Source organism: Coregonus clupeaformis, chromosome 2 (assembly GCF_020615455.1).
Source record: "Coregonus clupeaformis isolate EN_2021a chromosome 2, ASM2061545v1, whole genome shotgun sequence".
In the NCBI taxonomy this organism is placed as follows: domain Eukaryota; kingdom Metazoa; phylum Chordata; class Actinopteri; order Salmoniformes; family Salmonidae; genus Coregonus; species Coregonus clupeaformis.
This window is the reverse complement of record NC_059193.1, coordinates 19,021,216-19,162,134: the sequence shown is the minus strand read 5'-3', so window position 1 is coordinate 19,162,134 and position 140,919 is coordinate 19,021,216. Positions and strand designations below refer to the sequence as shown.

Here is a 140,919-nt window from a genome sequence, read left to right as displayed (position 1 = left end):
ACAGTGGGGAAAAAAAAGTATTTAGTCAGCCACCAATTGTGCAAGTTCTCCCACTTAAAAATATGAGTGAGGGCCTGTAATTTTTCATCATAGGTACACGTCAACTATGACAGACAAATTGAGAAAAAAAATCCAGAAAATCACATTGTAGGATTTTTAATGAATTTATTTGCAAATTATGGTGGAAAATAAGTATTTGGTCACCTACAAACAAGCAAGATTTATGGCTCTCACAGACCTGTAACTTCTTCTTTAAGAGGCTCCTCCTTCCTCCACTCGATTACCTGTATTAATGGCACCTGTTTGAACTTGTTATCCGTAGATAAAAGACACCTGTCCACAACCTCAAACAGTCACACTCCAAACTCCACTATGGCCAAGACCAAAGAGCTGTCAAGGACACCGAAACAAAATTGTAGACCTGCACCAGGCTGGGAAGACTGAATCTGCAATAGGTAAGCAGCTTGGTTTTGAAGAAATCAACTGTAGGAGCAATTATTAGGAAATGGAAGACATACAAGACCGCTGATAATCTCCCTCGATCTGGGCTCCACGAAGAGCTCACCCCGTGAGGTCAAAATGATCACAAGAACGGTGAGCAAAATCCCAGAACCACACGCGGGGGGACCTAGTGAATGACTGCAGAGAGCTGGGACCAAAGTAACAAAGCCTACCATCAGTAACACACTCCCGCCAGGAAACTCAAATCCTGCAGTCCCCCTGCTTAAGCTCAGTACTGTCCAGGCCCGTCTGAAGTTTGCTAGAGTGCCTTTGGATGATCCAGAAAAGGATTGGGAGAATGTCACTATGGTCAGATGAAACCAAAATATAACTTTTTGGTAAAAACTCAACTCGCTTCGTGTTTGGAGGACAAGAATGCTGAGTTGCATCCAAGAACACCATACCTACTGTGAAGCATGGGGTTGGAAACATCATGCTTGGGGCTGTTTTTCACAAATGGACCAGGGACGACTGATCCGTGTAAAGGAAAAGAATGAATGGGGCCATGTATCATGAGATTTTGAGTGAAAACCTCCTTCCATCAGCGGCATTGAAGATGAAACGTGGCTGGGTCTTTCAGCATGAGCAATGATCCCAAACACCCGCCCGGGCAACGAAGGAGTGGCTTCGTAAGAAGCATTTTAAGGTCCTGGAGTGGCTAGCCAAGTCTCCAGATCTCAACCCCATAGAAAATCTTTGGAGGAGTTGAAAGTCTGTGTTGCCCAGCGGCTGCCCCAAAACATCACTGCTCTAGAGGAGATCTGCATGGAGGAATGGAGGCCAAAATACCAGCAACAGTGTGTGTGAAAACCTTGTGAAGACTTACAGAAAACGTTTGACCTGTGTCATTGCCAACAAAGGGTATATAACAAAGTATTGAGAAACTTTTGTTATTGACCAAATACTTATTTTCCACCATAATTTGCTAATAAATTCATTAAAAAGGCAATCCTACAATGTGATTTTCTGTATTTTTTTCCTCATTTTGTCTGTCATAGTTGACATGTACCCTATGATAAAAATTTCAGGCCTCTCTCATCTTTTAAGTGGGAGAACTTGCACAATTGGTGGCTGACTAATGCTTTCCCCACTGTAGGTAGTGAGAGAGGCATAGCTGGTGACATTAGCTAAAGTGATTTCACTGATGAGTGTATTAACTGGAATATTGGAGAATGGGTCAAATGAAGATTCAGCAAGAAGCCTAAACATCATAGGAGCATGTACAGTAGTCTTAGTCATTTTATTCCCTGTGAATCGACTCCTTGACAAGACAGTTGGTGTTAAAGCTAAGTGTCAGTTATGAAATGGGCTCCGTTCTGATCAAGTTCAGCTGTTTGCACGTCTTGACTAACAGGCGTGAGACATCAATCTTGTGAAAGGACTGAAGATGAAAAATCTGATGCCATTAGGTGCCGATTTAAGAAGGGAAATCTTTTAGCAACAGTCTTGCCCAAGGTACGTGATACTGAGTACTGGATGGGCAAACCACTGTTCTTGACATGAATAAATGAATTGTGCATCTTTCTGTACGCAGCAGTCGAGAAGCCTTTTTATTTTTTTTATTTAATCTTCTCTCAAATATATATATATATATATATATATATATATATAAATATATATATATATATATATATATATACATACATACATATAAACATATATACATATACACATACATACATATATACACATACATATACATTTCCTTTAAAAAATATATATTTCCCTTTATTACTTTCTAACCCCACCACCCCTTCCCTAATTGGAGTAAACTAGTGAACAACAATGCTTAGGCCTCTACTTCCAGCTTATACATACTATATACATTTTATGGACACAGTCAATTTTACAATAATTCTATTTTGTTTGTTTTTACTCCTGAACTTCCTCTACCCTCAACCTCTCCGATCATTTTCATGATGTCCATCCGGTTTGCTTCTATATGCCATATCTTCTAACTGTCACGGTTTCGGCCGAGGCTGCTCCTCCTCCTTGTTCGGGCAGGCTTCGGCGGTCGTCGTCCCCGGAGTACTAGCTGCCACCGTTCGATGTTTCATGTTTGTTTGGTTTTGTCTGTTTGTACACCTGTCCCTTGTTAGTGTTTGATTTGGTTGCCTATTTAGTTTCGTGTGTGGGGGCAGGTGTTATGTGGTATTGTTCATTGTCAAGCTGTTGCTCTGTTGTATACTCTCGTGTTTGTTGTTTTCCCGAGAGTCCGCACCGTGTGCGCTTTATTCATTTTACGCACTGTGTGTGTTGTGCGTATTTTGTACTTTGCTTGGTTGGGTTATCTGTTCGCCTGTTTGGTGCTGCATTTTTGTTTACTAAAGTCTGTTGACGAACGCCCGTGTTTCTGCGCTTGATTCCCTCACCGCATCCACACTCAACACCTGACAGAATACCACATCCGACATGGAGTCGCAGGACACCGCGCCGACCATGAAGTCATGGAGACCGTCTTCGTGGACAGGAGGACGGATTAACCAGATCGTCACGCCTTGGATCGGGTGATGAACACTCTCCACCGATGGGAAAGCAGCGGGGTACCCACGCCCACATCGGTCAGTCCTCCTGTTCACATTCCGGAACCCAGTGGGATTGGCTCTCGCTCCCGAGGCGTCCGACGGCTCCGCTGCCGGGTGTCAAGGGTTCCTGCTACAGGTGGGCTCTACCCGCCACCGTACACCCGGCGCCCTCGGGACACGAGGCGTCTCCGCCCTCATCTCCTGTCTCACCGGCAAAGGCGTTGGGTGGGCCAACACCGAATGGAGGAGAATGGACGCCGCTACCATCACTTATGCAGAGTTCTCCCACCGCTTCCGGGCCGGTTGACCATCCACCAGAAGGGAAGGGCGGCGGGGGCGTCTGTTCTTCCTCCGACAGGGATGAGAAGCGCGCAAGATTTTGCCCTGGAGTTCCGGACTCTAGCGGCAGATGCGGTGGAATGAGCGGGCCCTCATGACCATTTCCGTTGTAGCCTTCGGGAGGACGTCCAAAGAGAGTTGGCGTGCAGGATGCCATGTTGACGTTTGACCAACTTAGTCGACATGGCCATTCGGTTGAACACCCTGCTCGGCCACCCGTGGGCGTCCCGGATGGGTCGCCCATTTCACCCTCCAGCACCTCCGAGCCGAGCCCTATGGAGCTCGGAGGTGCTGGCGCTAGAGAAAGAGGAGAGGAACCCGAGCAGAGCATGTAGCCCTGGTGCGCCGAGGTTGAGGGGAGGCTGTTGGAGCATGACCTATATGTCCAAGGCAGAGAAATGTCTGTTCTTTCAGCAGTCGGTCTCTCCTTTTTGGGTTATCAGTTGTCTGCGTCAGGGGTGAAGATGGAGGTTGACCGGGTGTCAGCTGTGCGTAATTGGCAAACCCCAACCACTGTGAAAGAGGTGCAACAGTTCTTGGGTTTTCAATTACTACCGGAGGTTTATCCGGGGGTTTTGGACAGGTGGCAGCTCCCATAGTCTCTGTTGAAGGGGGTCGGTGCGCTTGCGGTGGTCAGCTGAGGCGGACGGGCTTTTGGGAGACTGAAGGACCTGTTTCACCTCGGCGCCGGTGTTGGCGCATCCGGATCCCGCTTTACCATTCCAGGTAGAGTAGACGCGTCCGAGGCCGGTATTGGGGCCGTTCTCTCACACGGTCTGGCACACCACCTAAACTCCGCCCTGTGCCTTTTATTCTAAGAAGCTCAGTCCCAGCGGAGGAGATTATGACGTAGGGACAGGGACTGTTAGCCGTGGTACAGGCCTAAAGGTGTGGAGGCATTAGCTTGAGGGCTCAACACACCTTTCCTCATTTGACTGACCACCGTAACCTGGAATACATCCGGGCAGCTAGGAGACTGAATCTCGCCAGCTCCGGCTGGACTATGTTTCTAGCCCGGTTTGTGTTTAGGAGATCACTTACATCCCTGGGTCCCAGAACGGAAGCAGATGCCCTGTCTCGGCCGGTAGGACACGGAGGGAGTCCGTTGAGCCCCACTCCCATACTACCAAATCTTGTCTGGTTGCACCGGTGGTATAGGGAGGTCGATGCAGAGATCGGCGGGCGTCGCACGACCCAAGTCCTCCCCAGTGTCCAGTGGGTCGGACGTACGTTCGGCTCGAGTACGCGATCGCCTCATTTATGGGCTCATACGTCCCCTCTCCTCTGGACATCCAGGTATCGGCCGGACATTCACTGCCTTAGCACTAAGTACTGGTGGCCAACGTTAGCCAGGGATGTGAGGATTTATGTCTCCTCCTGTTCGGTGTGTGCCCGTGTAAGGTGCCCAGACATTTGCCCAGGGTAAGCTTACAACCCCTGCCCGTTCCACACCGACCCTGGTCCCACCTCTCGGTGGATTTTGTTACCCGACCTTCCCCCTCGCAGGGGAATACTCCATCCTGGTCGTTGTGGATCGGTTCTCGAAGGCCTGTCGTCTCCTTCCCATGCCGGGTCTCCCTACTGCCCTACAGACCGCTGAGGCTCTGTTCACCCCATGTCTTCCGGCATTACGGGTACCCGAGGATATAGTGTCTGATCGAGGCCCCAGTTCACCTCCAGAGTGTGGAGAGCGTTTATGGAATGGTTGGGGGTTTTCGGTGAGCCTTACCTCGGGTTACCACCCGGAGAGTAATGGGCAGGTTGAGCGTGTCAACCAGGATGTGGGTAGGTTTCTGAGGTCTTATTGCCAGGGCCGGCCGGAGGAGTGGGCGAGATACGTTCCATGGGCCGAGAGTGGCACAGAACTCTCTCCGCCACTCCCTCCACCCAACTAACCCCTTTCCAGTGTGTGTTAGGGTACCAGCCGATTCTGGCACCTTGGCACAAGAGCCAGATCGAGGCCCCCTGCGGTGGATGAGTGGGTGCGGCGCTCGGAGAGACATGGGACGCTGCCCACGTTCATCTGCAGCGGGCCATCCGTCGGCACAAGACGGCGCCGATCTCCACCGCAGTGAGGGGCCTGTGTACGCTACCTGGAGATCGAGTCTGGCTCTCGACCAGAACCTGCCCCTCCGCCTGCCCTGCCGGAAGCTGGGTCAGCGGTTTGTGGGGGCCATTCAAAGTCCTGAGGAGGTTGAACGAGGTGTGTTACAGGTTAGAACTGCCTATTGATTACAGGAATATTAACCCCTCGTTCCATGTGTCTCTCCTCAGGCCGGTGGTAGCTGGTCCACTCCAGGACTATGAGATAGAAGAGACTCCTTCGCCCCGTTGGACATCGAGGGGCTCCGGCGCACACTGTGAGGTCCATCCTTGATTCGAGACGCCGGATGGGGGTCTCCAATATCTCGTGGAGTGGGAGGTACGGCCCGGAGGAGCGGTGCTGGGTGCCGAGGAGGGACATATTAGACCTGTCCCTGCTGACCGAGTTCCATCGGGGTCATGCTCCGCGTCGTCCTGGTCGTCCCCGAGGCCGGGATCGGCGCACGGCTGGAGCCGCGCGTCAAGGGGGGGGTACTGTCACGGTTTCGGCCGAGGCTGCTCCTCCTCCTTGTTCGGGCAGGCTTCGGCGGTCGTCGTCCCCGGAGTACTAGCTGCCACCGTTCGATGTTTCATGTTTGTTTGGTTTTGTCTGTTTGTACACCTGTCCCTTGTTAGTGTTTGATTTGGTTGCCTATTTAGTTTCGTGTGTGGGGGCAGGTGTTATGTGGTATTGTTCATTGTCAAGCTGTTGCTCTGTTGTATACTCTCGTGTTTGTTGTTTTTCCCGAGAGTCCGCACTGTGTGCGCTTTATTCATTTTTACGCACTGTGTGTGTTGTGCGTAATTTTGTACTTTGCTTCCCGGTTGGGTTGGCTGTTCGCCTGTTTGGTGCTGCATTTTTGTTTACTAAAGTCTGTTGACGAACGCCCATGTTTCCTGCGCTTGATTCCCTCACCGCATCCACACTCAACACCTGACACTAACTGTGCTCTTTCACAAAAGATCTCAACCTATAACTTATATACTTATTATGGACACAGTATGCTTACATTATTAGTTATCTAGTTGTTATTAGTTGTTGTTAGTTGTTATTAGTCCCATCCTTCAACTCCATTCAACACCACCCATCTATCTCTTAACACCATCCATATTGGATTTCTATTTGCCATATACAGTGGGGAAAAAAAGTATTTAGTCAGCCACCAATTGTGCAAGTTCTCCCACTTAAAAAGATGAGAGAGGCCTGTAATTTTCATCATAGGTACACGTCAACTATGACAGACAAATTGAGAAAAAAATCCAGAAAATCTCATTGTAGGATTTTTATGAATTTATTTTGCAAATTATGGTGGAAAATAAGTATTTGGTCACCTACAAACAAGCAAGATTTCTGGCTCTCACAGACCTGTAACTTCTTCTTTAAGAGGCTCCTCTGTCCTCCACTCGTTACCTGTATTAATGGCACCTGTTTGAACTTGTTATCAGTATAAAAGACACCTGTCCACAACCTCAAACAGTCACACTCCAAACTCCACAATGGCCAAGACCAAAGAGTTGTCAAAGGACACCAAAAAACAAAATTGTAGACCTGCACCAGGCTGGGAAGACTGAATCTGCAATAGGTAAGCAGCTTGGTTTGAAGAAATCAACTGTGGGAGCAATTATTAGGAAATGGAAGACATACAAGACCACTGATAATCTCCCTCGATCTGGGGCTCCATGCAAGATCTCACCCCGTGGGGTCAAAATGATCACAAGAACGGTGAGCAAAAATCCCAGAACCACACGGGGGGACCTAGTGAATGACCTGCAGAGAGCTGGGACCAAAGTAACAAAGCCTACCATCAGTAACACACTACGCCGCAGGGACTCCAAATCCTGCAGTCGAGATGTGTCCCCCTGCTTAAGCCAGTACATGTCCAGGCCCGTCTGAAGTGCATTTGGATGATCCAGAAGAGGATTGGGAGAATGTCATTATGGTCAGATGAAACCAAAATATAACTTTTTGGTAAAAACTCAACTCGTCATGTTTGGAGGACAAAGAATGCTGAGTTGCATCCAAAGAACACCATACCTACTGTGAAGCATGGGGTTGGAAACATCATGCTTTGGGGCTGTTTTTTCTGCAAAGGGACCAGGACGACTGATCCGTGTAAAGGAAAGAATGAATGGGGCCATGTATTGTGAGATTTTGAGTGAAACCCTCCTTCCATCAGCAAGGGCATTGAAGATGAAACGTGGCTGGGTCTTTCAGCATGACAATGATCCCAAACACACCGCCCGGGCAACGAGAAGCATTTAAAGGTCCTGGAGTAAGCCTAGCCAGTCTCCAGATCTCAACCCCATAGAAAATCTTTGGAGGGAGTTGAAAGTCTGTGTTGCCCAGCTGACAGCCCCAAAACATCACTGCTCTAGAGGAGATCTGCATGGAGGAATGGGCCAAAATAGCAGCAACAATGTGTAGAAAACCTTGTGAAGACTTACAGAAAACGTTTGACCTGTCATTGCCAACAAAGGGGTATATAACAAAGTATTGAGGAAACTTTTGTTATTGACCAAATACTTATTTTCCACCATCATATGCCAATAAATTCATAAAAAATCCTACAATGTGATTTTCAGGATTTTTTTCTCATTTGTCTGTCAAAGTTGACGTGTACCTATGATGAAAATTACAGGCCTCTCTCATCTTTTTAAGTGGGAGAACTTGCACAATTGGTGGCTGACTAAATACTTTTTTTCCCCACTGTATTTTCAACTGTACTGTGATGTTTTACAAAAGTTCTGAACCATTCTCATTCTTTCTACAGATTGTAAATTGAAAATAAACATTTTTGGTAAAACTATTATTATATTATTGATCGATTGACTATGACTTTTCAGATCACCCAGTAATGCTATCTGCAGGGTTAGCTCAAGGTAAATATTGCAATCCTTTAGCCATTCCTGGACCTGTGTCCAAAAACAAGCTACAAATGGACAGTACCAAAACAAATGATCTAATGATTCTGTCTCTTCGCAGCAAAATCTGCAGAGCTGGGAAGATTGTATCCCCCATATAAATAACATTTGATTGGTAGCAAGATTTTTATATAATAATTTAAATTGAAAAATTCAAAGTTTTGAATCAGGCGTCGTTTTGCGTTTCAGTTCATAAACACTTTGCCATGGGATCGGTACGTCAAAAAAAATCTATTCCCAACTATTTTGCAATCTATATGGGATGGCTGTCAATCCTTTGGTCCTTAAATTAAACTGGTATACTTTGTTATTTATCATAGTTTTCTTTAACCAATGATGTTCTTTAATGCAAGGCCGACAGACAAGTTCCTTACATTTTCCCCCTTCCGCTTTCCTCTTCCATTTTTGCGGTAATGCTGCAATTATTTGGTTGTAATTTTGGGTAGAGCAGACATTTCCATATGTTTTTGTTAGCTGCATGTGCGACATAACTCCACCAGTCCTACCGATGATATCATTTACGAAGATTATACCTTTTTTTAAACGTTTTGTCCAAAAAAATATGTTTTTTTATCAATTAGTATATTTGAGTTTAACCACAATATTTGTTGCATTATTTGTTCTGTCGTTTCTGGAGGATTAAATTGAAATTGCAACCAACTTTCTATGGCTTGTTTTAGAAATAGTGATATTTGGGAGATTATTTCCTTTTCAAATAACTGAAAGTGTGAGGTTGTAATCTGAACAAAGGGAAAAAGGCTATTCTTGAACATTGGGTGAGACAATCTTACTAATTTGCTAGAGAACTAGTTCGGATTTAAGTATAACTTTTGTATGACTGAAGCTTTTAGTGATAGGTCTAATGCTTTAATATGTAATAATTTCTGTCCTCCGAATGTATATTCATTATATAAATAGGCCCATTTAATTTTGTCTGGCTTGCCATTCCAATTAAAATTGAATCTTTTTTTCTCATATAATTTAAAAAACTGTTCACTAGGCGTAGGCAAGACCATAAGCAAATAGATAAACTGGGATAATACTAAAGAGTTAATCAAGGTGATTTTTCCACAAATTGACAGGTATTTACCTTTCCATGGTAGCAAGATCTTATCTATTTTTGCTAACTTTCTATTAAAATGTATTGGAGTGAGATCATTTATTTCATTTGGGATATGTATTCCGAGTATATCCACATCACCATCAGACCATATTTGTGTGATCCAATACGTAATATAGTACATTTATCATAATTTGGTTGTAATCCAGAGAGGTTAGAAAATGTATCTAGATCCTCTATGAGGCTGTGGAGAGATTCAAGTTGTGGATTTAAAAGAAAACATGAATCATCAGCGTACAATGACACCTTTGTTTTTAAGCCCTGGATTTCTAATCCTTTGATATTATTGTTGGATCTGATTTTAATAGCTAACATCTCGATGGCCATAATAAATAGATATGCCGATAGTGGACAATCTTGTTTCGAGAAGCCTTTGCATATACAAACTGACACACAAGTGTCTACAGAGAAGCACTGCAAGAGAGAAATAGAGGATGCTGTGTTATCCTAGTCAACCACCACACACACACACACACACACCATCCACTTCATTTAGACCACTCCCACTCACTCTGAAAGTGGAATGTTTTTGGCAGCTGTTTGAGTCTGAACCCTCGACATAAAGTGAGATAAGAGACAAAGGGAATTTATGTGCTGTGTTTTCAAATGAGCACTTTGTGTTTGCTCTGCCATTGAGTAGATTATTGCTAACACTCTACAATGTAAGCCTGTAGTGTGGCCTGCACAATGCATATGTGAAACTGTACTCATCAGATAAGGAATAAAATAATACATTCTGTGTGAAACAGAAGGGAGTTTGCTAATATGGTAGTCCAGTCCAAACATGTATGTCCTTTTTAATCCAAACATACAGTTCACATGTAGTGCAGAAGGAATATAATTTTTGCTTTCCTCCTACACCTGGTAACTGTGTTTGATTCCTCTAATGTTCGAGGATGTTAAATAGGAACATGAGCCGAATGAAAGGTGCACTGTTCGATATCTGAATAGTAACCTCTGTTCACGCTGCCTCTGGGCATATGTACCTGGCATTTCAATATAATCATTTAATAGATGGGCTGTGTTTTCTCTCTCAACCTCAGGTGTTGCTGCCATGCTAGCAGAAACGCAGAGGTGTCACATTGTTGCGCTGGCAGAAATGCTCTCTACACCGGGTTCCAGAGACCACACAGTCTTGTTCACCACATTCCACTTGCAGTGAGGCTGGTTTTGATTGACACCCGAACCTAGTGAGTCACAGGTAGCCCGGCTCTCCCTTGGTCGTCCACACAAAGACGGCCTCAGACTTCGGTAAAGTAATCCGACAGCCATCTACCCAGCCTCCCCCTCTCTCGTCCTTGCGTCACCACCCCGCTCACCTGGGCAGCCAGCTGACCTTAGGCTATCTTAGTCATGGAGGGCTGACAAACACACACAAACACACCCACCAAGCCACACACACACACACACACCGACACACACCGACACACACACACACACACACACACACACACACACACACACACACACACACAGCATGGCAACTGCGAGTCATACACTTCTGACAACGCCTGTCTCTCAGTGCTGTTCTTGACAACATGAGAGATGCAGGTGACTTGTCTTTCTGAGTCCTCAATCAAAAAGCTCTGACACATTTTGATGCCTAAGGACCCGCACGACGGCCTTAAGGATGAAAGAACACTTTCCTGCTATTCAAAGGGGCCACTGTTCCTGAATACTTTATCATGTTTTGTGTAAACAATGGGAAAATTGCTCCTTTAATTAGCAAAGGAGCCTGATTTGCCTTGATGACAGTTGGCTCAATGGACCTAATTGTGAGTCATTTCACAGAGGCAAAATGAGATGTTTGGCTGATGGCCCGAATGCATCTATTTTACACAATTATGAGCTCTCTGTTCTCTGTAATGGAAAAATGACAATACAGCAGTGTTTCTCTGAAGTACACCATCTTGATAATAACCCACACCGAGTGAAGAAAACAATGCCATGATTTCAACGCTAGTCACTTAAACAGTGATTAACTCACTTATCGACTCCCAAAGGCACATTTTGTAGAATGGCAACAACACTATATCAGAAGATATGCTGGGAAGGACATCTTTTTAGCTATTTGATTTGTGTAGTCTGGTCAGATTGCAAGTGCGGTTGTTAAAATCCATTTGTGGGGTAACAAGAAAATGATGACTATAAATGTCACGGTATAAAAATAAATAAAGAGAGTCGCACACTCTATATAATTAAACTCCCAGTAATTATTTGGGTAAAACACCAATGTTTCGGCATCACTATGCCTTCTTCAGGGTAATGTCATGAATGCTTGAACCAGGTTATGTAGACAAACAGTGCAATTAGTGCAACCAATGACAATAGTGAGGGGTGTGTCAAGGTATAAATGTCACGGCATCAACCTAATTAACAGGTAACATCCTAATAAACATGATACGAGGATTACATTTCACCAGTAATTACATACTACACATACTGTATAATATTGGCATTAACCTACGCTGACATATAATGCTACCCCCTAATTTACTGTGTGCATATTGCTGGGTATTAAATAGCTAACACACTAAAGCAAATATGTGTCCTGCATTGTTTTAATGCCACCGCAATTAACACTGTTATGATATTTTAAAAATCCCCTTGGCATTGCACAGCGGCACCATAATAAGCAAAAACTGCTTTTGTGCCGACTAAGCATATTCAGGCCTCCCCGACAGTCTTGGTCACAGACCATTTGCTCGGTTGACAACACAAACCCACGTCCATCAAAATAAGTTTAATAAACAAGGGATAATTGACTGAGTCTCCATCAGAGCAAACATGATAAACATCCTTGTTTCAAGAACAATAGCTGAAAATGGCATTCATATTTCCAAACAGTGCATAATGCACACACTAACGTAGCTACACATCACTATGCGGATGTTTCTCAAAGATGCACAACAAGAACATACATCCGATACTTAGTACTATTGAAGGGGGACATGAAAGCTGAATTACTATGGGAAGCGCTTGTCTTCAACGGCTTTATTATTACAGATTACACCTGTATGAAATTAACTATGAAAATAGTGCAGTGAGGTAAGGTATCTTGCTACATCACTGAGGCATGAAGACGCATCCGATAGAGCACAGCTGTTTTCACGTTGTTGGACGTGAAGGATGGGACTGGAGATACACACTCAAGGCGAGAGGGTCTACACCTTTGATCAAAGAGATTCTGCCTTCAAACCAAATGAATATCTTTCACAGACAGGGGTGGAAATTTCTCCTCAAATCATTATCTGTATTCCAAACAATCAAAACAGGCTGTCATTGGCGCTGAATTATATTCACCCATATTCACCTTCTGAACCTGTTCTGAGTCACAGTGTTCTCCATTAGCTAGTGAAGTCAGTATGTCAACGTAATTTAGTTCAAAATAGACATGAGGTTGTTCAACTAAGCATTCAGCCTTATAGCGGCACTCTACAGTATATAGCTTTCGGCAGTCGTAGAAACAGATTTTGTGCACATCAGTGCTCTATGTCCAGGGGTTTGTCACTATGCCGACAAACATAAAGTGAAGCTAAAGAGGAGGAAGCCCTCACAGAGGCCATTATTGCCCCTTACCCAGTCACTTCTGTGGAGCATGTATTTCATTAGAGACATGACAAGGAGGACATGAGGGAGTTCAAATGGACGAGTTTGTCATCTGAAGTGGAACTCACACCCTCACCACAGAGCAGGCTGGACACATTAGCCGGGGGTCGGAAATTACAGAACATCTCCCAACCTCAATGGAACTCTACATGCGCTTGCCAAACTCCTGAACCCACTTCCTGGACTCGCTGAAACTCCTGTTTCCTTCACATTTGGGCAAAAATAGGGTTTTGTCCAGACATTATTATTGGCTTATCGACCAGAAATGTGATATTTATTTTGCTTTGTACAGTGGCATGCCAAATTGTATCTTATTCATTGATTTTATCCTAATGACACTTTTAAAGTTTATGGGATTGAGGCGGAATGTCCCTTTTCTTCTATATTTAAAAAACATTTTTGGGTTGCAGTACATTTGACACCGGTGAAGCTCCAAAAATGCTTACATGGTTGAACTTGGCTCAATGGAGTGCCTCAGGGATCGGTCCTTAGCCCAGCACTTTTTCACTCCGCCACCAGTAAGGATATGTGATCACTGAATCGGGGGAGACAGATCAAAGGATCCTTTCTTTCCTATGAGACTTATGTGCATGCCCCCACAGTCAGCACATTAAAATAAGGCTCTTGGGCACAGCTTTTCCATGGGTGTAATATTATCAAAGATATTGTATTCCTCCTTGAGAAATATGTAATGGCTTTTAACCAGCATAACACCCACATACAAAAATACGAATTACACATTTTAATACTGAAAAGGTTGAAATATGGACACAAACAACAGAGTGCTTCCATCTGGGTGAGAATTAAATATCTCAAGTTCACTAGTGAATTAAGAATGCTGTAAACACCAAAGGTGCTGTACTTCTATCAGTTTAATTGTAGACATAATTGCTCAGACTTATACACTATACCTACAACAGCCTTATCATAACCTGGTCCCATGCCACATTTCAGAAACTAAACGCAACGTAAAGATTTGAATCAAAGATGTGTATGTGTCATTAAACAACCCTAATAAAACACTAAGCACAATTTTCGCTTAATGGAATATCTTTATGGCTTGCAAAATGATGCCCTCGACTTGGCATACTACAGGTCCACTGCAGTTTTCTTCATATCAAATATATGTGGTAGTGGAGGGTAAGGGTGGTGGTTTATGGCACCAAGAACACATTTGTATTCCTGCAAAGTAAAAAGCCTTTACGAGCTGCGACGAAACGTACTTACAGATGGAAAAAATACCCTTAAAAATGGATTTACGTCTCCTGCGATCTCTCATCATCTCCAACAACTGATTCAATTTGCAGATACTATCTTCAAACAAAATGAATACACATAAAAGGAAGTATTATCATGGCCTCGAATGGATTGAGAATACAGGGAAGACAATGTCTTCATGTTCCGTATGAATGAATAACTGTAGCAGTAAACGTTATATACTATTACTCAATGAGCATTATACTGCGTAGATCTCTTTGTTTCTCCATGTACAGTTTCTCGTCTGTAGCACCTACTGTGAGGTGCCTTTGAAAATGTTACTTTCTCCTTCTTTCCTGTCCCATTGACTTTGTAATAAAATGCCCATCCATCTCATTATTAAATCACTAGCCTTGTTTATACCTGCCGCTAACATGCGTCCTTCATCCTGATCTTGTCCTGATCTTGCCCGTTTACACTTATAAGATCTGATCAAAATCAGTTCACAATTTGTCTTTTAATCGTCTACACCAGTCTAAAAATGTGGGCACAAACAGAATGTGGACAAGATCAGGACAAAATACATATTATAACCAGGTATAAATGTGTCTATATGGTCACTGGAGCTGCATATATTAAATACTTGAATATGACAGTGGGTAAAGCTATCCTTACACTGCACCTCAGGGATCTTACTGAAGTTCTACTCAGGGTCTGAAGTTTGAAAGGACATCCAAGGAATCCATATTATCCACCCCCAACGTGAGTGTGAAATGGATATGTACTTAAAGAACAGAACCACACTCCACTTGAAGCAATTTGTCACTGTCCTCCGAACTCCTTTGAGCTGGCTTTAAAGTATCCGATTATTTTCAAAGGGATAACATAATGTGATCTGTCTAATCGTTGTCTTATCTTATCTTGAAATATGATCATTCTTGTGAACGGAGCAATTTAAATTACATTTCTGTGCAATGGATGGAGGCCTGATAAAGATGACAAAAACATTACAAGCACACCCCTCCTCTCCAGTATTGTTTATATAAGTATGACGTTGTTTTGCATGGTGATACAATGGCTACATCTAGTGGGCAACTGCAGACATAGGGATAGGTTTTGGTGCTGCATGGATTTTCTTTACAATATGTCGGCCTACATCAAGGGAGATTTACTAATGAATATAATTTATTTATGAATGGACACAAAGGCTCTTGCAAAAAAATATCTACACATTTCCATATCTCCTCACTTCCAGTACACAGAGCAAATGTATATGCAATGTTAGACTCTATCTCTTGAAAATATGACCACAATATTGTGGCTTTACTCCCAAAAAAGATTTACAGAGGATTATTCAGTAAGCTCTCGCACAAATGATCTCTTATACCTGCAATGCACATATATTCCAGCGAGTTGGCTGATTGATATTTACATGTATATCCCATTGCTGAGACCCGCTAAGCACAACCGGCCAGGGAGATGGAAATTCATGGTTGTACATACGCAATGGGAGAAACAGAGCTTGTTGGTTAACAGGAGGCCCTTACATCTTACTTAGCAACGAGGGGTCCAGGGAAAATCCCTGAGAAAGCCTGGATGACCATTTAAAACCTGGAGGCATGTTAAACAAATACAGACATGCAATAGATCCACTGTCAGCGTTAATTCCTGGCCATTCACACACTGATTTGAAAAGGGGGACTGTTGTTTCACTGGCTCGCACTTCGTGGTTGTACGATCATCTTTTTGAGTCATACCGTGCTATAAAAAGCGGATTTGAAAGGAATTTCACTTGAACTTATTCTGCCCTTGCATGAACACTAAAATAAATTATTATTCTGTACAACGACGGATTTTCCCTCTGGGTCTACTTGAAGATTGAGTTGAAAGAAAGCCCTGAAACTATGTTCCATTCATTTGAATGGAAATACTGTGAATAGAATCTTATTAACAATACATTTACACTGTATGTGTCCTTCTCCCATTGAGTTAACTCCTAGCTTTCAATTCCCATTCTGTCGGCTGATGGCAGTAAAAGTTTTCAATGAGGCACATGTCTGTTTTGGATTATGGCACTCTTTCATCCTCTCATTGACTGCTGCATTTGATCTTTCCTACTGGGCCTTGGCTTTACAGTATGTTGACAGATTTTACGAGTGCAAGTACTGCAGGGTTGTGCTCATGCACTTTTTTAAGGGAAACAGGCTACAGTATTCCAGTCGTTGAGGGGGTCCAAGGTAATCAGATTAAGGGATTTCACTTTTGATTCTGAAACAATAGCTGGAGAAACATCTGTTTTAAGATGTCTACAAATATGGTGGTAATGTGCTTAGATTCAATAGCCATAATGATCAAACAAATTATCACTGTGATAAGGTGATATTGCCTGTGCTTTTCCAAAAAGTACACAATAAATTGTGCACAATTAGATTTAAAAGTCACAGGAGCCAAAGTCAATGCTCAAATAACAGGATCCTCATGTTGCTTAAGTGTTTAAAAGCATTTAGCAGCCAAGAAATTTAGTCAAATAGTAATATATATTGTTTATTTTTGTGGATTATTCACATACATCAAAGGAGTACATTTATGTTGGTTTTGTTTGGGTCTTTGAACATTGAGTCATCTGAAGCATCTCTGCTAGGCTGGATTTCCAATGCTAGCCCGGATTTCCAATTCTAGTATATTCCAGGGAGGTCTAAACCATTTTGGATTGAAATATATTTTGTTTTTTGAAGGGGGATTGCACTTTTTTTTTTTGGAGTTGACTTTTTGATCTTGGACTAGACTCTGATTTGATTTTGGACTAACTTATTTAGTTGGACATTGAGACTTTGGGTTAAGATTCTATTTTGGATTTGAACTTTATGAACTTTATTTTGCATCTAATTTAAAGAAATTGATTTTTTGACTTGTCTGAAACTCTGATTGGTGACAATATACTTATTTTGCTCTTCATAACACTGCGTCTGTTTAGTTTTTGTTGCTCTCATATTGACACAGTATTTCCATTAACTTTAAACTTGTAACTCAGTTTGAGATCCAAGCTGATTGTTACAAGAGGTAACATTTACATTCATATTTACATCATTTAGCAGACGCTCTTATCTAGACTTAGAAATTGGTGCATTCAGGTAAGACTTGGGTCAATTGGTCATCTCTACCGGGGTTTGAATTCCTATATGGCTTGAAAACCGGCAACTCTGAAGTAGCACATGAACACATCATTCCGAGCTAAAAATGTTTTGCACAAACACAATAATATATAAAAAGCATCCTGCAAGCATCAGGCTTAGCATAATCAAGTTAACTGGCTGGCAGGCAGGCAGGAAAGACAGCGTGGGAAGCTAATCTGCTTTGATCCTGTCTGTCTGTTGGTTAGGATGCTGGAACACTGAATGGGTGCGTGCATTGGCTGTCAGTCCATGCAGTCTGTGCCAACCATCCCCTGTTTGTAATTCAATTAAGATGTTTGAGTCATGTCCTCTTTGATTCTGCTGCACAGCAATGTCCTGATCACGACCTCATTATGCAAATGGTCATTGGTCACATACGCCTGCCAGGATTGAGCAGACAGTTATGGTTCAAAATGAAATGTTTTAGATGATTATTTAGTTATTCAGACATTTTGAAGATATATTTAAAGTCACTGACAAGCCAACTTTTAAAATTCATTTTAAAATCGGTTACATGCCATTTACTTATTGGAGTCATTGGAGTCATTAATGTATTGGAGGCATCTATTCAGTCACTTTTGAATACAATTTGAACGTTAGTGACCTGCAGTATATGTGATATTTTAGCTGAATTTTGCCTTTAATCATCCATAGGTGGAGTATCACTGTGCAAAACATTAAGGCTGCTTGATGATTAAATGAAGACACTAGATGGCGCAATTTAACCATATGTAAACTCTAACTCATAAGAAGACAATGATATGTCGATACATTTCCAAATTGCAATCCTGTTTCGCATTTTCATCATTAGGAGTAACAACAAACATGAAACCATTTGAGATGCATTGCGAACATCTATGTTTAAAATGTGTGACAATGAGAAATGCTATTGGTAAACTTTCTATTTTGAGTTTAAACTAGATACCTTTCTATTTAACCTGGCCTAACTATGTGGTTTAGGTAGATCAATGCATTCCAGATTGAAACCTTATAGACTACATTTGTTATCAAGTTACCTAAAAGTGATAAAGGAAAAAAGAAAAGAAAATGTAGGCCTACATTCAGGCTACTTTGATGAATGACCACATTTTTAAGTACTTATATTAAAAGTTGATAGAGCATGGCGTTTGCAACGCCAGGGTTGTGTGTTCGATTCCCACGGGGGGCCAGTATAAAAAAATATGTATTCACTAACTGTAAGTCGCTCTGGATAAGAGCGTCTGCTAAATGACTAAAATGTAAATGTAAAAGGAAATACGTTTTCCAAGACAATACATCCACAACACATTTTAAGTAGACCTATATTACAGTTATCATAAACTAACGGTGCACTCATTACCTGTCTCGCATGCAATAATGACTGATCTTTGGTTTGATTGACGTTCTCCTCCACAAGCCACGACAAGGGCTCCGGTTTACAATAGAAAGGAATGGCAAGTAGGGCGAGCAGGAGCACAGTTATCCAATGGGATTACAGGTGGGAGGGAGTTTGCCTAAATCGAGCTTTGTTCTAAGTTACTAGGGACCTAAACGTATGACTGAAGCTCCTGCACCGTTATTCCATGGGACATTGCATTGATAGCCTACAGCTGAGCTATTTGTGCCTGGCTTTCCGTATCCAATTATTGAATTACTTTAAACTTTTGGATACACTTTTGACAACTGAGAGGAGATTTTCACATGTGTGTTTCACTTTTGTATTTCCTATGCATCAGGAACTTTATTGCGCAAATTAACCATCATGAATTGCTGCTCACAGATGATGCGTTTTGCTACAGAGGAGCAGTCGTGAAACTTCATTGACAAGCAAGGGACAGAGCACTACAGATTCATTGCATCCCAAGGATTCAATTACTACATCAAGATATTCTAACACGGGACAAAATAATAGTCCTACTTCAGGGTACTCAAACAGTGGAAATATCCTTAATCATCGCTGGAATTATGAGTGATTAGTGCATTTTTGGAATACAATGCTTTAGTGTTGGCCAAACTCGAATAAAGTTGATGCATCTTCGGCATGGACTTTTTCTAATAAAGGTGGACTGGGATTTTGACCATGGCGCATACAGGTAGGGGCTTAGGCCGGTTCCATTTGATTTTATTGATGCTATGGACTTTGTCGCAATATTCTTCATCCAGTCAAGTCCGTCAAGAGTTTCAGGTATTGGAGGAGCAACCGATTGGTACCTACGTGGGGACGATAGAGACGAAGCCCAGCTTCACCTATCGCTTCAGTGAAAACCACAAACTTTTTGCTATTAACGGCACCACTGGAGTCATTTACACCTCCTCTGTGATTGACAGGGAGATTTTGCAAAGTAATGTCATCAATGTGGTGGTCCTCTCCAGCCAACCTACTTATCCTACCGAAGTTAGGATTGTAGTACTGGATATAAATGATAATTCGCCAGTGTTTCCCGACGCATCAATTGTAGTTTCGTTCAAAGAGGACGCCAGCAGTGGCAGACAAGTGATTCTGGACACCGCTACAGATTCGGACATTGGGAGTAATGGAGTGGATCACACCACCTACAGAATAGTGAATGGCAACGAGCAAAGGAAATTCCGTTTGGATATTACAGTCAATCCTAGTGGAGAGGGGGCATTCTTGCACCTCGTTTCAACTGGAGGCTTGGACAGGGAAATAACTCCCTTCTACCAACTTTTGATTGAAGTGGAGGACAAAGGAGACCCTAAAAAGTTTGGGTACCTGCAAGTAAATGTAACTATCCAAGATATCAATGACAACCCCCCTATTTTTGATCATGACCAATATCAAACTAGTGTTTTTGAAGATGCAGCAGTTGGTTCTAGTGTTCTGCAAATAACAGCATCAGATCGAGATGAGGGCGCTAATGCAGACATCAGGTACTTTTTAGATGAGGGAACACCTTTTCAAATCGATCCTAAAGCAGGGACCATCATTATAAAAGAAAGTTTGGATTATGAGAGTAAGAAAGAATACTCTTTGACTATTCACGCTATGGACAACGGGGTACCTTCTCTGTCAGGTAGGTCAGAGGCCACTATCAAACTACTGGATGTCAATGATAATGACCCAGTTGTGAAGTTTAGATATTTCCCCACCACATCTAAGTTTGCCTCTGTTGATGAAAATGCTCAGATTGGTACAGTGGTAGCCTTATTGACAGTCTCAGATTCAGACTCACCCACAGCTAATGGTAATATATCTGTCTCAATATTGGGGGGTAATGAGCAGAGACACTTTGAAGTGCACACTTCCCCAGTTCCAAACCTAAGCTTAATCAAAGTGGCTAGTGTTCTAGACAGAGAGCGTATTTCCTCCTACAACCTGACTGTGTCGGTATCAGACAATGGCAAACCCATGGCCAGGTCTTCTTTTGCCAGCCTGGTTATTTTTGTGAATGATATCAATGACCACCCGCCCATATTCCAGGAAGCCCTGTACAGAGTAGATATCAGTGAAGATATTCCAAAAGGCAGCTACATTAAAGGGGTCTCTGCAACAGATGGCGACTCTGGGCAGAATGCCAACCTTCGCTACTCCCTGGTGTCTGGAAACGGTTTGGGCTGGTTTGCCATCAGTGAAAACAGTGGTCTGGTTACCAGCACGACTTTGTTGGATCGGGAAGTAGCATCTGAAATAGTGCTCAACATCAGTGCCAAAGACCAGGGGCTGCAGCCCAAAATCTCCTACACTAAATTGATAGTCAACATAACTGACGTGAATGACCAAGTGCCCACATTTACACAGAGCACATATCATGTGTCCCTGGTGGAGCACTCTCCGGCCGGTAGTGAGCTCCTATTGTTGTCAGCCTCAGATGATGACCTTGGAGCCAATGGAACTATCCGGTTCTCTTTTGACCTGGAGACCCCATCTAGTGTACAAGAGTTGTTCCGCCTGGATGTTGTATCAGGCAGGTTAAGCACAGCCACAGAATTGGACAGGGAGGACCAAGGGAGTTATTCACTTTACATCCAGGCTACAGACTCTGGCTGTCCCCCTCTCCACTCCATTGGTAAAGTAAACGTCTCCCTGAGTGATATCAATGACAATAGTCCAGTTTTCTACCCAGTCCAGTACTTTGCCAATGTCAAAGAGAACGAACCCACTGGCTCATTCGTAACCACTGTATTAGCCACGGACCCTGACCTGGGGAGAAATGGCACTGTAAAGTATATCATAACTGCTGGAGACGCATCTAAATTCCACATTAATAGTAACTCGGGTAAAATCACCACCCAGGTGCCGCTAGATAGAGAGGAGAAGACTGCCTACCAGCTGCAGGTGACAGCAGCAGATGGTGGTGGACTCCGTTCACACACCCAGGCCATCGTCACCATTAATGTCATAGACACACAGGACAACCCCCCTACCTTTAGTCAGAACGCCTACAGTTTTGTCTTGTTTGAAAATGTAGGCATTGGCACGGTTATTGGCACTGTATCTGCCACCACTGTTGATCTGAATACAAACATCACATATTTAATCACCTCAGGGGACCAGAGGGGGCTTTTTACTGTCGGTAGTGCAACAGGTCAAATCAAAGCATCCAGTCAGATAGACAGAGAGGAGCAGTCTTTTTATCAACTCAAAGTCATAGCCAGAGGTGGGGAGGTAATGGGCGAGGCCCTCGTCAATGTCACAGTGAAGGATTTAAACGATAATGCGCCCCATTTTATCCACGCCGTCGAGCATGTCAGTGCAGTAGAGAACTGGAGCACAGGGCACCTGATATTCCAGGCCAAAGCCTCAGACCCTGACGAGGGCACCAATGGCATGGTGGTCTATAGCCTCAAGCAGAACCCCAAAGGCCTGTTCCACATCCATGAGAAACACGGGCTTATCACACTGACAGGGCCGCTGGAGATCACCACCAGCTCCTACCAGGTGGAGGTCCTGGCCTCTGATATGGGGGTCCCCCTGCTCACATCCAGTCTAATGCTAACAGTCAGCGTGTACGACGTCAACGATAACTCTCCCGTGTTTGATCAGCTGTCATACGAGGTCATTATTTTAGAGTCTGAACCTGTCAACAGTCGCTTTTTCAAGGTGGAGGCCACTGACAAAGATTCAGGCCTGAATGGGGAGATTATGTATAACATAGTTGGCGGGAACACAGGCAATGTATTTGGGATCTTTCCAGACGGGCAGTTGTATATTAAGGCTGAGCTAGACAGAGAGGTCCAAGACAGATATGACTTAGTGCTTGTGGCCACAGACAGGGCAGTGGAGCCATTAAGTGCCAGTGTCAATGTCAGTGTAATTCTAGACGACGTGAACGACAATCGTCCCCTCTTTAACAGCATTAATTATGTGTTCCACTTTGAGGAAGAGCAGAAGAGAGGGTCGCTGGTAGGGCAAGTGTTTGCAGTGGATAAGGACTTTGGCCCCAATAGTGAGGTCAGGTACACATTTGAGACTCCACAGCCCAACTTTGAGCTGAACGCCATCACGGGGGAGTTGACCAGTACTCTGCAGTTGGACCGCGAGTCTCTCATGAGACAGAGAGGCGCCACAGTGTTCAGCTTTACGGTCATCTCCTCAGACCAGGGGCTCCCCAAGCCCCTGAGAGACCAGGCCAAAGTGCAGGTTTACATCCAAGACATCAATGACAACCCGCCCAAGTTCACCAAAGACATTTACCAGGCCTCCATCTCCGAGTCGGCCCAGAACATGACGCAGCTGCTGAGAGTGTCTGCCGTCGATGTGGATGAGAACAGAAACGGACTGGTCCGCTACCACATAAAGGAGGGCAACGAGGAGAGCCAGTTCACCATCGACGGCAGCTCTGGACAGGTCACACTAGTGGGAAAGTTGGACTATGAGGCGACGTCCTCCTACTCGTTAAAAATGATTGCTGTGGACTCTGGAACCATGCCCCTCTCCTCCTCCTGTATGCTCAGCATTAGCATCCTGGATGAGAATGATAACTTCCCCTCTTTCCCCAAATCTGCTATATCTGTGGATGTTCTGGAGAATATGAGGATTGGAGAGCTGGTGGCCTCTGTGACAGCCACGGACTCTGACTCAGGTCATAACGCTGACATAACATACAGCATCACCGCCACAAACAACCATGGGACATTTAGCATTAGCCCCAACACAGGGAGCATCTTCCTTGTGAAAAAGCTGGATTTTGAAACTCAGTCTTTTTACAAACTGAATATAACTGCAAGAGACAATGGGAGACCACCAAGGTCCTCAACAATACCTGTGGTCATCCATGTCAGAGATTTCAATGACAATCCTCCTGTATTTACCCCCGGTGACATTTTTAAATCCATTCCTGAAAATATGCCCCTCTCTGCATCAGTAATGACAATCACTGCTCATGACACAGATGCAGACATCAACGGACAGCTGGAATACTCCATAGTTCAACAGACACCCAGGGGAGGTCACTTCAGCATTGACCCCAGCAGTGGGCTCATATGCACAGACAAGGAGATTGACAGAGAGTTCTCAAATCTCTTTGAGTTGACAGTTAAAGCCACTGACCAGGCAGTTCCTGTGGAATTCCGGCGCTTTGCCTTGAAGAATGTCACAATATGGGTGACAGATCTGAATGACAATGTCCCCACTTTCGTTTCCCAGAATGCTCTGGTCGCAGAGTCCACAATAGTCATCGGCTCCATCCTCACAACGGTGGTGGCTTTCGATCCCGACGAGGGCTCTAATGGAGAGGTGGAGTATGAGCTGGTAAAGGGAGACTCGGACACGTTCATCATGGACCGCTATAGCGGAGATATCCGGTTGGCTTCCCAGCTGGTGCCGTCTCGCCTCATCTACAGCCTGACCGTGTCGGCCACCGACCACGGCTCGGACAGGAAGACCTCCAGGACCGAGCTCACCATAATTCTCCAGGGCGCCGATGGCCCCGTCTTCTCCCAGCCCAAGTACATCACCATCCTGAAGGAGGGCCAGCCTCCGGGTACCAACGTCATCTCCCTGGACGCCTCCAGCCCCAGGGGCTCAGCCACCAAGGTGGAGTTTTTCATAGTGTCGGTCCGCAGCGGAGGCAAGGCCGTGGGACGCCTGTTCACCATAGGCCGCCATACTGGAGTGATGCAGACTGCAGCCGAGCTGGACCGGGAACAGGGCTCTGACCTCTACCTGGTGGATGTGTACGCCATCGAGACGGATGCCAGTCAACCCAGGACACAGAGAGCTGAGGTTAGTAGCCTGTTTATTTCTCTTCTCTTAATAGAGGTCGATGGCTCCTTCGTATAGTGGTCGATGGCTTCCAGACAGCATAAATTGAACCTGTACAGATGTTGAAGTCGTTTAGTGGGATTAAATGAAATGAGATCAAGTTTTCGACTGGAAAACCTGGGAGTGAAAGGAAAGTGTCCAAGTCACACATAAAACAGGTCTACAGAGTGCATTTGTATGCACATTAATTACATTCCTTTTTTAAATATATTGCTAAAAGTTCTGTGTTATATTACATCTAAATTGCCTTGTCCATAAGTAGGCCTTGTTTTTTGGCAAGATAACTGTATTGTTCCAGTTCCAAAAAAGGGCTGGCCATAACAATCCTTCAAGCATTTGTCTGTGTTTTCTGGGAAAGGGCCTGCGTATCCTATGTTGTTGCTGTGCTCGTGCTGTCATGAACTTTGATATTCTTATCAGTGAATAAGAACTACACAAATCAAAATCTAACACTTTTTTTGCTCATTGCTGGCATTAATCATGTTGGTTTGCTTCATATGATAAAGTTCCATGATAAATTGTTCTAGGTTTCTATTGGTAGTAATGGAACACATGATGAAAATATCAGGATGACTTAGTGCAGGTAGACTATACTATATCAGGGCCAGTATCACATTGGTGTTTGGAGCCTGAGGCTGTTTTGGTTTAAGGGGGGTCCTGTGGTACTCTCCTCTACCACTGGGCCAGGCTCTGCAGGCAATAAGTGACCATCAAAATTGGGTGACTTCTTAAGACTCTGTGAAAAGATTTTTGTGGAGAGGAGAAGGGGAAACAATGTGGAAGACTGAAACCAAAGCTCTCTATTCCGTTTGCATTATATCATGCTGCACCTCTTGGGCTTTGTTTTAACTTTCCCTTGGGGATGGAGTTAAATTCTCTGAAGTTGAGCGCTGAAACTCGAAACCCAGTTTTGGGTGGCTAAACTCTAGCCACCCCTCAAATGAAAAACAAATGTGATTCTATAGACTATATGTGTTTTGGAAATTTCAACTGGAACCAAGAATTTCATGTTATTACAGGCTTGATGACACGTTTATAAATTGGAGTTTTCTGAGTGCAACCAAAAAGGACTTCACTGCTGCTTCCTTTAAGAAAATGTGTTTTTTATTATTGGCCTATCCTGAAACGCTCTAATAGTATGACAGTAATCGGATGCTTTGACAGTTTTTGTGGATACCATTTCAACCATTACAAATAATGAAAATGAAATCCAATCCAATAATGTTATTTGGAGGCAAACTCAAATATGATTAAAATCACAGATTATTTGCAAAAATTTCATTAAGTCCATTTAACTTAATGTTAGTATGGTCAAATGGGGATATCAAATGCTCTCTCACTTTGCTTGCAGCACCGCAGATACTAATCTCTTCTATTGAAAACTCTGCAGTCGCGATAATGAGAGAAATAAAGGTAACCATATTTCTTAAGTTTTCCCTGTACAAATCCTGTTCTCGAAGTCCAGTGAAGTTTTATACTTTTTCAGCTCCCTTAGCGATGACTTAAACATACCCTATGACTGTCACTCTCTATTGTTTGTTCTTAAGTGTAGTAGCTAAGCCACTTTGATGGTTTTAAACTGACTTTCCTGTGGGTGATATGGCCTTTTAGATTTGCCCTACTTTAAAGCAGTCGCAGGTACTGCTCAGCAGTGTGATATAGGAAAGGCTAAGGTTTTGGGCTTAGACTGATACAAAAGGACCCTTTTAATCCATAAGCCTTTTCTATGTCTTCGTATTTATTGTTAAAAAAACGTTGACAATCACTTTTTTTGTGCTTTGCACTGTGTACAATGTTTTGGAAAGACTTAAACAGAACATAATTCAGTTGAGTATGCCTTATCAATGATTGCTATCATAAACAACCTGACATAGCGCTGAGCTTGCTATGAAACAGAAGTTGCCGCTGACTTGTTTTGGAAATGCCTCTTGGTATCTGATTAAGTGAGTATAATTGTCATTGATTGTTGATTGGTTTCCGTCTTTTGGGATTTGGAATTGGCTTTGATAGCAGAACATGATATAACAACCTGCTCTATCTCTTAACCTGTCAGTCAATATTGTTCAGGGTTTCTGGCCCTCTCTCTCTTTCTGTCTTTCACTCGCTCTCTGAATCGCCCTCCGTCTGCACCCCCCCCCCTCCTGTCTGTCTTTGTTTCTTTCTGTTTCTTTTCATTCTCTGGCTCTTCCTCTCTCTCCCACCCTCTGCCCTCCTCTCTCTCTCTCTCTCCACTCTCAAAACCACTCCCTCTCCAGCTCCAGCTCAATTGTTTTCTTTTGCTTCTTGTGAAAAAGAATGAAGGAGCTTATAGGAGAGAGCCTGAAGTGCTACATCACTTCTTGCACCCCGAAAGCATTGTCCTTCTGGAAATAAACACTGCCGACTCGCAACAGTCCTTCCTTTGTTTTGCCTTCACAGATATAGTGTTGCTCCCCTCTGGCACTGATTCAGTGGGCTCTGTTGTCTTATGGTCTGTGCCAGTGTCATTCACTGACAGATTTAGGATTGTGTATGGGACCCCCTCCTTTCTGACAGGATCATCTCACAAACTGAGGAGGTGAGCATCAGCATTCTGCCTGGTGTTCTTGGACTGGACATTGCAACAGGGGAATGCAGATGGCTAGGCTAGATAGATACCTCTTATTAGTCCTTATCTTACTCAGGACAGTGGAGTTGACCCTGTTCTTTCTTTTCTCTCTCTCTCCCATCTTTATCTCCCTCACACTTTCTGTTTCTCCCCGCCCCCCTCCCCCTGCAAGGTATATTACGTCCAGAAAACTAGCCACTCCAAAGCTAAATTAAATTATTGAAAATAACCATCTAACTTCTTGTTTACTCTGAGACAGTTGGGAAAACACAGTTTATTAATGTTATGCTGCTGTTTTAAGCATGCTTACTGGACTTTAAATGGATTGCAACTCAACCTAAAATGCCTTACCATGTTGGTGTCACTGCAAATACTCCAAATACTTTAGGTGTGACCGATTGAGCTTGCCTGGCACAATGGAACCAATGGAATAGACCCAAAAGTGCAAACCCCGTCCATCTGGCTCTCCCGGCAGGCTTGATCAAACGCATTTGAAAGAAAACAAATGCTATTTGAACCCAGGTCCTATAAACTCCTCTAACTTGAACCCTGAGGAAATGTGATTAGGGCATTAGTGGCGGGTGGAGTGCTTGATTTAGTGTAGATAGAAAAAAAGCACTATGAAACACAAAACCTCTACAGGCAGGTCAACAAGGTAGAGCGAGGGCTGCGCTGCCCTGGTACCATACGATATGCTTGTTGGCGTGGGGGATGAACAGTTTCTGAGGCGAGCGAGACAGTAAATTTGCAGGGTAAATTGGCTGGATATGTGTTTTGCAACGGTCATCACGAGGGTCCACACAGCCTTCATGGAGTTGATGCATATGTTGGTCCTCCCATGGTGGTCATGTCTGAGGTCAAAGTTCAGACAGTCTAGCAGGGGATTCTCTCTAAGTGCCTGTATCTTTTACGAGACAAAACCTATAAACCCCTCCTCACACGCATGCAGCGGGAAAAGCATGCACACACACACACACACACACACACACACACACACACACACACACACAAGCTGCCCTGTTATTTTCTTTTCAATGTTCACTATTGAATAGCTGGATTACAGGGCTAGAGGTCAAGTACTGTGTTCAAGTTCACACACAGTATCTTCCATGCCAGGACAGCAACACTCCAGTTTTCATGCTACCACTTTAAAGCACTTCCCCTGGAAGAACGACTCAAACTGTTACAATATCAATGCTGTTACAGTGATAGCATTGTGGGGCACGTCTGTGTTGTCTCTGTACAGAGACCTCGCTTGAAGCCACAGTATAAGCCGGCTCTGTTTTCTGAAATGTTGTACTTTTTTTTCTTCTCTATCTCGCCCGGTTTCAAAGCTAGCGGCTATCGCAGCTCACAATGAGCGTTTGTTTAGCAACGATGATACCCTCAGGGCTCAGGTTGAAAACAAGGCAGTGGGTCGTTATCCAGACCATGTGTCGCTATGTAGGCAAGTTGTGTCAACTAACGTCATGACGTCCCCTCCCCCCCTGCAATATTCCCCCTTTTCCTATTCTCTCTCTTCCTCCCTCTCTCCCTCCCGTCTCTCTCTTTCTCTCTCTCTCTCTCTCTCTCTCTCTCTCTCTCTCTCTCTCTCTCTCTTCCTTTACAGTATATACAACATAACATTTGCAAACAAATCAGCACATCAAACATTTTGTATTTTCTTTAACATAAATTCAATAGTTTTATTCATCGAAAAGAAAGGTTGTTGATAATGAATGCTCTGAGCACCACATTATGTCAAGAAGGGTCAACCTCAGACCACAGACTGACCATATGTTTCAAAACGGTCTTTAATAATCATTCTTCCTATGTCTGCTGCCTCTTTCTGCATTTGACTCGGTCGTCTTCCAAAGAGAGCACAGGTTTTCAGTTAGAATAATAAATAAATGTGGCGTGAGCTCCAAAGAGCTTCGCATGGACTTTATTTTTACTTCAGAGAACCATTTCTCTGGTTCTGTGAATTTGATTGTCAAGCCTCATTTGAAGGTCATTCCTCGTCTTCAGCACACATGGTCCGAGCACAGAGGCTGAACTAGTATCAGGCCCACTGGGAATGCCCTGCTGCTTTGGACTCTGGAACAAATAATCAAACAACAGGACCAGAGGCTTACTGAGTTTGTTGTCTTGATCAGAACCTTGTTGAGAAATTCTTATAATGAGTGCACAGGAGGTTGGTGGCACCTTAATTGGGGAGGACGGCCTCTTGGTAATGGCTGGAGCGGAATTGGTGGAATGGTATCAAATACATCAAACACATGGTTTCCAGGTGTTTGATGCCATTCCATTTGCTCTGTTCCAGCCATTATTATGAGCTGTCCTCCCCTCAGAAGCCTCCACTGATTGAGTGGCCAACAGTCCAGCAACTCAGGTTTACTGGGTGACTTTGAATAGAATGTCTTGATTGGCTTACTGGTGTAGGTGTTACAGGTTGTTAGCATCCAGCCGATATAGAAACTGGTTCAAGCTGATAGGCTGTCTTCCGGTGTTGTTTGCTTTATTAGCGTTAGTATTGTGTAGTAATAGGATCTACAATATCTAGTAATCTGCAATATATGTATTGTAATAGCTATGCTGCTCAAGTCCACTAAACTTGCTTGGTCTATGAAGGAACTGTTAATATCAATTTCCAGTAAAAAATATTCCACTACTCAGGCTAGTAAAAAGTTAGGAGTCAGATCGAGAGTTTGCAAGGGAGCTTGGGAGATTGGGAGGAGGGAGAGGTAGAGAGGGGAGTTGATTTTGGCACATTTTCACTGCAGTAATAATGGATCCCAGCTACGGAATGATTTGTTCTACACGTGACTCACACACACAAATGTATACAGCTCCACCTAAGCCTCTATTGTTTTCCCTGGACAAAGGTACACTGCAGCAGTACCTTTAGGCGCATCTCCGTTTCATCTTGAAAGAAAAACGCTCCTGCACTTTCAGAGATCTCAATTCCCAGACCCTATATCATCAGCACCTTCCAAGTACCATTAAAGGAGTGGCAGAAAAGAGGATGTCCGTTTTTTGCGCCCTCTGCAAAGTCTAAACCGCCTCCTCTTTTCTTTGAGCCTGCGGTTAGCAGAGCTGACCCCAAGGCAGGAAGGCTATCTCCCGCAGGCAGACAGATAATTGAGGAGCGGAGAGAAGGAGGTAAGGGAGGGAGGGAGGTGGAGATGAGGAGGGGGGATTGAGGTTTAAGCTGTGGGAGTGGGCCAGAGCGAGCTTTAGCAGCGTCAGGCCTAGAGACAAGGAGAGATAGATTGGCACCAGAGAAGAAAGTTAATGTTATTGTTGTCTTCCCTCTTATTTGATGAGTTTTCCATTAAGAGGGAAAAAAAGTGCAGAGGATACTGTATCCTGGCTGGTCAGAAGGTTATGACTGGATGCGTGATTTAAGTTTTATCTGTTTATTTTCAATTATGTATGGAGGTGTGTGTGTGTCTGTGTCTCTCTGGTTTTCCTTGAAGCATCTCTTTAAATTCTGGAGAACACTTTTTATTAGGTTTCATTATACATGCACACCAGCGTGAAACTGAATAGTTATGCCATGTTTGGCACTTGATAAAAGAGGACCTTCTCTTGAAAATATGTTGGCCTTTTCATATTACTGAAGTAATGCTCCATATTATGCAATATTCAAAGTGAACTGAATCAAGCAGACACCTTTGACTCAAGCAGACAGCTATTCTCCCAAAACAAGTTTGTAGTCTCCAAGAGTTTCTAAATAAGATTTGCTTGCATTTAAGGATGGCTGCACAAGTTACATTCAAATAGTCTCATCTACATTTTTCAAACTCTAAATAAATTGATTCAATTTGCACGGCAACAAACAAAACTTGCTTTAATAATAAAACAACACTTTTGTTTACACAATTCTAACAACTGAAGTCTCCAGTTTGAGAGAGAAAAAGAGCTCTCCTCTTAAATAGCTGGCCATTTTGGTGAGTGCGGCCCCCTCTGGTAGGGCTGCCTAATTGAAAACATCTGGGTGAAGTACGTTTTTTGGGCAGCGATGTTCTGGCCAGCCAACGTGACTCAGGCTCTCGTTTCTGATTGGGTACCTGAGCAGCTCTCTCTGAGCTTTGTTGTCAGGCAAAAGTTATGCTTTTATTAAACCGGACGATATCTCAAGGAGCAGTAGGAAACGTTTTACTGTTTGTGCTCCGTACATCGGGACACAGAAACAGTTGCTCTGGTTTCGATTACACGCATTGACATTTTAATAATAATTAATTGTTAATTGCTAATTGTAATATTTATTTCCTCTCATCTGCTTTTCCTATGCAAATCGCTGGAGTGGCCTAATTAGACCAGCTGTGTTGTATCTGATTCCTTTGCCTTAATTGAGCAAAGTCTCACATTGAAAGTTGTCATATTTGCCATTTAGCTGTTTGTGTGTGTGCGTGCATGCAGTTGTGTGGTTAAATCAAGATGCCCCTATCTTTTGGCCAAAGGTGCATGCAATGTCCAACAAGCAAAATTGAAAATATGCTGGCTACTTCATACTGAAATATTGTGTTCTGATATCCCCCCTGTTGATAGGGACTTCCTAATGAGGTTTGCTCTTAATGGGAGTAGCTTCCCTGGACATCATGCACTGGAATCATACATTAAAAGTGACCACATACTGTATGTACTTCTATCTACTCTACAGGTCTGTGCTGAACTTGCTCTGTGGTAGAACACACAGCAAAAACCTACAAGTGGGGGATACAAGTCCTGGTGCATTGAATTTGTGTACATTTTCTGCAATTGAGCTGCCCCACCATTGGACCAGGTGGTTGATAAGATCAGGCAAAGGATGCGATTTCCTTGTCCATATTTGTTCCTATACCATATAAACAGACACATACTCCCATTGCACGGATTACATGAAACATTTAATTAATATGATTCTGGTAACACATAAATGAGATAGACGTATGTGTCAGCTCAGTCTTAATTCCCTGAGGGAAGGTGATGAACATTCACACCGCAAAGGGTTAGGTGGCCAGTGAATGTAGCGACATTTGACTTGCCTTGGCAGAGCCCGCAGCATTAGCGGAAGCAATGTCCCTTGGCAGCTGAACCACTGTGCCAGCTGTGTGTGTGTGTGTGTTTGTGTGTGTGTGTGTGGTCATTCAAATTAAATCAAATCAAATTGTATTTGCCACATGCGCCGAATACAACAGGTGTAGACATTAGAGTGAAATGCTTACTTACAAGCCCTTAACCAACAATGCATTTTTTCAAGTTATTATTTTTAAAAAGTGTTAAGTATTTTACTAAAGGGCAGCAGTAAAATAAAATAACAGCAGGGAGGCTATATACAGGGGGGTTACGGTGCAGAGTCAATGTGCGGGGGCACCGGCTAGTCGAGGTAATTGAGGTAATATGTACATGTGGGTAGAGTTAAAGTGACTATGCACAGATAATAAACAGAGTAGCAGCAGCGTAAAAGGTTTTGGGGTGGGAATGCAAATAGTCCGGGTAGCCATTTGATTAGCTGTTCAGGAGTCTTATGGCTTGGGGGTAGAAGCTGTTGAGAAGCCTTTTGGACCTAGACTTGGCGCTCCGGTACCGCTTGCCATGCGATAGCAGAGAGAACAGTCTATGACTAGGGTGGCTGGAGTCTTTGACAATTTTGAGGGCCTTCCTCTGACACCGCCTGGTATAGAGGTCCTGGATGGCAGGAAGCTTGGCCCCATGTACTGGGCGGTACGCACTACCCTCTGTAGTGCCTTGCGGTCGGAGGCCGAGCAGTTGCCATACCAGGCGGTGATGGAACCAGTCAGTATGCTCTCGATGGTGCAGCTGTATAACTTTTTGAGGATCTGAGGACCCATGCCAAATCTTTTTAGTCTCCTGAGGGGGAATAGGCTTTGTCGTGCCCTCTTCATGTGTCACGAGTTGCTAAGCCAGAACCCAGAAGCAGACCAGGACAAGGTAAGTTGAAACGAAGGTGAGTGTTTATTTACAATTTCAAGAGTGATGCTGAATAATCCAGGGAACAGAGCGGGCGGCGTTGATTAGTTGTTGGGGGTGCAGTGGTTGATCCCATCCTGGGTCGGCAGCCGCCCGACCACCAGGCAGAGGTTGGATGAAGGTTCCGGACGGGTGATGTTCATAGCTAACGATCCGGCAGGGAATGGATGTTAGGCCAGAGCCTAAGAAGGGTGATGATCAGGACCAGGTGTGCAGATTGCTGATGGGATGCAGGTGCGGAAATCAAGAGAGCTCCCCGGAGCGTTCCAGAACCCTCGGGGAAACTGGAGATCCCGAACATAAAAACTAGTCCACCGACAGGACCCGACTCAGACTGCCGGGATCGTTACAGTACCCCCCTCCGACCAAACGCCACCGGGCGGACTCCCGGAGCGCCAGGATGGAGGCGGTGAAGTCACTGATGAGGTCAGCATCTAGGACCTGTCGCCGCGGAATCCAACTCCTCTCTTCAGGACCATACCCCTCCCAGTCCACGAGATACTGGAAACCCCGGCCCCGCCGTCTGGAATCCATGATGCGACGCACCGTGTAGGCAGGACCACCTCCGATCATCCGAGGAGGAGGAGGAGGAGGCGGAGGAGGCAACAGAGGACTGAGGAAAACAGGCTTGAGGCAGGGAGACATGAAAGGTGGGATGGACTCTGAGCGTCCTCGGGAGTTTGAGTCGAACTGCCACCGGATTGATCACCTTCTCCACCACAAACGGACCAATGAACTCGGTAACAACTTCCTAGACTCAGTCCGTAAAGGAAGATCCCGTGTGGCCAACCAGACCCTATCTCCGATGGTGTAGGTGGGAGCGGGGATCCGGCGACGATTCGCCTGGAGCTGATACCGGTCCGAAACTCTAAGGAGTGCTTTTCTGGCCCGATGCCAGGTCCGGTGGCAACGACGAATATGGACCTGAACAGAAGGCACTGAGAGCTCCTTCTCCTGAGAAGGGAACAAGGAGGTTGGTAGCCATACAGGCACTGGAAGGGAGACATCCCAGTGGCAGATGTAGGGGAGAGTATTGTGGGCATACTCAACCCAAGGCAACTGAGAGACCCAGGAGGTGGGGGTTGGAAGAGGCCAGGCAGCGTAGCGTGGATTCCATCTTCTGGTTGGCTCTCTCCGCCTGACCATTAGATTGGGGGTGAAAACCAGATGTGAGACTGACTGTAGCTCCAATGGCCAAACAGAAGGACTTCCAGACAGCAGAGGTAAACTGAGGGCCCACGGTCGGAAACGATATCACTGGGCAACCGTGGACCCTGAAAACCTCCCCTAACCAGGATCTCGGACGTCTCCGAGGCAGAGGGAAGCTTGGCAATTGGCACAAAGTGGGCGAACTTGCTGAATCTGTCCACGATAGTCAGAACGACCGTGTTCCCCTCAGAAGCGGGCAACCCAGTGACAAAGTCCAGGGCCAGATGCGACCATGGTCGCCGGGGGAATAGGAAGAGGGGTGAAGTAGTCCAGAGCTGGGCCGATTGGTACTCTTGTTCTGCGCACACACTGGACAGGCAGCAACATAACCCCCGGAGTATCCTCGGCCATGGCAGGCCACCAAAAAGCGTCTGCGAAGAAACGCCATTGTCCGAGCCACGCCAGGGTGACAAGCCATCTTGCTGGCGTGGGACCATTTGAGGACAGCAGGACGAACCGACTCAGGCACAAACAACCGACCGGGTGGACCGTTACCGGGACCGGGCTGAGTCCGAAGGGCCGCCAGCACCTCCTCCTCAATCTTCCACATAACTGCTCCCACGACGCAGTTCCGGGGGAGAATTGTCTCGGTCTTGGACCCACTCTCCTCCGTCTTGGAGAACATCCGGGACAAGGCGTCCGCCTTGCCGTTCTTAGATCCAGGTCGGAACGTCAGGGAAAACTTGAATCGTCCGAAAAACAACGCCCACCTGGCCTGGCGGGAGTTGAGACGTTTAGCCGATTGCACGTAAGCAAGATTCTTGTGGTCAGTCCAGACAATAACGGTTGCTCCGCCCCCTCCAACCAGTGGCGCCACTCCTCCAAGGCAAGTTTCACCGCGAGAAGCTCCCGGTTACCCACATCGTAATTCCTCTCCGCAGGCGAAAGGCGACGAGTAGTAGGCGCAGGGATGGAGTTTACTGTCCGTGGAGCATCGCTGCCGACAGGATGGCGCCAACTCCCACATCAGACGCGTCCACTTCAACGACGAACTGACGGGCCGTGTCCGGTTGAGAGAGAGATCGGTGCGTTGGTGAATCGCCTCTTCAAATCCAGAAAGCGCTCGATCCGCCTCCGGATTCCACTTGTAGGTCCTGATACTGGAAGTCAAGGCAGTTAACGGAGCGGCCACACGGCTGTAATCCCGGATGAATCTGCGGTAGAAATTCGCAAACCCCAAAAATCTCTGGAGCTGCAATCTCGTACCGGGCTGGGCCCATTCCAGAACCGCTCTAACCTTCTCCTGGTCCATCCTAATCTCTCCCCGGGAGATGATGTACCCGAGAAAGGATGTCGTGTGGGCGTGAAACTCGCACTTCTCGGCCTTCACGAACAGGCGATTCTCCAACAATCGCTGCAGAACCTGCCGGACATGCTGGACGTGGTCGGAAGGTTCCTTCGAGAAGATCAGAATGTCATCCAGGTAAACAAACACAAAGAGACCGATCATATCTCTCAGGGACGTCGTTCACCATACTCTGGAATACCGCTGGAGCATTGGTCAGTCCAAACGGCATCACCTGATACCGAAGTGACCCATCGGTGTATTGAAACCCGTCAACCACTCGTCCCCCTCTCTGATCCGGACCATGTGATACGCATTGCGTAGGTCTAGCTTGGTGAACACCGTAGCACCCTGTAAGAGTCGAAGGCAGAACTCATCAAGGGCAGGGGATACTTGTTCTTGACCGTGATGTCATTCAACCCCCGATAATCAATACACGGTCGAAGAGAGCCATCCTTCTTACCCACAAAGAAGAATCCTGCCCCCAGGGGTGATGACGAGGGACGAACGAGACCAGCAGCTAGGGACTCCTTGATGTAGGTCTCCAAAGCCTCACGTTCAGGTCGGGAGATACTGTATAACCTTCCCTTGGGGTAGACAGCTCCAGGGAACAGGTTGATGGCACAATCATATGGTCGGTGGGGAGGGAGTGACAGAGCCTTCTGCTTACTGAAAACTTCCCCCCAAATCGTGATATGTCTCGGGAACCAGGGATAAATCTGGGGTTTAGCCTCAATCACCTGACTGGGAACTGAATGGGGGCAGGCAGTCTTGAGACAGTTAGCATGACAATCAAGGCTCCAACTCGTTACCTTGCCCGTCACCCAATCGAACGTGGGATTGTGTTCCTTCAGCCAGGGGTATCCAAGGACCAGAGGAACATGGGAAGACGGCAGAATGAAGAATGAAATCATCTCAGAATGATTCCCCGACAACCGCATCTTAACCGGTTCAGTCCTCATCGTGATACGTGCCAGACTACTGCCGTCCAGAGTGGTAGCTTCAATGGCTTCCGGCAATTGCTCCTTGGAAAGCCCCAGCTGTTCCACCAACTCGGCATCTAGAAAGCTTCCATCGGCACCTGAATCGATAAAAGCGTTAATCGCTAAGCTCTGATTCCTGTTCATAAGGGTAGCCGGGAAACGGGGTCTGACAGAGGTATTGAGAGGTCGAAACTGGCTCGCTAAAAGTCCTCCCAACTTTAGCGAGCACGCAGTTTGGACGACCCGACTGGAACCTGAGAAGCTGATCGGTTGGACGGAACCCATTGCTTCTCCCTCCTTCGCTCTCGGACTCGATTATCCACCCGAATAGACAAGGCTACCAAGCTGTCCAGGTCACTAGGCTCCGGATAGGAGATCAACTCATCCTTGAGCTGCTCCGACAGACCCTGGTAAAAGGCCGCTTGCAGAGCCTCCTCATTCCACCCACTCTCCACAGCCAACGTCTTGAACTCGATCACGAAGTCGGCCACGCTGCGAGTTCCTTGGCGAAGCGAAAACAGGCGCCTAGCTGCGTCCCTCCCTCGGACGGAATGGTCGAAGAGCTTCCTCATCTCGGCCGTGAACCCCTGGTATGAAGCCATGCAGGGATCCTGTCGTTCCCAAACGGCTGAAGCCCACTCCAGCGCTCGACCACGCAGCAACTCAATCACAAAGGCTATCCTAGCCTTGTCTGTGGCATAAGAGTAGGGCTGTAGATCGAACACTAATCCACACTGCATAAGGAAGGAACGGCATCTTCCCAGCTCCCCCTCATATTTATCCGGCGTCGGAACCTTGGGCTCACGGAAGGACACAGCTTCAGAAGCGGCAGGCGAGATGGGTGAAACCGGTAGTGGATCCTCCACCGGACACTTGCGTTGGTTCTGGACCTCCGTCAGACCGGTAGAAAGGTTCCGAACTGACAACGCGATCTCCTGTAGTACCGTGCTATGATGGCCCAACATCTTCTCCTGCTGGGTAATGGCATGGCGAACAGAGTCCAGGTCCGCTGGGTTCATTACGGGCCGGATCGTTCTGTCACGAGTTGCTAAGCCAGAACCCAGAAGCAGACCAGGACAAGGTAAGTTGAAACGAAGGTGAGTGTTTATTTACAATTTCAAGAGTGATGCTGAATAATCCAGGGAACAGAGCGGGCGGCGTTGATTAGTTGTTGGGGGTGCAGTGGTTGATCCCATCCTGGGTCGGGCAGCCGCCGACCACCAGGCAGAGGTTGGATGAAGGTTCGGACGGGTGATGTTCATGGCTAACGATCCGGCAGGGAATGGATGTTAGGCCAGAGCCTAAGAAGGGTGATGATCAGGACCAGGTGTGCAGATTGCTGATGGGATGCAGGTGCGGAAATCAAGAGAGCTCCCCGGAGCGTTCCAGAACCCTCGGGAAACTGGAGATCCCGAACATAAAAACTAGTCCACCGACAGGACCCGACTCAGACTGCCGGGATCGTTACATCATGACTGTCTTGGTGTGTTTGGACCATGATAGTTCGTTAGTGATGTGCACACCAAGGAACTTGAAGCTCTCAACCTGTTCCACTACAGCCCCGTCAATGAGAATGGGGGCGTGCTCAGTCCTCTTTTTTTTTCTGTAGTCCACAATCATCTCCTTTGTCTTGATCACATTGAGGGAGAGGTTGTTATCCTGGCACCACACGGCCAGGTCTCACACCTCCTCCCTATAGGCTGTCTCACTGTTGTCGGTGATCAGGCCTACCACTGTTGTGTCGTCAGCAAACTTAATGATGGTGTTGGAGTCGTACCTGGCCATGCAGTCATGGGTGAACAGAGAGTACGGTAGGGGACTGAGCACGCACCCCTGAGGGGCCCCTGTGTTGAGGATCAGCGTGGCAGATGTGTTGTTACCTACCCTTACCACCTGGGGGAGGCCTGTCAGAGGGAGGTGTTTAGTCCCAGGATCCTTAGCTTAGTGATGAGCTTTGAGGGCACTACGGTGTTGAACGCTGAGCTGTAGTCAATGAACAGCATTCTCACGTAGGTGTTCCTCTTGTCCAGGTGGGAAAGGACAGTGTGGAGTGCAATAGAGATTGCATCATCTGTGGATCTGTTGGGGCGGTATGCAAATTGGAGTGGGTCTAGGGTTTCTGGGATAATGGTGTTGATGTGAGCCATGACCAGCCTTTCAAAGCACTTCATGGCTACAGACGTGAGTGCTACGGGTCGGTAGTCATTTAGGCAGGTTATCTTAGTTTCCTTGGGCACAGGGACTATTGTGGTCTGCTTGAAACATGTTGGTATTACAGACTCAGTCAGGGACATGTTGAAAATGTCAGTGAAGACACTTGCCAGTTGGTCAGCACATGCTCGGAGTACACGTCCTGGTAACCCGTCTGGCCCTGCGGCCTTGTGAATGTTGACCTGCTTAAAAGTCTTACTCACATCGGCTACGGAGAGCGTGATCACAGTCATCTGGAACAGCTGGTGCTCTCATGCATGCTTCAGTGTTGCTTGCCTCGAAGTGAGCATAGAAGTGATTTAGCTCGACTGATAGGCTTGTGTCACTTGGCAGCTCGCGGCTGTGCTTCCTTTTGTAGTTTGTAATAGTTTTCAAGCCCTGCCACATCCGACGAGTGTCAGAGCCGGTGTAGTACGATTCAATCTTAGTCCGGTATTGACTCTTTACCTGTTTGATGGTTCGTCGGAGGGTATAGCGGGATTTCTTATAAGCGTCCGGGTTAGAGTCCCGCTCCTTGAAAGCAGCAGCTCTCCCCTTTAGCTCAGTGCGGATGTTGCCTGTAATCCATGGCTTCTGGTTGGGGTATGTACATACAGTCACTGTGGGGACGACGTCATCGATGCACTTATTGATGAAGCCAGTGACTGATGTGGTGTACTCTTCAATGCTATATGAAGAATCCCGGAACATATTCCAGTCTGTGCTAGCAAAACAGTCCTGTAGCTTAGCATCTGCATCATCTGACCACTTTTTTATTAACCGAGTCACTGGTGCTTCCTGCTTTAGTTTTTGCTTATAAGCAGGAATCAGGAGGATAGAGTTATGGTCAGATTTGCCAAATGGAGGGCGAGAGAGAGCTTTGTATGCGTCTCTGTGTGTGGAGTAAAGGTGGTTGCACATTTAACATGCTGGTAGAAATTAGGTAGAACGGATTTAAGTTTTCCTGCATTAAAGTCTCCGGCCACTAGGAGCGCTGCCTCTGGATGAGCGTTTTCCTGTTTACTTATGGCCTTATACAGCTCATTGAGTGCAATCTTAATGCCAGCATCGGTTTGTAGTGGTAGATAGACAGCTACGAAAAATATAGATGAAAAGTCTCTTGGTAAATAGTGTGGTCTACAGCTTATCCCATCAGCTGTATGTTGTCCATGTCGTCGTTCAGCCACGACTTTGTGAAACATAAGATATTACAGTTTTTTATGTCCCGTTGGTAGGATAACCGTAATCTTAGGTCATCCAATTTTTTCTCAAATGATTGAACATTAGCTAATAGGATTGATGGAGAGGCAGTTTACTCGCTCGCTGTCGGATCCTTACAAGGCACCCCTACCTACGTCCACGATATCTCTGTCTCTTTCTCATGCGAATGACAGGGATTTGGGTCTTTTCGGTGTCTGTAGGATATCCTTCGCGTTGAAGAAAAAATCTTACGAGGTGAGTAAGCGCTGTCCTGATATCCAGAAGCTCTTTTTGGTCATAAGAGACGGTGGCAGAAACATTATGTACAGAATAAATTACAAATAACACGAAAAAACACACATAATAATACAATTGGTTAGAGGGCTGTAAAACGGCAGCCATCTTCTCCGGCGCCACATTCTTGCATGTGTGTGTGTGTGACATGGCACTACAGTGCTGGAGACTGGGAGAGCAGAGCCTGACCTCCCCATGGCGTCTTTATGCATCTGACGTGTGACAAGGCTGATACGCTGTTAATAATGATTTGGTTATTACGTCCCATCATGGCTCACTGCAGGCCAGTCTATAAAACCGGTCTGTGTGCTCCTTTTGTTTCTGATTGGTTGCCCATGGAGCAAGTAACATTGTCATACGCACATCACGTTATGATTATACTCAGGCCCAGGTGCTGGGCTGAAACTTTATGAACTTTATGAACTTTATAAAAATGATGATGTCATCGTGACATTAATATGTTTCAACTATATTGTTTCTTTATGGTTGCCTGTGGAGGCATTTGCTGAAGTTCCCTTTTGATTGAGTAAAATCACAGGCTTTACACCTTTTATAAGTCTTCAAACCTTTAAACATTGTATTCTGAATGTGTGACAACTTAAAGTATTACAATTATTTGTACATTCTGTAGATTAATAATTGGAATGTGTGTTACTGCTAGGTTAAATAGCACACACGTGGTTAAAGGCAAGTTATCTCAAAGTTAGTCCCAGATCACACTACTCTATATATCATTCATATTCATTGGCTGTCTATTTCTGAGTATGAGGTCTGGCCACAATAGTAAACGCACATAAGATTCAGATTTGTCTTTGAAACCTAATATACCATCCTACTGTCAAGTTTCTTGTAAGTAGGCCAAAAAGTGGTTGCCCTAGCTTGATGTCTTGGCATTATTGGTCATATGGAGTCAATCAGAGAAGGCTAGTTTTTTCCTCTGACTGTCAAATGCCCTGTCTGACCCCTGCAGTAGGTTTCATAGCAGCTTTACAGACAATGTGCTGTTTGGCATTAGAGCCATGGGGACTGTGGTGCTTCTTAAGGTCTGGATTATAAACTTGTCTGCCTCTAAAATTAGCAAAACTAAGACGGAAAATGTCTATCAGTGCTAATCTTGGACATATGTTTTTGACTATACTGTTGTCTTGATGTTTTCCCCCCATTCACTTACGCAACTGAATAAGACTTTAAAAGGAATTATGACATGGACCTACAAAAGCATTCGGTACTCAACTCTGTTGCGATGTAGGCTACTACAATGCTTAGTGAAGTATAAATTATGCTAAGATTATGCAAAGAACAAGCAGTGGATAGCACCCTTCCACCTCATTTTAGATCCTCTTCAAAAATATAAATGTTTTCCTGCTCATTAAGAATGCTAGTCTTCTGATATCCCATTCATATCATTATTACATAAATTAGCCTCTTGGATCATTATCCCGTTGTTGTTGATGTTGTTTTTCCACTCTGCATACATCATTTCAAGTACCACTTTAATTAATTTCTTACCCAAATCAGCTCTAATAAAAATAATCCCATGATGATTAATTTAGGGTGGTATGATTAGGACAAGCAGCAAAGATCAGAAGCTCTTTTTAATCCTTAGCACCAATGTTAATTCATCCTCCCCCCTCAACCCATGACTTTTCTCTCCATATCTTCATAATAGTAAATTCCGCGGTCTGGTTTTATTCTTAGCGATCACTAGACCTCCATCGGAGTTGGATGGAAATGAGGCTGGCTCTTTCTGTCGCTGGGGATTTGCTGGTCGGATGGATGGATAGAGAGATAGAAGGATGGAGTCTCATCTGGAGGTCTCCTCTCCGGGTCTGTGGCTCGCAGGCCATTGAGAGGAGATTACATAGCCCAGCCGGTGGTTGTAAAACGCCGGCTGCCCTGGCAGACACCAAACGGGTCTCACAGGAGTCCTTTCAAACATTACTATTGTTAGCCAGGGATTATGCTTTGAGTTGTTATCCCATTAAACGCTATAATGGTAGCCATTTTCTGCTTAGGATCCAGAGATTTTTTGGAATTAGTTTGTCATCGACAATCTGTAAATAAATAGCAGGATTAGATATTCATATGTCATTATTTTGCTTCCAGTTATAGACATCAGTATTCCTGCTTGTTTTCCGCCAAATCCAATGAAATATGTTTTATTTGCAATATATGATAATATCGACTGGCAGTAAAACATTGTAGCTGTAAGTCTCTCTAAAGTTGTTAGGAAATGACAGAACATAAGAAGTCCTTTATTATTGTTCTTAAAGCAGTGGAAATTTATAATTTGCTTAACTCCAGACTGAAAATGGAATTCCTTAGAAAGTCAAATTCTTGCCATTTTCAGGGTAATAATTTCTTCTCTCAAAGTGAGCAATATCAGTCTATTTTTTTGTATTAAACTCTGCTGTCAACAAGGCTTTTCAAAGTAATGCTCTTAGCAGGTCATTAAGCTTTTTGAGAGTTTTTCTGTAAGTTTGACCAAACACTAAAACCCTGTGTCTTTCACTTCTGATTAGTGACACTTTAATAAAGTCGTTTAAAGTTCAGTGGACTGAATTTCCCACCTTTTCTAATGTTTCTATGGCCACAGGGAAACGACCTGCATTCAGGCCTCTATGCCATCTTTTAAATGCAAATCCTTTAAAAGTAACTGTGTAATTCTGTGTATTGGGACTCTCCCGACTTGGCTGCGAGAGAAAGTGTTTTTTATATAAGGCAACCACGGCTGTCTTCTTGATCTGACAGCAATTGACTAAACCAGCCCTTAAAGCGTGACAAAAGCTTGGCAAAATCTTTACATTTATTTTCCTTTTTTTCTCTCACTGCTGCACTTTCCTTGGTCGGCCAAGGTAGACAAAAGCTGTCTCTTCCACTTGATTGGGTCATAAGGCTGAAGTGAATGTTTGGTTGAAAATTTTCTTAACATTCCCTGCATTTAGTTTTTCTCTTCTGGGGAAGCCAGGAAGACTATGTCGAATCAGCCACAATCAAATCATTTACGGTGAGCTCACAGAGAAGGAATTAATGCATTTTATATTGGTCCCCTCCGTTGGAAATTATGGCTGTCACCCACTTCACAAGGGGAGCGGGGAAGCAGGTCATTGACTTGATTTTCATGGGAAGGCTGGTTCGGCCATTCAGGGCCTGATAGGTCCAGTATTGACAGCCTCGGAGAGGGGAGGGGAGCACGCCGCCTTCATTGTACCATGGTTTGCTGATGAAAAACAAGAGAGGCCCAGAGACAAAGCGCTCAATGGGAACAGTAGCCCCTGTGTCCCTGCTTCTGACTGCTGCCGGGGCTTGTGTCTCCCATTCGGCTGAAGTGCTACTCTCCCCCTCTTCCCCTCCACTCATCCCCCCCCTCCCCCTTTTTCACTCACTCTGTCAAGTGGCTGCATAGGTGTTGCAGTCTCTCTCCCTGACACTGAGTGCAGAGGTTGTGTTTGCCTTTCTCATTTATAGGGAACTTGGCATTCTTTAATGAGGTTGTACTGTTCTCTGGCTAGACGTATGCGTAGCAGTACTTCTTCTCAAACATTGGCACTAGTTTCCAGTGAGTTACTGTTGTAGAGAAACAGTTAGCCCTCACTCACCGTGGCTGTAGGATAGTAGTTTGGGTTAGGGTTATCAGTTCAGGTTTATCAGGCCACTCTTTAAAGTTAAGGGTTGGCTCTGTTTACCCTGGATAAATACATTGGTTGGCTCGGGGCTGTGGGGCAGGACTTGTGAGACATGGAATACTATCTAGTAAAGGTTTTGATGTTTTCAAAACACCAATGAATTATGAAGTATCTTTATCTGATAACAAGATAAAGGTTAAATATAGCCTACAATATATATTATAGAATATCAGAATTACTGTATTATTGAAAAATACCTTTATAATATGATGTACAAACTCGATACAGTTGTAAGAAGTTGGTCTACAATTTTTTTTTTTTTTTATCAAAGCTGCATCTTTGTTCTGGTCAAACAAAGATTAGGAGAATGGTGTTACAATAAACAAACAGGGAGAGCTCTGAGATTATAAGAGATGATAGGGGATGACAAGAGATCACATTATTTTGTTTTTTTGGCGATGGGGTTTAAACCGAAGGGGTTAAACCTTGTGTTTTTCTGGGGAGGAAAAATAACCACGACTTTGTGGGATGAACTCTGACCCTCCCTGACAGGGCTTCCGACCTCCCGGGACACTCTTTGACCTTTTTAGTGCTCTGGCCAACCCAGGAAACTGCCCTTCCCACTGACAACCAATCAACACAGACCCTATCCCCTTGTTTCCCTTTCACTCATTTGGTTAAAGTTATTAGAACCCAACTGATAGCAATGTAGAGGCCATTCGTTTTCAAAAAGAAATATTTTGGGAGAGAACATACCACATGCTATTTCAACATCTTAGGTTTCTGTAAGCTTTTTTAGATCTGAGGACCACAGTGGCATTGTGGACTTGAAGGACACTGCCCTCCCGCTCCCCTCCCACACACATACCCCTACCTCAACCCCTCACTCCCACTCCGTCTAAGAAAGGGGTTCTTTTGAAGTGTGGATTTTCTGGAGAAGTGTTTCTCACCCCCCAATCTGTCGATTGATGTATTGGGCCTGGCTTTCATATGGGGATATAGTTCTCTCTATTCGTGAGCTCTTTATCATAATATACTGTATCAGGGAGTGCTTCCCTCTGGTATGTAAGGATTTGAGAGGGCTGGTCATGTGCTGGACTGATTAAGAAGTTGGTGGTGACCCAAGGTTAAACCCTCCAAGGGGGAGAAAAACACAAAAGCAGAATGAATCAAGCGGTCCGAGGGAGACGGTAAAAATGGGTCAGACCCAAACTTCCCTGGAAGAAGTGAAACTTCCCAGGACACGAGGGATTCATTTTACCTACCACCTTCGCTTTGCTCGCTCTGTCCATTACATAGAAAAAATGGACTTTTAGATAATACCATTAAAGCTAAATCTCAAACCCCTTTTGAGTTATCAACAAGGCCCATTTCTGTAAACACTATCACTCTCTTCTTATCAAATTCCATTAATCGAAGATCACCTCTCTTTTTTAATCCCTCCTCCTCTCTGGGTCACTGTGTTTGTAGCTGTTTTATCTCCGCAGACGATTTGGACGTCCTGAATGGTGACAGGTTTGCCAGGCTGTTGCGGTGCAGTGAGTCTATTGAGTCTAGCCTGCTTTTTTTTTTCTCCCCTTTCCCAGTGTCTGATGGGAGTCAGACGAACCGAGCCGGGGCTTGAGTAAGTACAGAGGCCAGCTCTGTGCTCAGGCACTGCCCGCGCTAGTGGCACAGCCTGGGACGGCCAAGATGATGTGTTACCAGGCCGAGATGTCACAAGGCGATGGGGGCTTTTGTTGCCTTCTAAGGGAAACTTGGCCATTCTTTTCCACTGTTCATTATCATCAGCATGAGGCAAACGAACAATAAGGCCAGAGAGAGAGCATTGAGTCATGGAAGTGCAACCTCTGTGCAACTGCAGTTGAAATGCTCATTCATTTTTTCCATTCTTTTTTTTTTACTGGCCATAGACAGGGGCTCGGCTAGGAGCTCTTTTTTTTGCAGGATTTCCACTTTCCTTTTGACAATTAATTGAGTGCTTCTGTCCTTCCTGGCAATGTATTGGCATTAAAAGTCATTGACCCGTTCTGATGGTTAACTCGACCCAGCTGAGCAACGCTTGTTTCTGCAAGAAGATGTAACAGTATATTGCGTTTAATTTGGAAAAACTGTGTTAAAGGCTAGTTTCTTTTAACTTAAATCATTGTCATCAGGACGGGATCTGAAAAACCTTTCCCAGCCAAATTGTAGCTATAGTGTCACATTTTTACTGCGTCTACAACATAACGTTTACAATACCCAGCATTAAGCGTATTGTGTAGCGAAGAAGAAGTCTTAACGCTGTCTTCATGGGACGTTTCTGCCATTCAATAAGCACTGAAAACCATACAAAATTGAGCTACCGTAAGTGAAATTAATTTGCGACTTTTCCCTGGAGGCCCTTCCCTAGCCGCTCTCTTTGTCTGTTAAAGTGAACGTCTTGCACCACAGCCCCTGTGCCCTGGCACGGGCTCGCCAAGATCTCTCAGGTCCAATAGGTAATTCCCAGGCATTTCCCCTTGTTTGGCTAAGGAAAAAATGCTCAGCTTCATCCCTGTGTGTTTAAATCATCAACGGAACGGGGGAGAAGAAGGTTGTGGTTGCTCTGCTCAACCCTTAATGCTCATTACTTCATTCAGAAAAGATGTATCCATCCTGGGAAATATTTCAAACTGAGACATGGCGAAGAAGAGACGCCCAAGATCTAAATGGCGTAGTCTTTTTGATGTCTGTCACGATGCACTTAGCTCTTCGTAATGGGAATACAGTTTACACAGACGGGAAAATGTATGCATTAATTGCCAGTGTTTCTATTTGGATTCTGTGTATATTTAGAAATAAACAGTACTTTTGATACAATCAGGCCTATATCTCTAAAGCACTGAGATGGATGACCACTCTTAAACAAAATAGCATTATTCATTCGATCAAAGACTGAACATTTTGTTTACAGCATCCCAGACATTTTACGAGAAAGCTTATGCCGATTATCTTCTGGACTGAACATCCCCACCCCATCGCAGACACATTCACCACAAAGAGCGGGAGAGGTAGAGTGCTCTTCCTTCAGTCTCCTGGTCATACAGATAATATAGATACTTACACAACCACATTCTTGGACCCTCTCTCTGTGGCGGCAATTGTGTACCTTATGACCATTATGTGTGCATGTGTGTGATGCCTACAGTTGAAGTCGGAAGTTTACATACACCTTAGCCAAATACATTTAAACTCCTGACATTTAATCCTAGTAAAAATGCCCTGTCTTAGGTCAGTTAGGATCACCACTTTATTTTAAGAATGTGAAATGTCAGAATAATAATAGAGAGAATGATTTATTTCAGCTTTTATTTCTTTCATCACATTCCCAGTGGGTCAGAAGTTTACATACACTCAATTAGTTTTTGGTAGTATTGCCTTTCAATTCTTTAACTTGGGTCAAATGTTTCGGGTAGCCTTCCACAAGCTTCCCACAATAAGTTGGGTGAATTTTGGCCCATTCCTCCTGACAGAGCTGGTGTAACTGAGTCAGGTTTGTAGGCCTCCTTACTCGCACACGCTTTTTCAGTTCTGCCCACAAATGTTCTATAGGATTGAGGTCAGGGCTTTGTGATGGCCACTCCAATACCTTGACTTTGTTGTCCTTAAGCCATTTTGCCACAACTTTGGAAGTATGCTTGGGGTCAGTGTCCATTTGGAAGACCCATTTGCTTTAACTTCCTGACTGATGTCTTGAGATGTTGCTTCAATATATCCACATAATTTTCCTTCCTCATGATGCCATCTATTTTGTGAAGTGCACCAGCCCCTCCTGCAGCAAAGCACCCCCACAGCATGATGCTGCCACCCCCATGCTTCACGGTTGGGATGGTGTTCTTCGGCTTGCAACCCTTACCCTTTTTCCTCCAAACATAACGATGGTCATTATGGCCAAACAGTTCTATTTTTGTTTCATCAGACCAGAGGACATTTCTCCAAAAAGTACGATCTTTGTCCCCATGTGCAGTTGCAAACTGTAGTCTGGCTTTTTTATGGCGGTTTTGGAGCAGTGGTTTCTTCCTTGCTGAGCGGTCTTTCAGGTTATGCGATATAGGACTCGTTTTACTGTGGATATAGATACTTTTGTACCTGTTTCCTCCAGCATCTTCACAAGGTCCTTTGCTGTTGTTCTGGGATTGATTTGCACTTTTCGCACCAAAGTACGTTAATCTCTAGGAGACAGAACGCGTCTCCTTCCTGAGTGGTATGACGGCTGTGTGGTCCTATGGTGTTTACACTTGCGTACTATTGTTTGTACAGATGAATGTGGTACCTTCAGGCATTTGGAAATTGCTCCCAAGGATGAACCAGACTTGTGGAGGTCCACAATTTTTTTTCTGAGGTCTTGGCTGATTTCTTTCGATTTTCCCATGATGTCAAGCAAAGTGGCACTGCGTTTGAAGGTAGGCCTTGAAATACATCCACAGGTACACCTCCAATTGACTCAAATGATGTCAATTAGCCTATCAGAAGCTTCTAAAGCCATGACATAATTTTCTGGAATTTAAAGGCACAGTCAACTTAGTGTATGTAAACTTCTGACCCACTGGAATTGTGATACAGTGAATTATAATTGAAATAATCTGTCTGTAAACAATTGTTGGAAAAATTACTTGTGTCATGCACAAAGTAGTTGTCCTAACCGACTTGCCAAAACTATAGTTTGTTAACAAGAAATGTGTGGAGTGGTTGAAAAATTAGTTTTAATGATTCCAACCTAAGTGTATTTAAACTTCCGACTTCAACTGTATGTTTGTATGATGTGTGTGTGTGTGTGTGTGTGTGTGTGTGTGTGTGTGTGTGTGTGTGTGTGTGTGTGTGTATGTGTGTGTGTGTAAGGCGGAACAGGAGGAGGTCCTATGGGCTATGGGTGGGATCCACCCGGGGGCCCGGTGGTGAGAAGATGATGATAAAAGCCCCTAGTGACACTGAGCCACCGCTTTAGAGGATTTCCACAGCCTTGAATGGCAACTGTGATAATGCAGGGACAATCCTGCCCCGGTGGTCCCCCATTGGCACCCCTTAATAACTATATTAGTAATTAAAGGACATACCCCCAAGACCCCTCCTCTCTCCTCCGGGAGACACATTGCATTTGGTTAATGAGCTGTGGGAAGACTTTATCCATGTAGCACCTCCTTTTCTCTCTATAACAGATAACCCATGCACGATAGATAATGTCCATTCCCTATGATAATGGATATGTGCACTGTTTTCTTTCAGTCAACTTTAGTCATAGATTGGGGAGTGTTATGTCAGAAGGGGAGTTGTGGAATGAAATATTGAAATCGGGTGTGAGAGTTGATATCTTAAACCCCCTGTTTCAACACTTGGAGTCACCATGAGCGATGAACTCTTTGGCCTTAGGGATATTTTGTGGAATTTTGTGGAATTGTGGGTAACATTCTTTCAAGATAGTAATTTGAACAATTTTAATGTTGGCTAAATCTGCAAGAGGATCACTCGCAGGCTTCATGCATGCTCAGGCTTTTGTGTAAGTATACGCTGTTGAGCTCAAACCCCTGGGAAACCTCACGTACATTAGCCGTGTGAACCAAAGTGCATGTCTAACATTACACTCATGGTGATCCCTTGGCTTAGTCTCTGGTTAGTAACTCTCTGACCAGCCTTTTCCCTCATGTCTATGTCTACGTGAGCTAAACAGTCTCATTAAACACACACACACTTTTTATGGGTGTAGGCGTTCATGTCTCCACCTGTCTGGTTGTCGGGATAAGGTTAGAGGATACATGATGTGTGTTACATCTTTGGTAAGAAACAACGAATTTAAAGCTGTTATGTCTTCAGTGTGAGGGGGAAATTGCCATTTCTCCTCTCTGTTGCTCTCAGACACTTTTTGTCCACGACCCAGACCCTCTCACGCACTCCCTCATCCCTCCCCACCACCGCTCTGGTCAGCGAGTGTTAGAAGTTATGGATGAGCATACTGATTCTGCTGACAAGCCCCCTAATAGGAAACAGAGGATTCTATCCTCCTCCCCGTGTTTCGTGATTGGGTAGGGGAACAGGGATGACAAATAAAAGCTGAACTCTTGAATGGCAAGGTTCTGCTTCCCGGGGTTCTGTTTGCAGCGTGGACCCCAGAGGCCATAGCTCCGCCGCCCGGGGGGTTGTCAGTTACTGATGGCACTGTTGTTGGTTCCAGTGTGAAGGGGGCCGAAGAAGCCCCCACAATCCTGCTTGTTAAATAGCATGAATTAATGAAGTGGAGGAGCTGGGAACTTCCTACCCCCAAGCAACAAAAAAGAGCCACTTCCTTAGCATTTCTATGGGCCCCCAACTTCTTTTCATCCTGTCGGCTTTTTTTCCATCCCCAAACATTTTTTTGGGAAGTCCTTTAATCCTCTGGATTAATGCTGGGTCGGGAACGGTAACTGATAAGCAGTTCTCAATAAGCAAAAATCTTTTTGCAGAGGGAGTCGTATGTAAATGCTAATGCGAACAGTGGTCATGGCTAACGGCATGGAAAGCCGAGATGAAAGAAGTCGCAGATGTGAGATGTTTTAACCGTACACAGCCCACTTCATACTCATCACTTATTTTGCAGTTCACTAAGTTTTCATGCTTAAACTTTGTTTTACGTTTGTTTTCGTTTGCATGGTTCTGTGGTACATTGGACCACAATCCAAGCATCTTATGGTCCTAGTCAAACAACTGCAAACCTTATGCCCATGTCTCTCAATAATACATTTAAGTTGCCGTTGCAAGGCTAGGCGAATTAAAACTAGCCAGGCTCTGTAGGAGATATTCCCATGGCATATTGGTCTCTTTTTTTATGGCCATCTTGCTTTCTTCATTTACTTTATTTATGAAAGTCCTTCAATTTTACTTGGCAGTTTGCAAGTTTTATGTAACTTATGAGCTGGGGTCCTAGACACCTGATTTACAGACAGGCAAAGACAGTGGAACACTTTTATAGAACTGTAAACTGGTCCAATGATGCTGATGGATTAGGCTAGCAGCAGACCATCTCCAGTGTCAAGCTTGACACGGACCTGGTTGATTTAGTGTGGATTTAATGCAGTCAGTATCTAGCACACAAACTATCAGGGTGGCAGGTAGCCTAGCGGTTAAGACCGTTGGGCCAGTAACCAGAAGGTTGCTGGTTCGAATCCCCGAGCAGACTAATTGCTCCTGTAAGTCGCCCTGGATAAGAGCGTCTGCAAAATGACTAAAATGACAATGTATAAAGCACCAATGTGTTATTTGAAGGAAGAACACATGGCTCATAGCATTCTACCAACGGCCCCAAGGGCTAACAGAACAGAAGCCCTGCAGTGAATCAGTCCAGTGGAGATCCAGACGCTGGACAGATAACACAGATCCCTTTGAGGTATTGCTGGTTGGCCGCCAGAGCCTAATGGGAGCATGTTTATACTTTGAGTTTATCTCCCGTTTTCAACTGCGACGACACTCCAACATACAAAGACTGGAATTCACCTCGTAAAGTGGATACCGTGCAAGCAAAATAAATAAATAAATAATCACAAGGTTGAGGGAGGGAAACAATGTTACAGCTGCCGCACGGGACGAAACGCTTGATTGGTATCTCGCTCTGGACCATGCACGTACCGTCCACTTTGCCATGGCGAGGAGTGTAAACATAATCTGAGGCTCACATTGGTTCCGCTCTAGTAGGGGAAAACACTTCTCCACGTTTCAGACGCCGATTGCGAGCCATGATAAGGTTTAGGTCATGCTTCCTTTACGAGAGCGCTCTGTAAGTAACTGATGTAGACGAGCGGCTGTCTGGCTGCACCAATTTCTAAGGCGCGCATTAAGTGCAGCGATCAAGCAATTATATGTTGTAGAAGGATTGCCTTCGTGCTACACTGTACAGCCGTGGTTTGTTAATCATGTGTTATTTCAAGCTTATTAACTCTATTTCCAGTACTCACATGGAAGAAATAGCTTGCTTGATCTGATTCCAAGCAAATATTCCGACTAATATAACTGGAAGTGATACTACGCAAAGATACAGACATGTGTGCACATAGGCTATGCACTCCAAAAAAAGATCAAAACAACTATCATTTCCATTGCAGTGTTCATATCCATCCATCCAACCCACTCACTGGAACCCATGGTGTCACCTCAGGCTGAAATGACAAGTAAGGCAATGGGGTCTTGCCCCTGGACAAAGCACTGGAAGTGACCAGCTCAGACTCCACACAGACTTCCCCGTCTGGCCTATGAAACTAGACTCTGGCCATTATATCCTCTCTGTTTCTCTCCAGGCTCCCCCGTGGTCTCCGTCTGACTGCCCCCCACTCCAACAAAGACCCAAGGAACTGCAGGTAGCGATGCTTCACTTCCCCTCAAAGCCCTCGCTAAAGCAGGCCCTTTTTTAAAGGAAGCCTCATTGAGGCCTCTTTTTAAAAAGTTTATGAAATTAGTAAATTAGAATCTGCACAGTGAAGATAGAGAGATGAAGAGAGGGAGGGAGGGAGGGAGGGAAGGAGGAAAAAGGCCTCTCTTACTCTCCCAAAGCCCCAGCATGGATTAATCACCCTGTCTGGAGAATGAATGGCCGCTCACATCCCTGGGCCTGTTATTTACAATTAAGTAGTTAGACAATAAAACTCACGCCGCAGAGTCTGCTCAGGCCCTGCCTGCCAGCTCTCTCTTTTAATTTTTCCCCCCCTCCTTCACCCTCTCTTTCTTTCTCTCTCTCTTTCTCTCCATCTCACTGGCATTCTGGCTGCTGAGAAGTAACAGAACTTGTGGAACCAGATAATGGGCCAAGGAATGTCCTGGGCCTTTATGTTTTGATGAAGGAGAGCAGACTTGTATACCTTTTTTTGCATTTACGTCGAGCCCTGTAAAGTCACACACACCCTCGTACACACATTTCTACTAATACACTCCTCCTAGTAAAGCTCGAGGGAAGGCGGTGTCAGAAGGTGACTGGTGTCAGACATGTAGGGTCAGTCTAATCCCCTGGAGGGAATCAGCATTTACTACAAAACAAATAACAGGAAAGCAGGCTGCACTGCAACATTTCCAACAATCCCAGCCGTTGTATTTCTCCCTCCCCTCCTCTCCTTTCTGTCTCTGTGATGACGCTTATTTTAGGACTTCCATAGACTCATATCCTTGTTGTCAAATAATGCACGTCTCAAGGCGTGGCCTAGGTGTTTTGATAGGAGGCTGCATTGTACATTGTTTATTGTTTAATCCAGTGCAATACAATTTTATAGGCCCTAATTTGTGTATAAAATGGCATAGAAATCAAGTAGTTATATACTGTAGTGTCAACATAGTCGTCATGTGTACCCCTGAAATAACAAAGACGTTAGAGGGAATGTATATTGAACCCCACAATCTCAGGCTATTAGCGTTGGTTACAACATGAACTAAGTCAGACTCAACCCTGTTTATTCTCCAGATTTGGATACAGCATTGCTTTAATTAGCATCAATAGTGGTTTAATTATCCCATTTGTTTTCATGTCAGAGGTTATGTGTGGTGTAGTGCATAACACAAATAACAAGTGTTACACTTGTGCAACGTGTGGAAAATGACCAAGATGTAATACACTGTAATTTGGAATCCCCACACTCAAGACAAATGGGTATGCCCTCCTTGATTAACTGTCAGAAGCGAGTTAATCTTTCTCTCTGTATTTATCTTACTCTAAATTTTGTGAACAACGGGCTCGCTTGTCTCGGTATTCTAATCATAATACAAACCCAAAAGGTTTTTGAGAGGCCTAATGTTTCATACTTAAAAATGAAGCAACATTGGACAATGTCATCAAGCTCGAAATAGACAGTCGCTGCTGGCAAAGCGAAGGCGGAGAGGGTTTGGAAAACTGATTACAGGCCTTAGATTTGAGCCCACTCTTGACTAAAGAATCAACATATTCAATGTATAACGTTTCAGGAATAGAAGGAGAAAAAAATTAAGAGGGGAGAAAACGTTCAACAGGAAATAGCATCACTCTTTTCGATTGCCAGTCCAACAGCGTTCGCCAAGAATAACAACGAGGGAGTCTGTAGTTAAGAGAGAGAAAAGAAGGAATAATATTATGGCCTTTGTTGAACTCCACCAAATAACTACTCCTCCTTCTGTCGCGTTCTCAATCACGATGGCTCCGCTGTGTGAAAAGATTGTGGCAAAGCTCAGTTTATCTAATCTTTTTCACTTATCAAGTCTAGAGTTACCTCTTAAAAATATATCTACCACCTTGTGTGTTTCAGAGTCAATGTTTTACAATGTGTGAATATTTGACCTCGGTTTGACTTATATAAGAGGAATTGCACCTGTAAACAATGGGGAGTGGACCTGGGGGAGAGAGTCCGAGATAAAGCAGACTTCTTCTAGACTGAAAACTCAGATTAAGTTGGGGAACCATGTTGAGAGATCCAACTTCTGTGTTATCTTGCAGAACGGTGATTTGGATAGTTGAAAAACATTTGTAGACTACAAATGATTCTCATCATTCCCATTGCTGTCTCAAGTGTAAATAGATTTTGTTATTTGGATATTTAACGTGTACAGCATTGTAATGGACAGAAGTTGTACCCAAAACAAGCCAAGCATAACTTTGAGGTATGACAGTCATTGGCAAACATACACCGCTGTGTTTTATTGCACTTTGGATAGAGACTACAATGGATAGTGATGAACTTTAGTCAAGGCTTCAGCAAATGATCGATTGGCCAAAAACAAAATAATGTCATGACTGCTTCTTTTACAGTATTTACCATGGCCAAACTATAATGAACATCTGTAAAAGACGACACATCTTAATATAATTTTCCAGCCCGTTCCACCCCATACAGTAGGTGACATCACCATAACCATTCTCCTTCCCTTCCTCACTCCATTGTGCCACAATGACATGTCTCCGTTGGCAGTGACAAGACACAATTCATTCGTTCGCCAGAGTTTCTAGCGGTGTGGAGTCTATTCTAAACACAGAAGATGGAGCGGAAAACGAGAGCCGTTTTCATGGGCTTCCCAGCTGCAAATGCTCTAATTGTAGATGGAGGCCTCCGTTTGGACAGAGTATCTGTCTCGGACCGGGTAAGTGATGGATCTCCGCAAGCAGAGCTGATGAGACAACGTGAGCTAGCTGGAGAAGCGCCATATATATCACTCCCAGTTTTAAAAAATAGTTTCCTTTTCCAAACACAGCTGGCTCACTGAATTTGGCTTATTTTTTCCTCCACTCACATCCCTTCTACGAAAGCAAAGACCCAGTTGGATAAATGTTAGCATCCCACCTGAAAACATTCAGTGGAGCGCAGAGAGGGAGAGACGATCCAGTACGGGAAGTATTATCGTCCGTGTCCACCTGCCTAAAACTTTTTGACCTCCTGATCTGTCAATTACTACACAGTAGTCTAGAGTTTATGTGAAAAGCTCCAAAGGAAATTGACAGATAAAGGTATTGTTAAGGTCTTGAGACCATCTTCCTCTAACTGTCCTCCATTGGTATCTCTCTGCAGGTTGCAGTAGGTTCAGAGAACCTATTTGATGCACTTACCACATTTATTTTCTCACACATGTCCAAAGAACATGGCGTAAGTCTCTCCAGATGTCCCATGTTTGCACTGCATCCATGAACAGAAATGACATAAGTTCGTAATTTTCACTGAGACAGATTTTTGCCAGACCAAGGGTTCACTATAATGGTGCTATGTCAGTCAGCAAAGTGTGTTTCTCTCAGTGAGGTTTGTGTGTGTGTGTGCATGTTTGTGTGTGTGTCCGTTTATGTGCGTTTCAGAGAGCGACACAGCTGTCTTGGAAGGAAATTGATACCGCTGTGTCTAAATGGGCTTGTATCTCTGCCTCTGATGCTATTAATTGACACAGTTTGGCAATGTTAGTGACAACAGCTCAATCCAATGCCTGTGAGCACTGAGGTTCACACATTTTCCACCCAGGACATTTCGCACACTACGCCTTTGTGCACCAGCAAACAAACAATTGTTGAACCTCAGTGCTCACAGGCGTTTACATTTTCTGGTGTTTATTTCCTACAAACTTGTTTGGCCCTACATTTTATGTGAAAAGTAGGTATTTGTCTGAAGCCGAAAAAGAAAGGCAATTCACATGAGCACCACAATGCCTACTCCACCCATGCTCTACCAAGGTTTTCCAGCACACAGCTTTGACCTACTACTGTAGCTATGTTGATCCATTGTACTTCAAACAATGTTGCTTAGGATTCAAACCTTCTCAAACAGCATAGGATTCAAACCTTCTCAAACAGGATGTGCTCCCACAGTAATGTGATTTGTTCCGCATACAAGTTAAAGTATTGGACTCTTCACACACCACACTAATCCCATTCCACTACATTTTCAAGATTTTTTTTTATTATATGAAAGCAAGCTTTGCTTTTATACTTACAAGACCATCATGCTTGATTAAACAAGCTGTTTTTCAGTGGTGTAAAGTACTTAAGTAAAAACACTTTACTATTTATATTTTTGTCAACTTTTACTTTTACTTCACTACATTCCTAAAGAAAATAATGTACTTTTTCCTTCATACTATCCCCTGACAACCAAAAGTACTCTTTACATTTTGAATGCTTAGCAGGACAGGAAAATGGTCCAATTCACACTTATCAAGAGAACATCCCCGGTCATCCTACTGCCTCTGATCTGGCTGACTCACTAAACACAAATGCTTTGTTTGTAAATTATGTGTTGGAGTGTGCCCATGGCTATCCGTAGTATATAATTGTATTTTAGCAATTAAATTTACTTTTGATACTCAAGTATATATAAAACCAAATACTTTTAGACTTTTACTCAAGTAGTATTTTACTGGGTGACTTTCACTTTTACTTGAGTCATTTTCTATTATGGTACTGTATCTTTACTTTTACTCAAGTATGATAATTGGGTACTTTTTCCACCACTGCTGTTTTGTCTTGTAGTAATGTGATACCTGCCTGTATTTCCTTAAACCTTTATTTTAGTAATACATGTCTTTGAGAAAAATATACAGTACCAGTCAAAAGTTTGGACACACCTACTCATTCAAGGGTTTTTCTTTATTTGTACTATTTTCTACATTGTAGAATAATAGTGAAGACATCAAAACTATGAAATAGCACATATGGAATCATGTAGTAACCAAAAAAGTGTTAAACAAATATATTTTATATTTGAGATTCTTCAAAGTAGCCACCCTTTGCCTTGATGACAGCTTTGCACACTTTTGACATTCTCACATATGCTGAGCACTTGGCTGCTTTTCCTTCACTCTGCGGTCCAACTCATCCCAAACCATCTCAATTGGGTTGAGGTCGGGTGATTGTGGAGGCCAGGTCATCTGACCAAATTTGGCCCGCGGGCCGCCAGTTGGGGATCCCTGATATATGAAATGCAAAATGTAAAAATAAGATTATTTTCAAGAGTAGGTTTAGTATGCAAACCGTCGTAATAAAACAATGTCAGTAAATTATGCAAACCTCCTTGTCAACATGTCATTAATCACCTTCCATTTTATTTTGATGCATTACCAGCTCTTTTGTTAAACCAAGGAGGAAAAAACTAGGCCCTACATTACTGTCATGAAACTGGAGCTTGTGCTAGGGATATCCCAAATGCAAGTAGAGATCTACTAAAGTGGAAAATAGTAGAGGGTTAAAGGAGGGGGAAGGGGAGGAAGAGTAAAAATTAAGAGAGAACACTATTAAGGAGAGGAGGGGACAGCTGAGAGGAAAAGAGAGAGGGAATAGACAGGAGAAAAGAGGATTTGAGGACACAAAAGGCGAAAGGACAAGAAATAATGAGAAGGGATATGAGGAGGTGGGGGGGAGCGAAAGAGGCTAGGAGACGAAAGAAGAGGAGGGCCTCTCTGTCACGGTTCCCTCAGACAGAACCCAGAAGCAGACCAGGACAAGGAGAGTTGAACGAAGGTGAGGGTTTATTACAGATTCAACAAAGGTGCAGGATAATCCAGGGAACAGAGCGGGCGGCGTGGATGAGTTGTTGAGGGTGCAGTTGTTGGTCCAATGATGGCTCGGCAGCCGCCGACCATCAGGCAGAGGTAGGGTGAGGGTTCCGGACGAGTGACTGGAGATGGAACAAAAACGGAGGTAAGTCAACAATAAACCAACAAGGTACAAAACAACAAAACTAACGCTAGAAGCTCTAGGACTGATACTCTGATAAACCTACTGTTCATGGCTAACGATCCGGCAGGAACTGGATGTTTGGCCAGAGCCTAAGAAGGGTGATGATCAGGACCAGGTGTGCAGATTGCTGATGGGATGCAGGTGCGGAAAACAAGAGAGCTCCCCGAGCGTTCCCGAACCCTCGGGAAACTGGAGATCACGAACAGGAAAAACTAGTCACCAGACAGGACCCGACTCAGACTGCCGGGATCGTTACAGTACCCCCCCTCCGACCGAACGCCACCGGGCGGACCTCCCGGAGCGCCAGGATGGAGGCGGTAGAAATCACTGATGAGGTCAGCATCTAGGACCTGTCGCCGCGGAATCCAACTCCTCTCTTCAGGACCATACCCCTCCCAGTCCACGAGATACTGGAAACCCCGGCCCCGCCGTCTGGAATCCATGATGCGACGCACCGTGTAGGCAGGACCACCTCCGATCATCCGAGGAGGAGGAGGAGGAGGCGGAGGAGGCAACAGAGGACTGAGGAAGACAGGCTTGAGGCAGGAGACATGAAAGGTGGGATGGACTCTGAGCGTCCCTCGGTAGTTTGAGTCGAACTGCCACTGGATTGATCACCTTCTCCACCACAAACGGACCAATGAACTTCGGTAACAACTTCCTAGACTCAGTCCGTAAAGGAAGATCCCGTGTGGCCAACCAGACCCTATCTCCGATGGTGTAGGTGGGAGCGGGGATCCGGCGACGATTCGCCTGGAGCTGATACCGGTCCGAAACTCTAAGGAGTGCCTTTCTGGCCCGATGCCAGGTCCGGTGGCAACGACGAATATGGGCCTGAACAGAAGGCACTGAGAGCTCCTTCTCCTGAGAAGGGAACAAGGGGAGGTTGGTAGCCATACAGGCACTGGAAGGGAGACATCCCAGTGGCAGATGTAGGGAGAGTATTGTGGGCATACTCAACCCAAGGCAACTGAGAGACCCAGGAGGTGGGGTTGGAAGAGACCAGACAGCGTAGCGTGGATTCCATCTTCTGGTTGGCTCTCTCCGCCTGACCATTGGATTGGGGGTGAAAACCAGATGTGAGACTGACTGTAGCTCCAATGGCCAAACAGAAGGACTTCCAGACAGCAGAGGTAAACTGAGGGCCACGGTCGGAAACGATATCACTGGGCAAACCGTGGACCCTGAAAACCCTCCCTAACCAGGATCTCGGACGTCTCCGAGGCAGAGGGAAGCTTGGCAATTGGCACAAAGTGGGCGAACTTGCTGAATCTGTCCACGATAGTCAGAACGACCGTGTTCCCCTCAGAAGCGGGCAACCCAGTGACGAAGTCCAGGGCCAGATGCGACCATGGTCGCCGGGGAATAGGAAGGGGGTGAAGTAGTCCAGAGCTGGGCCGATTGGTACTCTTATTCTGCGCACACACTGGACAGGCAGCAACAAAACCCCGAGTATCCTCGGCCATGGCAGGCCACCAAAAACGTCTGCGAAGAAACGCCATTGTCCGAGCCACGCCAGGGTGACAAGCCATCTTACTGGCGTGGGACCATTTGAGGACAGCAGGACGAACCGACTCAGGCACAAACAACCGACCGGGTGGACCGTTACCGGGACCGGGCTGAGTCCGAAGGGCCGCCAGCACCTCCTCCTCAATCTTCCACATAACTGCTCCCACGACGCAGTTCCGGGGGAGAATTGTCTCGGTCTTGGACCCACTCTCCTCCGTCTTGGAGAACATCCGGGACAAGGCGTCCGCCTTGCCGTTCTTAGATCCAGGTCGGAACGTCCAGGACAAACTTGAATCGTCCGAAAAACAACGCCCACCTGGCCTGACGGGAGTTGAGACGTTTAGCCGATTGCACGTAAGCAAGATTCTTGTGGTCAGTCCAGACAATAAACGGTTGCTCCGCCCCCTCCAACCAGTGGCGCCACTCCTCCAAGGCAAGTTTCACCGCGAGAAGCTCCCCGGTTACCCACATCGTAATTCCTCTCCGCAGGCGAAAGGCGACGAGAGTAGTAGGCGCAGGGATGGAGTTTACTGTCCGTGGAGCATCGCTGCGACAGGATGGCGCCAACTCCCACATCAGACGCGTCCCACTTCAACGACGAACTGACGGGCCGTGTCCGGTTGAGAGAGAATCGGTGCGTTGGTGAATCGCCTCTTCAAATCCAGAAACGCTCGATCCGCCTCCGGATTCCACTTGAAGGTCCTGATACTGGAAGTCAAGGCAGTTAATGGAGCGGCCACACGGCTGTAATCCCGGATGAATCTGCGGTAGAAATTCGCAAACCCCAAAAATCTCTGGAGCTGCAATCTCGTACCGGGCTGGGCCCATTCCAGAACCGCTCTAACCTTCTCCTGGTCCATCCTAATCTCTCCCCTGGAGATGATGTACCCGAGAAAGGATGTCGTGTGGGCGTGAAACTCGCACTTCTCGGCCTTCACGAACAGGCGATTCTCCAACAATCGCTGCAGAACCTGCCGGACATGCTGGACGTGGTCGGAAGGTTCCTTCGAGAAGATCAGAATGTCATCCAGGTAAACAAACACAAAGAGACCGATCATATCTCTCAGGACGTCGTTCACCATACTCTGGAATACCGCTGGAGCATTGGTCAGTCCAAACGGCATCACCTGATACTCAAGTGACCCATCGGTGTATTGAAACCCGTCAACCACTCGTCCCCTCTCTCGATCCGGACCAGGTGATACGCATTGCGTAGGTCTAGCTTGGTGAACACCGTAGCACCCTGTAAGGAGTCGAAGGCAGAACTCATCAAGGGCAGGGGATACTTGTTCTTGACCGTGATGTCATTCAACCCCGATAATCAATACACGGTCGAAGAGAGCCATCCTTCTTACCCACAAAGAAGAATCCTGCCCCCCAGGGGTGATGACGAGGGACGAACGAGACCAGCAGCTAGGGACTCCTTGATGTAGGTCTCCAACGCCTCACGTTCAGGTCGGGAGATACTGTATAACCTTCCCTTGGGGTAGACAGCTCCAGGAACCAGGTTGATGGCACAATCATATGGTCGATGGGGAGGGAGTGACAGAGCCTTCTGCTTACTGAAAACTTCCCCAAATCGTGATATGTCTCGGGAACCAGGGACAAATCTGGGGGTTTAGCCTCAATCACCTGACTGGGAACCGAATGGGGGCAGGCAGTCTTGAGACAGTTAGCATGACAATCAAGGCTCCAACTCGTTACCTTGCCCGTCACCCAATCGAACGTGGGATTGTGTTCCTTCAGCCAGGGGGTATCCAAGGACCAGAGGAACATGGGAAGACGGCAGAATGAAGAATGAAATCATCTCAGAATGATTCCCGACAACCGCATCTTAACCGGTTCAGTCCTCATCGTGATACGTGCCAGACTACTGCCGTTCAGAGTGGTCGCTTCAATGGCTTCCGGCAATTGCTCCTTGGAAAGCCCCAGCTGTTCCACCAACTCGGCATCAAGAAAGCTTCCATCGGCACCTGAATCGATAAAAGCGTTAAGCGCTAAGCTCTGATTCCTGTTCACAAGGGTAGCCGGAAACGGGGTCTGACAGAGGTACTGAGAGGTTGAAACTGGCTCGCTAAAAGTCCTCCCAACTTTAGCGAGCCGGGCAGTTTGACGACCGCCGGGAACAAGTGGAGATGTAATGTCCCGAGCTACCACAGTAGAGGCAGCAGTTGGTCTTACGTCTATGTTGACGCTCCTCCTTGGTTAACCCGTGCCGCCCCACTTGCATGGGTTCAGAATCGGGAGAGAGGACCTCTCCACTAATCCATTGTGGTGGAGAATGATCGACGTGTTCTGGTCCACCACCCGACCCGACTGGGAACTGAGAAGCTGATCGATTGGACGGACCCCATTGCTTCTCCCTCCTTCGCTCTCGGACTCGATTATCCACCCGAATAGACAAGGCTACCAAGCTGTCCAGGTCACTAGGCTCCGGATAGGAGATCAACTCATCCTTGAGCTGCTCCGACAGACCCTGGTAAAAGGCCGCTTGCAGAGACTCCTCGTTCCACCCACTCTCCACCGCCAACGTCTTGAACTCGATCACGAAGTCGGCCACGCTACGCAGTTCCTTGGTGAAGCGAAAACAGGCGCCTAGCTGCGTCCCTCCCTCGGACGGAATGGTCGAAGAGCTTCCTCATCTCGGCCGTGAACCCCTGGTATGAAGCCATGCAGGGGTCTTGTCGTTCCCAAACGGCTGAAGCCCACTCCAGCGCTCGACCACGCAGCAACGCAATCACAAAGGCTATCCTAGCCTTGTCTGTGGCATAAGAGTAGGGCTGTAGATCGAACACTAATCCACACTGCATAAGGAAGGAACGGCATCTTCCCAGCTCCCCCTCATATCTATCCGGCGTCGGAACCTCGGGCTCACGGAAGGACACAGCTCCAGAAGCGGCAGGCGAGATGGGTGAAACCGGTAGTGGATCCTCCACCGAAACTTGCGTTGGTTCTGGACCTCCGTCAGACCGGTAGAAAGGTTCCGAACTGACAACGCGATCTCCTGTAGTACCGTGCTATGATGGCCCAACATCTTCTCCTGATGGGTAATGGCATGGCGAACAGAGTCCAGGTCCGCTGGGTTCATTACTGGCCGGATCGTTCTGTCACGGTTCCCTCAGACAGAACCCAGAAGCAGACCAGGACAAGGAGAGTTGAACGAAGGTGAGGGTTTATTACAGATTCAACAAAGGTGCAGGATAATCCAGGGAACAGAGCGGGCGGCGTGGATGAGTTGTTGAGGGTGCAGTTGTTGGTCCAATGATGGCTCGGCAGCCGCCGACCATCAGGCAGAGGTAGGGTGAGGGTTCCGGACGAGTGACTGGAGATGGAACAAAAACGGAGGTAAGTCAACAATAAACCAACAAGGTACAAAACAACAAAACTAACGCTAGAAGCTCTAGGACTGATACTCTGATAAACCTACTGTTCATGGCTAACGATCCGGCAGGAACTGGATGTTTGGCCAGAGCCTAAGAAGGGTGATGATCAGGACCAGGTGTGCAGATTGCTGATGGGATGCAGGTGCGGAAAACAAGAGAGCTCCCCGGAGCGTTCCCGAACCCTCGGGAAACTGGAGATCACGAACAGGAAAAACTAGTCACCAGACAGGACCCGACTCAGACTGCCGGGATCGTTACACTCTCTCTCTCTTCTCTCTCTCCCTCCCCTCCTTTCTCTCTCTGGCCAGTGCCAAGTGGTGGTTTCGAGCTTTGCGTGCTGCGGTGTGGGGGAGGTGGAAGTGGTGATTGCTCCTGTCTTTGACTAGATCATATGTGACACTGTTAGCCCTTTTACCCCAACGCATCCCTTATTAAATCCTCTGCCCTCGACTGATTGACAGTGACCAGACGATCGGATTAACCAAACATGTTTCCTTGAATGAATGAAGTGCAACTTTCTATTTGTGTTTGCAACTTAGTGTCCATTACTTTGGGTTAAATAGATAGAATATGGTGTTATTTGTTGCAAAAATAATTTTTGTTTCAGTACAGTCATGGTTTTAATGCGACATAAACAACATGGCAGCCATCTTTGATGTTGAGTTTTCTCACAGTATCTTAAAAACCTGATTTGGTTCTTTGACAGTAAATAATGTGGGGAATACCCCTGCCTTTTTCCAGCCTCTAAAGACAAATACTTTATCTTATCTTAAGACCGGAGACTAAACATATCTCACAAAGGTTGGGGGCAGACATTAATTGGTAATTATTTGTGTGTACTGTCGTGAAGGTTGAGTAAATGTTGAATTAATAAGTAAATGACCGTGGTCCATTTGATTGTATGTTTGTGTGGGCGTGTACATAACAGCGCAGGTTGGGATATGCCTTCTTTGTATCTTGGTTGGCATATCCCAAGGAACATTCTATGTCATTGTTATTGATAATGACTTTCTGTATTTGTTGCCAGACTAAACAATTCCTTCATTACTAAACACAACTTTATTTATTGTGACGGATTAGCCTTCCCACTACGGAGTCACCAGAGGGACAATTGTAATAAGTCTTTTGTTGTCTGAATATTTATTCTCAAATTCTCTGTAAACCACAAACGTTTCCTTTTGTACAGTTTGTCTACTTGCTGAAAGAAAGGGGGTTGGTTTTGGTGAATAGCAATACAAATGAACAGAACCAGTCCCCCATCCCCCTTTCCTCCATCCTCTGGAAAACTGGAGAATGGAGGAGTGGATGCATGATAGAGACACAAAATAGATGTCAGGGTTGGCAGTAAAGGTCAACTAACAAATGACAGCATTTTGCTAAACTGGGGTCCTGACCCCCAACTATCCAGGAGCTCCCACAATGCCACTGCTCCAAGGGATTAATCATCACCTTCTGACCCCCTGAAGTGACCCCAAAACCCCCCAGAAAGCCCATAGGTGTTATGGATGATAGCAAAGACAGAGTGAAGAGAGCGGTAGCTAGCTAAAGCTCAGTAGGAACGTATGGGCCGTATGGGCGGCTTCCTCCCTTAAGGCTTGTTCTGTGTGTTTATGAGTTCACAATTAATCGTCTATATAAGTTTCTTGAATAGGAATTTAAATGGATTGTTTTGAAGCCATTCGGTTGCAGTCAAGAACGCCACGAGACAAAACAGGGTGGCAGTGAAGCTGGATCTTTTTGAAACGTTTCCTTTTTGTTCCTCAGACAGGCCCAAAGGGAAGACCCTACAGCTGTAGTGGCCAATTCAGCTAAAAGTATGCCAAACTCAACATGCTAACGAATACTAATTAAAATAATCCAACATTTGGCTTCTTAAACAGCATTTTCTGGTTTGAAAATGATTGGAAACTGGTCCAATTAAGTCTGTCATGTTATTCTCGCTTGAAGTCTAAAGAAACAGTAACTATTTGAGGGGTTCCAACAGGACACTGTGTACATCATTTATTTATGCTATAGAGACATTGAGCCCTTCATGCTACAGACAGTAAATCGAAAGGAGAGTGCTTCAAATTAGAGTTACTCAGAATAACTTACTTAGAAGGGATGGAATAGTGTGTTAGAATGTGGAAGATGTGCATCATGTCTTTATAGGAGCAATTATTTACATTTTAGAAGGCTTATGTATAATAAAAGTTATTGATAGTACTAAACAAGACAAGATAATGAAATGCACAGACAACATGATGGAGCCATATACATTTTAATCGGGTAATGATTTCTCAGTGCTTTGAGAGCTCCTCTTTAGCCAGTCGATTGCTTTCCATGCTAGCATTCACGGTGGCTGAAGTGCATACAAATGGCAAGTTAATTAAGATGGATGGTTTTCCGAGCGGGCCTATCTTCATGATAAAAAAAAGTGAACTTTAAACATGTTGAGCTTACAAACCCTCCTTGTGAGGGAGGTTTGTGAGGGAGGTTAAAAAGCAGGCTTCAGCGGAAAGGAGAGGTTAGCTCCAGCCCCTGTTGCTATGAATGGTCTAGGTGGGGGGAAACCGTCTGTTGTTGTCTAGTTATTTGGCAGAAGTCTTTTATTTTTTTAACGCAGCCTCATGTTAAATGCATCAACATTTCTCTTTCATTTTTTTGAACCCCTCAAAATGTCTTCGGATCAGGCCATCTTGCCAAATGTTTCCTGTCAGGTTCCTAAATGACCGACGCAGATGTATGGGACGCGAAATGAGTGATAGCTGCATGGCTACGGAGGAGAAAAAATAAAGGTTATTCTTTGGATCAGAAATTACCAAGTGGAATTTTATGATTGAAGCAGTGTTTAACTCACACTAGCTCTTCAGTAGGAGCTGCAGTAGTAGAATAATGTTCCTTTAAAACATCTCAACCTTCAGTGCACATTTCGAGAACTTGGGACTAAGGTTCTATCTGCATTTTTGTCAAAATTGAGTTATTGACATAGCCTTGTTCTATTCAATGATATGTACCTATATAGTACTCTAAATACCCCCATTCATGTTGTTAAAGGGGAAATAAATACATTCAAGATGTGTACCCATTGATTCTTGAGGAATATAACTTATAAATGGATCATGAGCTTAGTTCTGCTGTTGTACCCCATCAGAACACAAAATATAATACACTTGTTTTACTTCAATGTTTGTAAACAAAGGAAATGTAAAACTGTATAGCCTAAAAACATTGTTAAAACTACAATTTTGATATCATGGATGGTCAGTCCTTGCATCCATAGCCCTGTCTTTGAATTTGAGAGTGGTTACATTTCCCCAGCCCCTTTCCCCTGCTTTTTACCGAAACAGTGGTGGGGAGTTCACTTTGTTATTGTTTTAATTGCTGATTGCCACTTTAAGTTCAAAGGAATACTATATAGAAATTGCTGACACCATTCAAACCAATGAGGGTTTGGAACTTTAAAGGAAATGATCTCAGAATCATCTTTTTGCAAATAGAACCTTATGGTCCCAAGCTCTCGATTTGCTAGGCTAATTTTTAAGCTAAAATGGATAACTGTCTTTCTAGTTTTATTATTACTGTGCAACACTAGTGTAGTGTGAGAATACTGTTCCACATGAATGCTGTGTACTTTAGTGGTGTTTCTTTACAAAAAAGTTAGCAGCCAGTCTCTCAGAACTACGTTTCAACAACTGTTCCTACAACCCGTTAGCAGTGCTGGAAAAAGTACCCAATTGTCATACTTGAGTAAAAGTAAAGATACAGTACCTTAATAGAAAATGACTCAAGTAAAAGTGAAAGTTACCCAGTAAAATTCTACTTGAGTAAAAGTCTAAAAGTATTTGGTTTTAAATATGCTTAAGTATCAAAAGTAAATGTAATTGCTAAAATATACTTAAGTATCAAAAGTAAAAGTATAAATCATTTCACATTCCTTATATTAAGCAAACCAGAAGGCACAATTTTCTTGGTTTTTAAATGTACAGATAGCCAGGGGCACACTCCAACACTCAGAGTTAATTTACAAATGAAGCATTTGTGTTTAGTGAGTCCACCAGATCAGGGGCAGTAGGGATGACCAGGGATGTTCTCTTGAAGTGTGTGAATTTGACCATTTTCCTGTCCTGCTAAGCATTCGAAATGTAACAAGTATTTTTGGTTGTCGGGGAAAATGTATGGAGCAAAAAGTACATTATTGTCTTTAGGAATGTAGTGAAGTAAAAGTAAAAGTTTTCAAAAATATAAATAGTAAAGTACAGATACCCAAATAAAACTACTTAAGTAGAACTTTAAAGTATTTTTACTGAAGTACTTTACACCACAGCCCGTTAGTGTTTAGTAAACACAAAAAGGTGCATGTTTATGTTCTTGGGGAAACTGTTGGCCAGAGAGTGTGTGTGTGTGTGAGTCTGCTCCGTCCGACCTCCCTCTAAGGCTGTTAAACAGTCGGGGAGCTTGGAGAGTCGCCGCCATGCACAACCATTCCTGATTAGGTACCAACCATTGTTACTGTTTTCTGGGTTTTCACATAAACAGAGGCTGCAGGGGGTGCCCAGAGCTGTTCTCACACAGAGTTGGTCCTGTTTTAGATTGAATCACACCACACACACATACACATTAATGCACACACACACACACACACACACACACACACGGCCCTCCTTTCACCCGTGTAGAATAAAATGCACACGAGACTTCAGTAGGCAGTCCTTCCTCCCACCCCAAGCCCTCCTCCTTTTTCACCTTCTCAAACACGTTCTGTTAGTGGACCAGGGAGAGGTCATGTGGTCAGGCATGAGGTCAACTCTTGCCTCCCATGGTGCCCTCGAAGCCACATCATGGCCGTCACTTTTTAATGACATTTTCTTCCTTAATAGTTTAACAGAGTGATGTACGTCACTGAAAAGAAATGAGCAACCTCTGCAGATTTGACTGTCTTTCATGCATAGTTTGGCCAACGAGCATATCAACAGTGCCTTTTCTGCTACCAGTGCCTGAAAATTGTACGCATCAATCACTGGTGGACAGCTACTATTAAATGGTTGCCGGAATAGTCTTTAAGGCCTTCTCCTTCCAGAAGTCTTGGAGACTGACTTTGGCTTGAAAGAGACATGCCTTCTATCTGTATCCCTTAGATTTAGTAGTTCTCTAGTTGAAATCCCCTGGGTTGAACCTCAAACTACAGTGAGGGAAAAAAGTATTTGATCCCCTGCTGATTTTGTACGTTTGCCCACTGACAAAGACATGATCAGTCTATAATTTTAATGGTAAGTTTATTTGAACAGTGAGAGACAGAATAACAACAAAAACATCCAGAAAACGCATGTCAAAAATGTTATAAATTGTTTTGCATTTTAATGAGGGAAATAAGTATTTGACCCCTCTGCAAAACATGACGTAGTACTTGGTGGCAAAACCCTTGTTGGCAATCACAGAGGTCAGACGTTTCTTGTAGTTGGCCACCAGGTTTGCACACATCTCAGGAGGGATTTTGTTCCACTCCTCTTTGCAGATCTTCTCCAAGTCATTAAGGTTTTGAGGCTGACGTTTGGCAACTCGAACCTTCAGCTCCCTCCACAGATTTTCTATGGGATTAAGGTCTGGAGACTGGCTAGGCCACTCCAGGACCTTAATGTGCTTCTTCTTGAGCCACTCCTTTGTTGCCTTGGCCGTGTGTTTTGGGTCATTGTCATGCTGGAATACCCATCCACTTTCACCCAGTTCTCCTCTGAATCATTCAGATGTTCATTGGCAAACTTCAGACGGCCCTGTATATGTACTTTCTTGAGCAGGGGGACCTTGCGGGCGCTGCAGGATTTCAGTCCTTCACAGCGTAGTGTGTTACCAATTGTTTTCTTGGTGACTATGGTCCCAGCTGCCTTGAGATCATTGACAAGATCCTTCCGTGTAGTTCTGGGCTGATTCCTCACCGTTCTCATGATCATTGCAACTCCACGAGGTGAGATCTTGCATGGAGCCCCAGGCCGAGGGAGATTGACAGTTATTTTGTGTTTCTTCCATTTGCGAATAATTGCACCAACTGTTGTCACCTTCTCACCAAGCTGCTTGGCGATGGTCTTGTAGCCCATTCCAGCCTTGTGTAGGTCTACAATATTTTCCCTGACATCCTTGGAGAGCTCTTTGGTCTTGGCCATGGTGGAGAGTTTGGAATCTGATTGATTGATTGCTTCTGTGGACAGGTGTCTTTTATACAGGTAACAAGCTGAGATTAGGAGCACTCCCTTTAAGCGTGTGCTCCTAATCTCAGCTCGTTACCTGTATAAAAGACACCTGGTAGCCAGAAATCTTTCTGATTGAGAGGGGGTCAAATACTTATTTCCCTCATTAAAATGAAAATCAATTCATAACATTTGTGACATGCGTTTATTTTTATTTTTTTGTTGTTATTCTGTCTCTCACTGTTCAAATAAACCTACCATTAAAATTATAGACTGATCATTTCTTTGTCAGTGGGCAAACGTACAAAATCAGCAGGGGTTCAAATACTTTTTTCCCTCACTGTATATGCAGGGACACTCAGTATTATCTTCCACTCTTAAATCTTTATGATGACTTTGAATCATACAAATCACATCAATTGGTAATGGAAAATACAATTGTATTGCACTCTATCGTTCTTTCTTTCCGGTCAGGCAAGTTTTTTAATGATATTTTAACATAGTGTTTTATTACCCCTATTTTTATTTGACTACCCCTATTTCTTTCCTGCATGCTCAACGTGGTTTAAATGCGGTAATGGACGGTAATGGTGGATACACTGTAGTGATAAGGCCATAGACTCACGCAGGGCTTGTGGCTCCAACATGGAGATGGACTCTTTCCATTTCATCAAAGAAGAGGTAAACGTTGTCTCTCGACTGTTTCGTAAGCTCTGATATAGCTCAACTAATAATTACACTTTCCACCCAACACTTCCTGGTATCAACAAGAGGGAAGAAATATGAGTTTTTATGGAGAAAAATAGCAGCGCTGCATCCACATTCTGGATAATGCAAGACCTTGGACCATTAAAAACGACAATTCATCATGATTTGTTTCAAGTCTTTATGTGGGGAGATGTCAACAACGAGTCCAGAAACTCCATGAAGATTACTCTGGTCCAAACAGACTGTGGGTTATTAGTTTTGCAGGATTATATATTCCTCCTGAACACATTGAGGATGACCTTGCTTGACAGAAGCTGCAGGGGGCTTGGAGGACCAACTGTAGACAAACTATCTTTTAACAGTTGCTGAAGTGCACCTTTGAGAGGACTGTGATCCCATTTATTAAAACCACTTGTCCGGCATTGTCTCTCCACCACTCGTTGGTTACATAAGAACTAGGTGCTTTGTGATCGTTTGCAGGCATGCCTGTTTTGTTTAGTTTCGTCTCTCCATGTTTTTTTCCGGCTGGGGAAGATTTGGAAGCTCGGGGGATAGGACCCTATCCTGACTTCTCCCCGGCACTGTGTGTTGGGGTCTGGCGGCGTTCCAGCTTTGTCTAGCTTTTCCCGGGCACATTCCCCATCCCAGCACGGTCAAATTCCCATCTCCGGAGCAGACACTGCCGACTGTGGTCAGGAAGATTGATCGTGGCAGGGGCTTTTGTTTGACAAATCAAGCAGTTCATGATTGCGTATGTGTAAAATGCAGGTGGATCAGATCATTTATACCTGAGCTATCGCCTTTATTTTTTGCTTACATTTCCTTTTGCTCTTAAAGATGGAGACTGGAATGGTACTTGGAGTTCTTAAGCAGCATCACCATAAATCTGGGGCCCAAAAATCCCTGACGTTATATCTAAACAGTTAAATGAGTAAAGGAGAGATGGAGATAAAGTGAAATAAAGATGGTCTTTGTATGCGAGTCTCAGGAGCCCCAGGAAATGAATAATGTTGAATGTGCCGTTATATCACCCCAGTCCGCCTTTACATTCTCTGAGCTATAGCAGGACATTCATCAGACTTGCACGGATCATGCCATACGCTTTTCAGATTAAGCAATGCAAACACAGACATCGGGCCTGGGGTTTTCTAGAGGGTTCATCCATTCCTTGAATCAGGAAGATGACAGATCCCTTCAAACAATACAGTGCCTCTTAAATACTACTGGATCTTATGGAAGGGTATGATTTTACTAATGCATAGGGTTGCTTAGAGCTCTGGAAGGTGTATCCATTGTATGAAATTACCATCTTTATTTGTACATGTGTCCTGGTTGACCTTAGTAATGAGTGTAGTATAGTTAGAAGGTCCTAGAGTTACTGAAGTGAATGTGAGAAGCTCCAGTGATGGCTCCTTTTCCTCTCTCTCTGGGAAACATGGCAATAATTGTTCCCCAATGCTGGAAGATGGGCCCCGAGTGAAAAAGTTTGGGAACCCCTGGTCTATGTGACAAGTAGTCCCCCGTAAAACACATTACAGAGAAGGGATCCAATTTATTGCCATGACACAAACTGTTCAACCCCCTCTTGTTGGTGGAGAGAATTTTGCAGGTTTAAAGCTTATTTCTTGCAATTCTACACATTTTGTCATGGGGGTGCAAAGAAAATAGTACAGTTTTAAAGCTAACTCTATACATTTTTCATGTGATATTTGAGTGACACAAAAATTACAACAATATCTATGTGCTAAAAAACCTAAATAAAATAGGGGACATGCCCCACAGTTTGAGAACCACTGAGATAGAGGACAGAGTACTAATCTTTCCCAACATGCTCTCTGTCCTTACGCCAGCTAACTCAAGGCCCTATCCAATGATTGGCCAAACGTAATTGCAGATGAATGTCATTTCACTGAAAATATATAGTGCATTCTGCCTCCCCAAACATTTTTGTCTAATCTTTTTTTTTTATAGAATCAGCATGTTTTAAAGGTTTTAGTGTCGAGTTCATTTTCTGGCGTTACAAACATTCTTTGTATCCTTTTATTTTATTCTGAGCCAACGTCTGAGTAATTTATTTTAACTGCTCGTGATTTTGGCCCTGTGCTATGATGAAGTGTTACAGTAAAATAGCCCTGGTGATCCAGGTTTTGACACATTAGTTCCAAGTACACTGCTGCTACAAAATCATTTTTTGGTGAAGGAGAATGGAATTATTACATTTTCAAAAGGCTAAATGATCATTAGTGTTGGAAGTCGATACTTCCCCGACCTTTCACCTCAAGTCGTCAACAACGTCTAATGAGACATGTAATCATTTTGAAATGGTTATTCTCTACATGAGACACACCCCTGTCCATTTTTATTAACACATTTTGCTTTCCAACATGTTGCATCAGAGGTTATGTGTTTGGTTTTGGAACCCTCTCTTAGAAAAGAGAGACGTTACTTTGTTGATGTTTCATTTACTCTGTTCAGATGGAGTCTTTGCGATCACAGCAATGAGTAGGAGTAATTGTATAGCGTATTACTCATCTTTAATGCAGACCAGCATTGAGTTAATTAATTGGCACTACCCTCCACTGGTAGAAAACACTGACTGACTGACTCACTAACTCACTAAATATGTGTGCAACCTATAGGGGGTAATGTTCAAAGACTGGATGTCTATCCTCCATGACTCCTTTACCCCATCTCCCTGTCTTCATGCAGTCAGCTTGGCAGGACTGCAAGTATGAGACATTGGGGGAAAGTGTACGTGAATCACTCCCAGTGCTTCCACCTTTTAAAATATGAGGATGATAATAAGTGAAAGGTTATGTGCACCAGGAGGGAGTGGCTGTTTCTGTACATTCTGTTACTGTTAGGGGAAGAGAAGTGAAACAGTTGGAGTGTTCAGTCTGCAGTCTGAACCTTATGTGCTTGAAGATATGGCTTGTTGAGACGGCAAACGGAGCTTATGAAGTGTTTCAATCACACAAATGCAGGTTCCTAGTAGCTCAATGGATGAAGTGTGTGCAATTCTTCACTTTTAATTGGCAGAGGGCTGGAAGGTTTTGCCAGAAAGTTGAATGGAATGGTTGATAAGGAGGACAAGGACGATTTTATGAATTAAATCATCTAGGAGGATATAGGCATCCCCCTCACAGTATCTAAAGAAAAATGTGGCGTTGATCAAATCAAATCAAATCAAATTTTATTGGTCACATGCGCCGAATACAACAGGTGCAGACATTGCAGTGAAATGCTTACTTACAGCCCTTAACCAACAGTGCATTTATTTTAAACAAAAAAAGTAAGAATAAAACAACAACAACAAAAAAGTGTTGAGAAAAAAAGAGCAGAAGTAAAATAAAGTGACAGTAGGGAGGCTATATATACAGTAAAATAAAGTGACAGTAGGGAGGCTATATATACAGGGGGGTACCGTTGCAGAGTCAATGTGATTAATCTATTTGACAGACTAGACTGTGTGAACAAGTCCTGTTGGATAAGAAATCCTCTGGCCAAGTTGCAGGCGTAGACCCTGGCAAATAGTCCTTGATCACTTAAGGTATCATAATCGACAGCACTCAGGAGCCGTTCGGCCTGTGAATCATTCATGATAGGCATAAATAATGGAGCCTAGCAGCCAGTTATAGCAGCTGCAACTCGAAACAGTAGTGGCCTGAAACACAATATTTTCCCCTGTAAACGAATGTGTTTCACCTGCACCACACCGGGGCATCTAGGCCTGAGTGACAGGTTGAGCAGGAGAACGAAAAAATTCCTTCCTCCCTCCCTCCCTCCTGACCTCGCTTCCTCTTTCTCCGATGAATTTTTCACCAAGCCTCTTTGATATCTCTCCCCCAGGGGAGCTTGGGTAATGTAAACTATAAGCGCAAGGCGTAATTATTTCTCATAACCGTACTTCTTCTCTAATTAGTTCACTCCTCAGAACTGGGCCGTGCATTATTTACACATCAAGAGGACACGGGTTGGAAGATAAATATTCATTGTTTGTTGACTTTGCCGGGTCCCTCGGCTCTGCAAGTGCTGTCGTTTCCCGTCTTGTTTTTACATGGTACATAGCGCCCCAGCCGGGATGGCCGGCAAGGCCCCGCGTTAATTCTGATCCGTCTTTTTTTCTAATTTTCTGGATCCAGGGTCAGATCCACCACATCCTCATCCCAGACAGAGACCACAGAACAGCCCAAACCACTGATTCAGGATCAGATTAGTAAGCGGTCACTGTGGAGACACGTTGTAATCATAGTCTTATGAAAACTGCTCTTGGTTTTGGACAGTGTTAGTAAATATTCAGACTTAAAAAACTGATTTTCATCTGCCTTTGGAATGTGGGAAGGAAAATAGTTATAGAAAAGCAATTATAGTGCTCAAGTCATCAATTAGAAGGCTCTCAATTCAATTGCTATACGTTAATCCCCTCTCTCTGTCTAGGCATCTCAAAGCCTTTCCTACTGCGTCATCTTTAATGGACTGCAGCTCTTGAAAAGGCCCTGGATGGTGGCATTTGTTGGTAGTTCCTGCATGCTGCTTGTTTCAGAGTGGATTTACAAGAGCACGTGAGGTCTGTTTTTCCTGTCAATGGCAGGCATGAATAGACTCCTGTATCTCACCCCTCTTGGTGGTCCTGTGGCCTTGAAGCCCATTGTCTGCACAGTAAATGCCTGTGAGGGAAACTTGGGTTGGTTAAAACACTCAGCCAGTCCCATTGTGGACGTGATGCAGCTGTTCCTTTCCCATTTCCTATTGCGCCTCAGCAACCCACATCAACCCGCACTGCGGCAGAACCAACTGGAGGACTGAATAAGACTGAATAGAAAGGCTCAGGAGAAAGCAACTCGCAGTTGAGTTTTTATGTCTGGCAAATAATTACCATAATCACTGTCAACATTAATGGAGATTGCAACGCCAGAGAATTCAAACCCGGCTTTTTATCGAAGCACTAAACAGAGAATGCAAAGGCAAATGTCTGTTGTGATTTAAAGTGAACACTGTTTACTGGCATTGAAATGCATATGTGGGTTAGGGGATGAGATGTGATTGCGGAGTATGAGTGGAAACGCAGTATTCCTGGGCTAGACACAATTTGACACCATAATGTGTATGTCTCTATCTCTATTTATCTTTCTCTGTTACTCTCTTTCTCCCTGTCTCTCTCTGTCTCTCTCTTTCTCTCTGTCTCTCTCTTTCTCTGTCTCTCTGTCTCTCTTTCTTTCTGTCTCTCTCTCTGTCTCTCTCTCTCTTTCTTGTTCTCTTTCTCTCTCGCTCTCTCTCATTCTGATCAAATGAGGTAGATGCAAATAAGAAGTGTGTGTCTCCAGGCAGTAGTTGAACACTGTGTACACTGTGTAGACTAAGGTAGGGTTCAACTGAATATTATATATCTGATGGAATTCTAACCATGACATTCATAGTGTGTACAAACATAAACCTGCTCGCTCTGGATGGAACTGTCCCAGTCTAATGCATTGATAACTAAACTATACTCTTGGCACCAAACTAGCATTGATCTCTACAGTGTACCTGGTATAAATATAAGACTATACAGTATGTGAGTATGAAACACATGACATTTCAGCAACTCGCCTCTCCCGAGCTCTCTGCTGTTTTATGAAGAGCGGGAGGATGATCACTTGTCCCTACTGGGCACATATCTGTCAGAAAAGCGAGCAGGACGTTTCGCAGTGAACCTAATGGCTATAGCAGGCATTTTTTTTCATGGAAATGTTTTTGTTTCTCTCCAGGTGGAAATTACGCTCCAGGACATCAACGACAACCCACCTGTTTTCCCAAACGATCTTCTTGACGTGACTATCGAAGAGAACATCAGCGATGGCTTCAAGATAATGCAACTAACAGCCACAGACGCAGATGAGGTAAAGTCTCCCACGATTTATATTCTGTCTGTACCTGTTTGAATAAAACTCTGGGAGATACATTCCCCCTGTCCCCAAAGGGAAGGGTCAGCCAAAAAGCAGCCATTACAAAAAAAATTATTTACAAGGCATACCGTCGTTATCTCTGTGTTACCATCAAAATGTGTTTTTTGATGTACATTATGACTAGAGTATAAAGACAACCAGGGCTTAAGGGTGCATGGGTGGCGTTCATACACTACCGTTCAAAAGTTTGGGGTCACTTAGAAATGTCCTTGTTTTCGAAAGAAAAGCAATTTTTTTGTCCATTAAAATGACATCAAATTGATCAGAAATACAGTGTAGACATTATTAATGTTGTAAATGGCTATTGTAGCTGGAAACTGCTTTTTGTTTATGGAATATCTACATAGGCGTACAGAGGCCCATTATCAACAACCATCAGTCCTATGTTCCAATGGCACGTTGTGTTTGCTAATCCAAGTTTATCATTTTAAAAGGCTAATTGATCATTAGGAAACCCTTTTGCAATTATGTTAGCACAGCTGAAAACTGTTGTGCTGATTAAAGAAGCAATGAAACTGGCCTTCTTGAGACTAGTTGAGTATCTGGAGCATCAGCAATTGTGGGTTCGATTACAGGCTCAAAATGGCCAGAAACAAATAACTTTCTTCTGAAACTTGTCAGTCTATTCTTGTTCTGAGAAATGAAGGCTATTCCATGCGTGAAATTGCCAAGAAACTGAAGATCTCGTACAACGCTGTGTACTACTGCCTTCACAGAACAGCGCAAACTGGCTCTAACCAGAATAGAAAGAGGAGTGGGAGGCCCCGGTGCACAACTGAGCAAGAGGACAAATACATTAGAGTGTCTAGTTTGAGAAACAGACGCCTCACAGGTCCTCACCTGGCAGCTTCATTAAATAGTACCCGCAAAACACCAGTCTTAATGTCAACAGTGAAGAGGCGACTCCGGGATGCTGACCTTCTAGGCAGAGTTGCAAAGAAAAAGCCAGACTGGCCAATAAAAAGAAAAGATTAAGCTGGGCAAAAGAACACAGACACTGGACAGAGGAAGATTGTGGGAAAAAAAGTGTTATGGACAGACTAATCGAAGTTTGAGGTGTTTGGATCACAAAGAAGAACATTTGTGAGACTCAGACCAAATGAAAAGATGCTGGAGGAGTGCTTGATGCCACCTGTTAAGCATGGTGGAGGCAATGTGATGGTCTGGGAGTGCTTTTGTGGTGGTAAAGTGGGAGATTTGTATAGGGTAAAAGGGATCTTGAAGAAGGAAGGCTATCACTCCATTTTGAAACGCCATGCCATACCCTGTGGACGGTGCTTGATTGGAGCCAATTTCCTCCTACAACAGGACAATGACCCAAAGCACAGCTCCTAACTATGCAATAACTATAGTAGCCAGCACAGTCACCGGATCTCAACCCAATTGAGCTGTTGTGGGAGCAGCTTCACCGTATGGTACGTAAGAAGTGCCCATCAAGCCAATCCAACTTGTGAGATGTGCTTCAGGAAGCATGGGGTGATTACCTCAACAAATTGACAACTAGATTGCCAAAGGTCTGCAAGGCTGTAATTGCTGCAAATGAAAGATTCTTTGACGAAAGCGAAGTTTGAAGGACACAATTATTTCAATGAAAAATCATTATTTCTAACTTTGTCAATGACTACATTTCCTATGCATTTTGCTATATTTCCTATTCAAACTCATTTCATGTATGTTTTCATGGAAAACAAGGACATTTCTAAGTGACCCCAAACTTTTGAACGGTAGTGTAAATGTAAAGCGCTCAACCTCCTAAATACATTCCAATGCTCTTATATGCGTGTATTGACCTCAAGAAACTCGGAAAATAAAACCTGGAAATGAGCTGATGTGATCCTCTGTTAGGGGATTTTCAAAGAGAAAAAAGTGGCTGCAGGAAGATTTTTTTTTACTGATACCCAGCATTTTTTTCAGTCCAAGTCATGCGCTCTGCAATTCTCCTACCAAATATCCGACCACAGCTTGAAGTTCTCTTGGAGCAGTCGGAGCACTTTTGCTTTCTCTCTTACACACACACACACACACACACACACACACACACACACACGGTCCCCAGTGATTGTGAGTTTTGACGTTACCTAAGAGGAGCCACAAGTGTGACAAAGCCCTGAGGAGAGAGGCTAAAGATTGCCTCCTCGCACCGGGCAGATTGTCCCTCCACAGCCTCTGTAGTACACATTACATCACTGGCTTCGCCCTCGATTAGGAAAAGGCTCCATCTTTCGCAGCTTAGGCAGGATGTGGACATAAAATCCAGCACTGAGCGAAAATCAGGCCCTCCCAGCATCTCCAAGGCCTGCGGTTACTCAGCCCTGCCAATGAGACAAGGGAACTGAATGGAAAGAACTGGGGCCATTGCGAGGAGGGATTAGTGTGTGAGAGAATATGGACTCATACTTAATGTTAACTTATGAGGCCACACATTTTTATTGCACAGCTGTTACCTCACCAACCTCGCCAGTTAGAATGTGAGAAAAATCATGCACAATCCATTTCTGAAATGGTCATTGTATTCAGAATATAACATTGACTTTAAATCCTGGAGTTAGGTCAATATTTTGACTAATAGGGCATTTTAAGGACATCATTTGAGTAAATTCTCTTGGACTCAAGTGAACTTGACCTCAGATCTCTAATATTGAATGATTTGATATATGGTATTGAATTGGATGGACAGTTTCTGTCAGTTTCTTTCTCACTTTTTCCTCATTGCAAAATCAAAGGGGAAGAAGGACTTGAGCTGTGTTTCAGTAGTATCGAATAGCTTCCTTCCCTTGCCTCCTCTCCTTCACAACCACTGATCCAAAAGTATCTTCAGGGAAAAGCAATATGATGAAACCTATCCAGTCTTTTTACCTATTATGGGTCATGAATATAATTATAGAAGGAAAAGGCACTAGTTTACAGTATTGGGACGCAGCCTCAGACGAAGTAGTTGCACTCAGATATGATCATTAAACGAACTCCAGCGGGACCATACAATATGGAATTACTATGGAGAAAGAGATGTTTATCCAGAACTTAAACACAGAAATGAATAGGTCACTAAATAGTAGGAGCATAGCATTTAGGTTCCAGCTATTTCGGTCCAGATAGGGCCGGCCAATTTTTGCCCACATCCTAACGCAGGAAACTTAAGTTGCCCTGACGCTAAGCGTACGGAACACATTCGGTCCCGATTCAGAAAGCCACATGTGTGATCCACGGAGGCGTAGCCAAGCGCGGCAAGCTGTTAGCCAGCTGACTGGCTGAATTCAGACATCATAATGATCCCATCCAATTTAATAGTGCTACATGTGGGATTCATGTGTGAGCATATTAAAATGCTGTTTCTACCCATCCGTTTTTCGCTACACCCATTTCCACCCTCGGTTGCATTCAGTTTGGAAAATAAAAAATATGAAAGCTTTGCTCGCTCCCGTAATGGAGGCCTCTCTAGGAGAAGAAAATAAAAAAATAGCTTCTTTTTTTGGAGAGAACATTCTCGTTTTATTAGCATTCTGACATAGTGGAAAATATGCAGGTACCAGGAGCGAGCTTAACTAAGAAAGTATCTAGAACAAGAAGCAAAACAACAACGTAACAGCCAAAAAGACTGCTGAAAATACATATGACTTAGACTGAAGTGGGTTGCTACAAGACAGTTACTATAGCCTTGTATGATGCACCCCAAATGTAAATACAAAGACTCATTTCCTAAAACAACAGTTTCAGAGTACATCATTATGCTGTAAGTACATAATTAGATTGATGCATTGTAAATAGGGCATTAGGACACATCACCTCTCAACACGTTGCTGTGAGTTTGACTTTTAACACCTGTGTTGTGACTGGCTCACACGGCCTAGTCGTGTTTCAGGGAATTCAGTCTCCCGACAGCTCTATGAGCCTCTCACCTCCCCCCGAGCTGCTGCTGCTGAAACTCATCTGCTAAATGAGTTTCCTTGTGCCCAAGTCTGGCCCGGAATCCTGCTCTTTAATTGGTTGGTCCCCCCCCTTCTTCCCACTGTGCCTTGGGATGGCTGTAAACTAGTCAAAGTATTTCCTAGGGAAGGTCAGGGGAACGGTCAGTGTCAGGGGGAGACGACGGACCCCCTACTCCTCTCCCCTCTCCTCCTCTTTTCCCCTGTCCTCTCTCCTTTTGAACCCTATCAGATAATTAATTGGCAGACGAAGGGTGTTCGGTTCCGTTTTGCAGCCCAGGTGGCTGATGGGAATCCCAGATCCAGCGTTCTGATTGAAAGGCCTGTTAGATAAAAAAGAAACACACTCTCTGGGTCTGGGTCTGAGAATGGGCTCTCTAGAAATGAGGCTAATTCACAATGATGGGGGTTTTGTCCTTGGTAAACTAGTATTAAACTATTACTATTTACTAAATGGGAGATATGAGAAGTGGTGGAACATTATTAAAAATATATTGCATCAACTCCTTTTTATTGTATATTGGCAAGATCAAAAGTACACATGAAATCAAAAATGCTTTTAGCTTTTGTCCAGTCGAAACAAAAGACCTTGGTTGAAAAGTAGTAGCTTTTGAAGTTTTAGTTTTTTTCCTCACTTAGCATCAGACATCAGGAGATAGTCGTCTGCTCTGGTATTGTCCTCAGTACAAACATAAATGTCAAGATCTGTCGACACTGTTATTGAGTTTTCATATCGCATTCAGTCCTCTACTCCAATTGCAAAGGACCGCTATGGCTTTCACATGTGTACTGGGTTGTACTTGTCTAAAGTATCAAGGGATCTATTCGTTGCGTTTATAGAATAACTCTATAACCCCAGTTCAAAGACCAAGGGTACGGCCCAAGAGAATACTGCCATTCAGCTCCTGTGAGTTTTTTTCACCAGTATGACCATTGTATTCTGAGGGGAGCTTGCTATGTGATGCATTTGCATAAACTACAATGTTGTAGTGTTTTTACTATATTTCACTCATTGAGATGTATAATATTATAATGTCTACTCTGCAGTTATCCCTAGAAAAAAGTATTTGGTTAAAGTGTGAAAGTGAGCAGTGGGTGGTTGTGAACATGAATTTCACTCTCACCAAGAGTAATAGTATTATGATGTCCCTCTCCCTTTAGGACTGAACATTGACTAACCTTATGTTAATCATCAACGTCTCATGTTAAAGCCTCATAATAAAAAGTATATACAGAATCTTTATACTTTAGAAATAATCAATCACATTTGTATTTCTTCAGGGTCCTAATGCGCTGGTGACCTACACCATCATCAGCGGTGCCGATGACAGTTTCCGGATCGACCCGGAATCGGGGGACCTGATTGCCACCAAGAGACTGGACCGGGAACGTCGCTCCAAGTATTCCTTGCTGGTCCGAGCTGACGATGGGAAGCAATCCTCGGATATGAGGCTGAACATCACCGTCAGTGATGTCAACGATCACACGCCGAAATTCTCTCGTGGAACTTACTCTTTCGACATTCCCGAGGACATGGCGCCAGGTATAAGGCTTACTGTAACTTGGGGTTGCTTGTAACTGCCAGGTTCTTTCATGCTTACTCAGATTGTGAAAGGTCCCAAATTAATTTCTGCAAAGCTTTATGCCATTCCTCTTGAATGCGGTGTATCTGTATCTAAAAGGCTTTTAATGCAGGATGTTTTCTAGTTAGCTAGGTCAACAGGGACATTGAATCAAACTGTGGCACTTTGAAATATGAAATATGTATTTTTTTAATATGGCAGTTGAAGGGGTTGGTTGGCAAACGTGAGGGAATCCCAATCCAACAATCCAAAAAGCCCTCTCAAATCCTCAGTGTCTGACTGTCTGTGTCTTGACTTGTCAGGCTCCATCGTGGCGGCTATCCTGGCCAGTGACTCGGACTCTGGGGTGAACGGCGAGATCACGTACTCCCTGGAGGATGACGATGAGTACGAGACCTTCCTGCTCAACCCCATCACGGGGGTCTTCAACGTCACGCGGCCTCTGGACTACGAATCCCAGCAGTACTACATCCTGACCGTGAGGGCCCAGGACGGCGGTGGTCAGGCCAGCACGGTCAGGGTCTACTTCAACGTCCTGGACGTCAATGACAACCCACCCGTCTTCAACACCACCGCCTACAGCACCTCGGTCACCGAGAGCCTCCCCCCTGGCTCCAGTATCATCACCGTAGGGGCCAGTGATGCAGATGATGGTATGTTTTTGCTTTGTGTCAGTTGCTGATGTCCACAAGAGGGTAATTTGTCACAGCAATGATGTAAATGGATGGTTCACTGAAAATGCCGGTAGACACTATAAAAGCCTGCCCTCGAGGAACCCCCCTTCGAGCCAATTATGCCTTTTTTGTCAACATTCGAACAGTCTAATAAATAAATGGCATATATGCTATCGGAAAAATAATCATTTGGTTGTGTTTATGAAGGTCTTAGGTAACATAGAATACAAAAATAAAATTATTTCAAAGAACATAATAGCATTTTCATTCATTTATGTTACTGTAGGTTATATGTAAAAACTAAAAACCACTAAAATCACCACAATTCAAGAGTTAAATCCATCACAAAGAAACCATTATAATTTTGTTTTGGCAGGTCTTAAAGGGGCAGTGCAGTCAAAAATATTTTTTGGGGCAGGCCTGATATTTCCTCACTATGAGGTTGAAATAACACTGAAATTGTGAAAATTTTCATAATGCCCTTTTAGTGTAAGAGCTTTTTGGAGAGAAAAATACTACCTGGAATTTCAGCCTGTTCAGGTGGGATGGCGTTTTTGGCCCACAGCCAAAAACACAATCTGATCTGATTATTCTGCATAGAGATCCAATAAAATTACTGATTATTATATGTTTTTCTGACCAATGACCAGTCGTTTTTTATTTGCATATGTATCCTCCTACTTTGAAGGGGTAAGCGGGGTAGGCTCTATAGCCTAGACAATCCTATCTGCCAATCCGGGCTGTATATGTAAATATATTTACATTTGTATCAACACGCCCACATCTTCAGACTGAGCATTTCAATGGCTAAGGAAGCTCAGGGAAATAAATGACGAAGAATATATTTGTTCTTTTCATGAAATAAACACTCAGTGATTTATTAGACATACAGTGATGATTTAAACATACAAAGACTGCATTGGGGCTTTGAGAAACATGTAAAAAAGAAATCAACAGAATAGCATATTTTAAAGCGGCAATCAGCAGTTAAAAAAATAACAAAGCGTTCTAACAAAAACGAAACGGGGGGATGGGGCTGGAGAAATGTAATCACTCTCAAATTCAAAGACAATGGATGCAAGGACTGACCATCCATGATATCAAAATTATGTTGTTAGGCTATACAGTGTTTGTTAACGTTAACTTTTTTTACAAACACTGGAATAAAAAGCTTATTTTGGGTTCTGATGGGGTACGACAGTTGAATTTAGCTCATGAACCATTTATAAGTTACATTCTTCAAGAATCAATAGCTATGTATCATTAATTTATAAGTCCAAAAATAGATGTAGCAATTGCTGATTGCCGCTTAAAGTGTTATTATATTACTAGTATTTGCTGCCGCGTGTTCATGCATGGAACGGCGGTAATTCTTGGAAGTGATATTTTGAAATAGAGCTCACCTCTTCAATTTTGAGATTTGACAAAGGTAAGAGCCCCTTGTCTTTAGGGAACTATTATTATATATGTGAAATAGGTTTCGATATATGTTTAGGTTTAGTTTCGATGGGCCATCAGCTGCACAGGCTGACTACCGGTGAATGACTGGTATTGAATGAGGGACAGAAAAAAATGACATGTCCTCTAAAAACTGCATATAGCAAAAATTCTGTTTGTGATATTAATATTCTAACAACGACAGTGAGTTATATAGACGTATTTAGGAAAAGTCAAGGACGGGGGGACATGACTTTAAAAATGGCAGAGTAATTACAAATGTAAATTTGTTTTGCGTCCACATGACGGTCTCGGCTTTTGTAATTTTGACATGGTTTTCCACCATGTTGGTCATTGTAGCTGTGTTGCAACATTTTGCTGATGCAATTTCATCCACTGCTAGGGGTAAATATATCAACCACAATTACATATAATATGCAAGGCCTGTAACTCTTTTTGTATGACATCAACACCTGTTTTGATAATGCTGTAATGATAATGATAAGGCAGTTCGCTATACATAATATTAGCCATACATTTATTTTCAATTTGTATTTCCTATCACATTAGAATCACATTGTGAAATATGGTCCAGTGGGCCTATAATCAAATGGCTTGAGGTGCTCGTCCATTTCAGGTGGTTACGGTTAGGCTGCTTCATGCTATTATAACAGCCCTACCGTCCCTCGCTGACTGCAATTACCGCTCCGACCAGACCAGGCCTAATGTGGTTGCTGTGACCCAAATTCCTGGGGCAGAAGCCTGCCTTGTTTCTCCCAACGTCAGGCTTCCTCTACTCCACTGTCCACTCGCTCTCATTGACCCTCACTTTTGATAGTCAGTCAGCGTTTTCTCAACGTTCTCTCTGTGTTATCGCCACCACTGAACATCATTGTTAGCACTTCCTGAAGTTCCTCAATCCTTGACCCCTGTAGACGTGGTTGTAAACTGGGGATGGAAGTAGACTTGGCCTTTTGATAAGGGATTGCTTGTGTACAGTAAACTCAGCTGGAGTGTGGGAAGGTGCCAGGCGGCTCTCCACATGAATACCCCAATGACTTGAATTACAGCCGCTCAATTTAAGTTCAGTTTTCCCCGGCTCCAGGGGAGGACTGAGGATTAGGCTAGATTTCAAGGTCTGATAGTTTGCATTTGTGCAGTTACTGTAGTTAATTATGTCATTGAAATGAATGTTTCGATTGTGAGAGAAATCCGAAATTGTAGAATGCGGCCTATCAGTAAAGGAGATTATTTTAAATTGCTGTGCTGTGTCTCACGCTGCATAAAAGCATTGTCTGTTTGGAGGAAGAAAGTGGAAGGCTGGTGAGCTGCAATTGTTTGTGTGAAGACAATTTGTGGAAATGCATGTTGATAGCAATTATAAACTGGGTGGTTCAAGCCCTGAATGCTGATTGGCTGACAGCCGTGGTATATCAGGCCATATACCACGGGTATGACAAAACATTAATTTTTACTGCTCTAATTATGTTGGTAACCAGTTTATAATAGCAGTAAGGCACCTCGGGGGTTTGTGGTATATGGCCAATATACCACGGCTAAGGGCTGTATCCAGGCACTCCACGTTGCGTAGTGCGTAAGAACAGTCCTTAGCCATGGTATATTGGACATATACCACATCTCATCGTGCCTTATTGCTTAAATATACAATTCTAATTCAAACATACAGTTTGTAACAGTCATAGCTAAACAACCCAATATCAGTAGATGCCAGTCAAAAGGATCTACACTTGATTTGTTCTAGGAACAGTGCAGTATATCACATGTGACATGTTCTCGGGGCTATTTTAAGGTAATCTAATCCTAACTTTTCAAGATGAATACTTTGTCTTGAAACATAAGGGTCCATTATACTGTAACTCCCCCTACCCTAAAAAAACTGCTGAAGAAAGTACACAAAGCTTCTTCAGAACTTCACATTTTCTACTACAAGTAACTAACTCAAGATAACTAACTCCAAATCTATTGCTATTGCTTGTCTTCCAGGTCCGAATGCCCAGCTACTCTATACCATCGCATCAGGAGATCCTCAGGGCCAGTTTGACATCACCAAAGTGGGGGTACTCCAGACCAGAAAGGCCTTGGACCGGGAGGCCCAGTCCTTTTACAACCTGGTGGTCACTGTCCACGACCTGGCCCTCGCCCCCATGACCCGCTACACCAGCACGGCCCAGGTGTCCATTATCCTGCTGGACATCAATGACTGCCCGCCAACCTTCACCTCCCAGAAGAGGACCTATATCCAGGAGAATACTCCAGTCGACACAGTGGTCTTCACGGCCCAGGCCATTGATGCAGACAGCGGGCCCAACAGCTACGTAGAGTACTCCCTGAAAGGCCCCTTTAGGAATACGTTCAGCATAGGAACTATCGATGGAGACGTGAGGCTGGTGGGCGAACTGGACCGGGAGGAGATGTCGAATTATACATTGACGGTGGTGGCCACGGATAAGGGCGAGCCTCCGCTGTCTTCAGCCATGGATGTGACAATGCTGGTGCTGGACGTTAACGATAATACGCCCAGTTTCTCACAGAACATCTACGATATCGAGATCCAGGAGAACATGCTGACTGGCACCGACGTCATCCATGTGTTTGCCAGCGACGCTGATGAGGGAACCAACGGGCAGATCCGCTTCTCCATTGCCGGGGGCAACACCAACTCAGATTTCAGGATTGATTCTGTCACCGGGGTCATCTCGGTGGCCAAGCAGCTGGACCGCGAGGTGCAGTCGTCTTATTCGTTGGTGGTCCAGGCGGCCGACCGCGGAAGCAGCCCAAGGGTGGACCGCGCCACGGTCAACATGGTGCTATTGGATGTGAACGACTGCCCGCCGGTGTTCGAGCTCTCTCCTTACTCTGTGAACGTTCAGGAGAACGTGGGGAGTCTCCCCAGGAACATACTACAGGTCAGTGTGGTCTTTCTCTTTTAGTCAACCATTCTAGATGGTTATGGTCAAACAGTATTGACATTTCTGGACTGGGCTTTGAGTCCCATAAACAAAGAACTAATTCATATGCCAGGCCTAAGACCTTCAACGAGCTAATGGCTTAACTACATTTGTAGGAATATTAACCCAATAAGTATGTGTATGGTATCCATTTACAAAAACATAAAGCATGGTGGTCCTGTTTTTGCGAATTATCATTGAAAATAGGCGATTAAACCGATAAATAAATCTGTTCTGCTTGTTTCACTCTTTTTTGGATAAAAAATTATTGCTTTAGAAAATATCATTGGGATATGAAATTCTACAGAATTAACCTGTTGGACCGTTACAATCCAAAAACCAAATTGAACTAAATGAGTTCTCGAAACAACCTGTCTCCACTTCAGTGAGCAGCCACGAAAATAAAGTGTAGTGTGCCTGTATACTGTACCAACGAGGAAATGAGTCTGCAGCTGTATGGGAACAGCTCCAGCGGCGGTGGGTTGCCACACAAGAACACGTCCCTGTGCCAACCTGGCTGTGGCCCTCTATCTGTGCCCCAGCGGGCAGGAAGGGCAGCGCCTGTACTGCGCTGGCACTCACTAATGAGTCCTTTCAGTCTCAAGATTTATGCCCAACCTCGCAGTATAAGGAGAAGGGCTTGGGAAAGACCAATATCAGATTTGAATGGTCCCATTTTTCAGGCAATATTAGGTATTGTTATTTTTTTTGAATCTCTGAAATAGTTTATATTTTTACTCTAGGTTATGGCGAGGGATGATGACCTGGGTTCCAATGGCCAGCTGAATTACATGCTGAGCGGTGGGAACGAGGAAGGAGCCTTTAGTCTGTCGTCCAATGGTCAGCTTATCCTCACCCAGACCCTGGACCGCGAGGCGCAGGGGAAATACACCCTCGTCATCACGGCAACCGACTCAGGTAAGAACACAGCAGAGAAACCTATGAGGGCGGTCAAAGTAAAATCATCTTGAAATGTTTCAAGTATTTCAACACGACAGCATGAAGATGGATAGCGACTGCTATGTTTTATTATGTCTTATCATCCATTGGTGCTCTGAAGTATGGCGCTCCTGTGCAAATGCATACCATATTCCAAATGTTAGTGTCTATCATCTCCTTGAAAAGGGAGCATATATCTGGCGAAGGAAGAGCGCTACTCTTTTGGATGCATCTGTGTTGCATCACATGGTCATAGACCAAAATATCCTGACATAGAACACATATCTGAACAGACCATGGATTTCACACTACAAGCTATGCATTGTTTTCTTCGAGCAAATGAATATAAACATGCATTATTTCAGGCTTTTAACATACGCTGAGTGTACAAAACATTAGGAACACCTAATCTTTCCATGACATAGACTGACCAGGAGAATCCAGGTGAAAGCTATGATCCCTTATTGATGACACTTGTTTAATCCACTTCAATCAGTGTAGGTGAAGGGAAGGATTTTTAAGCCTTGAGACAATTGAGACATGGATTATGTAAAGTGAGGGAAAAAAGTATTTGATCCCCTGCTGATTTTGTACGTTTGCCCACTGACAAAGACAGGATCAGTCTATAATTTTAATGGTAGGTTTATTTGAACAGTGAGAGACAGAATAACAACAACAAAATCCAGAAAAACGCATGTCACAAATGTTATAAATTGATTTGCATTTTAATGAGGGAAATAAGTATTTGATCCCTCTGCAAAACATGAATTAGTACTTGGTGGCAAAACCCTTGTTGGCAATCACAGTGGTCAGACATTTCTTGTAGTTGGCCACCAGGTTTGCACACATCTCAGGAGGGATTTTGTCCCACTCCTCTTTGCAGATCTTCTCCAAGTCATTAAGGTTTCGAGGCTGACATTTGGCAACTCGAACCTTCAGCTCCCTCCACAGATTTTCTATGGGATTAAGGTCTAGATACTGGCTAGGCCACTCCAGGACCTTAATGTGCTTCTTCCTGAGCCACTCCTTTGTTGCCTTGGCCGTGTGTTTTGGGTCATTGTCATGCTGGAGTACCCATCCACGACCCATTTTCAATGCCCTGGCTGAGGGAAGGAGGTTCTCACCCAAAATTTGACGGTACATGACTCCGTCCATCGTCCCTTTGATGCGGTGAACTTGTCCTGTCCCCTTAGCAGAAAAACACCCCCAAAGCATAATGTTTCCACCTCCATGTTTGACGGTGGGGATGATGTTCTTGGGGTCATAGGCAGCATTCCTCCTCCTCCAAATACGGTGAGTTGAGTTGATGCCAAAGAGCTCGATTTTGGTCTCATCTGACCACAACACTTTCACCCAGTTCTCCTCTGAATCATTCAGATGTTCATTGGCAAACTTCAGACGGCCCTGTATATGTGCTTTCTTGAGCAGGGGGACCTTGCGGGCGCTGCAGGATTTCAGTCCTTCACGGCGTAGTGTGTTTTCAATTGTTTTCTTGGTGACTATGGTCCCAGCTGCCTTGAGATCATTGACAAGATCCTCCCGTGTAGTTCTGGGCTGATTCCTCACCGTTCTCATGATCATTGCAACTCCACGAGGTGAGATCTTGCATGGAGCCCCAGGCCGAGGGAGATTGACAGTTCTTTTGTGTTTCTTCCATTTGCGAATAATCGCACCAACTGTTGTCACCTCACCAAGCTGCTTGGCGATGGTCTTGTAGCCCATTCCAGCCTTGTGTAGGTCTACAATCTTGTCCCTGACATCCTTGGAGAGCTCTTTGGTCTTGGCCATGGTGGAGAGTTTGGAATCTGATTGATTGATTGCTTCTGTGGACAGGTGTCTTTTATACAGGTAACAAGCTGAGATTAGGAGCACACTCTTAAAGGGAGTGCTCCTAATCTCAGCTCGTTACCTGTATAAAAGACACCTGGGAGCCAGAAATCTTTCTGATTAAGAGGGGGTCAAATACTTATTTCCCTCATTAAAATGCAAATCAATTTATAACATTTTTGATATGCGTTTTCTGGATTTTTTGTTGTTGTTAGTCTCTCACTGTTCAAAGAAACCTACCATTAAAATTATAGACTGATCATTTCTTTGTCAGTGGGCAAATGTACAAAATCAGCAGGGGATCAAATACTTTTTTCCCTCACTGTATGTGCCATTCAGAGGGTGAATGGGTAAGACAAAAGTTCCTAATGTTTGGTATACTCCGTGTATATCCCGCATTTGATCAAATAGGGCCCTTCTATGTTTGTTTAGATACAGTGGTGGAGCTTGTTTTATCCAGATAAAAGGTTAGGTTGTTATTCCATAGAGGTCAGTAAATGTGCAGTTAAGTGAGTACATGCGTATCCTTGTTAGAGCCAAATCACATGGTATGTTATTTAAGTATATGTTTCTTTGGGCTACTCTGGCATGGTCGTCATGGTCAAAGGGTGGTTCTGTTTCATTCCTGGAATGACCATGTGTCCAGCAATAATGATGTATATTTTTGACTTGGCGTAGACTTTGGTGAGAAATTAATGTTGAGATTCACTCTGTAGTCCGCGATAATGTTGGCTAGTGTGTTTTGGATATCAAAAATCAGAAAGATTTGATAGAACATTTTGGAAGTTTTCCCATGAAGAGAAAATGATGCAGGAAGAGGAATTTGAGTAGAATATCAAAATATCAAGAAAAAAAAAACATAATCATAGTGCAGTCTAAATTACCCTCACATTTTTGAGGCTGAGGTAAACTCATTAACCGGAGGCTGAGTGGAGTTTCAGGCCTGACTCTTTTGAGTGAAATCTGTCATGAAATGGATGGAAACTAAAGCGCTCTCTGGTCCTGGTTCTCATAATGGTTCCTGGCTGGGGAGCAGGGAGTTTGGCACGCTCCTGTCATTATTTGGAAATCTGTGCTCCGGCCTGAAATGTGGCACAAATACAAGCTGCATAAAGGTGTTTTACAAGGAGGCTTGTTGAAGGGAAACTTGAAGATCAGATCCACTTGCAAGTGGAAAGTTGTTGGCATCATTTCTGAGGGAAAAGTGTGACCAAGAAAGAGAGATAATAGAACTGGGGAGTCTCAGGCAACTGTAATAGCTATATGGGGCAAACATCTGGGATCAACTGAAGGAAAATCTGATTTGTAACCCACTGCCTACCAACATACCTGTACAAGTAATCCCCCCTCATAGAAGAATGTAGGACAATAAAAAATCGGGAAAAGGAGGTATGGCCTTGTGTATACATCGTGAACTTTCATATTATTGCTTCTCACAAAAACAAATATTTTAGGCCATATGTTTACAGTGCAGTGCAGTTGAAGTCGGAAGTTTACATACACCTTAGCCAAATACATTTAAACTCAGTTTTTCACAATTCCTGACATTTAATCCTAGTAAAAATTCCCATTCTTAGGTCAGTTAGGATCACCACTTTATTTTAAGAATGTGAAATGTCAGAATAATTGTAGAGAGAATGATTTATTTAAGCTTTTATTTCTTTCATCACATTCCCAGTGGGTCAGAAGTTTACATACACTCAATTAGTATTTGGTAGCATTGCCTATAAATTGTTTAGCTTGGGTCAAACATTTCGGGTAGCCTTCCACAAGCTTCCCACAATAAGTTGGGTGAATTTTGGCACATTCCTCCTGACAGAGCTGGTGTAACTGAGTCAGGTTTGTAGGCCTCTTGCTCGCACACGCTTTTTCAGTTCTGCCTACAAATTGTCTATAGGATTTTTGTCAGGGCTTTGTGATGGCCACTCCAATACCTTGACTTTGTTGTCCTTAAGCCATTTTCCCACAACTTTGGAAGTATGCTTGGGGTCATTATCCATTTGGAAGACCCATTTGCGACCAAGCTTTAACTTCCTGACTGATGTCTTGAGATGTTGCTTCAATATATCCACATAATTTTCCTTCCTCATGATGCCATGTATTTTGTGAAGTGCACAAGTCCCTCCTGCAGCAAAGCACCCCCACAGCATGATGCTGCCACCCCCGTGCTTCACGGTTGGGATGGTATTTTTCGCTTGCAAGTCCCCCCTTTTTCCTCCAAACATAACGATGGTCATTATGGCCAAACAGTTCTATTTTTGTTTCATCAGACCAGAGGACATTTCTCCAAAAAGTACGATCTTTGTCCCCATGTGCAGTTGCAAACCGTAGTCTGGCTTTTTTATGGCGGTTTTGGAGCAGTGGCTTCTTCCTTGCTGAGCGGCCTTTCAGGTTATGTCGATATAGGACTTGTTTTACTGTGGATATAGATACTTTTGTACCTGTTTCCTCCAACATCTTCACAAGGTCCTTTGCTGTTCTGGGATTGATTTGCACTTTTTGCACCAAAGTATGTTCATCTCTAGGAGACAGAACGCATCTCCTTCCTGAGTGGTATGACGGCTGCGTGGTCCCATGGTGTTTACACTTGCATACTATTGTTTGTACAGATGAACGTGGTACCTTCAGGCGTTTGGAAATTGCTCCCAAGGATGAACCTGACTTGTGGAGGTCTACAATTTTTTTTCTGAGGTCTTGGCTGATTTCTTTTGATTTTCCCATGATGTCAAGCAAAAAGGCACTGAGTTTGAAGGTAAGCCTTGAAATACATCCACAGGTACACCTCCAATTGACTCAAACAATGTCAATTAGCCTATCAGAAGCTTCTAAAGCCATTGCATCATTTTCTGGAATTTTCCAAGCTGATTAAAGGTACTGTCAACTTAGTGTATGTAAACTTCTGACCCACTGGAATTGTGATACAGTGAATTATACGTGAAATAGTCTGTCTGTAAACAATTGTTGAAAAAATTACTTGTGTCATGCACAAAGTAGATGTCCTAACCGACTTGCCAAAACTATAGTTTGTTAACAAGAAATTTGTGGAGTGGTTGAAAAACGAGTTTTAATGACTCCAACCTAAGTGTATGTAAACTTCCGACTTCAACTGTATGTTAAACTCTCCCAAAGAAATGTACATCAAACTATAGCTGTGTCATCTGCAGTGTTTGGTGCTAGCAGTTTCTAACCATTGATGCAACCTGAATGCATTATACAGTGCTTTCAGAAAGTATTCACACCCCTTGACTTTTTCCACATTTTGTTGTGTTACAAAGTGGGATAAAAATGGATTTAATTGTCACTTTTTGTCATCGATCTACACAAAATACTCTAATGTGAAAGTGAAAGAAAAATTCTAACATTTGTTAAAAATGTATGAAAAAAATAATTTATTCAACCACCTGAGTCAATACATGTTAGAATCACCTTTGGAAGCGATTACAGCTGTGAGTCTTTCTGGGTAAGTCTCTAAGAGCTTTCTACACCTGGATTGTGCAACATTTGCCCATTATTATTAAAAAATTCTCCAAGCTCAGTCAAATTGGTTGTTGGTCATTGCTAGACAACTATTTTCAGATCTTGCCACAGATTTTCAAACAGATTTAAGTCAAATCTGTAACTCGGCCACTCCGGAACATTCAGTTTCTTCTTGATAAGCAACTCCAGTGTAGATGTGGCCTTGTGTTTTAGGTTATTGTCCTGCTGAAAGGTGAATTCATCTCCCAGTGTCTGGTGGAAAGCAGACTGAGCAAGGGTTTCCCCTAGGATTTTGCCTATACTTAGCTCCATTCTGTTTCTTTTTATCCTGTAAAACTCCCCAGTCCTTACCAATTACAAGCATACCCATAACATGATGCACCCACCACTATGCTTGAAAATATGGAGAGTGTTTCTCAGTAATGTGTTGTATTGGATTTGCCCCAAACGTAACACTTTGTATTCAGGACAAAAAGTGAATTGCTTTGCCACATTTTTTGCAGTATTACTTAAGTGCCTTGTTGCAAACAGGATGAATGTTTTGGAGTATTTGTATTCTGTACAGGCTTCCTTCTTTTCACTCTGTCAATTAGGTTAGTATTGTGGTGTAACTACAATGTTGTATTGATACACCATCCAAAGTATCATTAATAACTTCACCATGTGCAAAGGGATATTCAGTGTCAGTTTTTTAAAGTTTTTTTATACCCATCTACCAATAGGTCCCCTTCTTTGCAAGGCATTGGTAAACCTCCCTGGTCTTTGTGGTTGAATCTGTGTTTGAAATTCACTGCTCGACTGAGGGACCTTACAAATAATTGTATGTGTGGGGTACAGGTGATGATGTACTCATTCAAAAGTCATGTTAAACACTATTAGTGCACACAGAGTGAGTCCATGCAACTTTATGTGACTTGTTAAGCACATTTTTACTTAGTCTGGCCATAACAAAGGTGTTGAATACTTGTTGACTCAAGACATTTCAGCTTTTCATTCTTAATTCATTTGTAATAATTTCGAAAAACATAATTCCACTTTGACATTATGGGAGATTGTGTATAGGCCAGTGACAAAACATCTAAATGTAATCAATTGTTAATTCAGGCTGTAACACAACAAAATGTGGGAAAAGTCAAGGGGTGTGAATACTTTCTGAAGGCATTGTACATGCATTCATTAGGCTGTCTAGGGAGCCATGCTCCGTTGTGAATGCTTATAGCAAGAATTATAATGCCCGGTAGACTACTTCCTTTGTGTAATGCTGTATGACATTGGAAGTTAGCTAGTTGTGCTCACCCTCATACTCTAGAATATCTCCATTGCCTTGAGGAGCAAGCTGTCAATGGGGGTAACAGTGCTGGGAGTTGGACTAGTCTAGTGCATGTGCGTGTGGTGTCCCCGGAGGAACATTGACATGCACAACGTTTGGTCCCATTTATTAAAGAGGCACAGTAAATCCCCTGCCCATGCCTATGGTGGCGGTTACCGTCGCATAGAAATCCCCTCTTTCACATCTCACCATAGGGCTAAAGTGTTTGTACTTTCTCCTTTTCAGGGCTAAATGACGCCTTAGCAGATAAAGGATTGTAATGACCGTCCTATTTGAAGACAGGATATTTTATGTCGTTCAATGGCTTCTCGTGAATCTGGTCTGTAAATCTCTTCGGTTTCTAAACTATTTCCAGCATAGGATTCCTCCGTTAGGAATGAGTGGTCTGGTCATCTTAAAGATGATCTCCATCTTGAATTTATTTCTAGTTCTTTTTTATTTTGTTTATGTTGAGAAATATCTCTCACCTTGTCCTCACCTTGCTTGACTGCATTAGTGTTTAGCTCCTTCGAATGATTTCAACAGAAAGTGAAGCTAACAATGTCTTGAGAATTACTGATAAGTAATAGGTGTTGTAAAAGCTTAGCAAGGACCTTGCCAAATCACTGTCCAAATCTTGCCACAATAAATCTTTAATGGGTCCATTTCTGAAGTCCTCAGCCATGCAGACTAGTGGCAACACAAGACGAGGCCAAATAAAACATCAGGTCCCCCAAATGAACTTTAACAGACCTGTAACATTCTATATCAACTCTTAAAAACCAGCACAGTAACAATGTGGACGAGCTTTTCTTCCCTATGCTTCTTTTTCCACTCCTGGTTTATGGTCAGCTTAACAATTTCTAGAACTTAATGTTTGTGTAAATAGCTTTAGTGTCTGATAAGAGTTTTAAAGAGGTGGCGTGTGTTGAATAATTAGTGCTTTGCGGCAGCCAGGAGAACCATGCCTCACTCTGGCTCTCTGTGACCCTGAGCAGGTCTTTTCAACCATGATCACAGTTTGTGTTATGTGGTCTAAGAAAATATCCCAATGCCCCAGGGCAGTGATTGGGGACATTGCCCTGTGTAGGGTGCCGTCTTTCGGATGGGACGTTAAACGGGTGCCCTGACTCTCTGTGTTCACTAAAGATCCCATGGCACTTATCGTTAGAGTAAGGGTGTTAACCCCGGTGTCCTGGCCACCTAATCATCCCCAGCTTCCAATTGGCTCATTCAACCCCCCTCCTCTCCCCTGTAACTATTACCCAGGTTGTTGCTGTAAATGAGAATGTGTTCTCAGTCAACTTACCTGGTAAAATAAGGGTTCAATAAAAAAGAAATAAACAGTTAATCTCAAATGAGAAATTTGCTGCCAAAATGATGCAGCTAATGTCTTCTAAGTTGTACGCCAACAGGCGTTGGAAATTAGTGGCATAGACCGCTCTTTTTCACTTTTGGAAAGAACAGTCATTGTCATTTGCACTAAGATCTATTGGTATGGTTACAATACAATGGGGGGAACCTCTGTATGGACCTACTGGTCGACAACAATCTCAAAACCATCGAACAGTTTAGGAAAAACTAAAAATGCCATGGTAATAAAAGCACAAAAGGCAAATCACTTCATAAACTCTTAGCATGTGCCCTGCAGTAGTAGAAAATGGCAGTTTGTCTGTGAATGGACTTTTCCTGTCTGTCTGTCTGCAAAACGCCAACCCCTATCCATAACATATGCGGAAAAATATGTCAAACCGTTCAGACACTGAAGTTCTATAACATTTTAGGTATAATTTGATGAATACTTCTGAGATTGAAATTGGGTTTTTGAAACAGGGAGTGGCATGGTCTGTTGTTTATAGCTGGGAATAGCCTTTTATATTCTCTCGCTCATTAGCTGTGAGAAAAATCCCTGTTTACTTTGTTACGATTGGCAAACGCAGCAGTGGGATAGCTCGCACCCTACACACACAGCCTCACCATCCCCATTCAGGCATGTTGGAGCGGGCGCATTAAAAGGAGCTTTGTCGCAAAGCAACAGGTTCTCAGAAGGAGAAAAATGTCAATTTTGGGCGAGATGGCGGCCAATTCACTGTGAGTAATGATGTGTTTTATTTACGCTGTCCCAAAAGAACACAATCTAGCTGCAGTCCATAAAGCGTAATTAACCGTTTAGCCTTAAGCTCCCAGCTACAGATGGCTGTCTCATACATTTACACATTCATCCGTCTTCCTAAGTCAACCTTTCCGGAGCTTCCAACTTTAATGAACCCCAGAGTTTGGACAACGATGCTATTGTTCTGATGGAGTGTTCAACAATAGATCACTGGATGATATTGAAGGAAGAGATTATCCCCAGTGCCAGTAAGACACCCAAACCTAGCTCTTACCACGGCTCAGACTGGCCAATCCCTGGAGGTTACAACACTTCTCAGGGTGATGCAGCCATTTCCTCCAAGTCAACCCCCTGCACAGATCTCCATGTGTGGCATATGCTCGCCCACCAGCTTCAGATAGTTTAATTGTAATTACATATGTATTTTGTACCCCCTCCAGCTCCGAAAGTATGGCCAATGCCACCTTTTCCAGGGCTAATGTGATTTTCCCACTGGTAATGTACACTAATAAGGTGCTTAGACTCGGCCATATGTGTATGCTAGACATTGCTTACTGGGGAGGGCTTATGGCCGGCTTACAGGGAAAACTGTCTGTGTGTGTTTAACACCAAGCAGGCTGAGCAGATGGAACACAGCACTCCCAGTGAGTCTTCAGAGCTTGTTATTTTGGACGCTGACACTTAAGGGTTATTTAGGGTTCTCCCATTCGCTCATTTAATCCCACCAATAACAAACCTTTTAGGAGCCCAGGCTCAAATGGAATAATTGCATATTAGGGAGGAACTCATGACCACTAGGTATAATTTAGAAATATCAAATAGACAGTTATGTTTTGGTCTCACCTGCCCACATTGTGTCATTGAACAAGCCTAGGGGGGTATGCGTTAAGCTTTAAATGGTATTACTTTTCTGATTGAATTAAAGTGGTGAGGAATCCTCATACTGCGTTAGTGCTTAAGGTATTTAACTGAGGTGTCGTGTTTCTGCTTGTGAAATGTGCCATAATGACGCAACGTCTCTGTCATTGTCTTTTTTCTCCTGTGGCATCTACAAGGTTATCTGAATACCATCAGTCTGAAGTCTTCCCTTGGAAAATAAAAAGTTAACTGTGGAGACAGGCCTCTCGTCAGGATTTAGCTTGGGTTTGTCATGTATCAACACTATTGCAGAGCTTGCTGAATCCACTACGAGTCTCAGGGGGCAATCTTTGTCTTGGAAACAAGGTACCACGAGATGAAATATTTTCTTTACTGATTGAAAGAGCACATTTCTTGGGCCCAAACACCATTTCCTCATGTTATAATCTCCAAGACATATTTTGATTGAATATATACACTTTGAGCCAGTCAGCGCTTACTGGCGAACATTTTATAATCACAGAAAGGTCCCCCATGTAACATATACAATTTATCGCTGTGTTGTTGATATGTCCCAGTGTGTGGTAAATAATGATGTAGAAAAGTAGAGTCATCAGGACAGGGGCACGTCGTGTCAGAGCAGTTTGTTTTCCCACACAACCTAAGATTATCCCCTATATACGATTATGCTAATGAGTCAAACTGAATTACAATAGAGCAGAAGTGGTATCGGATGGCTTTATCTGGTACCTTATCAGGTACCTTTCCAGCTGCTCAAGCGTATTAAACAAATGTACCCAAGGTTCCGAAGCTCGATTTCAGCCCTGTTTTTTTTGTGTGTTTAAAAAAAATCTTTAGTAAAGACATTTTGGGGATCATGTCTACTGAAACAGTGTGTACCTCTAACTATGCACCATGTGATGGATTTTAAAGCCTTTTTTCCAGTGGATGTAATGAAGTTAGGGCCTACCCTGGGGTATCACCGGAGATGGCAGGAAAAAACATGTTGCGGTTTCATACTAACTCGTAAATAGTGTAAAACACACAGAACTGCTGGTGCAGCAGGAAGAAAGAGCTTTCTGGGAACACGTTTTGCCTATGGAAACAATACTTTTTAACCACAATGCATGGCAGCACAACCGGTTCTGCAGACGCCCCAGTGATACTTTCCACCAACTCTCTTTCCATGGAACAATGATGGCATTTGTCATATATTGGCGGGCCAGACAGGGTTTGCTTGCAGCCAAACCTACTGTATGCCTAGTTCTGCCATATCTCCCCTGCCTCCAACCATTGGTCACAAGTGGTGGCAACGTTCACCATACTAGTCAGCAGAAAGAATCATTGACCTTCACACGCTAGTGGAGTGAGGTTGCCAGACTCCTGTGCAGACTGTTTGGATGAGATGCTGGCATTTTCAAAAACAACAAAATTGGGGGGAGAGAGCCTTCCTTTAAAACGGCATAACCTTCTCACTGTCTTATTCAACAGTCACAGTCAAAGTAATGGGGTCCAATTATTAACTTGTCTTGTTACCAAATATGGGTGAGAATTAGGAATTGAGCATTGTGAATATGGGTGTGGGTGATATCTATGCTCTCTTCCTCCCTTATTCAATGTCTATTAAGCAGTCATGGAACGTTTTCTCCTAACCAAAACTATGTATAATCACCATCATTTGCATACATGTGAATACCGGCTAAGAAATTGTATTCCATGATGACTGAATCTGTGAGCCCACAGAATGTAACAAGAGGGATTTAGAACTATGTACACATTTTGACAGCTGCTCTTGTTATGTGATAGCAATGATCCCCAGGAGGTTAAGAAGCAGACTCTGGAGAGAGTAGGATGGTGTGAGACTGATCCACACAGAAAGATGTGGAAAATGCCTCGTTTGAACCCTGGCTGTCAACAAGGGTGAGTTCAGGGCAGTGTCGGGGTCAGAGAGAGGAGTGTTTCATGGGGTTTAAGGCCGGGGGGCTGGGGGGTGGGCTTCCTTCAGGCTTACCCTCAGATTAGCTGGGGTAACAGAGTCTGTCCCTAGCACCCAGCCCCTGATGCGCTGGGCGCTTGGCAAGGGGTCAGGGGTCACACAAGTGCAACGGCTGCTTCGGTTCTCCGGTGGCGGGGCGGCAGGCCGAGTAAACAGGTTGTGACTTCACATCCTCCCGAAAAGTGAAACGTTTGGACGGAGGCCAAAAGTATCCCACCTAAAAACAAAAACACGCTGCTCCAACCCCATTGGCTTCCGTTTTTCAAAAGGGGAACAATGCTATGGCACTGCAATGGCTACACTCTGCCCATCAGGAGCCAATTCTATGTGCTGAAAAAACATGAACACACCTTGGCTTTGGAGAACACAGTGTATGTCAACTTAACATGTTTGCATTGAATTACTTCTCGATAAGTTAAACAGATATCCATGCTTCACTGAGTTAATGACTCAGAGACAAAGCCAATTGGTTTTAAAAGCCCGTTAATCGGTCAAGGAGTTGCAGACCATAACATCCTTAGCCGGCAACATTGCAGGGCTCTCACAAGTTGTCTGTCAAACAGAGCTTGCCTGATAACAGTGGCTCAGCGTTTGCTACCTTAAACTGATACAGACACGTTCTGACATGGATTGCTGCTTAATAATCTCCTTGATTAAGAGGATCAGTTGTGGAGAGGCGGCCATTTAATCTGCTTCAATCAATCAATCAAATTGTATTTGTCACATGTTTTGTAAACAACAGGTGTAGACTAACAGTGAAATGCTTACTTATGGGTCCTTTTCCAACAATGCAGAGTTAGAAATAAAGATAAAAAATACTAAATACAAATGTAAATAGTGAAACGAGGAATAAATACACAGTGATTAATGGATAAAAATAACATGGTTATATACAGGGAGTACCAGTACCCAGTCGATGTGCAGGGGTACTAGATAATTGAGGCAGCTATGTACATACAGTGGGGAGAACAAGTATTTGATACACTGCCGATTTTGCAGGTTTTCCTACTTACAAAGCATGTAGAGGTCTGTAATTTTTATCATAGGTACACTTCAACTGTGAGAGACAGAATCTAAAACAAAAATCCAGAAAATCACATTGTATGATTTTAAGTAATTAATTTGCATTTTATTGCATGACATAAGTATTTGATACATCAGAAAAGCAGAACTTAATATTTGGTACAGAAACCTTTGTTTGCAATTACAGAGATCATATGTTTCCTGTAGGTCTTGACCAGGTTTGCACACACTGCAGCAGGGATTTTGGCCCACTCCTCCATACAGACCTTCTCCAGATCCTTCAGGTTTCGGGGCAGTCGCTGGGCAATACGGACTTTCAGCTCCCTCCAAAGATTTTCTATTGGGTTCAGGTCTGGAGACTGGCTAGGCCACTCCAGGACCTTGAGATGCTTCTTACGGAGCCACTCCTTAGTTGCCCTGGCTGTGTGTTTCGGGTCGTTGTCATGCTGGAAGACCCAGCCACGACCCATCTTCAATGCTCTTACTGAGGGAAGGAGGTTGTTGGCCAAGATCTCGCGATACATGGCCCCATCCATCTTCCCCTCAATACGGTGCAGTCGTCCTGTCCACTTTGCAGAAAAGCATCCCTAAAGAATGATGTTTCCACCTGCATGCTTCACGGTTGGGATGGTGTTCTTGGGGTTGTACTCATCCTTCTTCTTCCTCCAAACATGGCGAATGGAGTTTAGACCAAAAAGCTCTATTTTTGTCTCATCAGACCACATTACCTTCTCCCATTCCTCCTCTGGATCATCCAGATGGTCATTGGCAAACTTCAGACGGGCCTGGACATGCGCTGGCTTGAGAAGGGGGACCTTGCGTGCGCTGCATGATTTTAATCCATGACGCCGTAGTGTGTTACTAATGGTTTTCTTTGAGACTGTGGTCCCAGCACTCTTCAGGTCATTGACCAGGTCCTGCCGTGTAGTTCTGGGCTGATCCCTCACCTTCCTCATGATCATTGATGCCCCACTAGGTGAGATCTTGCATGGAGCCCCAGACCGAGGGTGATTGACCGTCATCTTGAACTTCTTCCATTTTCTAATAATTGTGCCAACAGTTGTTGCCTTCTCACCAAGCTGCTTGCCTATTGTCCTGTAGCCCATCCCAGCCTTGTGCAGGTCTACAATTTTATCCCTGATGTCCTTACACAGCTCTCTGGTCTTGGCCATTGTGGAGAGGTTGGAGTCTGTTTGATTGAGTGTGTGCACAGGTGTCTTTTATACAGGTAACGAGTTCAAACAGGTGCAGTTAATACAGGTAATGAGTGGAGAACAGGAGGGCTTCTTAAAGAAAAACTAACAGGTCTGTGAGAGCCGGAATTCTTACTGGTTGGTAGGTGATCAAATACTTATGTGTTGCAATAAAATGCAAATTAATTACTTAAAAATCATACAATGTGATTTTCTGGATTCTTGTTTTAGATTCCGTCTCTCACAGTTGAAGTGTACCTATGATAAAAATTACAGACCTCTACATGCTTTGTAAGTAGGAAAACCTGCAAAAACGGCAGTGTATCAAATACTTGTTCTCCCCACTGTATAGGTAGTAGGGGTAAAGTGACTAGGCAACAGGATAGATAATAGACTGAGCTGTAGCAGCAGCGTGTGTGTGCGGGGCGGGGGGAGTGAGTGTGTGTGTAGCGTCAGTGTGCATGTGTGCGCATGTTATGTGTGTGTGTGCGTATGTAGTGTATGTGTGTGTTGGGGTGTAAGTATGTGTGGGTAGAGTCCAGTGCATGAGAGTTAGTTCAAAAAAGGGTCAATGCAGGTAGTCCGGTTAGCCATTTGATTAGCTATTTAGCCGCCTTGTTTAGCAGTCTTAAGGCTTGGCGTTAGAAGCTGTTCAGGGTCATGTTGGTTCAATATCTGGTGCACTGGTTCCGCTTGCTGTGCGGTAGCAGAGAGAACAGTCTATAGCTTGGGTGGCTGGAGTCTTTGAAAACAATTTTGAGCCTTCCTCTGACACCACCTCGTATAGAGGTCCTGAAAGGCAGGGAGCTCGGCCCCAGTGATTTACTGGGCCGTACTCACCACCCTCTGCTTCCATAACAACCCGCAAAACCGAAATGATGACTCAATCCTGTCAATCTCATCACGTTGTATGGGTGATGACACAAAGCATAGAGACAGACATGTAAATCACATCGCACCACTACTCAGCAGTTTGCTGACTCATATGTTTTGATACTGGTGCCACTGGTTATGTAATTTAATGAGGACAATCCAACATAATGATATTTATAGTAGTCAGTGTTCCATGCATTTCATTTGGGCCTGGAGGGTGGGGGGGTGGGGTGGGGGGTCTTAAAAAATGTATTACCTTTGAATGAGCGAATATGTAAGCAAAGGCTGCCTTATTTTCTACTTTGAAACACCTTCCTTGAAATTATGCACTGTATGATTGTAAATGACCTTGTCATATGTTTCTTTCAAAGGCCTATAGTTGGTAATAAATACAAAATGTTCTACTTTTCTGAAGGGACAGCAATGGATGACTCATCTTTGTAATGACTCACCAGTATTACGATTAGAGTTTGCGGTTTCTGCGCCCGATATTCTGGGATAAAACCTGTTTACTTTTTCCCCTGTGTATGTATCATTTATTTTGTGCTGGAATGCGTTTTTAGTTTGGGGTGTTTTGTCATTATTTTAAGTGTGTTTGTGCTAACTGCTGTGCTGATCATCGCAGCTGGATGCATGAAGGACTGTCTTTGGAATTATTTGGAAAGGATTATTTCTCACAAGAAGTGCCCCCTTCTCTTCTTAATCTGGTTCTATGACAGCCGATATCGCCCCACCGCTCATTAGCTAAATATAAGGCTCTTCACCGGACCATAATCCCTTTGTCATCCAAATGAGCAGATAAGTGTTAGTTATGCGGCAAAGAGTTTATGAGCACATGTTTTTAATTATCCTGATCTTTACAAATCAAGAGAGCCGTCCTGGCTCTAAGGGATAGACTCCATCTTATTCCCCTGCATGAGATTTTAGAGTTTCTTGATGTTTTGATCATGCACAGGCTCCAGACCAAGATAGATTATTCATGGTCACTTTCCAAATGTTTTTTATTATTTTCTTATTAATCTGTGCCTCCGCACAGTATGCAAGGTTCAAGTATTGGATGTTATTAACAGCTGAATATACATCTGCATATGATCCACAAATTCATTGGTAAAACTTTACATTAACGTGCTATCTAAAGAGGGGCTTGTGAAGTGGCACTTCAAGCCGGCAGATGTTTGAATCTTTTAGAATTTCTGCATTGCAGTTCGTTTTCATCTGCTATTGATTTAAATCCATCCCTCAGGGCCCAGAGAGCCTTATTTCGTCACTCGCTTGGGGAAAGAACAGTTCGATTTTTGCTGAAAATAGCATTTTCTGTTCTCTCGAATTCCACAGAGTAACTCACTGAGTGCTCCGTGCCTCAAAATAGATACCACTACCTCAGCAACCATATTAAATCTATGATATCCAAGACCCCAGGAAGGACACGTTCTATAGATTCTGTTTCAGAGTTATTGAACTCTTTTGATGTGTTTTGTGTTGATGTGGCAGCATGGCTCAGGAAGCTGGACTGGTGGTGACCGAAGACGTTTGCTGGATTAAATGCAGGGATCTTGTGCTTGGGAGGATATAAATTGCTTCAGCATGTAAATGATAAGCCCGCACAATAAGTCATCTCAGATGGAACTTTGTTGGTCTGCACTTATCCTTTAGGTATTTCAAATAAAACTCTTGGTCCTTTGATATCCTCTCATTCCCTCGTTCTTTTTTCTCTCCTTTTATGACCAGGCTCTCCTCCCCTGAGTGGAACGGGTACGGTCACTGTCTTAGTAGATGACGTCAACGACAACGTCCCTGTGTTCACCTCGGCCACCTTCCACACCACCATCCCTGAGGACGCCCCGACCGGCACTGACGTGCTCCTGGTCAACAGCTCCGACGCAGACGTGGGCCTCAACGGTGTCATAAGGTACAGTCCCCCACCCCATTCCATCCCTAGGGTCATAGGGGGGCTCCTGTATCCCAAGCCGTGCCCCCAATGGGGAGGCGCAGGGGGGTACGTCAGTTCGCCCCACTTTTCCAAAACATTGTAATGAGGATGTTAATTGGCTATGACAGCACTAGTATCAGGGGTTCCATGTGTTCTAGGCCTTAATAGAGAGCAGAACCAGTTGCTATCAGTTATTAGTTTCCATTCTCACAGCTCATTAACTTGGGCTTTTTTACTTATGCTTCTGGACTGTGTTTGAACCACTTCTGGTTGTAGACAGTTTGGTTGTTTGTTGTCCCAATAAGTATATGTTCCATCTGTGTTCACACTTTATTCCATAATTTTCCCCCAGTTTCAGGGAAAATGCTTTTTTCAAAATGTGTGCTCTTGTGAGCAGTTTGAATTAAAGCCTCTGTGAGCAGCAAAAAACACAAGAGAAAATGGAATGAGTAACTTGGATAGAATATTAAGATGAATACCTTAAGAATTGGGTAATGCTTTGCCAATAGATGATAGATGGTGCTTTCATCAAACAGAAATCACAGAAAATGTATGAAGTTATTTAATGTCTGTGTTTTTCTATGAAATATACTCTCTGCCTCTTTAAAGTTTAAAACAGTGCCCTCTGTAGGATTATTGTGGCAATGCTGATCAAGATCTTTTAATCTGGGCATGTATAGGCAGTAGAAATCTTACCAGTATGTGCTGCATATTATCACAATGTCTGGGTAATGTATGTAGGAAACTGCTCATCCTGGTAACAGCATAATAACAGTATTAAGATTGTATTGACTAAAACTAATGTTCAAATATTGTCTCGAAGTAGTGTATATATACTGTATATACATATATGTTCCATTGAAAATAAATGAAACATCTCATCTAAAACCATGCTGTACAAATCCTATCATTTCCCCCCTGTGTGTTCCTAAAATGTGTCCGCTTCTATGTGTCCCTACAGTTACAGTTTGACTGGAGGCAACGGTCAGTTCTCCATCAACCCAGCCACAGGCCAGATCATCACCAGCTCCCTACTGGACCGGGAGGCCAGGGCCAACTACCAGCTCCTAGTTGTGGCCACAGACGGAGGCCAGCCCCTGGGCATGTCCAGCTCTGCCACTGTGTCAGTGGTGGTGGCAGACATCAATGACAACCCTCCCCACTTCCACCACCACCCCTACGTCACACACATCCCCGCCTTCATCTCAGCAGGTGGGTTCAGATTTTATTAATTCATGTTAATTTCAAATATTCATGTACTTACAGTATATATCTAATGATATTATGCTTGTATAATATGTGATTATATAATTAAAGTTTATACAGTATTTATATGAACTTATATTGATGATTAAGTAAATATCTGCTGTAATAGTTATTCTGAAGCATTTGGTCTCATTTCGTATTTTTCAGGCAACTTGGTATTCGCTGTGACAGTGACAGATGAGGACACGGGACCCAATGCTCAGCTCCACTACTCTCTAACCGGCCGCAACTCTGACAAGTTCAAGATTGACCCCGTAAGAGGAGCCATCACAGCCAATGACAGGTTGACAGGCAGCTCGGAGGTTACCCTCACTGTCCGAGTGAAAGATGGCGGAAGCAATCCCAAAACAGACTCAACCACTGTGACCGTCCGGTTTGTGACTGGGGGAGACTTCCCTGTCATCAAGTTGAAGGATACTACTTTCACATTTCCAGAGAGCCAACCCACAAACACGATTGTTACCACAGTGACCGGGTCCTCGACACGGGGCGGGGCCCTATCATACTACATCGCCAGTGGAAACCTGGATAATGCCTTTCACATCGACCAGTTGACTGGAGAGCTGTCAATCAAACATTCACTGGACTTTGAACACATTCAGAAATATGTGCTCTGGATTGAGGCCAGGGACCAAGGATTCCCCCCCTATTCCTCATATGAGAAACTGGAGATCACAGTGCTGGATGTAAATGACAACCACCCCGTATTTGACAGGGAACCATTCCATGCAGAGATACTGGAGAACCTGTCCCCTCAGCGGGTGCTCATTGTGTCTGCTGTGGATCAGGACAGCGGCCTTAACGGCCAGCTGGAATATGCCATTATCGATGGCAACAAGGAGAACAGCTTCAGCGTCAACCGGGCCACTGGTGAAGTCCGAACGACCAGGCCTCTTGACAGGGAAAAAGTAGCTCAATATACCCTCAAAGTGAAGGCCACCGACCGTGGCAACCCTCCCAAAAGCACGGCTGTGAAAGTCCTGATCAACGTGCTAGATGTGAATGATAACGCTCCCAGGTTCTCTAAGATCTTTAGCGCCACAGTGCCCGAAAACGCACCAGTGGGGTACACTGTCACCAGGGTTACAACCACAGACGAGGACGCAGGTGCTAATGCCATAAGCAAGTATTCAATCACAGACACAGGTCTACCGTTCACTATCAATCCAAGTACAGGAGACATAACTATCAGTAGACCTCTCAATAGAGAAGACACGGACCATTACATTGCCAAAGTCTCTGCCCATGATTCTGGCTGGACAGTTAGCACGGATGTCACAATATTTGTCACAGATGTCAATGATAATGCCCCCCGATTCAGTCGGCCATCTTACTACCTGGACTACCCTGAGCTTACAGATGTGGGGTCACTTGTTACTCAGGTGTCTGCGACAGACCCTGACGAGGGCTTCAATGGCAAAATATTCTATTTCATCAGGTCCCAGTCAGAATACTTCAGAATCAATTCAAGCTCTGGAGAAATCTTTATCAAGCAGCATTTAAAATATAAAAACTCAACTGGCAGCAACATTAACATAAATCGCCATAGTTTCATCGTTACTGCTTCAGACCGTGGTACAAAGCCATTGATGAGTGAAACTACAGTCATTGTAAACATAGTAGATAGTAATGACAATCCACCCAAGTTTGAATCCTCTAGCTACTTTACACCTGTCACTAAAAGTGTCAAAGTTGGCACCAAACTTATCAGGGTCATAGCTCTTGACAAGAAAGATTTTGGCCTCAACTCTGAGGTGGAGTACATAATATCAGGAGGGAACAGCTCTAGCAAGTTCAAACTGGATAAGCAGAGTGGATGGGTCACTGTCGCTGCCTCACTCACCTCAGATATGAACAAGGTGTTCCTCATGGATGTTAAAGCCAGAGACAAAGGGAACCCACCTCTGACTGATAGAACCACTGTAAAAGTGGCAGTCACTGAGGAAAACCACCACACACCTGAGTTCTCCCAAAGCCAAGTCACAGCTACCATACCTGAGAGCCTTGCCGTGGGGACAGCCATCAGGACTCTCTCTGCCAGGGACAAGGACAAAGAGATGAACGGGCTCATCGCATACAACATCACTTCGGGCAACGACAAGGGCCTATTTGCTGTGAACAGTAAAACAGGAGTCCTGTCTCTGGCCAGTCATCTGGACTTTGAGGAAAAGCAAAGGTATGAGCTCAGAGTGACAGCCACTGACGGGGGATGGATCGCAAAGACCAGCTACGTCATGGTCACAATCCATGTGACCGATGTGAACGATAACCCACCTATATTTGATCCTGATGAGTATTTCCCTGTGGTACAGGAGAACGTTCCCAGTGGCACCACAGTGGTGAAAATGAATGCCACAGACAGAGATTCTGGGCCCAATGCCGTCATGGCTTACGTGATCCAGTCCTCAGACAGTGACCTCTTTGTAATTGATCCAAACACAGGCATAATCACCACCCAGGGTTTCCTGGATTACGAGGCCAAGCAGGTCTACCACTTAACAGTGAAAGCCTTCAATGTCCCAGACGAGGAGCGCTGCAGCTTCGCCAATGTCAACATTCAGCTCAAGGGAGCCAATGAATACGTTCCCCGCTTTGTCTCCAAGCAGTATTACTTTGAAGTTTCTGAAGCAGCTCCAAGAGGCACAGTGGTGGGAGAGGTGTTCGCCAGTGACCGCGACCAAGGACAAGACGGAGTGGTTTACTACATAATTTTTGGGAAGAGCAGAAGAAAGGGCTTCAGCATCAACAGAAAAACAGGCCAGATCTATGTCACAGGTCCCCTTGATCGTGAGAAAGAGGAGAAGATCTCCCTCAAAGTCCTGGCGAAGAATGCGGGAAGCATCCATGGGGCAGATATCGACGAGGTCTTTGTGAACATCACGATCCTGGATGCCAATGATCCTCCTGTTTTCAGCCAGGAACTGTATGATGTTCAGATCAGTGAGGGTCTCTCCCCTGGCGGTCTGGTCACCTTCGTTAGTGCCCAGGACTCTGACTCTGTCCCAAGCTGGAGCAGATTCTCTTACTCCATAGCCTCAGATTTCAAGAAAAACGTCTTCAACATCAACCCCCAGACTGGCCAAGTGTCTGTAGCAGCTGAGCTGGACAGGGAAACCACTCCTGTGTTCAGCCTGACTCTGCTAGCTGTGGACTCTGGCTCACCCTCTGCAACTGGAAGTGCAACCCTAATCGTGAATCTGGAGGACATTAATGATAACGGTCCTACTCTGATGACGGTGAATGCAGAGGTCATGGAGAACCAGCGAGCCGGGACAGACGTTGCAACTCTTACCTCAACCGACCCAGACCTTTCACCTAATCAAGGTCCGTTCTCATACAGTCTGCTCAGCGTCGGCTCAGCCAGCAACTACTTCAGCCTCAGCCCCCCTGGCGTGCTGACCACCAGTCGAGAGATCGACAGAGAGCAGATCTGTGACTTTTACCTCTCGGTGGTGATCAAGGACTCTGGCGTCCCTCAGATGTCCTCCACCGGAACGGTCCACGTAAAAGTCAATGATCAGAATGATAACCCGTCAGAGCCGCGCTCCGTGGAGATCTATGTCCACTATTTCGGAAACATGTTCCCCGGAGGGTCCCTCGGGGTTGTGAAGCCCCAAGACCCAGACATCCAGGACAGCTTCCACTGCTCCTTGACCCCTCCTTCGTCCAGTCTTTTCACCATCCCAACGGGCACCTGTGACCTCAACTCCAAGGCCCGCTCAACAGATGGAACATTCGAATTAGCTGTCCGAAGTAGTGATGGCGTCCATGGCTCTGTCAGCAGTAACGTCCGCATCTTCTTCATGGGGTTCACCAACGCCACTGTGGACAACAGTATCCTGATTCGCCTCCGTACCCAGGGGGTCACCACCTTCCTCACCAATCACTACCTCAGCTTTGTGCGCATCGCAAACTCGCAGCTGGCGGGGCTAGGCACTGGAGTACAGTTGTATGGCGCCTTTGAACTCAACAACCAGACTTTCCTGATGGCCGCCATAAAGCGCAGCCACGGACAGTATGTCAACCCCAGTGGAGTGGCCACCTTCTTTCAGAGCATCAAAGATGTTCTGCACAGGCAGAGCGGGGTGCAGGTAGACTCAGTGGATCACGACCCTTGCACACGTAACCCATGTCAGAACGGGGGCAGCTGCAAGAAGCGTCTTAGCGTGGGGCCAGAGATGAAGACAGAGGAGAGTGTCCCGGTGATCCTTGTCACAAACCACCCCCTCCAGCCATACGCCTGCAGTTGCAGACCAGGGTACGCGGGGGCGCTGTGCGAGACGGATATAGATGAGTGCCTGCCGTCCCCGTGTCATAACAGCGGGTCCTGCCACAATCTGGTGGGAGGATTCTCCTGCACCTGCCCCGAGGGATTCACAGGCATGGCCTGCGAGAGGGATGTAAACGAATGCCTCTCCAACCCCTGCAAGAACGGAGCACTCTGCCAGAACTACCCCGGTGGCTTCAACTGCCTCTGCAAATCCGGCTTTGCAGGTACCGTACACTGCCTTAGGAGTCATTTAGATTTTATGAGCAACACAACCACAGATGTTCAGCTAGGCTCAAGTATACACACACTGCACATGACTCCTGCTTGTCCAAGTAAAATATTTGCCTCCAAATGATTGCAAGAGGTGTTGTAACCCTAGCATACAGGCCTGACTGCCAAATATTTTTTGGTTTTACGATTACTAGTTGCGGGGTATCAGCTTTGATGCATATCAGCTTGTCAAGTTTACTTTAATAAAAAGGATGATGCGAAATTGAACCCAGTAAGGGCCTTAGTCTCATATAGTCTCATATTCCTCTGCATGTCTTTCTTTCTACAGTACTGCATATTTGAGATATTTATGGTTCTGCTTATCTTTCTGTTGGTCAAACATTTAGAGACTTAATATGTATTGAAGATTGCTCTCCCCAATTTCGAAAAGAGAGAAGCGCATCTGACCCTCAAAGATCTCCAGAGCCAGGAATTCTGCCTTGTCTCCGGTCTGGTTGCCATGGTTGTACATGAGGAGAGCGTTGCTCTTCAGTATGGCTAGCCACTGTATTTTTGTGTAAATCACTCCCTCCCTGTTTGAATGTAATGCTAAGTTGATTATATGATAAATACAGTAATATTACTCTTAATGAAGGGAGTGCACATGGGAGAAGCAAAATGAGAACAGTAGTTTGAATCAGGTCTGTTTGGTCAGCTGCTGGTCAACTGCAGACGTTTTGCCTTTTTTGCTATGACCTTAACAAATGACCACAAACCTTTGCATTTCATCAAGACAAATGGCCCTCCTGAAGAACTGCACCTATTGACTTACAGTAGTTTGCATGCCCCCATATTGAACTCCACACTTCCTGTTTTCCCTGCCTGGTTGTGGTGAAATAATGTATCTCCTTTAAGCAATTTTTCTCATGTTGCAGGAGTCAGTACCTAAAAATACATGACGCTGCAGGTCATTGTCAGTCTCGCCCATTGCATACCTTGTTCTGTCTGTGTCTATTAATATTTTTCTCCTTAAGTCAATATACTTGTCATACTTGTGGTCCTCTGTAGCTCAGCTGGTAGAGCACGGCGCTTGTAATGCCAAGGTAGTTGGTTCGATCCCCGGGACCACCCATACACAAAAAAATAAAAATAAAAAATAAATGTATGCACGCATGACTGTAAGTCGCTTTGGATAAAAGTGTCTGCTAAATGGCATATTATTATACTTTCATCATGTCTCTTGGCCTAAGAGATCCAATAAAGAGGCTATAGTTGTAAAATCTATATATATATCTCCCAATTTATGTACTTTTTCACTCATGCAAGTTTCAAACAAACTCTCATAAGTTTACAATAGCAATGACCACCTGTGATTTTAAGCTTCAGTGATGGGGGGGGGGGTATTTTTATGAACTGTGTTTCCCCCCACATTTTCCTTTGTCATCCCCACATTCATTTTAATTTGTGTTGTTTTGTGAACCCAGGCAAAACATGTGATTCCATCATCAATCACTGTGAGTGTAACCCATGTTTTAATGGCGGCTCCTGCCAGAACAGAGTGGATGGATATTACTGTCATTGTCCATTTGGTAAGTATTAACTTAGGGGCAACCGCTACATGATTGAAAACTATCTGGATTGGCAAAATGACTGTTGCTATCCCCATTGTCATTTATTGTAAGTCTCCATGTCACATTTATTCACATATATTGTTTAACTGTTTCTCACTTCTTAGCATGATTATGGTTAGCCTATGATAGCAGATGGCAACAGATTCACAGCTATGTGCTGATTTAGTAGATGCAGTATGGTGAATTATTCATGACTTCCCTGTTTGATTTTTATTCATTCCTTTCCTCCTCAGGGGTCTTTGGAAAACACTGTGAACTCAACAGCTACGGCTTTGAGGAGCTGTCCTACATGGAGTTTCCTAGCCTGGATCCCAACAATAACTACATCTACATCAAGTTTGCCACACTGAAGAGCAACGCTCTCCTCATGTACAACCATGACAACCAGACCGGAGACAAGGCGGAATTCCTGGCTCTGGAGATCTTTGAGGGACAGATGCGCTTCTCATTTAACTTGGGTAGCGGTACCTATAAACTAATGACCATGATAAAGGTTGCAGATGGACAGTTCCACACGGTCATCGCAAGGAGAGCTGGAATGGTGAGAGGCATTTCTATGTTATATGTGGCTTTCCAAGCTGTTTTTATTTGTTTTGCACCATAAACAGTTGGAAATATATATTTTCTTTTTAAGTCTTAGTGGTTTTATGGGACCTTAATTGCAAAAATGTAGAGGAAAATACTAAAGCCACCACATGTACATAGAAGATTAGTTTATGTTTCAATAGCAGTTATGACCTCCTGGGTTTTTATAGCTGAGAGCAGCGTCCACATTTGGCCTCATATTCTTTTTTGCACCATAAGATGATAATTAAACTGCCCACACACTAGTAGTTCTGTATGGGGTTTTCATAGTTTGTAATTATATTTGATTGCTTGTTGTGATTTACAATATGACCTCCAAAATAGCGTCAGACGCTGAAATTCCTTGTATTTGAATTTAGTAATTTCTCTGCCAGTTTTTCAATGGTGGGGAGAAAAAAATCAGCAGCCTGTCCAAAGTTTTATAATGTAAGTCTCCTGCTGGACTTCAGATCTGTCATTTCCCACGTGCACTGGGATTTCATAGGAAATTGGTCAAATCATTAAATTGTCAGCTTTGAGATAGTGCAGAGTGACAGAATGGAAAGGTACACAACATGCATTGAGAAATGCGATGCTGCCCTTACTGCACTGCAAATATTATGTGTAGGTTGAGGAATTACCATGTTAAGGCTCTTAGCCGAGCTAGAAGAATGAAAGCAGAGCGGGCATGTGCCGTGCCTGAAGTGCCAAGTCCCTGAGGCGGTGTAACGCGAACCTGATCAGTGTGTTTGGAGAAGGTGATGTGGGTCATTGAGGTTGTCCCGTGAAGGCCTTTTTTCAGGTCCTCCACTTTTGGATTCTGAGCAGATGAAAACCAGACACCAGTCGTAGTAATGTATGACGCACCGAGAGTCAAGGACTCAGAGAAGCATATTTTAGATCACTCTACTGAAATCGGCACCCCAACAAGCATTATTTCAATTGTTTATACTCTGTTATTATAGCTGTATTATTACAGCAATGGTAATGTATAGAATGACCACTAAGTTAAGAACACTAAGGTAGCTTACATTTGTAATACAGTCATGTCTCATTTGTGGGAACATTCTTCTCAAGGATATTTTTACCTTATTTCCTTTTTGTCTTGTGAGGAATGAGAGTGGTTTTAGGTCTCAAATAAATAATTTTCAACTGGTTTACACCCTTTAGCATCTACATTCTGTTGTTTTCATCCTCAACAAGTGTTGAACTTGACCTTCTCACACAAATAATCCAACAATAGCGTGTTTCTGTAGCGTTCAACAGCAGCCATCTTTCTGGATTTGTCATCTAGAAGGTTGGTCATGGGTAAATTATGCTCTCCAGTGACATCACTGATTTTGTTTACCCTGTTTCGTTTACACTGTTCCCTGAGAGTTAACCACCAAAAACAACGCTCCTGGTCTTGATATTCATTTTCAAAGGGTGTTTCCTCGAGAACAATCCTTTGCCAGTCGTGTGAGACACTTGACAGTATATGTATGCTGCGGTTTGGCTGCAGGGACTTTGATCTGAGAGAAAGGCATTAATAAAATGCCCATCTGGCACTGACATGTAGGCCTAGCCCTTCAACAATAGCGACAAAGCCTTGAGACAAATGACTCTTGTTTCCCTTGTTGCTTTTTCGCTTCGTAAAACGTTTCTGTGTTAGCAATTACCTCAGGAGGGGAGGGAGACAGAGAAGGGGAGGGGTCACGCTCTCCGGCATCTCTTGGATGATTTGTGCTCATGCTCTGAGCAGGCCGCTCCGTGTTTACCTACGATCCTGGTGTAGGTGGAGCATGCTGTCATGGTTTTTCAACACGTTCATGCACTTTCCATTTCTCTTACCACCTCTTTTTTCACATCAGTCGAGCTTCAGAGACCACAGAGGGAAAGGGAAAGTAGAACAATTATTAGCCTATATCTTAGGGAATCTCAGATTAACATTTAGGTCTACTGTATCTTACATTTACATTTTAGTCATTTAGCAGACGCTCTTATCCAGAGCGACTTACAGTTAGTGAGTGCATACATTATTTATAAAAATAAAAAAAATCATACTGGCCCCCCGTGGGAATCGAACCCACAACCCTGGCGTTGCAAACGCCATGCTCTACCAACTGAGCTACATATCTTCATAATGATGGTTTCAAATACAGTATGCTTTTAAACAACATTGATTGTGACTTACAAAATCAGTCATGTAGTTGTATTTACTGTTGTCTGTCTTCTTTCTGCAAACTGGAGTGCTCATCTGAGTAAGATATTACGGTCTGAGCTGGTACAACCATCAGGAAGGCGCAACGTGTGTGGTGATTTGTTGTGTGTTAGTATGTGCATGTCTGTGTGTGTGTGTGTGCTGTACAGTCAAAGGAGAATAACGTGTGTGACTGTGTCTCTGCTCCTCTCGTCATGCAGGCTGCGTCCCTGACAGTCGACCTGTGTGGAGACGATCAGGAGCCAGGCTACTGTGCTGTGAGCAACGTGGCTGTGCATACTGACTGGTAAGAACACATAAAGTAAAGCTTAACGCACAGTCCACCCTGGCAGAGTACACGTAGCTGTGAACTACCTTCACATAGTGAAAGGTTAAATTCGGTAGAAGAGAATTTGGGTATAGGGGTATTTATTTCCATATGCAAATAGCGATTATTTCTATAGTAATGAGAGAGAAAAACAGAATTCCATTTGAAGCTGTTTACTTTCAGAGTGGCTCTGTCTGACCACCTTCAATGTATACAAAAATCATCATTGGTCACTATCTAAACTATGCAACAATATCTCATATCTCTGCAAAGAATGGAACAATCTGTGGACACGTCCATCACCTCGACTGTTCTCAATGAAACCTTGCATATCCACCTAGCCTATTGTAAATCTTAGTGTATGTAAACACATACATGGACATCACGTGTACTGTTTAGCATTGTGAGAGGCCTAGAGTGAAAAGCCGTCTGGACCCGGGGGTGGGGGGACGACTGTGTTTGAGACTCTCTGAGTGAGCGATCTGGCAGATGAGGAATGGTTTGCTACAGTTTATTTGCGGAGGGTCCGAGGTCCTGTGGGGCCGTGTCGTTGTGAGAGGTGCTGATCGCCAGCGGCTTCTCCTTCTCCTCCTCGCAGGATCCTGGACGTTGGGCCCAACAGGCTCTCGGTGGGAGGCGTCAGGTCAATAGAGGCCGTCCTTCATCGCCACGGCCAGGTTGCCACCCATGACTTTGTGGGCTGCATCATGGAGTTCGCCGTCAACGGCCGCCCACTGGAGCCCAGTCAGGCCCTGGCATCTCATGGCATCCTTGACAGGTCTGGCTCCCTCCCTCCTTCCTTCTCTTCTTCTTTTCTGTCTTTCCCTTCATCCCTCCTTCCCTCTCAAACCCCCTAAACCCCAAACTCTCCCAGCAGGATATCATTCTCTAAAGCTCTCAACCCTCAAGAACAGCTGAAGAGCTATCTTTGATATAAATAGCAGATGTACAGTTTTTTGGAATAGAAATCACAGAATCGTAGAATGGAAATTCTTTCTTTTAGTTGGTTGTGAATAGTGGCGAGGACAGATCTTTTAATATGCTAATTCCATGGGTCTTTTATGGTTTTTGTATTTCGGGAATCTCATCTGCCGGGTCCTATTGAGGGCCGGCTGTCCACCAGGGGGGCTGACTTGTTTGTGCCTGTCTGTCTGTAGATGTCCCAGACTGGAGGGAGCCTGCACAGCCAACCCCTGCAGACACGGGGGCACCTGTATTGACTACTGGTCCTGGCAGCAGTGCAAATGCATGGAGGGCTTCACCGGCAAATACTGCGAGAAATGTAAGAATCATTTGGAGGGGAATTTTGTCTGACTGTGCTTGCAATCTGAGTCATACTCTTCTTGTGAATTTGACCATCATTCAGACGCAGATTGTATAATTTCCTTTTACTTACCCTGACTTGTGCTTTTCATTCTTTCATAGACATCACGGCCGACACGGCTCTCTCACTGGACGGGACTGGACGCCTTGACTACGCTATGCGCCAGAGCCCCAAACGGGACATCCTGCTGCGCCAGAGCCTCATGGGCTTGACCTCTGACCTCTCTGGGCCCAGCAGCATCAAGGTCAAGTTCCGCACCCGCAGCAAGAGTGGCACCCTACTCCACGTCCAGGAGAGCAGCAACTACACCACCATCAAGGTAAAGGAAGGCTCCATGGAGTGAAACCCTATCTAACGAGCCATGCACATGTGTGTGTATTTCCATACCCAATACAAATACTGTATGCATGCAGAGACACAATTCTAATGTTAATGTGTTTGTCTGTCTGCTGTTCCCAAACCATTCTGAGGTTTCTATACTTAGATTTGTCACACACACACACGTTAGTCTGTGTCTGTTTCTCCATCTGCCAGTGAAGTTATTTTTTCTACGACCATTACCAAAGCCCTTAGTAAGGTCATGTGAATGTCACACATACGCACAATTCCTCCTTTAACCCCCACTCCCTGTGTCAAAGCTATAAGGGGACCTGTGTGTTTATCACCTCCCATTACCCTTACATATACACTCCATGCGCTCCTTCATTCTGCTGATATACAGTTCAAGGCTTTGACTGATCCGGGGCAGCTGCCCAAAGGCCCGAGCTCTCATTCATCCTCTTCCATTTCCCCCCAGTCCGCTTCCTTTCCTCCAGGACACACCGGGTCTCTCTGGTTGTGTTTTCCGGTGCAGAGTGTGCCCCCAGAATCCCTCCTACCACTACTACTATACGGCCCAAAGAACAATATTGAATGTACTGCTTGATCCCCCCACCCCCCCCAAAAAAGTGTATATATATATATATATATATATATATATATATATATATATGCATAGGGTATAAATAACGTGATGTAAAAGAGATAAGTTAAATTGATTCTCCAGATCTCTTTTCCTGTGTTTTTGGCTCGTGTGATTTCTTTTTCTGTTTCCAGATTTTGTTGTGGGCCTTTAAAATCAATTCCTCCTAAAGCTACATACAATTACTGATGTTTTGTTTCTTGGAAGGGGAGGCCAAAGTGATTACTTTTCCACTTTAGGCTGAAATATATGAGATGACCATATGCAATGCCTGGAACACTGTCATTTTCTAAGCAAGTCATATTGATTAATTACTTTTATATGATTAACTCTGTTGCATATGGATATAGTTTATGCATATTGAAGCTAATACTATTAAAGTTCCTGCATACATGATCATAATAATAGCTGGTTTACTGGTATTTGTTATATGCAACCTTTACCTCAACACTGCAACAGTCGTTGTTGTAAAGCAAAATGTGTTTTCAATCAACTTAACTGGTACAATAACGGTACTGTAAATAAATCGATTATTAGTATTACAAAACAAGAACAGCTCTCCAACTGAAACAAAACATCAACAACATCCCTGAGTTGAGAATTATCAGAGCCTGAGCATATAATCATATCATCATGCTTATCCATTTCTCCACTCTCTCCTTCTCAACAAACATGTACAACAGAGTTTCAGTCTGTCTGCCCGACCTGCATTCCTGTCTGTCTGTCTGTCTGTCTGTCTGTCTGTCTGTCTGTCTGTCTGTCTGTCTGTCTGTCTGTCTGTCTGTCTGTGTGTCCATCCGTCCGTTCAATCCATCCGTCTGTCAGTCAGTTCATCCGTCCACGTGTCTGCCTATCTATCCATCCATCTAACTCAGTCCCTGTCTCTTCCCCCCAGCTGAAGAACGGCAATGTCCACTACATCTCTGACGCGGGCGTGGGGGGTAAGGTGGAGAGGACCCTGGGGGAGATGGTCCTATCAGACGGCCAGTGGCACATCCTGCAGGTCTTCAAGAACGGCTCCGCCACCTCCCTCCACGTGGACGGGGCCCTCCTCAAGCTCATCCAGCACCCCACCCAGGACTTCGGGGGTCTCAACGTCCTGACCATGTCCCTCGGTGGAGTCCCCTCCGGGCCCACCCAGCAGAAAATTGCATCAGGTGAGTTGGTGATGTGTGAAGTTGCTGTTATTGTCATACAGTATGTGAATGGTAGATAACTTTTTCAATGAATATAAGGTCTTCTGTTGAATAGGACCATATTAGGTGATGTTGCAGTCCTGCTCTCTGTGTTTTTATTTGATTTTGGACAAATTGTAGAAGAGAGTTAATGTTGCTCTCTTTTACAGATCGTTTCTAGACAATAGCTAATGTGAAAGTAGTTTGATTAGGTGGGGAGCCCCGCCTTTGAGGCTTTCATGTTTTCATCTTATTGCCATGGAATCTTGTCTTGGATTAGGCCTAAATCACATATCAGATGTCACATATCAAATGTTTTCTGACTTTAAAATAGTTTGGAGAGGGTGAACGAGAAGGCTTCCAGAGGGAAGGGATACACTACTGTAAATTTCAGATTTTTAGTGGAAAGAAAATTACTTAATACTATGGACTAACATGGTAAAAAATATGCAGTTTGAATGATTTGTTGGCCTCTTTCACACAATAAGGTACGGATATACTTCAAAATAAACATGCATGCCTATGGCAGGTTGTCTTGCCTAGCACAATGATTATCTGGTCCTGGTTTGTTGGGGCCACACCTACACCAAATAGGAACTGACCCTCGCTCAATATGCATGTTGAAGCATTAGTGGTCTGGTGTGCATTCAACTAGTAAGGATCTAATGAATAGAACTAAATGAGATAACATGTGTTTACATCTGTGAGGGAACTTTGTGAAGCAAAATGAAAGCGAAGGTTTGAATTAGTCACCAAAACATTTATTCCAGATGGATGTCTTGAAGCGATACGAGGTCTGAAGATAGATTGTCTGGCATCCACCTCCTATGTTTTAGAAAATAATTACATTGGCTTCTCTCAGAGTTGCCAACAATTTATTTACCCGTTTGAGAATGTGATTTGTCGAGGTGTTTTCCATGAGGAAATTTCATTGAGATTTTGGCCGATGCTGAACCAATTTGCAGACTAAACAAAATTCCTCCACTTCTGATTATAGCTTTCAGTTCCTGTTATTTACAAGTCGGCGATCCCAGCCACTTGGCACATTCTGAAAAGCGATCAAATTTCATTCGGAAATGATCACTGTGTTGTCTTAATAGTCGTCCAGGAGTGCTTCCTGTTATGTGAACACCTCTTCCTCTCCCAATTCTTCCCTCAGGCTTCGATGGCTGCCTGGCCTATGTGATGTACAATGGTGAAAATCTTCCCTTCAGCGGAGATCACAGCACTGTCACCATCTCCAAGACCAGCCCAGCCGTCAAGATCGGCTGCAGAGGGCCCAACCTGTGTGAGAGCAGCCCTTGCTGGGACGGCCTGATGTGCGTCAACCAGTGGTACACCTACCAGTGCCTCCCACCCGGCGAATGTGCCTCCAACCCCTGCCAGAACCAAGGGAGCTGCGTCCCTGGCCTCCACTCTAGTTACACCTGCATCTGCTCTGAGTTCTACACTGGCAAGACCTGCGAGACACTGGTGGCGTGCCTGGGGGTTCAGTGCCCTCAGGGCACCCTCTGCAAGACGACCAACAACGGCGGCTTCATCTGCAGCCCGAGCCCCACGGCCAAGGAGCTGACCTTGCCCATCTGGGCGGTACCGGCCATTGTGGGCAGCTGTGCCACAGCCCTGGCCCTGGTGGTGCTCAGTCTGATCCTCTGCAACCACTGCAAGGGACGCAACAAGACCAATGTGCCAAAGGAGGAGAAGCAGCCCAAGGAGAAGAAGAAGAAGAAGAAGAAGAAGAAAGGGAGCGAGAACGTGGCGTTTGACGACCCAGATAACATCCCGCCGTACGGTGATGACATGACGGTGAGGAAGCAGCCGGAGGGGAACCCCAAGCCTGACATCATCGAGAGGGAGAACCCCTACCTGATTTACGATGAGACAGACATCCCCCACAACAATGAGACCATCCCTAGCGCGCCGTGTGCCCCCTGCCAGATGCCTGAGGCAGATATCGAGCACTACGACATAGACAATGCCAGCAGCATCGCCCCGTCCGATGCCGACATCATCCAGCATTACAAGCAGTTCCGCAGCCACACGCCCAAGTTCTCCATCCAGAGACACAGCCCTCTGGGCTTCGCCAGACAGTCTCCCCTGCCCTTGGGGGCCACCAGCTACACCTACCAGCCCCAGTACAGCCAGGCCCTGAGGTCCACCCCTCTCAGCCACTCGGCCTGCCCCACACCCAACCCCCTCTCCAGGCACAGCCCGGCCCCCTTCACCAAGCCCTCGTCCTTCTACCGCAACACCCCCACTAGGGAGCTGAACCTGGCCCGCCGGGATGGCAGCCCCCTGGACCTGCACCACAACGAGATGGGCCAGCCGGGTGCCATGTTCAACTACGCCACCCGGCTGGGCCGCCGCAGCAAGAGCCCCCAGACCATGGCAGGCCACGGCTCCCGGCCGGGCAGCCGGCTCAAGCAGCCCATCGAGCAGATCCCTCTGGAGACGGGGCCCCCTGTGGGGCTGTCCATTGAGGAGGTGGAGCGGCTCAACACACCACGGCCCCGCAACCCCAGCATCTGCAGCGCCGACCACGGCCGCTCCTCGTCCGAGGAGGACTGCCGGAGGCCCCTGTCGCGGGTCCGCAACCCGGCCGATGGCATCCCCGCCCCCCCGGAGTCATCATCTGAGAGTGACTCGCACGACTCCTTCACCTGCTCAGAGATGGAGTATGACCGGGAGAAGCCCGTGGCCTACAGCTCCAGGGTGCCCAAGCTGTCGCAGGTCAACGAGTCGGACGCCGACGACGAGGACTACGGCGGGCGACTCAAGCAGAGGCGTTACTCCAGCCGGTGGGCCGAGGGCGGGCCCGCTGCACAGGCGCCGATGACGGACCATTACACTTTGCCCCATAAACTGGGCCAGCAAGCCGGGGGCTTCAACTGGGACAACCTGTTGAACTGGGGCCCCGGCTTCTGCCATTACGTGGATGTGTTCAAGGACCTGGCCCTGCTGCCGGAGAATGCAGCCGCAAAAGAGATGGACATTGAGATGAACAGTGGGGACGGGTCAGTGACCATTCTGAATGAAGGGGAGGCCGAGCAATATGTATGAGACTATTTATTACAATCCTGTAAAATATGGTATGTTCTCTGAAAGACAAACTAAGACAATGTATATAAGAGAACATTGGACTAGCAGTCTCCATTCATTTCTTTGTGCAAATAAGACAACCTTTAAGGCAGAAAAGGACACCTGTAATATTACTTCTAATGTAGTTAAAACCTCTTGGAAGAGTTTACCAGTCCTTTCCAGACATACTGTAACTGTACAATCATTCATCTCTTTGAGGCGTCATTATGTGGTATACATTAACACCAAATGGTTGGAACAAAAAGCCTGTGTCTGAATTCAATTTAGGAACTGCAAAGCTCCATTTTATCTTAATCAAATGTAGCTGGTCTGTATTACCAATAATGCCACTCCTTTGCAAAACTTCTGTTACATTCACAAGTGAAAGATAAGATGAGCGATAACATTGAAACACTTTGCAGGAGAAATTCCAAAGGCCATAGCAATAGAAACCCCATTCTGTGTCTTTTTGTCCTAATTCTCATTTTTAAAAGGAAGCATGTGTGTTTGATCCCACTGCACCTGTAAGCATCAAGATACAGCCCTCGGTGCGAAAATGAGCGCACCACTTTGTTCGCACGGTAATCGAGGCCTGCCAATGTTATGACACGAGCAGGGTAACCACTTTCTCTGGCTGTATGTGCTCTCAGATGACTGGCTAAGCACTCCAAGAGCTAGGATTAATCAAGTCCCTGCCTTACCGACATTTGAGGATTGAGAATGGGGAGGATACTGTTTGTTCTGTTGGCGGGGTGGGAAGGGAAGGTTCTGGGGTGAAAAGTCTGTGTCACAATCCTGCGAGCTGGAGTGTTATTCGACCAGCCAAAAGGTTTGGGCAAGGATAGCTGATCCATCCCATCTTGACGTGAATCCCGCCCTACTAAGACTATGAACTTGTGTAAAAAAATATATTCATGGGAAATCATGGAAGTTATCATTGCCAGTGTTTTTGTCCATTATTTTTAAATGTATGGTTTCTACTTTTTGTACTGTTTATTAACTTAAATGACTTAAGCAGTGTTTTATGGATATTTTCACATGCTGAAGTGTATGTTCTTACTTTCAGGGAAAGTAAGATTGAATACTTATTTTTTACATTTGTTACATATGTAACATCAGTATTTTCCACTTTTGATAAAACTATAACATGCTTTGTAAATGGAAAAAGCCAATAACAGAATAAAAAATATTTATTTAAAGGTCTCTTTCAATACAAAGTGAGCATGCCATGCGGTAAGCAATCTCACTGCAATCCTGTGGGGGATGTCTAAAAATAACGCAAACTTAAAATAGGCACCTTTGAGCTCATATAGCAGCTCAATAAGGTGGGTGGTAAGGTATTTTATACTCTAAGGACTCTAAGCCTGTTGTGAGCAGAGTTTAAATAAAGCTTGTGCTGAATTGAACAAAACATTTGAAAAGGCCATTGAGTACCTAAATGAAACTGAGCCACAGTGCTGGCAGCCAAGCACAACATCCAGCGGACTCAGCGACGCAGGGCCCTGTATTGCTTTCAACAATTATTTACATCTGGCTTATTGAGCAGAACTATTTTTCGTAGCCTGGTGATCCGGTATGCAACATGCTTATCTTCTCCGTCATCGAGAGAGAGAGAGAGAGGCCATGAACGAAGCGAAGAGTGACAACCCAAATCTGGTAGAATTACTGTGGGCTCCTGGAGAGGTTCTGTCCTGCCGAGACCAATGTTGACGAAGCCTGCTTGGGAATGCTGTACCATGCCGATGCTGAAATAATAATAACACTCATAATGATAATGATAGTAAGTGAAAAAGAACCTTGTGTAAACACAAGAGAAGATGAATTCAAATGAACCTCACAGCATCTCTCTCTCTCTTTACTGTGTGTGAGATTGGCATGGCAGGGTATCAAAATGAAACTGAAAGAGGAGTCAAAGATTGCATAGCATGCACTCCAACTATATGTGAATTAGAAAGGGAGACATACCCCTATAGGTGAGAGGGAAACAGGACTGCATAAAGGGAGTATTGTCCTACTATATAAAATGAGAGAAGTGGGTAGACACTGTGTAGTTGCCGTAGAAGGATTTGTTGTCGTTGGAAAGTTGCCAAAGTTGTGTTGCTGAATGGTCTTATCATAATAATTACCATTAGCTGGTTATGAAATGTAATTTCTACAGTGTATACTGTATATTTCTGAGGAACATAACATATAACACTGGGTAAACACAGTTAATGTTATTTCAAAAGAGTCAAATGGACAAACACATTGGGCTTTATTCAAGCCGTATCGTAGAAGTTCAGTGTTACAGCGTGATTGAAATGTAGGGCTCTATTCAATCCTTAACACTGACACGTTACAGATTTTACGATAGAAATGTCTAGATAATTTCAGATTGAGCCGACAAATGCAGCGTTTACTGTGAATGCCGTCTCCGCCAATGCGAGAACATTGCCTTTAAATTTCAATTGGTCTTTATAATTGAATAGGTAATGTTCCCGCGTTATCGGAGACTGCATTCACGGTAAACGCTACATATGTCGGCTCAGTCTGAAATTGCCTTTACACTTGCACAATCTGTAATGCTTCAGAGATACAGATTGAATAGAGCCCCTAGTCAAGCACAACTTCATGTGATTACATTTGTTGGTTTAGCAGTGCAGGGTGACTAAGTTAGCAACATTCGTCAAATGAAGTTATCAACGTGTCAAGTTAAAATTGGAACAAATTGTTTTCCAAGCGAGTGATAATGACAGAGATGCCAACAAGGCGTTCCGAATGTTCTGTATCTCCCCGTGCCAAAACCTCTTTGTCTTGACTGAAGGTGCGAAAGGAGCTAGAGGCAATTTCCCATGCAGATTAGTGGTGAGCAAAACTATTTTCAAATCCACAAGTGTCATTGAATAAAACTCCCGTTAGCATGGTTCACTATTTTAAAATCCACAAGTGTCATCAAATAAAACTCCCATTAAAATGGTTTTGATCTACTCTGTTTACTTTGACTTGTCCTCAGTGTTTATAAGAGGATGTGGTGTGGCAATATTATTGACTTTCTTAAATCATCCAGTTCGTTCAAAATCCTCCCAGAGCTTGTTTATAAAGATTGATTATTCCTAAGACTCCAGCGTCATGAGGCATGATGAAACTATAACAGCTTTCCTTAGGCTTAAATGATGTGGCTTTTAATTAAAAGCATTGTCAGAGGAACATAAACCTTATTCACTAACAAGACTCAGAGTTGTTGACTGATCCTAAAACCTATTCTGGGAAGTGGTCTGCCTATGTTTCATGTAGTTAAAGCTGAAGATGATAATCTACTGACTGGAACATCATACGAAGAGTTTAGTTCCAAAACGCTATATCCATTAACTTTTCACATTTTTGTTTTTTTAATCAGAAATTATTACTTATGGGTACCTTTTTTGTTTGTGAAATATATTATTGTTGTCAGATTTTTAATTCATAGATTTTAAATGTGTATTAAAATGTGTTTTGTTGCAACTTGCTAAATGCTGTATACATTGTTTAGCTGGAATGGAATGTTTGTTTCCTGTATACTTTACATACATAACTCATATTACTGTATTGATTTATTAAAATAAATTATTTTGTTAAAATATTGACGTCACAAATGTATCATTTGTACAGTTCTTTGTTAAAAATGTCACATCTGTGTAAAACCTATCAGTGCTACATTTGTCTCTGAGAGTAAGGCGTATATATAGCGTTTTGCAACAAAACATTGATTATTTATCGCTCTGAAATTAAATGATCTAGTGATAGGTCTCAAACAAATACATGTCTGTCATTGAACAACCCCATGCCATGATTAAATAGTGAAAAAACACACCAATCTCCTTCATAAGTTATTTAAACAATAAAAGCTCATTTACCAACATTTCTGAAAATGGATATATGGCTTTTGCAATTAAACTCTTCATTAATGTCTAGCTTTTTGAGGCAGGTGTTCATTTATGCTTACAGAACCTTAAGGCCTTGATGGATACATGGAGGACAATCACTGGCTCATTGGTGAAATACTTGCATGTGAAATAACAGCAAAAGAGATCTACATAATAAGGAGTGTTCAAGTTCACATCTGCATCAAAGCTGTGTCATTGCCTTCAATAGTGTTCCTCAATGCTGAGGTTAATGCAGCCAAGTCGATGCCTTTCAACTGACATGAAAGCATCAACTAAATAAACAGTGGGAAAGAGAAAAATGGTTTACATACTTTTGTATGTCTGCATCTTTAGAATATAATATATTGTTTCTATGACTTTCTGGCACATTCTCTAGTCCAAAGGGAAGGATTATGTAGGCTTATATGCAGTGGCGTGTCCAGAGGGTGACCACAGCCACCCCTGAAATCTGATTGGCCACCCAAGTGCTCCCCCCCAGAATTCTGAGATCTGATAGATCGTCTATTAATATATTGATAATTTTGACCAAGATGTAAAAAAGAGTATGACATGCCATATTCTTTTTGGCCACACAGCACCAGATACAGTGCATTCGGAAAGTATTCAGACCCCTTCCCTTTTTCCAAATTGTGTTATGTTACAGCCTTATTCTAAAATTTATTAAATTATATTTTTTCCTCATCAATCTACTACACACAATACCCCATAATGACAATGCGAAAACAGAATTTAACAAAAATTAGATTTTTCTTGCAAATGTATTAAAAATAAAAACTGAAATACCTTATTTACGTAAGTATAGAGACCCATTGCTATGAGACTCGAAATTGTGCTCAGGTGCATCCTGTTTCCATTGAGCATCCTTGAGATGTTTCTACAACTTGATTGGAGTCCACCTGTGGTAAATTCAATTGATTGGACATGATTTGGAAAGGCACACACCTGTCTATATAACATCCCACAGTTGACAGTGCATGTCAGAGCAAAAACCAAGCCATGAGGTCGAAGGAATTTTCCGTAGAGCTCCGAGACAGGATTGTGTCGAGGCACAGATCTGGGGAAGGGTACCAAAACATTTCTGCAGCATTGAAAGTACCCAAGAACACAGTGGCCTCCATCATTCTTAAATGGAAGAGGTTTGGAACCACCAAGAGTCTTCCTAGAGCTGGCCGCCTGGCCAAACTGAGCAATCATGAAAGAAGGGCCTTGGTCAGGGATGAATGGAGCAAAGTACAGAAAGATCCTTGATGAAAACCTGCTCCAGAGTGCTCAGGACCTCAGACTGGGGCGAGGGTTCACCTTTCAACAGGACAATGACCCTAAGCACACAGCCAAGACAACGCAGGAGTGGCTTCGGGACAAGTCTCTGAATGTCCTTGAGTGGCCCAGCCAGAGCCCTGACTTGAACCTGATCTAACATCTCTGGAGAGACCTGAAAATAGCTGTGCAGCGACACTCCCCATCCAACCTGACAGAGCTTGAAAGGATCTGCAGAGAAGAATGGGAGAAACTCCACAAATACAGGTGTGCCAAGCATGTAGCGTCATACCCAAGAACAATTGAGGCTGTAATTGCTGCCAAAAGTGCTTCAACAAAGTACTGAGTAAAGGGTCTGAATACTTATGTAAATGTTATATTTCCGTTTTTTTATAAATTTGCCAACATTTCTAAAAACCTGTTTTTGCTTTGTCATTATGGGGTATTGTGTGTAGATTGATGAGGGGGAAAAAAACAATTTAATCAATTTTAGAATAAGGCTGTAACGTAACAAAATGTGGAAAAGGTCAAAGGATCTTAATACTTTCCGAATGCACTGTACATGGGCTACAGATGCTAAGACAGTGTGGCGCTGTTTGCCTCGTGAATTGAAGGAAAATTATGAAACATGGATACACGAATGGGAAATCATTTTATAAGTTTGTTTCTTTTTTTGTAAAAAAATTTGGGAAGCCTAGCTTCCCTTGGCATCCATGAATACATGTCACTTTGTAGCCTGAATGTCATTACACTTATGGTGTTTGGAATAGATGTCCCTTTCCATTCAATTGGCAGTTGCACAGTGCACTGTTCGGATGCTGGACTTATTTTGAAGTAGATGAACGTGCGCAGGTAGCATACATTAGTTTGACAATCAGATGAAAACATCATGATTGGTTGTGTTCATGACACATTAAAAGGTCATGCATTGTTATAGTTAAATTACATATCTTCACTATAAAGGCTTAAGTAACTTAATTTTTACTTAAGTAAAAATACTTTAAAGTACTACTTAAGTAGTTTTTTTGACAACTTTTACTTTTACTTCATTACATTCCTAAAGAAAATAATGTACTTTTTACTCCATACATTTTCCCTGACACCCAAAAGTACTTGTTACATTTTGACAGGAAAATTGTCCAATTCATGCACTTATCAAGAGAACATCCCTGGTCATCCCTACTGCCTCTGGTCTGGCGGACTCACTAAACACAAATACTTTGTTTGTAAATTATGTCTGAGTGTTGAAGTGTACCCCTGGCTATCCGCCAATAAAAAATAAAATAAAAATTGTGCCATCTGGTTTGCTTAATATAAGGAATTTGAAATGATTTATACTTTTACTTTTGGTTCTTAAGTATATTTGAGCAATTTCATTTACTTTTGATACTTAAGTACATGTATATTTAAAACCAAATACTTTTAGACTTTTACTCAAGTAGTATATTACTGGGTGACTTCCACTTTTACTTGAGTCATTTTCTATTAAGGTATCTTTACTTTAAGTATGACAATTGAGTACTTTTTCCACCACTGAATGTCACGTTATAATTCACACTCTGGATGGCACTATCAAGAAGTGAATTTACTTCTGTATGATAATACCCTTATAGAAAATCCTGACATTGAATGCAAACACAGTAACAATACTTTTTGAATTGATTTATGATTTATTTGAACAGGGAAATGTACCAAACCTAAACTGAAGCATTTAAAGCATTGAACTATAATAATTATATAGAAAAAATCCATCTTGCATCGATTAAGGTTCAAAATGTTATGGCCCCCCTAAACTGGTTCTGTGCCCCACCTTGGCCACCCCATTCAAAATGTTATGGACACGTCACTGCTTATATGCCACCCTCTTGAAAACATTACCAGAAGCGTCTGATAAGTGCTAAGCAGTGAACATCAACTGGTATCAAACGTCCCGTTGCAGTGCCACTACACAGTCTGTTTAATCTGCAGACGCTAAGAGGACAACACATCCCATCTGGTATGAGTTATGATGTGACACTGCTGGCTCAGCATTTTGTTTTATTTTGTTTTGTTTTCTAATTCAGGGGGATGCTGACTTAATTGCCGCCTAGCTCTCTGTGCTTGGCAAACGGTTGAACTAGTGTCCTGTCCCCTGGGAAAAAATAACACACTGTACTGTATTTGCGATGGAGTTTTCTGTGATCTTGTCTTAGATTTGGAAAGATAGTCTGGTTGACACTGATTTGGGGTGAGATAAACTCAAATGTGACTTCAGTAACTACAGTGCACATTTACAGTGCCTCCAACCTAAATGTTTGAGTTCAGAGGTTTTTCTCAGAGTAGGCTATCCATCAGACAGAGGTCTCCTTCAAATCATCCATGATCTCAGCTTCAAGACACAAACATGGAAAAAGTGATTGTCTACAAGCAATGGTCAACAAGCAATCCCCAGTCAGGCCAAAGCCACAGCACATGACATAACACATACAAACATCTGCATGGGCCAAGTCCTTACACTGCCAAGTATGCATCTGTGGGTGGGTCGCCTATCTAAATGTTTATTCACTCTGCTGGCCACCACCTCATCATATAACATTGAATGCATACTGATAGTCATTCCTCCATTTATGGAGTGTATGCTATATCCCTTTTCGGGGAATTTCTATAGAGCAAAGAGACTGAGACCAAATCAATGATGCTATTGGTGCCAAGATCTGCCTAAGTTGGCAAAAAACACAGAACTGTGGAAACTACTCAATAAAAATAGCTTCACAGAGTTTCCTAAGTCAAGCAATTACTCTGAATGCACTATGGGAATTGGTTTATTAAATTAATCATTGTGCGAATTAAAAAAGACGTGTATCAATTATCACACTCACAGTTAGTCATTTTCCCATAACTATTTCCACACTAATACTGGGAAAGTAGACACCAGTTTTAAGTTGAGGTATACACAGTCTCATTGTAATGCATATCTTTATAATATTCCCTTTTTTCAGTGACTGAAGCCCAGACCGGACGGCTCTGAATTATGTGTTGCTGATTTGTTCTCTCAACTACAGTAAGAAACGTAGAAACAGCTGCCTTCAATGTAATTACCACATATTTCAGCATGGCTGTTATGTTTATGAAATCATTCTGTAGGGGGATTTTACACACACTGACCTGCTGGGCAGCAACTATTCCAGAGGACCTTTTCAGTACTTCCTGTGTACTTGTATTTAATAGACTTGTAGTATTGTACTCTGGATGAGGATCATAATGTAAAATACCACCATGGATAATTTGTTTCCTGCGTTTGAATTTGACTGCACTGTGTGGCATCCCAAGTAGCATTATGGATCCCAAGTTGACCTAATTCTGTACCTGAGGGAATTTTGTACTTCAATAGTTTTTCTACTACTTCATCATTCTTTCTTTCTTTGACAGGCTTGCATGTATATATAGAGGGGGGTAAACAAAAGCCATGTCCAAATAAATGCCTCTCTTTGGTATGGAGGAATGCACAGACACTTGGCAGCTGTTTCAGGCACACTAATTTTCACAATAACATTCATTGCCTAATTGTCGGCCTTCACTCATTGGGCATACTTCAGTCGATCCGTATCACAAATGGACTTTCCCATGCCCCCTATATATTTTCTCATGTCTTAATCTTTTCATTCTGTCAAGCGAGCTCTCGGCAGCCTCAATGCTAGTTCCAAGGTCTGGGCTTCATGCTAATTGTGTGTCAATGATTTGGTTACCTCCCACCTACATAATGCACCTTGTTTCCTCAGCTCAATCTGGACTGGACCATTTGTGGTCTCATTAGAATGTGGGAGGAGAAGAAAGGGACTGTATAAGCCATGCCCCGAGCATTTGACGTAAACTCCCATTTACATAGTAGGGTCATATTAGTTTGCAGCCAAAGCGGTTTGGATGCTACAGACAGTCTCCTGGTCTGACAAACAGTGCTGTAGCTCTGCCACTTTCCAAATGGATTGAGACGCGGCCCATGCAAAATAAAACAGATATCTCTAGCTTAAACGGATGGATTTGTATGTTTTTTTAATTATTATGCTAATTCGATTTGGGTGTGTCAATTGACTCTTAAGGCTTGAGCCGTGCTATACAAGATGAACATAAGTCACACCATTTTTTTAAAATTTAAAAGCATTTTTATTTAAAAACATTCATTTGAAATTCTCAAAGGATGAAACTGGACATACTCTAATTGAATCCATAAGGTGTTCGTTGTATTCAAACCATCGGAGTATATCTTGAAAGTTATTCACTTGTATTGACCAAACCCGTCAATTCAAATGGCAGTGCTGTCATGCAGTTTCTTTTGGCATTATCCTCAATGACAATTTACAAAGTAGCACAACGACTCTATTGCTAGCAGTGTAATATCAGAGAATGTTTTAATGAAAAGGCACAAAAGGTTTTAAGGTTATGAAAATCATAGCTCAGAAGTGAATGCTTATCCCCTTCCGTGGGTTTAGTGAAAGTACCTCAGTGAAAGGCGCACATAAATTGTGCTAATTGTGTCCATGTAGACCCCAAATTGGCTGTTTTTCTTCAACCACTCTGTACTGAGACTACAGGCATGCGCCATTACCATCTATTCAATTGGAGTTCCTTTGATCTTCTCAGAGGGAACAATGGGGAGAACGTAATGATAGAAAAAATTGAAGTGAAAAAACATCATCAACAATTCAAATGTGCCCAATTATTGGACCATAAATAAAAAGCCTAATTAGCATAAATTGCTCCCACATTGTTGCTATTTTTAAATTATATATTATTTCTTGTTTTTTTTCAGAGTTTTCTGTAACGTACACTTTAAAGAATTCAACGTTAGTGTAATGTTTGCTTGAGTTACGATGGAGATGCTTAATTTCATAGCGAAATTACTGCCAAATTAAAACTGGTGGGTAAATATTTACTTTATTGCAATATCCACATCTGTATTGGGGTTTTTTGGGACACAGCGAGCATTTGCAAATCATGTTATATCAGTTGCAAAAACCAGATGATTTTGCTTCTCTGGTTCATGGTCAGAGTGTTGTCGACGAGGGCGATTATCACAATATGAAGTTTGGTATTGATTTTGATTCCTATCAGGGAACACTCAATGAGACATCAGTGACTATGATGTATTTCTACTCTGATGTAATGAGCATCGAGGCAATTATAGAATGTTATGAGAGAGTCTGTGTTGACTCAATAAATAAATGTTCCTGATTGTAGCTCTTGCCAATTAATTAATAGAGCAGAGGAGAATTTACCAAATATAGATATGGAGCAATGGGAAAATACCACTTTCACCAAGACAACTAGAAGTAGGTGTGAAGTTAATGGTAGGCAGCTATTGAGATTAACGTGTTCTATTGAGCATGATGTCATGACCATTCTAAGAGAGGACAGTAGGAGTGCATTAAGTGTTACTTGGTTGGGATGTGAAGACACCCATCCTGTTGATTACCAAAACACCATTGTAATAGATGTTTTTTTCAATACAAAGGCCTGTCCAAACATAAATGTCCTCAGTAACCTCTTGTTTTCACAGACTAAACTACATATCCAAAAATGGATAAAACAGCTTTGAAAACAGCTCTATTTCCTGATGATTAATTGACCTGGATATCATTAATGATAGGGCTATATAGTTGCCTCTCCTCAAAAAGTGTGGAGAATAGCGTTACGTTCTATGAAGACTTCCTTTGACGCCTTTTGGTTGAAACCTCAACCCAAAAAGATGGTCCAATGTCTACTCCCACACTCTGAAGTTTCAGCCTTTGACTTCCAGTCTCTTTTGTTCTCTTTTGTGGGTTTGGTTTAGTTTTCATTACACACTCTGATTCATGTAACTCCAATTTATAATCACCAGTTCCAGCATGGAATGTTACAATAATAAACCGTAAATCTTTTCTCAAGTTTGAATGTTTTCATTGGTCACTGTTGATGTCACCGGGCCATTAAAATGACTTAATTGTGATTTCTATCCAACTTTGAGGGGAAAACATTACTGTTGTCCCTATTATTGCTCATCTGGCATGATCTTTCAGGTATGTTCTATAGGTGTAGAAAAGTTGCCTTTCTAAATTCCCACAAATTGGGATGTGACTAAATGTAGCACGCGAATGTTGAGAATGCATATCCTACAGTGCATTCAGAAAGTATTCACACCCCTTGAGTATTTCCACATTTTGTTGTGTTACAGCCTGAATTTCAAATGGATTACATTTTGTGTCTTTGGCCTACACACAATACCCCATAATGTCAAAGTGGAATTATGTTTTTCCAAATTTTCCAAAATTAATAAAACATTTAAAGCTGAAATGTCTTCAGTCAATAAGTATTCATCCAATTTGTTATGGCAAGCCTAAATGCTGAAAGTTCAGGAGTAAAAATGAATTTAGAAAATAATAATGGGCAAATGTTGCGCAATCCAGGTGTGAAAAGCTCTTAGAAACTTATTCGGGCTCCCGAGTGGCGCAGTGGTCTAAGGCACTGCATCTCAGTGCTTGAGGCGTCACTACAGACCCCCTGGTTCAATTCCAGGCTGTATCACAACCGGCCGTGATTGGGAGTCCCATAGGGCGGCGCACAATTGGCCCAGTGTCGTCTGGGTTTGGCCGGTGTAGGCCGTCATTGTAAATAAGAATTTGTTCTTAACTGACTTGCCTAGTTAAATAAAGGTAAAATAAAAATACTGAATGTAGTTACAATCCACTGAACATCTAGTCAAGCAGTTCCAAGGCCAACAGACAGTATTGATTTGTACAATTTACACATACATGTATTTATTTAGTTATTCACTCTGCAGTGACTATCATAGCGGTTATAAGTAAGTAGCCTTGCACAAGCGAGCCGGAATGGCTCATAGGAGCAGGAGCCTATCTCCTGTTTCCATAGCGTGAGGCAGCTTGATGTAAAATTACACCCCCTGAACAGGACGCAAGTATATTGCAGGGCCTTACACCCAATCTGTCTCCTTAATGCTGAGTTTTTTCCATTTCTGTTTTGAGGTTGCACTTCAGCACGTATAGCTCTTTAGCATGTAGGGTGCACCAATTGATGTCACCTTGTTAGTCAGTATGTGTTTCACCTGTGCTGGCCCAGGTTCTATTTAAGAGTGGCTGGCCCAGTGTGCCAGTGGTCTTGAGAGATGTGGAAGGTCAACACCTTTTTAGTTGGCTCTCCCGTTTGGATCTCTAGAAAAACATTCCTTTGTCTGATTTCCCAGATGATTTTCTTTGCTCCACCTTTTTGGTTTGCATCCTGTCTTTAAGTTTGGTGTGGGTTTTTCTTTTGTTTGCCTCTTCTTGGGCAAGTTTAGTGGGCGCTCATGGTGCGTGTCTTTTAGGTCCCTGTTGTTGTTGCTAGTCAACTTTCAGTGGACAACCCCATGAGTGTCTTTCAGAACCCCTCCTAAAACCCCACCTGTTGCGTTTTGGTTGTTGGTCAGTGACTCTTTGTTAGTTCCCCCTTCTTTTTGAGCGACATTTTTTGTTTTTCTTGCTGGGGAACGTAACAAGCACCTCCAAATGTTTATCAATGAAGGCAAACAAAATATGCATTTTCTTTATGCTCATTATTCTTAATGCTCTAGTGTAGATGTTTAAAGTTCAACACGTCTCTTGTAGCTTCCACCGTGGCTGACCTGAAGCTGAACTTCTCAATTCTGTCCTATCGTGATCGCCAACATAAGCAGATGACTCTCAAGACACGGAATAGATCTGCTATTTCAGAAAAGGATGATAAATGCATATCCAATGTGGTACTAAACAGAAGAAATGACTTAATAATAGCTAATGAGGCTCATGCTATAAAGAGCACTGCTTTCTTTTTCTTTATGGATTTTGGTAGCCACAGAATTCACAACACCACCGTTAAGGCTTGACTACACAGTTTGGAGCGATGCTTGGTCTTCAATCTGCTGGGCCTGGATCAGGTCTTCATGTCTCCAGCTGGGAACATTCAGTCGTCCAAACTGCTTATGTGGGCAGCTTTGAGAAGATCCGTAAAACAGCATCCGAATAAAATCCTCTCTCCATGGTTCAATAACACAGGTTTTATGGCATGAAAAAAAGCATCAATCTTTTGTTAGGGCTGCAAGGGGATACTCTTATCAAAAAAGCACGCTGAGCTATAAATCAAAGATATGGTTATAAAAAGTACCAATTAGAAATGCATTGTAATTGTTGCACAGAGTCATAAAGAATGATACAGGGATACGAGGATGTACTGTATGTATGCATGAATGGTCGTAAACAATGTGAAATCCTTATTGACATGTTTATCCGCACAATGCTCTCCTCACCAACTGAACTATTGAAACGTACTCTGATTTTGGTTTCTCTTGGCAAGGTGAAACAGCCTTCTCTATTTCAATTAATATTTCCTCAGAAACATTATAAAGCCCTGATTCGCAACATTTTTATTGAGCAATTATTTTACATTTACATTTGAGTCATTTAGCAGACGCTCTTATCCAGAGCGACTTACAGTTAGTGAGTGCATTAATCTTTTCATACTGGCCCCCCGTGGGAAACGAACCCACAACCCTGACGTTGCAAGCGCCATGCTCTACCAACTGAGCTACACAGGGCTTAACTATTCCAAATTCCTAGCAAGTGTAATTAATTACAATGTATTTATATAGTAATTACATCTAGGCAGGTACAATGTATCTACATTGTATGTGGACATTGTTACTTGTAACTGAGAAACCTTTTTGCGGTTTGAATAACATTGACATGTGTACCTGCACTGTGCTGTAGTTACATTCTACCTACTTATGTAATTATTTAGCGACACTTAATGTAAAGTGGGACCAAATGGGGTACTAAAACAAGGATACCACAGGTATAGAAGATACAATTATTTTTGATTCAGTGTTGGCTTTGGCTGTGGTATGGTTCTGAAAGGTAGCCGTTTTTACAGTAATTATCAAATGACTACGTAACGGCAATGAGCAAGTAAGAGGTTTACCAGGGAGTGTCTCGAAGTTCAACAGGTTAGTTAAGGAGGCCTACCCTGAATATTTCCATGCTATTAAATTCAGTGGTGAGATTCCTGTGAAGAGCCTCCAAACTCTGCACCTGGTTCATATTCCATCTGCACAATCTGCTTTCTTTGGACATCACATCTTCCTCTTATTTGATTTCACCTCTTTGAGATATAAAATACATGCTGATACTTAAAAGTGTCTTAGGGGACGCCTCGAGGTAGAAAGCAGCATTTTGAACCATTTGGAAAAGTGATTTATTATATGCCTTGGCTTCAGCGTACAAAATGTCAGCGTTAGAACTGTTCCGGATGAGACAGAAACGCACAATCTCTGTGTTACTATACAATAACTGGGATCCATTCATGCTTTTTTGAACAAGTCAATCTGGGAGTCTGTTCAGGTATTTTTATAGACCAGATCGAAAGATTTATGGCACCATATTTACATAAAGATGCAGAAATTGAGATTTCCATATTACTGTATCAGACTGTCACAGTTTAAATCCTCCATAATTTCCCTAGCATGTAATGGAAGTGGCTCCGAGGTTAACTGATTGCACTAAATGATGGTGCATGGTGTTGTTATCTTGAGTTAGGGGGTAGATACCACAATAGGTTTAGTTACGCTCCCCATACTTTAGTTGTCTGTGGGGTAGTATATAACCACTATGAAACCAACTCAGTGGCCCAGTGGCCTCGATCCCTGGCCGAATCATACCAAAGACTGTAAACATGGGACCCAATGCGTCTCTGCTTGGCACTCAGCATTAAGGAGACAGATTGGGAGTAAGGCCCTGCAATATACTTGTGTCCTGTTCAGGGGGTGTAATTTTACATCAAGCTGAGTCACGCTATAGAAACAGGAGATAGGCTCCTGCTCCTATGAGCCATTCCGGCTCGCTTGTGCAAGGCTACTTACTTATAACCGCTATGAAAAAGTGGTTGTCCCACTGGCTATCATAAGTTGAATGCACCAATTTGTAAGTCGCTCTGGATAAGAGCGTCTGCTAAATGATGTAAATGTAATTGATAGTCACTGTAAGTGAATAACTACATAAATGCATGTACAGTTGAAGTCGTAAGTTTACATACACTTAGGTTGGAATCATTAAAAATCGTTTTTCAACCACTCCACAAATGTCTTGTTAACAAACTATAGTTTTCGCAAGTCGGTTAGGACATCTACTTTGTGCATGACACAAGTAATTTTTCCAACAATTGTTTACAGACAGATTATTTCACTTATAATTCACTGTATCACAATTCCAGTGGGTCAGAAGTTTAAGTTGACTGAAAATTATGTCATGGTTTTAGAAGCTTCTGATAGGCTAATTGACATCATTTGAGTCAATTAGAGGTGTACCTGTGGATGTATTTCAAGGCCTACCTTAAAACTCAGTGCCTCTTTACTTGACATCATGGGGAAATCAAAAGAAATCAGCCAAGACCTCAGAAATAAAATTGTAGACCTCCACAAGTCTGGTTCATCCTTGGGAGCAATTTCCAAATGCCTGAAGGTACCACGTTCATCTGTACAAACAATAGTACGCAAGTATAAACACCATGGGACAATGCAGCCGTCATACCGCTCAGGAAGGAGACGCGTTCTGTCTCCTAGAGATGAACGTACTTTGGTGCGAAAAGTGCAAATCCCAGAACAACAGCAAAGGACCTTGTGAAGATGCTGGAGGAAACAGGTACAAAAGTATCTATATCCACAGTAAAACCAGTCCTATATCGACATAACCTGAAAGGTCGCTCACAAGGAAGAAGCCACTGCTCCAAAACCGCCATAAAAAATGCCAGACTACGGTTTGCAACTGCACATGGGGACTTTTTGGAGAAATGTCCTCTGGTCTGATTAAACAAAAATACAACTTTTTGGCCATAATGACCATCGTTATGTTTGGAGGAAAAAGGGGGATTTGCAAGCCGAAGAACACCATCCCAACCGTGAAGCATGGGGGTGGCAGCATCATGCTGTGGGGGTGCTTTGCTGCAGGAGGGACTGGTGCACTTTTTATGTGGATATATTGAAGCAACATCTCAAGACATCAGTCAGGAAGTTAAAGCTTGGTCACAAATGGGTCTTCCAAATGGACAATGACCCCAAGCATACTTCCAAAGTTGTGGCAAAATGGCTTAAGGACAACAAAGTCAAGGTATTGGAGTGGCCATCACAAAGCCCTATCATCAATCCTATAGAACATTTGTGGGCAGAACTGAAAAAGCATGTGCGAGCAAGGAGGCCTACAAACCTGATTCAATTACACCAGCTCTGTCAGGAGGAATGGGCCAAAATTCACCCAACTTATTGTGGGAAGCTTGTGGAAGGCTACCCAAAACATTTGACCCAAGATAAACAATTTAAATGTAATGCTACCAAATACTAATTGAGTGTATGTAAACTTCTGACCCACTGGGAATGTGATGAAAGAAATAAAAGCTGAAATAAATCATTCTCTCTACTATTATTCTGACATTTCACATTCTTAAAATAAAGTGGTGATCCTAACTGACCTAAGAGAGGGAATTTTTACAAGGATTAAATGTCAGGAATTGTGAAAAACTGAGTTTAAATGTATTTGCCTAAGGTGTATGTAAACTTCCGACTTCAACTGTATGTGTAAATTGTAAAAATCAATACTGTCTGTTTGCCTTGGAACTGCAGTAAACTGCTTGACTAGATGTTCATTGGATTGTAACTTCATTCAGTATTTTTATTTTACCTTTATTTAACTAGGCAAGTCAGTTAAGAACAAATTCTTATTTACAATGACGGCCTACACCGGCCAAACCCGGACAACGCTGGGCCAATTGTGCGCCGCCCTATGGGACTCCCAATCACGGCCGGTTGTGATACAGCCTGGAATCGAACCAGGGGGTCTGTAGTGACGCCTCAAGCACTGAGATGCAGTGCCTTAGACTGCTGCGCCACTCGGGAGTATCTTCTACAGACATCTGAGAATTGTTTACAAAAAATAAAATTGAGTTGTACACTGACCACAGTGATGCAATCATACATATGTGGTACAATAATTGGGGATACTCTGGCAGATGCTATGCCCCCTGAAGATTTAGCGGTTTTCCCAAACTCTGGTCCTATGCCTTCTGAGACAAAACTGTACTACACGCTGAGATAGAATCCAGCTGAAGGCCCAGACCAGGCCAGGCCCAAGTCCTGAATCAGTAGTCTGGCCACTCCATTGATGAGGCGCAGTAATTAGATGTTTCCTCATGAAGCCACTGTAAGGAAAGGGGACTATTGTTGTCATGAGTTGTTTTCTTTTTAGCCATTCAACTCTCCCCACAACATAGCCTTTCCGTGATAGAAGAACACACTTGGTTAAGACTGTTCAAGTGATTGTTTCTCTGGTAATGTAGTTGGTGGTAAGAAGTACTCCTCTGAGAAGTGTGTGTGTGTGTGTGTGTGTGTGGGGGGTAACGGGGGGGGTTTGAGAGCAGCCAAGAGGCCTGTTTTCCTGGCGCACAATGACAGGAAACGCTGCCACACTATAAATGGAAGCTGAAAAAGTGGTAAAACTCAGTCAGCAAGGCCTCGTCCACTATTCTAAAGGATTTATTGGTTTCTGCCTCTCTTACAACAGTTCCATTGTGATGATGAAAAGACATAAAGAGAGAGAGAACAGAATACCAGGAATATTGTGCATGCCGACCTGGTTACTCACGCTCAGTGACCATGTGTGAGTGCAGATCCTCACCTTGAATGTGATTTAACAGGGCCCTATGAATGTTGTTATCAATCTCACAAAGTCTAACCATGTACATTGGAATAACTTACTGCCATGACCTTTGAATGACTCTGTCTTACTGTACATAGACAACCCATTCAGTTTTAAGGCATCTTTTTTGTTTTGTTGAGTAGTCTCTCTGGCCGACGTCTCTGTTTTACAGTTTAAAGGTTGACACTCCTGCAAAACGCATCACATCCCTCACCTTGGAGAAGCCCTCCCTGTCTGATGCTGTGTGGCATTCTCCCAGGAGTACATGAAAAACTTCACAGCCTCCCCAAATGTCAAGGACAAACATAGTGAGGGGAACAGGCTGAGGGAGAGAGAATCTCCTTGGCCGAGTAGCAACAATTTAAAAATACAAGGGCGAAGACAGTTAGAGGGTAACATGTCAATGATTCAAAGTAGAAAACAACAAACTTTTTGAAGTAAGACTACAACGGAGGGATGCTAAATGATGTTTATGTGACCAGTCAGAGGTCTCTGTAGGGAAAACAAGTAAATCAATATTTTGTTTGGATATGTATCTCTAATCCCTATCCCTGGGATTAACTTTTGACCTCTTATGAAATGAACAAGAAATGGAGGGGATTTTGAAGGAATTTTGACATGTTTGACAACATAGAGTGCATTTGGAAAGTATTCAGACCGCTTGACTTTTTCCACATTTTGTTACGTTACAGCCTTATTCTAAAATGGATTAAATTGTTTTTTTCCCCCTCATCAATCTACACATAATACCCCATAATGACAAGGCAAAAACAGGTTTTTAGAAATGTTTGCAAATGTATTAAAAATACAAAACTGAAATAATAAATTTACATAAGTATTCAGACCCTTTACTCAGTTCTTTGTTGAAGCACCTTTGACAGCGATTAAAGCCTTGAGTCTTCTTGGGTATGACGATACAAGCTTGGCACACCTGTATTTGGGGAGTTTCTCCCATTCTTCTCTGCAGATCCTCTCAAGCTCTGTCAGGTTAGATGGAGAGCGTCGCTGCACAGCTATTTTCAGGTCTCTCCAGAGATGTTGGATCGGGTTCAAGTCCGGGCTCTGGCTGGGCCACTCAAGGACATTCAAAGACTTGTCCCGAAGCCACTCCTGCGTTGTCTTGGCTGTGTGCTTAGGGTCATTGTCCTGTTGAAAGGGGAACCCTCGACCAAGTCTGAGGTCCTGAGCGCTCTGGAGCAGTTTTTCATCAAGGATCTCTCTGTACTTTGCTCCATTAATCTTTCCCTCGATCCTGACTAGTCTCCCAGTCCCCGCAACTGAAAAACATCCCCACAGCATGATGCTGCCACCACCATGCTTCACCATAGGGATGATGCCAGGGTTTCCTCCAGACGTGACGCTTGGCATTCAGACCAGAGAATCTTGTTTCTCATGGTCTGAGAGTCCTTTAGGTGCCTTTTGGCAAACTCCAAGCGGGCTGTCATGTGCCTTTTACTGAGGAGTGGCTTCCGTCTGGCCACTCTACCATAAAGGCCTGATTGGTGGAGTATTGCAGAGATGGTTGTCCTTCTGTAAGATTCTCCCATCTCCACAGAGGAACTCTGGAGCTCTGTCAGAGTGACCATTGGGTTCTTGGTCACCTCCCTGACCAAGGCCCTTCTCTAGGAAGAGTCTTGGTGGTTCCAAATGTCTTCCATTTAAGAATGATGGAGGCCACAGTGTTCTTGGGCTCTACGGACAATTCCTTCGACCTCATGGCTTGGTTTTTGCTCTGACATGCACTGTCAACTGTGGGACCTTATATAGAAAGTTGTGTGCCTTTCCAAATCATGTCCAATCAATTGAATTTACCACAGGTGGACTCCAATCAAGTTGTAGAAACATTTCAAGGATGATCAATGGAAACAGGATGCACCTGAGTTCAATTTCGAGTCTCATAGCAAAGGGTCTGAATACTTATGTAAATAAGGTATTTCAGTTTCTTCTTTTTTATACATTTGCAAAAATGTCTAAAAACCTGTTTTCGCTTTGTTATTATAGGGTATTGTGTTTCGATTGATGAGATTATTTTTTAAAATCCATTTTAGAATAAGGCTGTAACGTAACAACGTGGA

General features: G+C 43.8%; 1 protein-coding gene across 1 annotated transcript; it reads left to right on the top strand.

Moving 5' to 3' along the window:
• The first annotated feature begins 19,295 nt into the window (after nt 1–19,295).
• On the top strand, nt 19,296–122,162 carry LOC121534178 (protocadherin Fat 4-like). Its single transcript, XM_041840722.2, has 17 exons — nt 19,296–24,633; nt 75,656–75,787; nt 81,058–81,319; nt 81,662–82,012; nt 85,475–86,397; nt 87,183–87,357; nt 103,776–103,956; nt 104,939–105,189; nt 105,391–109,737; nt 111,208–111,312; nt 111,588–111,895; nt 114,319–114,404; nt 115,024–115,203; nt 115,583–115,707; nt 115,851–116,068; nt 117,606–117,867; nt 119,045–122,162. Exons 1-17 carry the CDS (start codon nt 19,528–19,530, stop codon nt 120,943–120,945), a joined length of 14,913 nt encoding a protein of 4,970 aa, XP_041696656.2. The 5' UTR covers nt 19,296–19,527; the 3' UTR covers nt 120,946–122,162.
• The last annotated feature ends 18,757 nt before the right edge of the window (nt 122,163–140,919 follow it).

Excerpts from the sequence above, each read along its gene's own strand:
- LOC121534178 (XM_041840722.2), top strand. The coding sequence starts at position 19,528 with ATGGCGCATACAGGTAGGGGCTTAGGCCGGTTCCATTTGATTTTATTG. Across the intron at positions 87,358-103,775 it reads CATCACGGCAACCGACTCAG|GCTCTCCTCCCCTGAGTGGA; the intron begins GTAAGAACACAG and ends TTTTATGACCAG. Across the intron at positions 115,708-115,850 it reads CGGCAAATACTGCGAGAAAT|ACATCACGGCCGACACGGCT; the intron begins GTAAGAATCATT and ends ATTCTTTCATAG.